The 144179-nt window shown below is 34.9% G+C and overlaps 11 protein-coding genes across 13 annotated transcripts in view; 3 read left to right on the top strand and 8 right to left on the bottom strand.

Moving 5' to 3' along the window:
- LOC136823297 (sodium-dependent neutral amino acid transporter B(0)AT3-like) overlaps nt 1-24175 on the bottom strand; it is a 25462-nt gene extending 1287 nt beyond the window's left edge. Inside the window, exons 1-8 of the mRNA XM_067079478.1 lie at nt 23671-24175; nt 22686-22947; nt 19961-20168; nt 19296-19406; nt 1988-2196; nt 1558-1651; nt 730-931; nt 356-515 (exon numbers count right to left, since the gene is read on the bottom strand). Coding sequence (XP_066935579.1) covers nt 356-515; nt 730-931; nt 1558-1651; nt 1988-2196; nt 19296-19406; nt 19961-20168; nt 22686-22947; nt 23671-23893 — 1469 coding nt within the window. The 5' untranslated portion in view covers nt 23894-24175. The remainder of the gene's footprint in view (nt 1-355; nt 516-729; nt 932-1557; nt 1652-1987; nt 2197-19295; nt 19407-19960; nt 20169-22685; nt 22948-23670) is intronic.
- A 2269-nt stretch (nt 24176-26444) lies between these two features.
- LOC136823230 (uncharacterized) lies at nt 26445-43893 on the bottom strand. Its single transcript, XM_067079410.1, has 12 exons — nt 43658-43893; nt 42590-42739; nt 41540-41719; nt 40253-40482; nt 38322-38521; nt 37684-37909; nt 36884-37115; nt 32343-32741; nt 29733-29832; nt 28607-28659; nt 27962-28204; nt 26445-26518 (listed from the first exon to the last, which is right to left on the bottom strand). Exons 1-12 carry the CDS (start codon nt 43728-43730, stop codon nt 26445-26447), a joined length of 2160 nt encoding a protein of 719 aa, XP_066935511.1. The 5' UTR covers nt 43731-43893.
- A 5690-nt stretch (nt 43894-49583) lies between these two features.
- Nucleotides 49584-52022, bottom strand: LOC136823228 (uncharacterized). The gene is made up of 3 exons (XM_067079409.1): nt 51785-52022; nt 51146-51559; nt 49584-49690 (listed from the first exon to the last, which is right to left on the bottom strand). The coding sequence occupies exons 1-3, from the start codon at nt 52017-52019 to the stop codon at nt 49584-49586; spliced, it is 756 nt and encodes a 251-aa protein (XP_066935510.1). The 5' UTR covers nt 52020-52022.
- A 1841-nt stretch (nt 52023-53863) lies between these two features.
- Nucleotides 53864-56139, bottom strand: LOC136823227 (uncharacterized). Its single transcript, XM_067079408.1, has 5 exons — nt 56133-56139; nt 55134-55298; nt 54720-54908; nt 54241-54455; nt 53864-54010 (listed from the first exon to the last, which is right to left on the bottom strand). Exons 1-5 carry the CDS (start codon nt 56137-56139, stop codon nt 53864-53866), a joined length of 723 nt encoding a protein of 240 aa, XP_066935509.1.
- Nucleotides 56140-57043: 904 nt separating this feature from the next.
- On the bottom strand, nt 57044-72314 carry LOC136823277 (uncharacterized). The gene is made up of 13 exons (XM_067079459.1): nt 72163-72314; nt 71495-71695; nt 70644-70835; nt 69633-69856; nt 68858-69051; nt 68144-68357; nt 66562-66805; nt 63286-63534; nt 62350-62502; nt 61923-62025; nt 61055-61107; nt 58599-58841; nt 57044-57385 (listed from the first exon to the last, which is right to left on the bottom strand). The coding sequence occupies exons 1-13, from the start codon at nt 72209-72211 to the stop codon at nt 57315-57317; spliced, it is 2190 nt and encodes a 729-aa protein (XP_066935560.1). The 5' UTR covers nt 72212-72314; the 3' UTR covers nt 57044-57314.
- A 1714-nt stretch (nt 72315-74028) lies between these two features.
- Nucleotides 74029-88486, bottom strand: LOC136823276 (uncharacterized). 2 transcript variants are annotated; one of them, XM_067079458.1, is made up of 9 exons: nt 88163-88486; nt 87752-87898; nt 84725-84956; nt 83807-84044; nt 82723-83136; nt 76732-76834; nt 76196-76248; nt 75446-75694; nt 74029-74645 (listed from the first exon to the last, which is right to left on the bottom strand). In XM_067079458.1, exons 3-9 carry the CDS (start codon nt 84881-84883, stop codon nt 74581-74583), a joined length of 1281 nt encoding a protein of 426 aa, XP_066935559.1. In that variant the 5' UTR covers nt 84884-84956; nt 87752-87898; nt 88163-88486; the 3' UTR covers nt 74029-74580. The 2 variants fall into 2 exon arrangements, with proteins under 2 accessions (XP_066935559.1, XP_066935558.1); XM_067079457.1 differs by lacking the exon at nt 87752-87898.
- Nucleotides 78030-81583, top strand: LOC136823312 (putative leucine-rich repeat-containing protein DDB_G0290503). Its single transcript, XM_067079495.1, has 2 exons — nt 78030-79918; nt 80464-81583. The coding sequence occupies exons 1-2, from the start codon at nt 78030-78032 to the stop codon at nt 81581-81583; spliced, it is 3009 nt and encodes a 1002-aa protein (XP_066935596.1).
- An 11187-nt stretch (nt 88487-99673) lies between the features above and the next one.
- On the top strand, nt 99674-121634 carry LOC136823313 (uncharacterized). The gene is made up of 7 exons (XM_067079496.1): nt 99674-99871; nt 100234-100445; nt 114954-115099; nt 115582-115860; nt 116476-118662; nt 119916-120343; nt 121206-121634. The coding sequence occupies exons 1-7, from the start codon at nt 99818-99820 to the stop codon at nt 121518-121520; spliced, it is 3621 nt and encodes a 1206-aa protein (XP_066935597.1). The 5' UTR covers nt 99674-99817; the 3' UTR covers nt 121521-121634.
- Nucleotides 121635-124410: 2776 nt separating this feature from the next.
- On the bottom strand, nt 124411-142787 carry LOC136823275 (histone-arginine methyltransferase METTL23-like). Of its 2 annotated transcripts, none has more exons than XM_067079455.1 (7): nt 142684-142787; nt 142476-142580; nt 141070-141313; nt 140675-140759; nt 139842-140438; nt 135528-135677; nt 124411-124593 (listed from the first exon to the last, which is right to left on the bottom strand). In XM_067079455.1, the coding sequence occupies exons 1-5, from the start codon at nt 142774-142776 to the stop codon at nt 140300-140302; spliced, it is 666 nt and encodes a 221-aa protein (XP_066935556.1). In that variant the 5' UTR covers nt 142777-142787; the 3' UTR covers nt 124411-124593; nt 135528-135677; nt 139842-140299. The 2 variants fall into 2 exon arrangements, with proteins under 2 accessions (XP_066935556.1, XP_066935557.1); XM_067079456.1 differs by having other exon boundaries at nt 140154-140438.
- Nucleotides 126313-127763, top strand: LOC136823274 (uncharacterized). The gene is made up of 2 exons (XM_067079454.1): nt 126313-126559; nt 126726-127763. Exons 1-2 carry the CDS (start codon nt 126443-126445, stop codon nt 127740-127742), a joined length of 1134 nt encoding a protein of 377 aa, XP_066935555.1. The 5' UTR covers nt 126313-126442; the 3' UTR covers nt 127743-127763.
- On the bottom strand, nt 129262-132862 carry LOC136823273 (uncharacterized). The gene is made up of 4 exons (XM_067079453.1): nt 132170-132862; nt 131572-131885; nt 130710-131324; nt 129262-130500 (listed from the first exon to the last, which is right to left on the bottom strand). Exons 1-4 carry the CDS (start codon nt 132390-132392, stop codon nt 129475-129477), a joined length of 2178 nt encoding a protein of 725 aa, XP_066935554.1. The 5' UTR covers nt 132393-132862; the 3' UTR covers nt 129262-129474.
- Nucleotides 142788-144179: the final 1392 nt, after the last annotated feature.

Raw genomic sequence — 144179 nt, 5'->3', positions numbered from 1 at the left:
ACTGACAATCTGCACTACATGAATCGAGTTGGTCAAGTTTTAAAGTGTACAGTCGTTTTGTATAAGATTCCCATTCTGCATTAAGATTCCTTTGCCACTTTTCTAGCGTAAAAAGAACAGGACTACGGTAGTTGAAAAATAAGCCTCGGAAAGTTAGGCAGTTTCATGAGTAAACACAAGATTTCCCGTATCTTTAGAAACAAACCTTTTCCAATCTCATGCCGGTTATACCGGGGAAAATAGCGGAAAGATTCCAGAAAAGTGACAAGAATCTTAGTGTTGAAATGGGAAATCTTATACAAAACGACGGTATTAATTGACCAAAATTAACTATTTATCAATTTACAGAACATACTTATCTAGCCCGTAAGCATAGGAGACAAACATCAGTTCAGCAAAAGCTACAATGATGATCGGGAAATCGATTCCAAAATCACTGAACAGTTGAATGAGATATTCTCCGATACTTGTACAAAATGCGATGCCAGGAATAAACATGATGAGAGCGATGGTGACTAGAGGAGAGATAATTTTTTAGTTTAAATCTTTCTGTTCGAAGTATTTTTTCAAGAGAAAAATAATGAGAAATTAAAGGTAGAACAGGGCCTGATAGTAAGATATCTCACTTTCACTTTATGGTTTTTAAAAGCTGACTTATAAAACTATTTTTAGCAAGGGTTGGCTAGCTGAATTAGTTGAATAAACGCTAGAGACGAAATAATATCTTACCCATTTTCCATTCATCCCGTAGCTTTGGGAATATTTTCATATCAATAACTGAAGTCAAAACACCTTCTAATGAACCAAATGCAGAGTCTAAACCTAGAGTGACCAGCATCAAGAAAAATAATATGGCGAAAAAGATGGATCCGGGTAACAAATCGATTGCTTCGGTGAATGCAACAAAAGCCAGACCAGAACCACCTGATGTCTAAATAAAAGAAGAAGGTCAGTACACATATTACCCCTTAATGAAATAACCACACAAAGGGACAGTGATCAAGCTTGTCCGAGTCCTAGGGAGGTGGAGGCAGCCGATGAGGTGATCTTTTTGTGGGATACCTTCCGAGCATACGGTGCTAGAAATCTTAAAATGCTCTGAAATGAGGATACAGAGGCATAATCAATAAAAATGTAGGCATTCTTGTCCCCCTAGGTATCCAAATAAAGAATAGTAATAGATTTAGAGGGAAAACAGTGCTCTAAATCAGAACACATTATTCTAATAAAAAGTTAAAGATCGTGCCATGTGCTCCCCTAGAGAAAAACTAAATTCCAACTAAATTTACGCTTCAATGGCTGCTTTAGAGGAGAATGGTGGGAGAATAGACAACTGTGGGAACAACTGTAATATATTTGTGTTTTAAAAACAAGGTCTAATGAAGAGGAGACCCTGGTGGATTTAAGACAATAGAGCAAGTACGTCGGAAACGTGCGAAGGAGTGCAACGCTCGTTAAAAAACAATGAAATGACGATTACAAATCTCCATCTGATAAGTTCGACAGGGGGACAGGGTCTAAACCGCCTATGGAAGAAATTATTGGGAGACAAAAAACCTGATCTAAGAAATAATCCACAGAACAGTTATGCCACATATTTGATGAATTCAACGAATTTTCCAATATGCAATTTTTGCTCTTCATTGTCGCCCTAAAATAAAGATACAGAATGTTTAAAAAATCACTTAAGATACACGGGGCTGCTTCGAATATGTGCAAAAATCTTTCTAAGGGTTGTAAAAATATAATGTTTAAAAGGGTCCTAAAATCTCAAACGACTAAAAGATTTCGCAAACCTTACCCCCTTGGAACGGAAATGGACCTCCTCAACAGGGGGTGCACGATTTTTTTCTAGAAAAGCCCATTGGAAGCCCAGTTAAGATTGAGAGTTTTGAGGACTTTACTTTAAATAAAACTGTCCGCTTTATTTGGTACACACTGTATTTAATTTAGTTTCAGCCGTGATATTATGATGATAGTAACTCACCTATACCCAAGGATAGAAAAGATAGCACATCCAGCGAAAATCGATGTAAAGCAATTAACAAAACAAATGATCAGTGTATCCTTAAGTGTGTCATTTTTCTCATCATTATAACTAGCGTAGGCGATAATTCCTCCAAAACCAAGACTTAGAGAGAAGAAGATTTGAGCTGCAGCGTCTTTCCAGACAATCGGATCTTTCAGTCGGTCCCACTAAGAATAAAGAATGGAAAAATAAAATTCAAACCTAAGACAATGACAAGTTAGGATAGGTCTGTATCTAGTCACAAAAGACTGAATTTCTTAGTCTTAGTCCTTTCTAAAGAAGGTTAGACCTTCATTCTACCCCTGATGATTAAGAAATTTCACCGGCTGAAACAGGGGTTTACCGTGAGGTAAATTTCATTCATAGCGCAACAAAAATAACAATGGCAATCATAGGATCTTGGATGAAGCCGTTTAATGAAAGAGTCTCAAACAAAACAAACATATTTCATAAGTAGGAGTCGCTTAAAGGTTTCTATAGAAGGAAACTCATTTCACAAATAGATTGTAAAAAACTGGATAAATGTAATGATACAATATGCTTACAATTATGAGGATATTTGATTTCTATTTTCGATTCTTTGAATAGCAGTTTCATTTAGACATGCACGATGATGTCCGTCTCAACAGGTTTCATTTCAGAGAAACCAGTTGAAAATTGTGGTAGAACTACCTCCAAAATCGGAAAAATAATGTTTGCCTTATTTAGCCCGTCTCAGCTTTACTTTCGGATGGGCTCATTATGCGGTGGCATTTTTAGAGAAAGATATTCCTTCTAAAGAACAACTTTAATCTTTTAATAATTATAGTATTAGTACCAATTTTGGATTCAAAATTGGGGAGCTGAAAATATCAAACCAACTCATGTTTTATATCTTGCTGTGTTCATTATATAGGAAAAAGCCTCACTTTCATATGTTTTTCAAAACTTATAATCAAAATTATGAAAATTGAACGCGTGATTGTTTTTCATTAAATTAAATTTAACAAGTTCCTTTTTTGATTTTCTTTTCGTTTCCTTTTTCAGCCTTTTTTTGATTTCCTTCAGTCCTGATTGATATCAATATTAAAATTTATACTCGACCAGCCATGGTTAACAATGCTCAAAATAAATCAGAATTCCTTATAAATATTCAAAAATATTACGAGCCTTTATCATATTTGAGTATTTTCATATTTGGAGCAATCGGAAATTCACTCATCATTGTATATTTCATCAAAACACAAAAACATGGATTGAAGAAAATGTCTTCGTATCATTTTCTGATTATTCAATTGGCAATCGCTGATCTATTTGTATCTGTTGGTGTTCCCATATTTAGATGGACAAAACCGGATTTAAATGAATTTCTATGCAAAACATATCATATTGTGACTATGGGACTATCAACAGTTTCTTGCGTGATACTAGTGCTGTTATCTCACGAAAGATATCGCGCTATCGTATATCCATTCAAATCTAAACCGACAAAAATGAAGATTCAAATATTGTGTATGCTGGTTTGGATTTTGTGTTTGTCAATGTTCACTGTGTACACTGTCAAAAATACTTTTTTGGATGGAAAATGTTTATTCTTTGGTGATGTCGAACAATTGATCTTTATGACGATAGTAACATTTGTTGATTGTGTTGGTCCTATATCACTTATGATATTTTTCAATTACAGGATTGGCAAAGCTTTAAATTTTGACAAAGAATTGACAGGGAATTGTGCTAATAAAATACAAGAAACAAAGAAGAAACAAGCTGCCAAAACGATTAAACTTTTAATAATTTTATACGCCGTATGTGTGGCACCTGGTAGATTTGGGTTATTATCTATGAGTTATCTTCATGTATTTGATCCAATATATTATCAGAAGCATTCGAATTTGATTGAAATCACAAGAAAGTTCTTAGAGACTTGGGTCTACATTAACAATATAGCAAACTTTATCGTTTATGCGGTGATGTTGAAACGTTTCAGACTGTTTCTGAAAGACTTATGTCGAACTGTATGCCGTATTTGAAATAACTTTATTCCTGATTATTGAGTACACTTTTTTTTATAAAAGTATCAAAAATTTTTCTAGCCTTCGGATGTTCTTAACTTTTTGAGCCTTAACATGTTCTTGTTTTCGCCATTTTTTGACTATTTTTGTCCATTTTCCTAAAAACTTGTGTGTTCTTGAGTTCGTAAAGTCTTAAAATGTTCTGAGCTTGTTCTTAATTTTTTGGCCATTGAAGCCTTATATTCTTATATTGTTTGTTCTTATGAAAAAAACGTGCACCGTTAGAAAATTTGAATTTGTGAAACCCGATGAGTAATTGGAAGTCTGAGAGTCATTTTTTGGCGAAAATCATCGAAAATATTCTTACGGTATTCTTAGGTTAAGATCGAAATTGGCAATCCACAGGTTAAAATGCATTAAAAATGGCATTCTTAGGTTCAGTTGCTTAATTCCATGATGGCAATATTCTTACCATAATCTTAATTTTTTGGCCATTTTCATCATGGACATTCTTATAAAGTGTATTCTTACTAAAAAAAAGCGTGTATATATCCAACTAGAGGTCCCAGCCGTCGTCAGAGACGATATTTCATTGTGTTCCATGAGTTTCATTGAAGAACAACACTTTGTATACTGTAATAATATTTAGATAGCTAACACAGCCGTCGTGAATGGGCTTTTCCAGAAAAAAACCCTGCACCCCCTGTTGAGTAGGTCCAACCTTTTGTGACCTACCCCCTTGGAATTCCAGGCAATTTTAGGATCATACCCCTCTGGAATTCCGAATTTTTACAAATTTTCAATCATTACCCCCTTGGAATTCCGCTTCTTTTTGACGGATTTTCGTCTACCCTTATGGAATTCCACTGCATTTCAAACCTTACCCCCTTGGAACGGAAATGGACCTCCTCAACAGGGGATGCACGATTTTTTTCTGGAAAAGTCCAATGCTATGCAAAAGTTATGCAAAAAAATTAGTTGGGGATATCATTTATTCCTGCTCTGTATCGATTTGATTGTAGAATATACAAGATGTCTTAAAAAATGTATTTGAAGTAATGCTATTTTTTCTTTACTATGTAATTAGTTTTGTGGCGTGTTAATGATTTTCAACAGGAGGGGTTCAACTTTTCGAATTTTGAATAAACAGGCAGAAACTGAAAAAATACCCCCTAATAAAAGTGACGCTAGAGTTAAAATTGCTACCGGGGAAAAAAAGCGCTGCAGAGAAAGGCTTCAGAAACGATAAAATCAGCCTCGGTGAAACTTTTGTGTCCGACACCAGATCTTTTTCTTAACATGCATTTTTATAAGGATGGTCTTTTTCAATTCCAACATGGATATTTTTAATTTTTTTGAGAAAATCATCCTAAATCATTCTTAAGGGTATTATTTGGTTAGGTCACGTAGCTAAGCAAAAAATATGGCATTATCAATCGTAAAAGGGGTTACGCACGGAGAACGAGTCTCGTGTTCGCAAAGCGAAATGATTTTATAGACGCCTCAAGCCCACACTAGTTATGTAAGAAGAGGTGAAGGCTATCAATCCGCTGCTCAAAAGAATATCGTACTCTTTTTCCGAAAATCCCAAACCCCAAACAAATTCCGAAAATCCAAAATTTCATAAATCTAAAAATTACAACTTAAAACGGATCAAATCAAAACTCAAAATACTGTGAATCTTGTGATGAGGACGTCATTTTGGCCCTAAATGTCGTCACCGCGAAAGGGTAATAAATTTTTAACTTTACTGAAATAAAATCGATTTCTAATTAATCCGATAGATTCTATCTATCGATGATTACCAATCCAATGAAGACTCAATAAGTAATAGTTATCGCATGACTTTGAGTGCAATACGAGAAATAATTTACGAGCGAGGCGAGCCTTTTTATTCAGCGTAAAATTTAATAGATTTAGTCTATTTACAGAAAGTTAAAAAAAGAAAAATAACTCGGATAGTTAAAGGAAGCACAATTTCCCGAGTTAGAAAATCAAAAATAACTCGGAAAGCTAAAGAAAGCAAAAATTCCAAAGTTAAAAAATGAAAAATCGAGTGAAAAATAACTTCCGGGTTTCTAGATAATTTCGAATGTTTTTGTTCGAAAATCTTGTTAGATTCGAATTTAAGATTCGAACAAAAACATTCGACTGAAGTTCCCGCTGAAATTATGCACATCAAAATAAAGAAAAAGTTTGTCATCCAGAAGCTTCAAAATAAATGCAGCAGCTTTTTCAGAGATGTGAAATGATTATATATTACTATACACAGAAAAAGAAGATGTATTGTATTTTTTCGATTGAGAAGAAATTCTTCATTATTGCGTTTCTCTATCAGATTGATAACACTTTTCGATGTTTTTGTTTCGATGCATAGATGAGAAAATGCATACTGGTTTAAGCCATTAATAGTTTGAAACAACATTTTTGCAACAGAAACTAATTGGGGCGAACTTTTCGACTTTCAACTATCGTCAAGCTGTAAACGTGTCGAATTTTCGAAGTAATGAAGTGTTGATTGTTGAAGAATTGATGCTGAAAAGTCAAAGACACAGTTTTGTGGAGGATTGAGAGAGACACAAGGGATTTTTTAGTTACCTGGTTTAATCAAAGACATTGAAATTCCCTTGTTTTGTTAAGGAAAATATTCTTGACAAGTATTAAAGAATTTCAAGTTTTTATGACATGCATTGATAAAAAGAACTGTTTGGTTTTCACGAAACGAACGAAAGTGGCGAAAGCTGAATTTATTTGCTTTGGATCGTGTCACGTGTGTGTCGAGTAGTTGTGTAATAATTTCTATGTATTTCATCAGTTTTAATTTCACTGACTGTGACTTTTTGGAAAGAATGGAGTAAGAGCTCATCAAAAAATAGTTTTTTTACGTTTTTCCATTATTTATTCCGAGAGTTCAGTTCTTTTCGGCTGTTTTGTTTTGATTTTTTCACGCTGCTTACCCAAATGTTAACCAATTTTTATTTAAAGTCGTCCTAAGGCCTCATAACACCCCTCTCTCATTGCATTCTTGATAAATTTTTCGATCCAAAGAGGGGTTAGCCATTTCCAAACTCCTTTCCAATCTCGAGTTATCGCATTTTTTTGTTTTGATGACGTCATCAGCTGAAAATGGCTAAAAATTCAGCCAAATTTTAAAGTCCTAATTATGCCTTATAAACCTTTCGATTTCATTCCCCATAACGTTCTCGATCTAATGAGGGGTCAACAACCTCTCAACTCTTCTTCAAACTCGAGATATCGCATGTTTTCTATTTTGATTACGTCATCAGCTGAAAATGGCTAAAAATTCAGCCAAATTTAAAAGTCCTACTCAAGCCTTATAAACCCTCTCATCTCATTCCCCATAAAATTCCCGATAGAATGAGGGGTCAACGAGCTCTCCACTCTTCTTCAAACTCGAGATATCGCATTTTGAAGTTTTTCCCAAACCCGTGACGTCATTGGGTCCCTTTACCCCTAATGTTGTCAACGGTCAATTCGCAAATTTTGAAAATTTTGCGGTCAACAGGTACCTTATGCCCCAAGGGTCCCAAAAAACTAAAAAACGTCAATTTTTTCCAAGGGAAAGTGGGTTTTTAAATTTGCGAAAGATTGACACTGCAACGACTTCTTCTTAAAAAACGCTAATTTTCACGAAATTTTTAAAGTTGAAACATTCCAGAGGCTAAACATGTTGGAATAGCGGCTAGACGAAAAAAAAGGTGAAAAAAAAAAACTGAATTTCCATTTTTAGTACCCGCATATCATTGAAATTTTGTAAATTTTGCTTACGCGCATGCGTTTGCCAAAAGAGTCGCACTCCGCTCGCTTACGCTCGCTCCGTGCGTAATGAACGTTTAAAGCAATACTGGGGGGATAATTAGCAAAGCTAAAAATTGTCTGAAAATGGCATTTATAGTCTAGGTTGCCAAATTTTATGATGGTGATATTCTTTGCATAATTCTAATATTTTGGCCGGTTTTCTTCGTGAATATTTTGATAGGGTGTATTCTTATAAAAAAGTGTATACATTAACAATACTATGGAATATAAGGATTCTCGATTTATCTATCCTAGGACCCATTATACGTACATTTGTCTCTTTAAAAAAAATGAAATATGAATAAATAAATAAGTAAAATGTTAAGAGCAATAAAATATTTTGAAATTTTAATAAATGCTTACTAACGAGGAGAAAAAGAATGAAAAGGATTAATAAAAACATGAAAACATCAAAAACATGAACGAAAAAACCGACAAAAAGCAAGAAAAACAACCATTTGAAGAAGCTAAACAAAACCAAACATGCACTCCCACCTCCTGCTCAGATGATGATGACCAAAACCGTCTAAAATGCCGAAAATGCCACCGCATGGTACACTACGAGTGCACACAATTACCGCTTTATCAGCTACAAATTTTTGCCAACACTTATAACGAACAATATCTATGTCAGAATTGCGTGCGGATAACACGATCTCTAATGAGTAAAATAGGTGAGAACTCGTATCATATGATGCAGAGGGAGATTGAGAAGAAGGACGACGTCATTAAAAAGCTCAAAAACCAGCTAGCCAAGAACCGCAGCCTTAAGAACGATATCGAAAACATCTTAACCAATAAGATGGCTGACTTTGAAATAAAAACCAAGCAGATTATAAAAGAAGAAATAAAGCAAAACGAACGAATTACATAGAGAAAACATCAGAAAAAACATACGCTGAAATAACTAAGAAACACAAGGATAATTTCAAATCAGCAGTGAGAGAACACCAACAAGAAAACAAGAATGAAGAAAGAGACATCGAATCAAGAAAACGAAATATTATTATACATGGAATGGTGGAATTAGAGGTAGACAACAAAGAGGAACAACAGGAACAAAATAGATATTGAAGGTATACTAGGTAACATTGGCGTTCAAGATATCAAACCGTCCCACCATCATCGCATTGGACAAAACCGAAAAGGGCTACATTGGCGTCCAATCAAGTTGATCTTAAAAAGTATAGAGGAAAAAGAACGGATAATGCAAAATCTGCATAAGCTGAAACGATTCAATGAAATTGGTGGCTTTAGCATCACAGACGACTTCACCATCAACGAAAGAAAAATTATTAAAGATATGTGCCAAAAGGCGAAAGAAATGAATTCAAAAAATTACGATTTCGTTTGGCATGTAAGAGGAAGCCCTAGAACAAACCTTCGCCTAGTTCGAAAACCTAGGACAAAGACCAAAACAACGTCTTCTCTTCTGTCCATATCTTCTGACGACTGGACGACAGATGAAGAATTAGACAATTTATAAATCTAAAATTATTTCGTAGAGGTCGATAGACCTGTGAAATATAATTCTATGAATAAAAAAAATAAAATGACGCACCTTTAACAAAGTGCAATGAAATAATTGTAAAATTACTCGGTCTTTTAGAGAGAAGACACTTCTCGAGAGCGGTTAGAGTTTCTGGTTGATTCGTGTTGTCGAGTTTGGTTCCATCTTTTACATGTTATCATGGAAAACAAATATCGTTTGAAATTTTCCATTAATTTAAGATAGATGAAGACATTTGCAAGATTGTTCATAAAAACCCATAGTAAAACAACCGACTTCAATAGTGTCAAAAATCCATGATTCATGGTGCTCAGAATTAATTCTTTTTTAAAATGAAATAGAAAATCCATTACAATAATCACGATTCTTCCTGGTACAACAAAAAATATGTACGCAAATATAAGACATAAAATTGTTTTCAAAGCTCGCTTCTTTCGTTTAAAGTTTTGATAATTTCCAATGTTTTTGTTAATACAGTCAGTTGATTTTATATTTCTCGCCATTCGAACGTAAAATAATACCATTAGACTTATGGGTAGAACACTATCAACAATAAACGTAAATACAATGAAATATAATTCTTCGACTGGCAAAATACCTAAGCATTGTCCGTTGTTGTGCACTTTGGTATTCCAAGCTAATTTCAAATAAGCGAGTAAGAATACAGCCCAGATGATACAGCAAACAATCTGAAGTTTCCATTTTGGCGTTTTTATTTTGAAAGGATAAATTATTGCTTGATAACGTTCGAATGATAATAACACTAAAAGCCAACATGATATTGTGGGGAATGCGAATAAAAAGAAAATGGTAGATTTACAAAAAAAGTCTGACACGATTATTTTGTATTCTCGAACTAAATACGCCATTGGACCACAAAAAACAACTAAGAGATCAGCGATTGCCAATTGAATGATAAGAAAATGATATGAAGACATTTTCTTCAATCCATGTTTTTGTGTTTTGATGAAATATACAATGATGAGTAAATTACCAATGATGCCAATGATAATGATAGGTAAGCAAAATATTGAGGCTTCCATCTTAAAAATGTCATTTATATATATCCAAGAGATTTTTATTTTTTCTAAGCTTTATAGCTAGAAATTCATTATCAGACTTTTTTCAAAGATTTCTCCATTTGAATTTCAATCTTTTTACTATTGATATCATTTGATTAGTACCTTTTCTCGATATTCTATTATTCTCGTGAAAAATATCCCTTTCGTGAAAATGTTGGTACAGTATGTGGCCCCAAAACGGCGATCAAATTTGAAATTTCTCTCAGATCTAGAGGAAAAGAGATTTTACAAAAGTTTTTGCTGCATGAAAACCTTTAACATCTCTACTTTATTTCCTGGAAGTTCTTTTTCAAAATTTTCAATTTCAACAATATTTTTCAATCGCTTAAAGATAGGTAGCTTTTTTCTAATGGCCCCCAAAACGGAGGTTTGAAATTTTAGCGATTTCTCGAGATATCTTTAAGATATGAATACAAAATTTTGACCATAGTTTTGAAATATGATTTAGAGGGTTGTGGGCATAAATTTATTTGATAAAATTTTTACAGTATACCCTGGTTGTCAAAATGCAGGTTTGGGGCCCCCAAAACGGAGGTGTAGTTAAAATCAAATTATTGCCACCGCAGGAAGCCTAAAGCTTCCGAGGATTTGCCACCGCAGGAAGCCTAAAGCTTCCGAGGATGGCATTCATAGCTTCACTCGTGAGGGAAAGTTGGGAAAACATCTCATAATTTTGCGCGCGCGTTTCAGTATTTTAGTTCCGCTTAGCGGAACATTATCAATTAACGGTTATTTGATTTCCCGGAATGAAGAGCGATAAGCCGTGTTTTACAGGATAGCTCTTTTTTAGCTTGCGCGGCGGACGTTTGTTTCTTCCTATCGTGTCGGAGCTTTCAAACAATGTCAATTGAATTATCTGGTATTTCTTCTATTGACTATGTTTCAAACGATCAGCCGATGGCTCTGGCTTTAGGTATAAGGTAATGTCAGCGATAAAAAAGGAAAGTTGGTGGACCTGATGTGATGGTGGCAGACATCTTGAATTTCTCCCTGTTTCTTTAAATCTGTTTTATTCCAGTTATTAGCACAGTCCCAGTAGTCCAATCGCACTACTTTTCTATAAACCCAACAATCCAGTGTGAGTTTGCTGAAAGGAAAACTAAACAATTTGAATCCTTTTTAGACATTGAGATTGATTTATATTTTTCCAGCGAAACAGAACACAGACTGACAGAACAACAGTCTGACAGTTATTTATATAGTTTTTTCCATCATCGTTCTAACACTATTGATACAGAACAGCACACAGCTGACAATTAAAAGAATTTTTGAAACTGAACTAAAGTATAAAACAAGGCGCCCTATAAAAGGGAAATTCCATAAAGGAAAGTTTGCATTTTGCAAAAATCTATATATACAGTAGTTGACACTCTCTAATTCAAATTTCAAGGGATTCTCATCGAATACCACAGCATATTGAATATTGAGAAAGTCTCCCAAATCCCTAAAGTAAATATTGAATTATAGAGTAACACGGGAAGAAGAAGGCGAAGCGAAGGTTGATTATTGCGATTGGTTTTTGAACGTCGAATCAGTACAATAACCGAAGATCTTGCTGAAAATTTATATAAGTTTTTTGGAAGAAATCTTTGATATTTGCAATATTTGAGGAGTCAAATTTTGAGTTTCTAATTTGAACGCAACAAAATCGAACATTTGAATTTCAAAATATCTGGCATTTTTTTTGTTACTAGAAATCAAATAAGAGAGTGGTTTTTCAAAACCTTTAACCCTTTCAGTCCCACGCGACCGCACTGCGGTCCCTTTGGACCCGTCGTTTTTTCCCAGAGGACTGCATAGCGGTCCCTGATTTATTTTTCAAATTGTGATGTTTTGGCGGGAAATAAAGAGATGTCTTTAGACAGCTTTCAAAGAAGATAAGATAGCGCGTCGTGTGCAAAAGACCGCGTAAAAAAAGCTTGTTCGAGTTCGAGTAAGAAGTTTTGTTTACAAAAGTATTTACAAAAATTTTTGCAAGCAAAATCTGTAAGGCCGAAAATGGGATTTTTTACAACTTCTATCAATCATTATGATTTTTCTATGAGGGCTAATCAAACAATTCTTTTTTCAGTTAGTAGATACTGTTGTGCTAAACATTTATCAGAAGAATGAATGGGTTTAAATCATTTTTTCATAAAAAAAATTACCATTGAATGGCAAAAAATTGCTGTTTTCAAATTTTTTTTTGCCTTTCTCTGGTCACGTGACACGCTGATGACGTCATTTTGCAATTTTTTTTTCTATCAAAATGATCCTCATACTATAAGTGAAAAAGGGTGAAAACTTGAGAGGACTAGGTTTAGTGATTCCAGAGATATTGAAGCATGAGTAAATGCATTCAAAAACTCATTTTACGTTTCTGGGAAAGTAGCTGTGAAAACTCTGGGACTGAAAGGGTTAAAGTGACTTCAAATTTTTATCCAAAACGGGCTTATCAAATAGTAGAACGTCAAATTAGACAGTGTCAACTGTAATTACATTTTTTGCTTTTTGCTCCTAAAATAATTTGAAGATTTTTCACAGTATGGCAGAGGAAGACTTTGCGATTAATCTAGACACTGCATTGAATGTTGCACATTTCCGAAATTCAAGCAGGACAACTGGCAGTCGTACCTATTCTTGCGCTGTTGATTGCTTTCTTGAAATATGTTACCGCTTGCTTCTTCCAGAAATGAAAGCTAAAGTATCATATGAAAAATCAAGTGATTTTTTTAAGCTGCTTCAATTAAGTGGATCAATGGAAATTTCACTTGAAGATTACGATATGAAAAGTAATGCTTTTCGACTGCTGGATGAAATTAGGGAACCGGTATGGTCTAAGATTATTGAAAATTGTGGTACCTTTGTGAGAAGAAATAGCGACGCAGAGTTTCAAGAGATTTTTGGAAGTAATATTTTCAAAGAATTATCAGAAGAAGAGAGACATGTTTTTGAAACAAGTTTTGTAATTCAGGGTACTTGTAATAGTTGTGGTAGTGAGAAGGAACAAAGAGAAACGGGTAGCATTGTCAGTCTTCTTTCGCATTTTTTGCCACCGGAGGAAGCCTAAAGCTTCTGAGGATGGCATTCATAGCTTCACGCATAAGGAAGTTGGGAAAACATCTCATAATTTTGCGCGCGTTTTTCAGTATTTTAGTTCCGCTTAACGGTAGCATTCTTATCTTACGGTCTCTCTATTGTTTAACTTCATCAAAAAGACTTTCCCGGAGTTATTTTGATCTGATTACTCATTTTGAAATTTCAGTTTGTCTTTTTCTTATCCCTGGAGAGTTAAATGAATCTAAGGAAATTCCCTTTTCTGGGAAATTCCCTTTTAATACCATAGTAGTTATTAAGCGCTCTTCATAGGTTAAAAATATTACTCTACTCAAAGTATTCGAACAATTATGTTGCTAAACGTGTACATTAGTAAAATGAAATATGAAGAGCAGTATCTTCAGATATATACGCTTTTTATAGGAAAAACCAGTAAGTCATATGATTCTGGCTGGGCTGCTCTTAAATTTATATGAGTTTTTCAGCCTTAAATGTCAATATAAATTAAAATGGAAACATGTACTTCTCAGTATTTTCTGAAATCTGAGGTTCAGATTCTTCTTAATTTGTTCTTAGGTTTTGGTCAAATTTCAGCCTCATATTCTTATGAAATTGTTCTTATAAAAAACGTGTAAGACAAGGCACGGATGTCGCTCTAAGTAGACTGTAAATCACACCCTTGACACATTTGTTAGCATTTGAAAGAATTTTGTCTCAGATGAGAGGTCACTCTTAACAAAAATTACTGTAGGGCTAAGATCATTCCTTTTGAACGCAAATTCAACTCCATGTGTTCGTTTTGCTGCGGTGGCACCTTAATGAAAGTTATGGCTAGTTAAGCCCAGTGGTAATAGGGAGAAAAACTATGAAAATATTTGTGTTTTCCCTTAAATTTACGACCCGATGAAAGTAGAATTTATGATTTTTATGAAATATTTCAAGATTTTCGATATTGCAAAGTCCAAACTGAAAATTTAGAAATTTTCAAAATGACAATTTTGATTTAACAACGTCTTAATCAAGTTTTTGAAAACAAATCTCTTTTGAAAATGGTTCCATTCATGTATGGAATAAGCTGTGAAAATTTTAGAAAAAAAGCTTAACTGAAACTGAAAATATTGAGCTTTAAAGATATTTTTCTCCTATATTTTGCAAAAAAATGACCAAATTTGCCGTTTTTGCTGATTCAGCGAAAATTTTTATATATAATGTTAATTTTTTGTTATAAACTATTAACTCAAGGTGATAGGAATAGAATTCCAAGATTTTTTGCTTTTTCTCATATTTAAAATTTTCGGTTTTGTCAATGCTGATTCTAGGGCTCCAAAATACTGGTTGACCTTCAAGATGCTATATCTTTTACCCAGCCTCTAAAGTCACAGATGTATTTGCATTTTCTGAACGGCATTAGGTGTAGAAAGTTTCCTATACCCCGTTTTCATAACTTATTTTCAATATCCAAGGAGCTAGAGTGAGTTATATGCAATTTTTATCTAATTTTGGTGTTAAAATATTTCCTTTAGACGCAAATATGTTATTTTGAATCTGTCTCAAACCAGCAAAAACATGCTCATTTTTAAGTATAACCATCATTCTTTCAAAATAAACAAAAATCGTTTAATTCTGATAAATCTACAAATCAGAATCTTTATTTTAATGAAAACCTCCGTTTTGGGGGCCGTCTCCGTTTTGGGGGCAATATACTGTAGTTAAAAAAGTAGTAATATTTGTAATATCATGAAGATTTTCAATAGGTAAAAGTTGGTTATTGAGATTTATGACCCGAGTTGATGTAAGGAGAAGCCGTGTTGAATATACATCACCGAGGGTTAATAAATCCAATAATCAACGAAAAAATTAGCGGGCATCATATCAGTAACCCTTTTTACACTATTTTTGATGCGAACAATTTTATAGGTAGCCTGGATATCCAGGCTGTAAATTATTTCACAGTCTAGTTTTAGATATTTTATGTTCTGATTTACAGCCTGGTCTCCCTAGAGCGTTTTGCATTCTCATATGAGAATGCAGTCCGCTTGCTTGCGCTCACTTCGCTAAAACCGTAAGGGCCAATCTACACGGTGTTGAGCAATTCTAAAGCAAAAATAGGATAGTCCTCCAGCTGCTAGTGAAGATAGGGCTTTCTGTTACACGAAAACATGAAAAAGAAGAAAACAGAGGCAAGTTCATTTTCCAAGAAAACATGGTTGGTCATGATAATGCATGCAAACTTTTTATGGACTTTGGTGTAATCTTTGGATGTTTTTAATAGTTTTAGTTCTTGTAAGACTGCTTTTTATTAATTTCTGTTTTGCTGCCCTGGGTTGGCTAGGAAACATGGGTTTTCACTTTCATTCTCTAGGGAGACCAAGCTCTATAATTTAAGAACTTTGTATGTTAAGGTAAATTTTGTTTTTTCTTAAATTTTGAGCTTGGATATCCAGGCTATTTTATAGGAAAAAAAAGTCTCGAAATTGTCAAAAATAGGACAAATTTAGGAACGATGTTGAGCACGAATTTGCTGAATTTCAATCTGAAGAGATGAAAAGCAAATATTACCACATCAATGTCTAGCAGACTGTATCAATATACAGGGTGTCCCTAATTAAAGTATCGAGTTTTAACATGCGATTGAAGAAAGTTTTATGTGCGTGTTCACAAAATTGTATTTTAAGCTCTCCCTCTTTTTTCTTTGTCATTACGATTAATTTATACGTTGTAACTACCTTTTGTAATAAGCCTATGTGATGGAGAACGTTCTTATATTTTAGCGATAACACACACAAACTTTTCTACTCAATCGCATGTTCAAACTCGATACTTTAATTAGGGACACCCTGTACATGTTTACTATTGGCGAAGTCCCCAGATACCTCCAAGTGTAATTGAAATGAGTTTCTTTCAAAAGAAATCTTCTATATGATTCCCAAACGTATTCCCAATCGCATCACTTTTCTTGACATTGACTTGAGAAACATTGGAGGTAGGTTGGATGTAAAGCTCTTTGACAAGAGAAATAGTTTTTCTTTTGAGATAGTTCGCTCCCGTTTCGTTCTAGTAATATGCCATCGACAATGTTTTATTCTTGTTTTGGTGCTGAACTTATAAGGATTATACGGGTTAGTTCAACTTTAGAAAACTTTTGTTCTGCTGGTAAAGCTTTGTTAGAAAGAACACCGAAGCAGGTCGCTAGAATGCCTCGATTGAAGAAGACATTGAAAAAGATATATGAACGCCAGCAAAAAATTTTTCAAAAATTAATAAGCGGTTGGGGACGTCTATTCGGGACCTTAGAGTATTTCATGGATTTGTCCTTTTTCGTTTTACTTGTAATTTCACATTGCGTATGTCTCGAATGAACTTAGAAAGTTAAGTGGTTGGCAACTCACACAAGTATTTTTGGTTTAAGCAGTTCATTCTGGTTGGTTTTTAAAAAATATTCTGTATTCTCGTGATTTTGTGGATTGTCTGTTTTAGTTATGTTGTTGTACTTACTTTGGTTGGTGTCTTTTAACTTTCAAATCATTCTTCTTTTTCTCTCAGCAATTACGGTCTCTCGAAAGTGGGATTCTGCACCGGGTTCTAGGTAGACTAGCAAGCGTCTGTCTTTCCTTCGACACAGCAACGCGGGAATAGTGCTTATAATAAAGAGTTCTTATAATAAATAGAAATTGCCGCGGGAGAGTGGATTGTATTCAGTGAACATATATAGAAATAGATCCCATTGCAAGTTCAATCTGCAGCGAAATACAACGACGTGGTTTACTAGTCTAGGTTCTAGGCCGACTTTTTGTACTTTCTTCGTTTTACTTTTTTCCTTTCTTTCACTTATTTCTCTAATCACTTCTGAATAGTGTCAGGCCAACACTACTCCTTTTCTTTCGGGAAAATGACGGGTGACTCGCGGGTGGCAGGAGATGCTTACTCTAGGTACCGTACCTGAACTCAGACTTTGGTCTTTATCTCTTCATACTTTTCCCATTGTCTTTCGGTTTGGATCTCTTTTCATTTTAAATATTGGGTTCCTGTTCGCTAAATTTGTTTTAATTGTTCTAGTAATGTGTCTCTAGTGAATTTTGTTTGTTTTATCTTTTGTCTTTTAGGATTTTGGGTTGTTAAAATTCATTGGTCATTCATATGATGTGGGAAAAGTTTTAGTGTTTTCTGAAATTTGATTAGCTTCTTCAGATATACCAGTAATTACAAAACTATTAATAATTAACACGGAAATTTCATCAAAATATGGATCCTGCACCCCAAATGAATGCTTTATAAATGAAATAATACGGGATAACGATGTCTTGCAGTGTAGGAAGTGTCAAAGATTTGTTCATTATGCCTGTTCGGAGCTTCCAGCCTACCAAGTACAGATTTGCCTTCAGTACAAAGCAAGGAGATTCGAATGTGCGAAATGCATCACGGTCACGCCAATATTATTAGAGAAGTTCAAAACAAGTAAACAAAGAACGACCAATAACAAGGCAACAAATACTAGAGGTAAAGAGAAAGATCAAGATGAGCAATCTGTTTTCGCTAGACTGGATAGACTGGAGAAGAAGATCGACGATCTTGTAAACAAAGATGATGTCGTTAAAGGATCCAAACAACAGCAGACATACGCTAGCATCGCTAAAGATGAGCTAAAGAAAAAAGACCACGATATAGAATCAAAGCAACAACAGACATACGCTAGCATTACTAAAGATGAGCTAAAGAAACAAGAGGTAACGATCAAGAATTTCATCAAAGAAGAGAAAGAAGAAGAACGATGGTTAAACTTAACAAAGTACAATATCATTGTTCACAACCTCGGAGAGAACAAACATGAAGACCTAGAAGAACAACGTGTAGGTGATAAGGATTATGTTGAAGAAGTTGTACAAAACCAAATGGGATTAAAGGTAAACATCGTCAGCGCAGAAAGAATAGGAGCTCGGAAGGACGAAATGTTCAAAACAAAAAGATGGCGACCCTTGAAAGTCGTGCTAAAGAACGAAGAAGAGAAACGTCATATTCTGGCATCAGTCCACAAATTAGAGAAAGACGAATTTAGAGTATCCGACGATTTTTCGAAGAAAGAACGCGAAACCATCAAAGAGTGGCATAGGAAGGCAAAGGAGAAAACAGAATTACAAAAGGATGGCAGCTGGATATATAAGGTTAGAGGAAGTCCTCGGACAAAACTCTACTTTAAGAAGATCTGTAACAAACCCGTTACTGAAAATGAAATATTGTAAAGACGACTGGTTAAGAGGCCCACCGTGCGCCTACAACTGTAAAATTGTAAAATGTTAAGCATGATTATTTCATAGAGGTCGATAGACCTGAGAAATATATTACTGTAAATTAAATTAATAATGTTAACGGTTACTTCAATGAAATCGAAATACTCTTTTTAAAAAGCGTAGATGACATTTCTGAGTTGCGTTTTCAACGACGGGGATAAAAATATCAAACTTCATCCAAGATCTTGGATGGTCGTCATGGTTACTTTTCTCTGCGCTGATTGCGCGCTGAATAGAATCGGGATTGGTCGGCACAGGTGGATATATGATTTCGGCCTGTGCTTTTCATGGTATATTTTCCAGTCTTTATGAATGTGTGTTTGCGTGATCTGCGCTATTTTTTATGTGAAACCATGAATTCCCTTTTTTAACCAAATACGTGCAAAATTCCTTGATTTTCAAATGTTTTCCCGGTTTTTCGGGGGTGAGGCTCATTATAACCCCTGATTTAACAATTAGTGATTTTTGTAAGCAAAGGAGCCATCGATGAGGCGCAAAGCATTACATTACATAACAATTGAACAACAAGAACATGTGACATACCTCTGGACGAAAAAGATAGTACAGCCCTTCTTCATAGCCTTCTAATGTTAATCCTTGGATCAAGAAGATCAGCAAACAAACATACGGAAACAACGCTGTGAAGTAAACAACCTGAAATTTAAAACGTTAAGCGTAAAATTCTATTTACAAACAACTTACTTTTATACACCCCCTTCTCACAGACTCGATAGGATTTTTTCATCCAGTGGGGGTAAAACAACGGACCAAAAATCGATGGGGATTGATATTCCCATGTTTTTAATGGCTGGGGATTTGAATCCCATTGCTTTTGAACTAAAATATTCAGTAGGGATGGAAAAATAGCATAATAGTTTGTAGTGAGGCTTTACTGATCTGATTATTTTCAATGGGGACTAAAATTCTTTACAGCTCAATTTCAGAGAAAGCTAAGCTGCGATATGTCTCAAAAACAACCCGACCCTTCATGCTTGACTGTTGGTCATATCTTAAAACCATCTTCTTAAATCTTTCCTATGAGGCGTAACTAGTACTAAAGATGTGAGGACTTTCAATTTCTTTTGGAATAGACTTTTTACCTTTCCAGAACTTTCAATTCCTTTGATCATACACGCGGTGATAATGAGGCGTAACTAGTACCAAAGACTTACCAAAACTATCAATTTCTTTTGGAACAGATATTTTACCTTTCCAGCGCTTTCAATCCCTTTGATCATACACGCAGTGATAATAGTATAGCATCCAAACAGTGAAAGAACCAGTTGCCACGAGAGGCCAGTGTTATCTTCGATACTACTTGATATCTGTAATGCTGTGTAATACCAATAATACTCAGCTGATCCGATCTTTTTACATTTGGGAAGGTCTATCATGGTGCTATTGCCATCGGAAACCCTGAAGAAATTTCAATTGTAAAACTTTTAAGATTAACGGATACGTTATCACACCCCTGTGGCACCACAAACCCGTAGGGGTTGCCTACCCACTGGAAAATTTGAATTTTGTCCCCGGTGGGAAAAATACCCTACGATTTCAGTCATACTGAGAAATTTACTTCCATCCCCATTTGAAATTCAATGGAAAAATATTGAACTCCAAAACCATCCTCACTGGATTTTTTGCCCTGGAAACAATAGAAATGACATCCCCATTATGATTTCGATAGATTTCTTCCACTGTGGGAAGAAGCTCCACACCGGGGCTGTGAGAAAGGGATGAGTTATTCTAAATGAAACATGTATTTGCAAATATGAAAAGAAAAAGAGTGCGTTAATGCAGTGGGCAGATCAGTAAGAAAAGACATCAGTTGTGGAGAACTTTGAACCATTTATTACGTTGAATTTGAAGATTCAATCTTCTTTAACCCTATCCGTCCTAAGGGGGGAGGCATTTTCTGTTTGGGGTGAATCTATTGCTGATAGCTCCTGAAATAATAGAGCTTTAGTGATAAAATTTTCTGTAAATTCCTAACTTTCATTTAGCTTCAAATAAAAAAATTGTCAACTAAAATTTTCACATTTTCACATTATGACATTTCTGACAGTAAGGTGTCACAAAAATTGATACATTTCCAATGCAAATTCATTTTTTATGTTAAATATATCGTTTAAACCGTAATTTATCGAATGGTACAGGAAAAGCCCCCCCCCCTAGTTTTGGACCACCCCTTAAAGCCTAGTATGAATGTACGCGCTTTTTGTGCTTTTCATTTCATCAGGGATGACTTTTGCAGAAAATAAACCTAAAATATTCTTAGGTTAGGATCAAAATTCAATCTAGATTTAGTATATAATACACACACCTGAAGCAGAAAATGGCATTTTTGGGAAAGTATTGAGAGCAAATTGACAAAATGCTCTAAAATGGCATTCTAAAATTCTGTTGTCAAATTCTAAGATAATGATATTATTAGCATATTCTTAATTTTTTGGCCAATTTCATCATGAATAATTTTAAAAGAGTATATTCATATAAAAATAGCATGCAACGCATTTTTAACAGTTTTTTGTGTACGACGAGCCGTAGATTTTTCAGAATCTAGCGGAATTTGAGACTGCCTTTACGTGGGGGTAGCGCCGTAAAGAATTAATTACTTAGATGATGACTATGGTTTGTGCAAATCTCTCTCACAACACACTCAGTCATTTTTTATAACTTCAGTATGACAATTATGACGTGCGATTTTCTTAGGAAAGTGACTAAGAAATTAGTCATAAAATAGTAAAAATAAAAACATTTTTAGGCCTGAAACTCAAAAAGTCTAAGAGAACCCATACGGGGAACACAAATTTGTTAGAGTTATGGGTAAGATTTTTAAGGAATAGTTAGCTGAAAACGAGAAAACTCGTTCGAGTTAAGGAGACATTCGCATTGTAGAGGTTCGATTTAACGCGACTTTATTGCATTTCATAAAAAACTCATACACTCTTTTTTTTTATTGGAACAATTTTATAAGAACAATGGAGCCCAAAAAAAAATGTAAGAACGGTCTGAAATGGTTGAATTTGGATAGATTTAGGGTTAAATGGTAAAAAAAACAAATTTTCCCTAAAACTTAGAACAAAATAAGAATAATTTGACGCTAAAAGTATAAAAAAATAAGAACAGTCGAACCTAATCCAAAGAAATAAGCCGACTCTTATAAAAAAAAGTGTTTTTATGTTTCAAAGTGGTATGACAAGCGAAGCTACTTCACAAGTGAAACCTGAGAATCGTTGCAATGACTGTTAAAAATTGTTTTTAAATATCATTTTGCAAATCTTTCTTTCGCCATTCATCCTTTTCCTTTTCAGTTAAGAAAGGTGATCTGCCAAATATTGACATTTGATTGAAACAATCTGGCATCGGCTTAGTATTTGGATATTAAAAGCAAATAGTATCGAATGACAGTTTAAAAAACTGGGTTTCTTGGTCAAAAAATAGGGGACTTTATAGAGAGAAGAAAACTGTTATATTACATTATGTCAAAAAAATATTATAAGAATATTTCCAGTCTCCGTGTGAAGCAATTTTTTCTATAACAATATCACAAAAAAATGAATTTAATCAGATTGCATGGTCTTTCAAAGAATATTTTGAAAATCTAATAGCTAAAACCAACGTGGAATTATATTATTGAGAATTTTGTATATTTTAACGTTTTTCAGAATTTTGAGTTCTGGCGACAATTGCGACTTAAGTACTTTCACTTTATTTCATTGAAAAATCACAGTCGCACTCTTTTTCATCGTTTAATACTTTATTTCTTTGAGTATTTCGATTTTGGAGAGGTTCAGTCGTTTCTAACCTATATTTCCATAGCCTTATTAGTTAAAATTACAATGCCTAAAAATCATTTGTGGTGTGTTTAACATTTCGCAGGGAAATCCCCTTAATTTCTGTTATTTTATTTGCAATAATAAATAAACTTACTGTGGACAGCTAGACCAAGGTAAAGGATTTTGCATTGATGTAAAAAAGTAATAGATAATCCATCCAAAGGGCATCCGGTAAAAACAACCAGACAAGAAACTTGCAGCTAAGGTACAAAGTCCAACACCTCCTGCCCATGGAGAAATTTTCTGCCAGACAGGACCAGGGCCAAGTTTAAAACGCTGACCGATGTTCATTTCAAGATAGAAGACAGGGATACCCTCTAAAATGAGCATGGTGAAATACGGGATAAGGAAGGCACCTACAAAGATAAAAAGAAAACAATACAACTTATAAAACCCCTTCTGACAGACCCACTGGGAACCCTTCCCACTGGAAAAAGTGTCCAGAATAGTCTCCGGTGGAAAATTATCTTCCAATTTTTTCCCCGCCGAAAAATAATCAAATAAGCCAATCCTCACCGCAAAATATTATACGCTATTTTTCTCACCCCCGCTGAATTTTTTGACTTGAAAACAAAAGATTCGAAATCCCCAGCCACAAAAAACATGAGAATATCAATTCCCATCGAGTTTCAGTCCGTTAATTTCATCCCCACCAGCTGAAAAATCCTACCGGGCCTGTGAGAAGAGGGTGTCATAAATATAGGTTATATTTACAGTTACACTCTCACTGATTTGTTTTTCAATTAAATCTTGTCAGATTCGAAAGTTTCAAAATTGGAGAATCTTTTGTGAGACCTTGTACTAACATGCTACAGGCAATATTCTCGTTTGGCTTACAGGAATTGGAGATTTTCAGCTTTTCGAAAATTATATGCACCGTATTTTTATCTCCACCTAAGGTTTGCCATCAAAAACTGCCCAATACTAATACGGCAGTGTTTTCAGTGCATAATAATGAACTGGTCTCTCCTTAGACAGATAGACGGATTATTTTGTAGTCCATGCGCATGTGTGCATTCTAGTTTCCACAACATAGCAAGAAAGAGTGCACACTTAAAGCAAATTAACATTGGTATTACCTCCACCGTTCTTCTTGGCAAGCCATGGAAATCTCCAGATATTACCAAGTCCAACTGCATACCCAATACAAGAAAGTAAGAACTCGAATTTATTTCCCCACTGGCGACGCTCTGGCTGCTTGTTACCACTTTCCTCTAAATTCTTCTCGCCGCCATTTTTGTTTTTTGATTCAAGTTTAACTTCAGCCGCGTCGTTCGCAGCAGAAAACTTGACTTCAGCCATACCTCTTTTTGAACGCTTGAAATTATTCGTACAGAGTTTCCACTACTGGAATCACTATACAATATCTGCTTAATTGAAACAAATTTGTTGGTTCGGTGAAATTTTCTTAATAAACTCTTATAAAGAAATTGGAATATATCCATAACTAAATATGGAGTCTTGAGATCAGTAGCTTGGTGGCAGTGGGGACCGCAGATTTTGGGGACGCCAATAACAGGAAGCGCCAAAAGACCTCTTTGATTGGATTGCTAATTTCGCTCACCCTCCTTTACATTTTGCACCCTAAAATAAACAGTTTAAGCCAAAAAGAGAAGAAATATACGTGATTCTTCCAAAGATGATTTCTTTACAACAGTTTGCTCTAATAAAATACAAACTTTCGAATATTATCTCTCCAGTTTGCCCAATTTTGGCGACCCACCATACTAGTAGCCTGTTGAAAATTCCCAAATGTTCCTATTTAGCCTATTTCCTATTTTTTGTTCCTGACACTTATCAAAACAAAAGCAATAATTCACCAGCAATATTTGTTCAAAACAGAGAGGATAACTGTTACCACATTTTTCTTCAACAGTCTACAGATTCACACATCTGACCAAAGTCTTCGTTATTCTCTACTATAAAACACTTAAGTTACGGTTATGTCAATAAAACACAATAAATCAAAATAAAATAGTCTTCTAGCGTGACTTAACTGATTGAAATTCTAGTAGAGTAAGATGGCTATAAATCCATGATGTTGAAAAGTCAATAAATACTTGAGTAAAAGATAAATGTTTATTTTTTTTAAAGTACCCAAAAATACGATTTCAAAAGGAAAGGAAGGCGGGAACCATATTATAGAGAGCTAAGGATTTGATGACAGCAAGATTTGATGACTAGCAAGCGTCTGTCTGCCTTTCCTTGGAAAGAGGAACGCGGGAATAGTGCTTATAAAAAAGATGAATTGCCGCGAGAGAGTGGTTTGTATCAGCGAACGTAGTGAGACCATTGCCAGCGTAAGTTGAAGTGAAATACAACGACGTAGTTTATTAGTCTAGCTGCAAGAGCGTATGGTATCAATGATATAGTATAGCCCGAAGGGCTAGATAAGCGGCCTTGGTCAAAAAGTGAAGCTCATCTTTGGAAAGATTTCCTACCAGAGTCACGTGACATTACAATAGAATTTCAGCGATTGACCAATCAGAAGCTTCGCGGGTTTTGGCAACAATAATTTTTTCCGATATTCACTTTTTTTTGCTGAAGAAAGCTTAAAGTTGCCTATCTAGCCCTTCGGGCTTTACAGATATATGTGTATGGTATACCCCATGTCACAGACCTCCGACTTACTGAAGAATTTGACTAAAAGATAAACCAAAACCTTGAAATGTTCTCATCGTCGTTTGGAAATGGAATCATGACGTAAGACGATTATTTGGACGTCGAAAAAAAATAAAATTGATACAGTACATTTGGATACATTTGTGTTTGAGTGATAAATAGTAAAAAAATTGCTTGATGTTGAAACAACTGTACAATATTATATTTCTAAAGCTAAAGTGTTTATTGAGTAAATATGTATACCATAATATTTCGTGGTTTTCTAAAGAAAAATTTTTTGTCGATGTAGTGCTTCGTGCTATAATATAAGTCGTTTAACTCCTTGACGTCCCACCACGAGCAAAATTTTTTTCTCTCAGGAACGATTTCTCGGCTGCCGGTAGTTTTGATCGAGGACCTAATTCAAATATTTGGAGAAGATATAATGAAGATAGAGCTTTCCAACGGTACCAAACATTAAGGGTTTAGCTATCCCCTAAGCCGAGATAATTCGATTCAGAGTTTAAGCATTGAAAAAAAATTAAGAATACGATTTTTCAGCTATTTGAGAACGTCAAAGAGTTAATGTAAGTCGGTGTGGTTTGTTAATTTTACAACACTTATGACTCCACATCTACTGAAAATTGAAAGTTCAAGAAGAAATTTTAGGGCTGTCGACGTGATAGAGGAGAAAAATGTATCCTCAAGGACGGCAGTCATACCATTTATCAAAAATACCCAATTAGAAACTGACGAGTTTGTTTGAAAAGGAAACGTGCTTGGGCTTTACGTCGTGACGAAAATCCTTATTGGAATATAATGCATATGTCAGGCTTAGGTGCACTGAAACATTAAATATCTTAAAAAATATTAAAAGTTTTTAATCGTATCATTTTGTTTATTCATCTTAGATACATTTTCATTTTCCTATAACGGACTTATTTTTTTAGTCCATAGTTGTTCTTCCATAAATGTCTATTCCGTAACCAGTGATTCATAACTAGTAGTATGGAAATTGATAAAGTTGGAGTGCCTTTTTTAGCATTCTGGTGCATCTTGATCCTGTGTAAACCTAAACGCATATCCTCAGCTTCAAATTGATGTCAATTATTTCTCCTCTTGACAATTGAGTCACAACTGTTAGTTCTATTTGCACGATATCCCAGGGGGATGCATGGACAAAAAGGGATACGGGGATGCGCCGCTGGTCAGCAAGGGTAGTATCCCCCGGTCACGATATATCCATGCACGATCAGTTTGTCCAAATATAGATTTCATTCCATGTTACTCCATCACCTTGAAGTTTTGATAATGCACGCGATGTCACTGAAAATGAATAAAATATAAAGTTTATATAAGTTAAGTGACTTGAAAATCATATATGCAATCCTAGACAAACCTCTCTGTAATTCGAACAAATACCTTATCGGGGAAAAAAATGTCGGAATTTTATTTAGTCGGGGTTTTTTTTCTTCGGGGAAAAATTTCGTCACCTAGAGGCATTTTCGTCACTTTTCCCCGACGAAATTTACAAATTAGTCACTTTTACCCAACTAAATTGTTCAAATGAAATGGTTTCCTTCACTAGCTCGAAAAAAGACCTTGTAATTCGACGTTTAAAGCACTATTTTTGGTTAATAAAGGTGTAAAAGATTTAGATTTTAATTTTTGTTGGGGTTTAAAAAATCCTGTAAAAGTTTTGGTCAGGGATAAAAAAATCAGGTAAAATTTTGGTCGGGTGATAAAATATCGGGGAAAAAATTCGTCGGGTTAAAATTTCGTCACCCCCTCGAAATTTTCGTCACTTTCCCCCGACATTTTTTCCCCGATAAGGTAGGGTCGCATGCACTAAAACAACGACAAATTTGTCCTTGGATCAACATCAACACCGGATCTAAAAAAATTGCTAAAATCTTTATTTGGTCATTACATGACATGGTTGACAACGAAATACCGTCAATTTTTTCTTCAAATACTGTAACACCGACGAATAAAAGGGCTAGTGCCGTAGCAAATTTTTTTTCCGTACATGGACAGAAGTATCATCGACGGTCGGGAGTATCATCGACGGTCGGAAGTATCTCATCTTGACGGTCAGGAGTATCATCGATGGACGGAAGTATCTTAAACTTATCTGAAACCTTGAAATATCGACCCGACCGGGGTTCGAACCCACCAAATGAAAGAGTTTCTGATCAGAAACACAGCGCGCTATACGTTGAGCCACACTCTCACAGCAGAACACAAAATTAGGAAATACTTATAAGATGACAAAAAAGACGGGAATGTTATTATAATATGGGTAAAATTGCCCCTTTTTTAACCTGACTGAAATTCGAGCCGTTACTAGCAACCCTGCGGGACCCAAGGCGCCGAGTATGCACCCGGCACAGTGACAAGCCGTTACTACCAACCCTGACCTAAGCAATTCCAAAAAACAAAACCAAACAACAAAGATGAGATACTCCCGACCGTCGATGATACTTCCGTCCATGTACGGAAAAAAAATCTGCAGTGCTGTAACACCGTCACCTTACAGGTTTTAATATTCTAGCTCAGCTTGAAGCTCAACGTGTTAAATGTTCACTTTAAGTTGAAAATGTATGCTGCGTGCGTTAAATTGCGTTAAATGAGTGTCGAAACTGCCCAGCTGGCACACAACGTTGTTTTAACGTTGAAATAACATTATTTAGACGTTAAGAATGTCACATAGACGTTGTTTTGACGTTGTGTGCCAGCTGAGAAACTGCATTTGCGTCAGAGCCTTACTTCCGATATCTGGGTCGTCGCTCGTATCAACTGAACTTGGAGTCAATGTCATATCATCCAAATTAGTTGCAGTTACCATAGTAAGGTCTGATAGTTTGCCGTTATATGTCGCCTCGTCCAAGTAAGATATTCGATTGGATAGAAATTCCATTGAACAAAAGTATTTCAAATCATTGCAGTAACCGTAAAAGGTTTTTTCGGAAGGGATGATAAATTTCACTTGGGTAATTGTAGTTGATAACCCTATAAAATGAAAGGTTTATGATTGACAATGGGTTCACAAAATTCCCCACGAAGTTTTCTAACCAAAATTGGAAAAAACCGCTTCCAAATTAAATATTCGTATACTCAACAATAGACAGCCCAAAATCGACTTTTTCCTTCAAACTTTGAATCTTGAAAAACATTGAAATAATCAAATTCGTGATATATTTTGGACAAGGAAACAATTTCAAATTCAAATTGGGATTCTAAATTGATATAGGATGGTTCCGAATATACCAAATCGTTTGTGGTTGTAAGTAAGATTTCGTGGGAATTTCCCTTTTTTCTCAAATATTATAACTTTGATTGTAGGATGGTTGCGGATACATTACCCATTAAACAATAAACAATATTTAAACAAATTCTTAAACAATATTTTACCTTTCCATTTCAAGCCATCATCTGTCGAATAATGACAGTTCGAAATAGTTTTCCTGAAAAATAGATTAAATGGAGAAGCTGGTTTACAGTTTTATTTACTTAAAGATATTCTTATGGGATTATACAGTTCAGTATTTCATATTTTAAGCACACCAAAGCTAACTTGAGATCAGATCGTGATTGTTTTCTGCCCACCACGCTGAAACTCAAAAAGGATGGGTGAAAACAAAACAATCTGACGAATATCTCGAATTTGGAAGGACTGCCATCATCTAATAGGAGTGGGAATGACAACAAAGTTATTACGTGATTGTGTTCAAAAGTAGGTCACCGCGTCAGGAAAATTTAGTTTTTGACTCTTTCCCGCACAGCAAGGTTCTTGTTGTAGAATTTTCCGTGGAGGACTATTTTCCTCAAATGGTTAATTTTCAAGGGCCTTCAGACGTCAGAGGTTTACCCATAGATTTATAAAGCCCGAAGATAGATATAAATCTTTTGCTGAAAAGTGTCCCGTGGTTAGGTAGGAAATCCTACCTTAGTCACGTGACATACAATACAATACAATAAAATACAATAGAATTTCAGCGCTCGACCAATCAGAAGCTTCGCGGGTTTTCAAAAACAATAGCAACAATATTTTTTCCGATAATCACTTTTTTTGCCTGTGATAGCTAAAAGCACGACATCTAGCCCTTCGGGCTTTTTAAATCTATGGGTTTAGCGTGCCTGTAAGAAAACTATGACCAGCTGTTATCAGGTTAACCATAGCAAAGTCTAAATGTTAATATCACGTGATCCTGAATGAGTTCCAAGTTTTACAGTTATTACACAGTGTTATACTGCATTTTGTTGTTGTTGAGACCCGGGTTGAGACCCTATCATTTATCGGGTCTTGTGAACTTTAAACTTTTTCACCTGAGTGACCGTCTCCTCGGGATTGGTATTGGAAGGGGCGAGATGGAGTTTTTACAAGCTCTTATTTGATTTGTTTGGTCGTTAACCAGTAATAAAACATGTTACTTTTTCTAAAGAACGCGTCATTATTTTTCCTACTTCGAATGACCAATTAATAAAGTATCTTATAAAAACTCCATCTCATCTGTGTTGGAAAGTATTCAGAACTTACAAATCTCTTTTGGGATCACAAACCAGTAATAATTTTAATCCATCAACCGTCGTTTGCAGAATACTCTTCATGCTCAAAACGTTGTAATGCGCTGAATAATCTAAAATGAAAATAACGACTATAGATTTAAACATTTATCACATTCATAAATGCAAATTTTACAACATAACGAGGCAGAAGTGTGAATATCTTTTATACGATATAGAAAAAGACATACCTGTTGTGCTAACAAAGCAAAATAGACCTTATCGGAGTTTACAATAGAAATCTCTTAGGAATTCCTCGAGGGGAATTCTATTTTAATACACTCAAAACAATCCCACATTACATCGCTTTTTTAGAACTAGTCATAGCTTTCACTAAATGCCCCCACAGAAAGGTCATGTCATGCACTTATAAAGCTTTTAATGCTTTATAAATTAAAGCATAAAAAATAATCCGGAATAATTGATTGATTTAATTATTTATTGATTGGTTGAATAAAAAATCATATTCCATTAACAAAATACTTGAAGAATTCATGCAGCTTGACAATTTAATAAAATTCAAGGAAAAGCTGGAAAAGCTTCTCAAAAACATACTTCGAAAATCATGGTGTCATTATCTTACTGACTTTCACATCTCCTTGTTTGTTTGTTTTTTCTTACAACGATATTTGTCATGATCATTCACTAAATAGACCTTTTCCAATAATGCTGCAGACATCTTCGATTGTAGGCAAAATATATAGCGGTGAATAAATCAACAAGGTAACCAATCAGAAATAGCTTGCTTATTTTTCATTGGCTGCTATATATTTCAATAATTCTCTTTGCTACTTTGCCTAATAAACAATAGTAAGATGATAAGATGATAAAATTTATCAAAAAGTTCTGCGCCATCTGAAATAGACCAATCCTAGTTAAGGCCCGGGCTCCACTTGCGTACGCTGTGATTGCAGTCAAAAGAAAAATAAAAGAATGTCATTGTGGTCCATTAAAGACGTACAGTCGAAAAGTTCAAATGTGTTTTTTTTTCAAGTGCATAGTACTTTTTCATGACACAATCTTTTCTCCAAGCTGAAAGGATTGAAGCCATTAAGATATGATTGCAGCGCAGACAATGAAGATACGGCGGGCCTTCAGGAAACTAGACTTTTTGAGCTTTTTAGCTATATACTCTCACTTTAAGGTGTTCCTGTATGACTGTCTGTGTGCCTAGTCTAACCACTGTTAAATTGGAGCTATTTCACCAAACTCCTGGAGCGTAAGTTATTTAGGCTATCACAACTGCATGAAAAAGTTGAACGTGCGCATGCAAAGTTAAACGAATGTAAACAAACTTTTTTCAGGTTTTTAAAATAGATTTACCACACTGAACAAACAGTGAAAACACTCTAAGTGAGGTAAATCTATTTTGAATACCAAAAAAAAACATTGATTGACATTCAACACATTCAACCACTTTTGGATTCAACTTTTAATACTTATGTGTACTAGTACATTCAACCTTTTTGTACTTTGCCGGTATATTGTCTTACCAAGTTAAGAAGACTTTCTCGAGTTACGACCATATGATGGTCTTTAAAGCTCAAGAAGCTCTATAAACAATAAAGCTATTTATTAATATAATAACAGACAAAGATAAATTCGAAAATTACAGTTTGAACAAAAATATCAAGTGTACATTTGAAAACTTGAGCAAACTTCTTTAAAGACTCCAGAAAAAGAATTGAAATCATTGCTGAAATGAACTTCTGACTAAATTACAGTATTTAGTATTCAGTTTCAAAGACAAGAAACAAAATTTGACATACAAAACACTTTTTCATTTTTCCAGTCAAAATGAATCAGCTCATCATCATAACCAGTCTGCCATTTTGTTTGTTTTGATTTGCAGAAGTAATATTGTAATCAGATGTAATTCGTGTTATGGTGTAATCACTATACTTTTTCTATAATTTGCATTTATAACACTTGCTTCAGCTTTTCAATGCTAAATCAAAACTAATAAAATGTAATACGCAATAATGGTAATAGCATATAACGTAACATGAAAATATGTATAACATTTACCGCTGTATAATTTACCGCCATATTTTTGCGGAACACTTAATTGGCCGGAAAGCCGATTACGACGCAAACACAAAAACAAAAACAATTCGCAAAAAATCGAGATTCCAGTCCAATATATTGCGTGAAGCTATGAATGCCTCCTCAGTCGCTGCGCTCCTTGCGGGGGCAAAAAATAAAAAACTCCGATAAGATCTATTTCAAAAATTTGTGCTCAGGCGGCGCGGTAGGGGGGAAGTTCTTTTGCTGGTAAAAAAAGGTCGATAAAGGAGATAATTAAAATACGTTGTATGCTTACGCTAGCTTTACGTCGCTAATGTTCACATAATAAGAAGTTTTTACAAGATACTTCACTAATTGGTCATTTGAAGTGATAGAGATGACGCGTTCTTTAGAAAAAGTGATAAGATTCTTTTATTACATCTTAACGACCAAACCAATCAAATAAGAGCTTGTAAAAACTCCAGCTTGTCCCTTTTTTTTCCTCGCTTCGACTCATTTCTCCGAATATGGGAGAACAAAAGAAGGTCTCTCCTACAGTCTTTAAAAATATGATTACCTGGCAAATATTTGGTCCGCGTTCTATTGATATTAATTTCATTCTCGTCGCATGCGGTTGGGTCTCTTTGTCCACCAACTCCGCTGGTAGTAGGTCTTTCATTATCAGCTACAATGCAGTCACCCTGTGTCCATCTATATGGTGTTAAAAGCCTTCCCATTCTTGATAAAAAGGGGACACGCGAGTCTGTATGCAGATATATTTCTGCGTTTCCGCCACCAGCGTGGTTGACCAAAAGTTTTGACTCCACGTGCCATAAATGGTAAGGTTTAGATGGGAATTGATGGCGACCCAACGTAAATAGATCGCGACATCGTGAAGAAAGTAAGACTTTATTACTTGTAGTAATATCGCTATACCAGCACAAACCACCCTCGAGATATTTGATACGAAATGGGGCTAGAAAGAAAGTTAGAAGAGATAATTGGTACAAAAGCTTTGGTTAACCTATATTTAAAAGTTAAATTTAGGAAAATATTATCCTCAACACACCGTGAGATCGGGTAACTTGTATCAGTGGGGGAAAACATGCATAGCCTTCAAATGAATGACCTGTCTGGTCATAGAAATACAAAGTTAAATCAAAACAAAAATGGTAGAGTAGAGCTGCGAGTGGAGCTGGGTAGTTCATTTGTTTTGAGATTTTGCTGATTTGATTGGTCAATTATTTGATGGCTAAGCAAGTTTCCCTCCACTGATGCAAGTTACCCAACTTCACGGTACCATAGTTCGCAATTAAAGCATTTTCTCCCTTGAGAATGAAAGTGAAAACCAATGTTCCCAGCCCACAAAGGTTTACCAAAAAGTTACAAAAATTAGATTTCACCAAATCTCTGCTTTTACAAGAACTAAAACTATTCAAAATATCCAAAAATTACTCCATAGTATATACGATGGTTTGTATTACCTTACCGGGAAAAAATGTCGTGTTTTAGTTACTCGGGGATAATTTCGTCATATAGAGGCATTTTCGTCCCTTTCCCCGATCAAAATTTCAAATTCGTCGCTTTTCCCAGACCAAATTCACAACTTAGTAACTTCCAATCAATAGACTTGTCCAAATGAAATGGTTTGTTTTCACTAGCTCGAAAATAGATCATGTATTTCGACTTTTACTGATTGCGGTTTATAAAAGCGTAAAAAATTTGGATTTGAATTTTGGTTGGGGAAAAAAAATCTTTGGAAAAGCTTCTTTGTGTCGAAATCTTGAGGATAGGGCCTTTTGTGTTTTGTCCAATTTTTCATCCCAATTTTCCGTAGAAAAACGGTCAAAATTTATGATACATTATAAAGTTAGAAAATTTTTCCGAAAATTTTCAAATAGTTTTTATCTTTGTGGACAATTTAAAAAAGTTTGAACCAAAAAGGTTAATTACCTATTAAAACTTAGCACTTTTTGATGAAGAGGGTAATATAACATTTCATTAACGTCTTTTTAAAGTTCATAACGTCATTTTTGAAACTAAATTCTTAATTACTCTTGACATGATCAGAGGAATGTAAAGAGATGGAAAAACAGCTTTTCTGATTTACTCAAAGTTCAACGATCACTTCTATTGAAAATTCTATTGTAAAAACGTTGATTAGGTCATTAAATGAAAGTCCAGAAAAGACGGCTCGCCGTACAATTCGGACGGTTTCTACATGCTTTGACGATAAAAATGAAAATTTGTTTTTCCTTTTTTGCTGATTACTAGTTCAATTTTTAAGAATAAGGAGCAATATTTTTACTAATGTATAGCAAAAGAAATTCTTAACGCAATGATAATAAATTGGTTCTTGTAAAACTGTCAGAAGTCGAGTAAAATCAAGATGAAGTTATAATCTTCTCGAGCTCTAGCTTTCCATATAATGATGCGGTCATGATGCGGTTATATCAGTAGAATCGCTATGAAATTCTGAGCAAGAAGATATAGGTACTTTTTCGTATAGGAGAGGTGTACCCAAAATATAAGCCCTAAAAGTTTGCGCATAATCTGGCTTGAAACAAAAGAATTTTGTCACAACACGCTAATTATGCAGATTTTTTATAGCGACAACAAAAGAAACCTATTTACTCGACATAAACTCCCTTAAGGGCAAGAGACCTGGTATATAACGAGCCGTTTTTCCATTGTTTTCAAGAAGCTGTTTTTCCATCTCTTTGCATTCCTCGGAAAGGATAAATAACCAAACAACTTGTAAAAGCAGTTTTTTGTTAAAAAGTGTCAAAAGAAACCCAAAACAAATCCCTTAACAAACTTTCTGACTTAGCCTGGGAGTCCAAGCGTTAAACTTTTTCCACAGTCTATTTTATGATATTTTTTCTGCTTGTTTAACGCTTGGCGTAGGTAACGCGCCTGCAGGGAGATTTTTCCCTGCAAACCTGATTAGTCAGCTTTCGACGTATTACTTGGCAGTACTTTCACGCGCATTTTGATAATTTCGATGCGCGCGCATAATTTATGGAAAAAGTTGACTTTCCAGAAAAAAGGAAAACAAATGAAAATGAAAACATAGATTAATTTCGAAACAAAATGAGTGTTGGGTGGAAGTCTAAATACATGTGGCTGATGTTTTGATGTAGTTTTTAGTAGCTTTGAAAGTCTTTAGAGCTTGTGAAAGGGTTTTTATGGTAAGTTGATTATATGTGTTTGCCTGGGTTTCCAAAGTTCAGAAAGTCTGTCAACAAGGGTTCACACACAGACTGTTTATAACATTCTGTGTCAGACTAATCTAACTGCACCAAGCTCTACAATCTTAGAACTTTGTTAGGTGAGGTATTTTTTGTTTTCTCTAAGATTATGAGCTTGGATTCCCAGGCTATTTCTGACTATAATCAGAGCACTTAAGGAAGACCAGAAAACCAGAGAATATAAATATCTAGACTTTTGTGAATTAGTTTTTCATGGTGACAATGCAAAGAAAAGTGATTTCTTAAGATTATCGCCACATCTCGGATGGCGTATTGAATCTAGCACTTTTTTTTGTTTTTGATTTTCGCATTTTTAATTGTTGCATTCAGTCCAGCCTTTGTATAAGAACCATGTAAGAAATAATTTGCTTCAAATCAACATAAGAGATTGGTCTCTAGTCTTTGTCGGTTATATCCATTGAGTTTAAAGCCCGAAGGGCTAGAGTTCAATCTCTAACCTTTCTCAGGCATTAAAAAGTGAAGCCTTAAAAAATGCGCCGCATTTTTGACGACAGATGTAATCTAGCAATTCCTTTGTTTACGATTGATATATTTTTCGAAATTTAGCGGTAAATTTTAGTTTCAATCTGTCATTTGTGTAAAAACCAGGCGAGCCGCTCAAGGCCGCGCAACTTTGGTAGGATTTGTTGGCTTCAAATCCTACCAAGGAGATTGACTTCTAGCCCTTCGGGCTTATACTTCATTGGCTATATCTCATTGCGTTTAATTTGATCATGGATTTATCATAGAACTCTGGATACACAACGAGCTGGTTTTTCATCGATTTCTCATGTTCTAGCCTTGTCCGCAGTAATGACATTATTGTTCACCCTCCTCCATTCACTAATAATTTTTCGTAATTTTTTTATTGCATTTTTCATCAAAACACAGCTATACACTTCCCAAATGAGACTTAAAGATCTCTCAAGAGAGTCAAATACATCAAATTGATTGCTAATGATATGTCGTTATGACGTTTCAAGCTATGAGAAAGATGCGACAAACATGCTATGTATAAGAAATTGAATGTTGACACCAGAAAATTTCAAACTTCCACCTTGCCAAAACCACCGTGCCACCGCGTGCCTCCAAAAGATTTTCATATCACTATGAAGCCAAGATACTCCAGTCTAACATATGTCAATCCTAGCTCATCTCAGGAAAAAATTGGAAAGATATTGCCAACCTTATTTTCAGCGTCATTCTAGGCTTTTTACTAAATTTTTCTTGTTTGATGAAGTTTTTTTCCCATTTAATTTCATAAATGTATTCGTTAAGCTTTCTTGCTTTCATTTTCAAAGTTGCATCCGATAAATATACAAAAACAAGAAGTTACAGGACTTTTTAGAAACGGGATTATTAATCATTTTTCAAAATCAGGGACCTTCGAGCCGCCATGACAGTGGTCCTTTGCGGACAAAGCTAGAACATCGATTGTTTTCTTAAACAATGGAAAGACAATAGTTCGCTCTCCACCGTTTTATTTGATGTTTATCCAGAGTTCTATGATAAATCCATGATTTGATCTATGACATTTGAATTGCTAGCATAGAATAATATGGAACAGTTCAAACAACACTGTAAAAGAACAGCGGTAAGATAAAAATCAATAGACCTTTTCATTTCACGTCAGGAACATCACTTGCCTCGTTTTGAAATTAATATCAAGGTGATGAACTCCCAGCGGGTTTTATTAAAACAACTTTCTATTCACAGAGAAATCATTTAATGTCTCAAGGGATATTATCACCATGATGGTAATTGTTTGAATACGAGGCAAGTGACGTAATTTATGAAAAGGTCTATTTAGGAAGATATAAGATGGTGAACCAACAACATTAAATCAATATCAAGGTTAAGAACTTACTTATTGGCAATTGACCATCTGCCACGGTACCAAAACGTCCTACGCCTCTGTTAGTTTGGAATTGATACGGTTTTGAGGAATCACATTTATCAGTTTCAAAACAAAATGAAACATCATTAATTATTGAATTGATTGGACGTTCCAGATAAGTAGAATCTTGGAATTCGATCACTTTGTTTTCATATTTTTGGATCGGTGACATCCAGCTTTGACTAGGATCGACATAAGGAATCTACAAAAAATTAAATTTTTGGAGGTTTGTATCCAACATAGTTCATTTTAGAAGTTATGTACATTAAGAAAAGAGATTTTGGCGAGAAGAAATTTTGGATTAGGGACAATTTGTCATTGCAATTCAGTGGAATATATTTTGTCGAACTAAGATTATTTTTAGATTTGAGTAGGTTTCATTTAAGCGAATATCTTGCCTTTATTTCATTAAAGCTTTTTAGTTGAAAAAGGAGGAAAGGGTATCTTTGTGACCTACAAAAACAGTTAATTAGGCAAGAATTAATTTTGAGGAAAAATCTAAAATCGCCAAAATTATTCCCAGGCTAGCTTCGTGGAATAAAGAATTTATCTACTTAGAGGGGAGTGGATGATTCTAGAGGGTGTCAAATTTTTTTCCCACCCTTAGGGGGGGGTCTCAAAAAGATTTCATGTCTTTAGGGGGGTTCTATATTAGGGGCCTTGAAATTTACTTGAGGATATCAAGGGGGTGTAAATTTTTTTGAGAATTTTTGAAAATATTGTAGATACATTCTAACCACTCCCTTAATATTATATATAAAAGAACTTACATAGTGATGAATTTCATTTTTGGAATCATCCATCGAGACCGTTAGCGCCTCGTCAAAAGCTATTGTGTCCTCAACTATAACGACCGATGGGTGATTTGCTGTATACCAAGTTATCGAAATTTTGTCAATTTTAAAATAAAGGTTTGGAATACGTTGGCGAATAAAAATGTCACGTGTCCGTGCAGTCCCTCCAAAATGTATCCAGGGTTGAGCTACCAATTGAAAACTAAAAGAAAATGATCAAGAAGAAACCCGTCAGAATAATAGAGTGTGTTCATATACCTACTATCGTTAATTTTTGCCTCGCTCAGCTATAAAATGTGAAACATGTTTTGTGTAACACCAATAACAATGACTTTAACCCTATTGCTTCTATCAATCAGGGCGGGTGTTTTCCATCACCCTGGTGTCCTTTAAATTATTGATAATATTATTAATAGAGGCGGGTTTCCCGATTCGCAGACACGGGAAACAAAGTTTCTTTTTAGATTCTGGCAGTGCAGGGCGCATGCACCGATCCACGTCGACGTGTCTCGCCGGCTATCAGCCGAACAGATACCAATTTACACCGTGAACAAACTGTGTTGTTATTGTCTCCAACAAAGAATTGAAAAGAAAGAATAATAGAGTAAACCTACGCAGGGTATAAAGCATCAAGCGAGGTCCGGTCAGGTCCTCTTTCTGATAATGTCACTACCTCAGGGGTACCACTTGTAGTTGGAGCTCTTTGCCTCTTATTCTGCATGATTGATATGACTTCTATATGGTCAGTAAACCGATGCAAATAAAATGCAGCACTGATGTACGTTTCGCTGTCTGTTGATGGATTAAATGTCATCTGCAATGGAAAAGAAACTGCATCTATATATCAACACTCACACAAAAGTCTTAAGTAAGTAAGTCTGCGAGCGCAGTCGGAGGCGACCCAAAGGCTTCTCTTTCGATAGCTATCTTACCGAAGGTAGGGGAATTAAGCAGGGAGGTGTCATGAACATAAAAACGACTGGACATCCATCTGTTATTGTCTCTTTGAAGCGAGCTTCGTTGCTACCTGTATTTTGAATTTAGAATAAAAAATCCGACAATATTCCGTCATAATTTTATTTCTTTGAAATATTTAGGTAAAAAGATTGATAGAGCTTGAACATTACTCCTAATCCCGCAACAAATCATTTTCGAATTTTTTCACAAGTTTGCAATATATTTTATCAATATTTTTCAACTTTGAAATGCAGAATTTCAACTGCGTGTATACTTTTGAATCCCTTTTGTTATACTCCAATAATTGTTTTTATGACTTGAAAAAAATAGCTTGCCAAAGTTGAGAGCCTGTGTCATAAAAATATCGAAATTTGAATGTGACACTCTCTAAAATTATTAGACACTTTTAAATCAAAATTTTAAATATTAGTCGGAGTTTTGACAAGCTGACGATGATTTTGCCTCTGTTATCTTTTTTTATAATATAGATAAAAGACTTGAGAAGAGTAGAACAACAGAGACTTTTGTCGAAGTTTTGACGTTGTTAGCAATGTATTCCCAAGTGGTGTATCGTCAAAATCTATTGTTTCATTTTATGCTTTTAACGAGGCGGCAACGGAGCTAGCGCAGTGTTTTCTACAAAAAGACAAAGGAGATGGATGTCCAGTCGTTTATATGTTCATGGAGGTATCAAGTACCATTTTAGAAATCCGGCTGGGGTTGAACCCAATGAAGTATAAGCCCGAAGGGCTAGAAATCAATCTCCTTGGTAGGATTTGAAGCCAACAAATCCTACCAAAGTTGCGCGGTCTTGAGCGGCTCGCCTGGTTTTTACACAAATGACAGATTGAAACTAAAACTTACCGCTAAATTTCGAAAAAAATATCAATCGTAAACAAAGGAATTGCTAGATTCAATCTGTTGTCAAAAAATGCGGCGCATTTTTTAAGGCTTCACTTTTTCTTGCCTGAGAAAGGTTAAAGATTGAACTCTAGCCCTTCGGGCTTTAAACTCAATGGTTGAATCCACAACCTTGCGAACCGTAGCCGGATGCTCTTCCACTGCACTACGGTCGCAAAAGTCTTCATCAACTTAAATTGGTTTAGAATTTAGATTAGGTTTTAGTCGAATCAAAAACGCTACCCAAACACAGTTCCTTATTAGGCTTTTTGATTATTTGATAATACTATTTGATTGTTTCACTTCCATTAAAAAATAAATAGAAGAGTGGTTTTAAGTGGGAGATATGAAAATCGATAGCGACATAAAAATAACAGTCAAATGTTTTTTGGCAATTTTACAAGCAGATGATATGGAGTTTTTATTAGATACTGTGGTATGGATAATGGTTATTTGAAGTAATAAAAATGACGCGTTCTTTAGAAAAAGTAACAAAAATGCTACAAGAGACCGTTCCTTCCAAAAAGAAATTGAATTGATAAAGCAACCCTTCTTCAAAAACGGACATACAGCACTACGGACAGCGACATGCTAAAAGCCCGATGCTCCGCTAGATAAAAAAAGAGTCAATATAAATGAACTTTATAATCTAATCTTAGATTTTTTACTAAATTATAAAAGAACATACCACTGCTTCTACATCCATCTCGAATCTATTCCCTTGACTCGTAATAGCGTGAAGATAAAATCCTTTGTCTTGTGAAACGGCACTGTCATACACTAGTTGTGTTGCATTTCTCTTGAAATATCCCCAACCCCAAGAACCTTGCATACCATTCCAATAACGAGTGTTACTGCGAAGTGTGTCCATGTCACGATTAATTGATAATGATGGGATTCTGGCTACCAGTCCCATGTCTAAAAATCAAAGTTTTATTGTTGTGTATTATTTGACTTTAATAAAAAGAATAAATCACAATCCCAGCTGGCACACAACGTTTTTTCGACGTCTATCTAACGTTCACAACGTCCACATGACGTTAGAAGAACGTTGAAACAACGTTGTGTGCCAGCTGGGATGTAAATAAACAAATGAGAAGAAATTTTTGCAAATTTTTTTATAACAATATACTACACCCCCTGCTCACAGACCCAATGTGACTCCTTACCACTGCAAAAATTGGCCAAAATATCGTCCCCGGTGAAAAGTTATCCTCCAATTTTTGTCCCCATTGAAAATAATCAACGAAACTGATCCTCACTGCAAAATATTATGCTATTTTTCCCATCCCCACTGAATGTTCTGACTTGAAAAAAAAAGAATTGAAATCCCCAGCCATAAAAAATAAGGGAACATCGAACCCCATCGAGTTTCAGTCCGTTATTTTTATCCCCATTAGCTGAAAGAATCCTACCAGGTCTGTGAGAAGGGGGTGTTATACATTATAAGAATATTCATGGTAATGAAATTTTGGACAAAAATTAAGAATATTCTAGGAATATTGCCATCGTGGAATTCAGGAACAGTATCTAAATGATTTTAGAGCATTTTTAACTTTGAATTGTGAACTATCCCTGGAGGAAGCTCAATACTTTGTCATGGTGTGCATTACATGTTCAATTTAGGTTGAATTTCGTTTCTGACCAAAGAAGATTTTCCCAAAAAAAGTTAAGAATATCTAATATGATTAATGAAAAAAAAAACACCACTCTTATAAAAAAAGCGTGCCATCTTGAAAATAGTTTTCCAAGTCGGAGATGTACAAGCTATAAAGGGTCCCTTTATTACATACACCTTCGATTCCTCAAAAACCATAAATTAGTAATTAAGTGTCTGAAGGGTCCTAAAACTAAAAAAGATAAAAAATGGGCTCCCCCAATGAGTCAAGAATTCGGGTTTTTTGGATTAAAATTTGAGCATTTTGGATGAAAATTGGGAAAAAGAGTCTTCCAAAGAGTCACTGTATATATTTACCTGGCTGGCCATTTGATCCATGTTTTGCCTTAATGTACATTCTCATCATGGTAGTCTGTGGAAATTGGACAAAAGGAAAATCCAAAGTAAATTTTCCATCAAAATTTTGACCACCGGTACATGTTGGGCCACATTGACTTCTGGAATTGGAAGTTGTTGGTTTAAAACCCGGTGACATATCTAAAGAAAAGAAGAATAGCAACTACATTATGTTGAGCTCCATATACTATTACAGTACCAAGAAATTTCCAATCTATTGCATGCTATCTTGCAAACTCTGTTCTTAAAGTATCTTCAATTTTTTATAGATATGAACATGATCTAGTGCTGGAGTCCTAACTAAGGACGAAATGCCTACACGTTTTTTATAAGAACATCCAACATTTTTGAAGCCTTTGGATGTTCTTAACGTTTTAAGCCTGAAAATGTTTTTAGTATTCTTTCGCCGCTTTGTGAGTACTTTTGTACATTTTCCTAAGAAATTGAGTTTTTTTGAGTCCACGAAGCCTTAAAATGTTGTTAACTTGTTCTAAACATTTTGGCCGTTGAAGCCTTATGTTCTAATATATTTTGCTCTTATAAAAAACGTGTATGCTGCTCTATTACCCAAACCTTCTGAGTGAATAAAGTTGGACAGAAATCTTTATCTCTTCAAATATTCGTGATTCGTTAAAAAATTCTAAAACTCTATTGTACTTAGTTAACCGATTGCAGACGTATCCCCCCTGACAGTGACAACTGTTAGGATTCCGGCAGTCATCATTCGCGCTACGGCAGATTTCTATTGGCTATTTGATAGACAAGATAAATATACTCTATGATATTACACAGCTTCGTCTCGTCCACGAAGAAGGCCATGGCTCTGAATATTGCCAAATATTGAGAGTGCAATGACCCTCCTCGTGGACGAAGCTGTGTAATTCAATTCAGTTCAACTATTTTTCAAAGAATTGTCCACGAAAGGAATAACAACAGCCCCTTAAAGTTCAAAAATTCACATTCAAATTTACACTTGAAACAAAGTTAGAAAAAGTTTAAAGTTATACTCACAACCGGGTTGACAAGTATAGGTGAAGTATTCACCATTGGTGCCTCCGTCGCATGTACCACCTGTGCACGGGCGAGTATACCTTTGTACTGTTTGACCACTAACATCATGATTGTAACAGCCTTGGTTATGGACCCATGAACCCCATGATCCTGATGAAAAGAAGTTATAAATTGAAATAATATCTTATACCGTAACACTAATTGAAGTCTAATTGTCGACATCCCTCATCTAATTCCGACACCCTTCTTATAGATAAGAGATTCCACAAGGATTTACACTATTTATGAAGGTAACATTTGAAGACTCATGAAAAACTATTATTTGGAAAAGACCTTATCCACGAAATACCTTTAAACAAAACTCAAAATTGTCATAAAAACTACTTTTTAAATGTTTATTGGCATCAAAGAAGCGCTAATAATGCTTATTTCAACAACCAACACGCGTGATTTGACATTAACCCTTTAAGTGCCACGGTCATTTTTTTTAAGAAAAATCGCTAGTTTAAACTATAAAGGCTTATATCTCTAGATCTAGAAGAAGTTAGAAGCTTGTTCATCGCTCGTTGGATAGATTAAAGTCTCCTTTTTCTTTTCGGCGCCACCCGATTTAGGTAGGTTGGGGTGTTCGGCGGCTAAAGGCGAGGGGGTAGGTAAGGGAAATTAAAGTAGTCAGGCCTACTGCGCTGACCTGCCTGAATGATAGAAAAGTGCCCAGTAGTAAAACTCCAAATTAATTCGCTGAAATACAGAATCAAGTAAACCAGGTCAAAATTTGGAGGTTCTTGGATCACTCGTTGACCGAAAATGGTCAAAAAACGGTCAAAATCTTAAAAAAGTAGATTTTTGTCAAATTTTTCCATTTTTTTTTACTTTTTGGCTTAAAATCTCGCTAGACAGACTCACTTTATATTTTTTTATTTTTTTTGACCATGAAGCACAATCCAATTCCTACGAGTTAGACCAAAAATGACGATTTCTAACTCAAACTGGGCATGCTGTGAACGTTAGATAAACGTCGAAAAAACGTTGTGTGTCAGCTGGGAAACGCGATTATATTATTCTTACCTGATGCTTGTGTATTTGTTATCCCACCAAAAAGAAATAACAACAACAAAATTCCATGGTAAACACATAACATTCTGATGTAGTTTTTATGATTCAACAATACAATCAAGAGAAAGGATCCACCATAATGATTTCATTTATCTAATTTTAACAGTATACTTTGTCAATGAATGCTTGATTTCAATTTGTTAGTCAAACTTTACTAAACCATACATAATATCTACATAAAATATAAAATTTATAACTACTAAGATTATCTTCAAAAAGAAATTTAATAAGAATTAACTATTGAGGTGGCCAAAATATGATATTCACGAATTCAATTAGAAAGTAAAAAATATTTCATCAAATTTATTCAAATCTTAAGTTACTTGGATATATAGCAATTTATCTTCTTCAAAATGATACATTTTGAATCAACAATGTCCACAGATACATATAGAAAAATTTTAAATTTAGATTAGTTACAAGAAAATATTAGGAGTGTTCGAGGATGACATTTTATTACAAGAATCTTTAACTCTTTCCGTACTAACAAGCTAAATTTCCTCTTTCCTCTTCCTCTTCGATTTTTTCGGCTGCCGGTAGTTTTCGGTAATTTTGATTTAGGACCTATTTCGAAAAAAAGGGCTGAAAAGAGAGATCTTGAAAAGGACTTTCCGACAAACCCAAACATGACCTATTTTGCTCTAGTTTAAGCTGAAAAAATTAAATTTGAAGTTGACGTACAGTGGCTTTGAAGAAAATCCTTAAATTTCAGTTCCCCAGTACTTGAGAAGTTAATCTGGGATAAAAATTTACCGTTGTGGATTACTATGCCCTATGGATGTATTGGTTTCGAATAATGGAATTGCGTGATGCGTTAAAATCAATCAATAAAAATCTTATGAAAGGATTTCCCTGACGTGAGCCATTTTCTATAAAAAAACATCTTTACGATTTTCTATCTCAGTGTTTTTAGCGACGCTGCACCCAACTATTTGTTTATTGATCAGTGGGTCATAAAGCACCGTTTGCGACAGTTAATTCCTGCAAAATGCAAAAAACTGCCCGTTCGCGAAAGTTTCTTCATAAATTCCAAAAATGTCGGTTCCAAAAAGAGTCCAAACATTTTGATATATTGTTCTTGAAGGACAAAAGATATCACAAAAATTAATATTTCGTTAGAAAGATAATTACGAGTGAATAGTATCCGTCTGGGTCAAAATTTACTTTTTACAGCCGAAAAATGTGTTAAAATGGACCTATACTTTGGAACAGTTGGAAAATACTTAGAAATGTAAGTTCCTATAACAAAAATAGTTATATTTTTTACCATGGCTGAATCCCACATCCTATTGCCCAGCTGGTACACAACGTTGTTTCAACGTTCATCTAACGTTATATGGACGTTGTGAACATTAGATAAACGTTGCAACAACGTTATGTGCCAGCTGGGTGATTATGAACCCCCAAGAAGTATTGCTGAAACTTCAACGCTGAAAATGAGACCACAATCCTACGGATTTATTTCAAAATAAATGAACTTTTCGCTAAAATTTTCTCTTTAAATTTCAAAAGTTTCTAATGCTTGCTTTGCTCTTTGAAATCATTTAGGAAAAAAAGACTTGAATATTTGAACTTCATTACTGTATTTCTTTATTTTAGTATTTCGCATTTTTTCTTGAAACGTGAATGACTTATTTCGGCTCAACTATTGAATGCTAGGTCATGTGAAAAAGTAGATGTCATCTGAATGATAACTATTTATATACTGTATTATTCATAAGATTTTTTGAAGAACCCGACCATCAAATTATTACTATTCAAACATTTTTCCATTTTCTGTCCAATAGTTCACAAGACAATCAACAAAATTACAAAATCAAGTCACGAATTCATCGGTCAATTTGACCAAAACATTTTCTCCTAGCCTTCAGAAGACTCTGTAGTTCGTAGTCTGGACACCAATACTTTCCTTTACCTCATTCACAAAGCTCACATAGTGAATGATAATTGCCACAAATGAATATTTTGAATTTGGCAGCTCACCAAATCTGACCAATCGAAACGGCGTAAAGACCTCACGTGATTTTATTTTACGTTTTTTTATGCAAGAAATTTTGTTACCCATCTGCTTAGGACCTCGGTTTAAATTGTAAGTAGACGATATCCTACACTTGTTTATAATAGGTCGATTATATATATAGTCAAAGAAGTATTGAACCTTCAACTATTCAAAAAATGTAATAAACAAAAAGAGACAAAACAATACCAACAAGAGGACACAACAACACAACATGCTCAGGATGAATATTCATAAAATGGAAACCAGGTATGTGATATCAAATGATGACAAAAGATCTAAACTATTTGTACATAATTCTGATGGAGCAGAAAAACAGAAATGGGACAATGGTGTATTCTTCGGAAGTATCTCAAATATATATATATATCGATCTGGTCAGTCAGGGTGCAGTACGCAGTGCTGATGAGTTCCTTGATAAAGTCGAAATGCATACACCTCCTCTGTCACCCAAATCTTCTGAGTGAATATAGTTGGGCAGAAGTTCTTATCTCTTTACATTCATCATATCTAAAACTTTCAGTTTGTCCAAACATAAATCTCATTCCATGTTGAACCACCATCATCAAATTTTGATATTCCATGTTGAGTCACTAAGAAATTAGAAATTGAGAAAAAATTAAATGTTTGGATCAAATTTTGGAGTAAATCCTTTTTTATCTAGAATGAACGGAACATCTTTAAGGATTACAATATGAGGGAGGGTTTATCGCTCAAATTGGTCAGATGTCTTTAAAATTTCTCTGCACTTCAAGGGTTTGATTTTGGGGCCCTAAAGATTGACCGCATTTTATTAAGTCGTTTTTCGTCGATATAAGTGACGCGCCGGAGCTAAGAAGGACGTATGCTCAATAAATGTGGATGATATGTCGACTTCACTTGGGTTGAATTTTGTAATTTCAAAATGTAAAGTTCTGACTCGTAAAATTAACTTCTTGAAATTTTATTTTCAATGCAAAAGCCGTTTTAAGTTTTCTATTCTAAGCAAAAGTTATAATGACCATTTCAGCTGTTTTTAGGCTTATTCGCACGCAATATTTTCAAAAGAAAATGCCGACTCAAAAAGCAGTATTAACAGATTACCTTTGATATTTGGGTCTTCCTCAGTTGGTTGACTATTGGGACTCAAATCTATGGTATCAAAATTCATCGATAAAACACTTTCCACATCAAAAATCTTATTAATAAAGGCCATTCCATCCAAATATGTAATCTGATTGGATTGTAAATTCCAGGAACAATGGTATTTGACTTCATTGCAATAACCGTAAAATAGATTTTCGGACGGGATGTAGAGTTTAATCTGAGTTATAATTGGTGTCAAGCCTAAAAATAAAGCAAAACCCTGAGTTTAAAACACGTGTGGCAAAAGCAGCATCAAGAATAGACCAAAGTCTATATTCTGACTGAACTTTTCTTTCTTATAATTTTTTATGGTGAAGTAGACTAGGAGTATTTGAGAAGGTCGTCATTTTGAAGGAAAATATGTTAAATATCCAAATTAACAAAAATATGCTACTTGGAGTTGAAAAATATACTTAGGATTAAGATGTCTAATCTCCATTTTCATATCAAAACATTGCTTCACCCTATTTTTACCTTCCAAAAGCAACAAAAATCTGACGGACTGTTTTACAGTCCACCTATGCAAAAGCGTATTAACATAAACTAACGGGCCACTTAATCGCGCCACCCAATCATAATATAGCTTCAAGTGGACCTCGCGCTACATCAAGAGGGGTTTGTTGGTGTTACACAATTTTTTTATAAAATATACTCTATAAAAGGGGCCCCCAGCGGTTTGCATGAATGCGTGAATGGTTATTTTTCGGTTGCTTAAATGCGTGAAAATTCAAAAATTCATGATGAACTTTGCTAAGAAAGTAAGAATATGCTAAGAATATCACTATCCTGAAACTTGGACATTGAAACCAAGAATATGCAATTTTTAGAGCTTTATTTTCTGCAAATTAACAATTACTCCCCTGTAAGGCTAAAAAATGCTACATTTTACAGTTATGGATTACATGTTAAATATAGGTGGAATTTCGATCCTAGGTTAAGAATACCGTATTTCCCTTCTAAGAGTGAAGAATATCCATGATGAAATGTAAAAATACCTTTCTTGTAAAAATTCAGGTACTTATGTTTATGGACCTCGGCAATTGATGAGCTTACCGATAAATACATACATATAATATATTCGTCAGAAAGTCGTCAGAGAATGGTAAACCAATGTCAAACTCTTTGGTGTCCAATAAACGTGTACCCGGTTCTCTCGGACCTTAATAGGTCCCTCTACATTATTATCTTTTTAAATTCTATTCCAACCTCCCTCCCCCCCCCCGATTATTTGGCACTTGAAAGTAAAAAAAAATAATGCGCTAAATGCTTTTGTGTGTGGCAATGTCAATTGTCAATGTCACTATTACTTTAAGATATGAAAATTGTACAGGAAATTCATTGGCTAGTCTTATTCTGTTTCTTGCTTTATAAATTGCTTGAATTACCTTTCCATTTATGGCCTTTAGGATCCACACTGTAATGACAATTTGATACGCTTTTTCTAGAAAGTCAAAATAAAGATTTTTAATGAATTTCTTTTCTATTAGAACAAAATATATAAGAATGTAAATTATTAAGAATAAGTTAAGAATATTTTAAAGGCTTTGCGGACTCTTAAAGACCCATTTCTTAGGAAAATTGATATATCTTAGAACATAGTCTTAAAAGTAAACAAGTGACATGCTGAATGGACCTACTTAATGATTAACATCAGATGGAAATAAGAAAAAAGTGACAATAATTGTACAAAAATTCAGAATGGAAAAATAAAGCTTGTGTGTTGAATAATGTAAAATGGTAAAAAGGAATTTCCCCAAATACGAAAATCACTTAACCCTATTAGCCCCAAGCTTTTTTGACTTTAGTATCCCCAGGGGGGGTAGAATCTACCACCCTCGATTATTTTTGATCTAGAAGAGCTATGGCCATGAAATTTGGTACAGATGTTCTCCAACATGATACAATTTTCCAGGAAGAAAAAAAAAATTGATGACCTCATTCAAATGACGTCATCACAAAATTTCCACCTGTCGGAAAAAAGCCCAAAAATATTGTGTACAAAAATGTCTATTACAGTCGAACCAATAAAGATATTTCAATTCTGTTTGATTTTCAAAAAATTTTTTTTGATTTTTTAAATTTGTATTATCAATGCCTATCACGTGTCACAATTTGAAAATGATTGAATTAATAGTTTAGAAGTTATCAGCATTTTAAAATTTTGAGTTTTATACGATTTTAGCTGGGTTTTATGTCATGTTTCACAATAAAGTCATAAAACCTGATTTGGACAACCTATGACCCTGAAATTTGGCACAAATACTCTTAATAAGATTTTATTAAAAGTCAGAAAGTTTCAAGTCGTTTAAAAAATTTTTCTCCGAGATATAAACAAAAGAACTCCAGCGTGGTAGATTCTACCCCCCCTGGGGCTAATAGGGTTAAACCATTCAGGCCCAAAAAACCCTATTTTTAGGTATTTTTTGGCCCAAATTTGCCCAAATAAACTTTTTCTCAAAAATCGGGCTCCGTCACGTTCTGGGCATTGCCATTTTGCATCATTGTGCAAAAAATCAGAAAAAAATAATGAGCCAATCCTGAGAAAAACTGGTAACAGACAGACAGACGGACGGACGAACGGACGAACGGACGGACGAACGGACATGGGTTAATTCATAGAACCTCCACCGGGGTACCCGGAGGTAGGTCCAAAAAAGTTAAGATGATCGAAGACTTTCAAAATATGTGAAATACACTTTAATAAATACTCATTCTTATACTACCAATATGGTTAACTTACAAATCTCTTTTCGGATCACAAACCAGTAATATTTTCGAACCATCCGGTAAGGTTGTTTGCAAGACATTTTTCATGTTCAAAACGTTGTAATGTGCTGAGTAATCTAAAGCGAAAAAAAAAACACAATCATGCTTTCCATTTCTTCAAAAAAATTTGTTTATCAGGACCGATGCTTGTAAAACTTTTAACCGGGCTTTGTGTTTTATCCAATTGACTTTCAATTTTGCGTGCACCAAACAAAAATCGGCATCATTGACCCATGGATTGGGAAATGTTATGGGTTTGAAATTAGATTAGTGTTATGTATATTGATGATACTGACTTACAGACAAAATATCACAAAATCGGATGATTGATTACCGAAAAGAAATTTGGAAGGGTCTGTAAAAAACCAACCACACACGTGACTGAACTGATATTTTGCACACTGTCTAAGAGTGTTATACTATAGTATATATCAACCATTGGTCAAAATTTCATGTTAAAAGGTCGATAAGTTCCTGAGTTCCTGCGCGGGGTCGCCGTGTAGATGTAATACTTGTGCAACCAAATTTCAAGTCAGATGACTTCAAAAACGAATTTCAGCCAAATTACATTCTGGTCTGCAAAATAAATACCAATCAGACAGGCTGGCGAACCAAAATTTTTCAAATTATCCCAAGAATTATGCATATCTATCACTTGTCAAAATTTCGAGATCATAGCATTTGTTAAGGGCTCTGGAAATACCCAATTTTTCGATTTTACACCAACTTAAATGGCAATTTCTGCATTTTAAAAAGATTAATGGATTACTTTTTTTATATGTCCTGTTAAGCCTACCTTTTTAGAGTTTAAAAATCGAAAAATTGAAATGAAAAAATTTAAATGAAGAAGAAAACGAAGAGTTTTTCGAAGAAGAGTATTTCACCTTTCAAAGCTCTAATCTCGGTAAAAAGCAAACATTTTGGAATTTTTTTTGGTTCAGGTGATGTATCTATTTAGTATCTAAAAATATAATTTCGAAAAATTTTTATGGAAGTATCTTTCCTTTAAAATCTCCAAAAAACCTCATTTTTGGCAATCTTTTCCACTAAATTTCCATACGAAAACAGTTATAACTTGGGATCTAGCCGAATAGAAAATTTTTCCGAAAAAATCTAAATAAAGAGATTATTTGTTATCAACTTAAAAAAAGTTTGAAACAATGAAAATGATTTCTCCAAGGAGATTAGGCTTTTTTTGTGAAAAGTATATGAATAGCGTCGCTATGACGTTTTATTAAGGTCCATGTCACACTTATTCCTTAATTACTCATGATGTAATTACTTAAATTCATTTTTTCAAAAGCAGTTTGTTCTTAAACATGTCAAAGAAGCGAAAACATAAGGTTTTATCTTCAAATCCTGAAATTGATTTTTCACTATGACCAGAGCCATTAATCTTGAGATTTTAAGGACTCTCTTATCAAAAAATGGTCCAAAATGCTCGAAGGGGAAAGTGTTAAAAATTCCATTTAAAGAGGTATATATATTACATAATCCGTTGATTACATCATTTTCAATGTGAAAATTCTTACCTGGTAGATAATTCGATCTCGTGTCCACACCAGGAAATTTACACGGATTTTCTTGGGTGATGTGATCACGTCCACCTTTCAGCATCAATCGATTACCATTGGGATAAACACAACTAGCTCTTGACCAACTATTAATAATCATCATACATTTCATTCTCGATATAAAGGTTTCTCCCTCATCCGTTTCTTGGCTCCCAAGATGTATATCATTCCCATCATTGTTAGCGTTACCATGACGCTCGACGCGCAAACCGGTCTCGATATGCCATAATGAAAACGGGTGTGCAGGAAACTGGTATCTACCGAGTGAAAATACGTCATGGCATTTTGATGAAAGAATGAGTTGATTATAACCAGATGTTTTGTCCAACGTCCAGCAATATCCTTGCTCCTTGAATTTGATTCGAAATGGCTCTACAAAATATATCAAGATTACTGATAGTCAGCATAGTATATTTTCTGCTAATTGAGTGACAAGAGGAGTGGTTTATTTGATAGTTTTGAGTTATGGGTCATTACGGGGTCTTTGCTGCATCGACATTCAACCTTGATTAAGCCTTGCTACCTTTATGTTATGGTTGCTAAAGTTTGAATTCAGAGATAAAAATGGAACAACTAAAATCTAAAATAGTGGCTTACCTGATGGCATCTGCAAGCCGTCTTGGATAGTTGAAAACGGTAGCGAGGCTCTATCTGACCTAAAATTAGTTGGATTTGCAAATTCACACCCATCTTGATTGAAACAGTAGTTAAAATCAGCAATCACTGCGCTGATTGGATTAGCAAGATATGTAGAATCTTGAAATTCTGTCATTTTGTTTATGTATCGTCTTCGTGGTTCAATCCAACTGTTTGGCGCCGTCACTCCATCCATATAGGGGATCTAAAATCAACAATAACAAATGTTTGACTACTTCCCTCAAAGAAATGTCCAGTCAATCGAAGGGGTCATTTTTAAAGTTGCGCAATGAATCATGAGAAACAGGGTGATTGATAACCATAGATTTAGCCCGAAGGGCTAAATGTCGTGCTTTAAGCCTTTGCAGGAAAAAAAAAAGAATATCGGAAAGAATATTGTTGCTATTGTTTTCGAAAACCTGCGAAGCTTCTGATTGGTCAAGCGCTGAAATTCTATTGTAATGTCCCGTGACCTAGGTAGGGTTTCTTACCTAACCACGGCACACTTTTCATTAAAAACTAAGTACTCCATCTAGCCCTTCGCGCTTTATAATCTATGCTGATAACAACTCTGTCATAACAACTTTATGTTGATGATTTAAATTTGTCTCGATATATAATCAGGGGAACATTATAGTAAAGTACGAATTCTACATATATTTGATTTTTTTCCTTCATTTTTCATCTTCATTATCCAATTGTTATTTAAATTTTCGTTTCATTTGATAAAATTCCGCTCACAATTATCTTTTCATCCCACTATGGAATTCGAATTTTAACAAGTGTTACTACTTTTTTGTTTGGACTACAGATTATATTTAGATAAACTTTATATTTTGCGTTATAGATACAGTAGCAAGTCTCTTGAAGGAGTTAAGGTTAAATACAGACTTTTTTATGAGAAAAAACTACACGTTTTTATATAAGAACATAAGACTTCGATGGCCAAAATGTTAAGAACAAGTTAAGAAGACTCTCTAACACCCAATTTATTAGGAAAAGGGACACAAATGGTAAAAAAATGTTGAAAATTAGAACTTGTTAAGGCTTAACTTAAAACTCAAAAACTTAAGGCTTCAAAAATCTCGGATGTTCTTATAAAAAAACGTGTAAAGAACAAATATATCAAATATTTGTATGACATACGTAAGTAAACGCTTCCTTGTTAATGATGTTTTCAGACAAATGAGCGACTTTTCTGAATTCATTTTCCGAGGTGGTCAAAGGATGATTCTTCATATTGAACGTGTTCGAATCATCCAGATTGAAATACAACTGTGAAATTCTTTCTTGGACAAATATATGACTTGTTATGCCGTTACCTCCAAATAAGATTCTTGGTGTCAGTCTATTTCGAAATCTAGAGAAAGATACATTTAGTTTTTAAACAGGTGATTACCACGATTACCATTTTCACAGGAGTGATTCTTCAATCTTAGATCATCATCACTGTGGTGAAGAAATTTTTCAAAAATATTCATTCAATCAAAAGATATCAAACAAAAATTATTGCTGGTTGACTCTATAAAGTAGTGAAAAACGAAAAAAACCAGCCTATTGTCAATCAACCGAAAACAAACTTTGTTTGATATCTTTTGATTGTATGAATATTTTTGAGAAATTTCTTGACAGTGATTAAAACAGTATAAGTAAAAAGACAGTATTAAAATGTAAACATTGCACGAACCACGTGTCATTAAAGAGAACAATTAAAATCACGCATCCAAAACAAACTTGCAAAACAATTGAACAATTTTGATTTTTTATTTTGACATTTGTTTTGATTTTGTATCCGCTACATACAGTTTTGTTTACAAATTTCACAAGTACTGTTATGTCCCTTTTAACTTCAGGGAAAGCTAAGCTGTGGTGTTTGCAATGAAGGTTTTCACTTAAAAGAAGTTAAAGATATGTATAACCAAATAAAAATGGACGCAAATTTAATTATTCAAGAAATCGATGATAATGACAGAAAAAAAACCTACCCTGGGTACACCGAAAAGTTTCCTGTATGAAATGGACCAACTTCATCCAGGTCAATTACCTCGGGGTTGAGCCGGGGCTTTCGCTTTTTTCCGTCATTTGTATAACGGAAATGACTCGTTCCGGACTACTTAAATGTTTATGGCCAAGATCAAAACCAACACTGAGATGAGTCTTTTGTTCATTTGATGGATTGAAAGTAACCTGTAAGATAAAATGTGATCAAATGAAAGTTCTCACCCTTATGAATAACATTGCCGAAAGCTAAGGACGGCTTTGTTCTGTTTGTTCAAAAAATTGAAACTCAACTTTTCACTGCCTAAACTATCGAGGAAATATCTGCATTATACTTAGCTTAGGCTTCACTTAAAATCATAAAATGAACCTGAATTGTAACTATGATTTTTAAATTTCTAACAAAAAAAGACTTTTACCTGGGATAAGATGATTAACCCAAATCGATTTCCAAGGGTCGTTATTTGATCGGTATTAAATTCTTTGGCTGCCGATTCTAAGCGATACCATACAAACTGTCTGGATACTTTTTTATGAAACGGCAATTCATTATCACCATCAATTATCAAGTTAACGCGTAAATGACCATTCGCCCCAAACGATTGACTCGGAATATTATGATAGAGTGCAAGATCTAAAATTATTGCAAAATTATTGTTTTAACTAAACATCAAAAGATTTACCGTTTTCTTTCGCTTGCTTTTTGCCATGAATCATGAACATGCATGAATTCATCCATAAGATCAACGTGAAATCTAAGATTACCATGAAATCTTTTGACATTTTCTAATATTATTATACAGTAGAGCCTCCATAACTCGGACACCCACGGCGGGGAACACAATTTTGTTCCATTTAAGGTAATTTCGAGTTGAGGAGTAAGGTTTATAAGGCATACCTGGTTTATCATTGGTTCCAAGTTTAGATTTGATGAATAATTGAATTCTTTTATTGTCATCAAATTTCATGTTAGGTAGATCCAAATAAAACTCTCCATCAAAATTCTCTCCACTATTACAAGGTTTCTCAGGATTCAGACCACATTGGTCACGCCCATAGACACCAACAATCGCACCAGGTACTATATCTAAAAATCAACAATATACTTTCCATAAATTTATTTGACGGACATCGACAGAGCTGAGATTGGAGAGGGTCTATCCCTATTTTAGTGAAACACTAAAATAAATCTAATGTTAAGTTGTATTCCAAGGTAAACTTAAAAATTCGTAAATTTGAAAATATCATTAAAGCAATAAATCCGAATAAACACTTGAATATAATTGTTCATCATCAATATCATTGCACTTACAACCTGATGAGCAATCGTAATCCGCATAGTATCTTTGTCCTGTGCAAGGTGAGTTCAAACATGTTCGGATGAATTGCTTTTTTGATGGCCCATTGATTCCATTATTGTGGCAGCCCTTCAATAAACTCCACTGACTCCAAGTACCTGGCGGGTTTCCAAACACACCTGCACAATAAGAAGTAGAAAAAAACAACGGTAATCGATTGTTTAATATTAATCGTTTTTATAGAAAGCTGAACTCTTTCAGGACAACGAAAATTGAAAACAATAGATTTTTTTTCGTTTTTTAGAAGTTCCAACTTCAGATGCAATTATCTCAGCTTTGGAGCAATCTAAATAGGTCATGTTTGGGTTCGTTGGAAAGCTCTTTTTATGTTCTATCTTCTCAGCCAGATTCTCAAAATAGGTCCTCACAAAAAGTTACGGCAGCCGAAAAGTATCGTTCCAAATGGGGCCGTCCTGAAAGAGTTAACATGCCGCGAACATGTCTGTTCAAGGACTACTTCTTTTCAGCCTTGTCATCTAATCTTAATACAGTGGATGAATTTCCATAATAGTAAAGGGCATTTTGTAAAATCGCTCCAAAAATGTATAACAAGGGCTTGTAACAAAACAATCGAGCGATTTAAAAAAATCGAACAAAATTCCCCCTACTATAACTTGAGCGGTCAAGGGGACGAAACCGTTCGAGTTAAGGAGAGTAGAGGTTTGGTATGCAAATGATAAAGAGTTTTTCAAAATGTCAACAAAATTTATGGAGTCAAAATCCTTCAACAGACACAACTGTTCAAATTGAGTTTGAGTTTGTTAGGGAATTTTCACAGTGCCAACGAATTCGTTCGAAACTGTATAACTAGAATGTCTTAACTCTGAACAAGTTTTCTGGTCCCTTTAGCTAACAATACCTTATAAACCAATCTTCATAACTCGAAATTTCTATAATTCGAACAATTCTATTTTCCAGCCATGAGTGTTCGAGTTATGGATTATATAACTTACCAGCCATCGGTAGAAATATGAAGGCAAAAATGAATTTATTGAACGCATCCATGTGAAAATTCTAAAATGAATTCCTAATAAGATACTAAATCAAGCAAAAAAAGCCAAAGATTGTGTCAAGAATATAGTGTGAACCAAAAAGTTAAAACATCAGATAAAAGATACTTTTAAAATTCATCAAAAAATTGAAAACGAAAAACCTCGCGTGAGTATAATTTTATCCTCCCCAACAAAGTATTATTTAAATTTTAATCATTTAATGTGCATCAACTCTCACAGAGTGACAGGAACCTTTTTTTACGGATATCCGCAAGGATTGAAAGATGAATTCACGAAAAGCCGGAAGAATTTTATAAGTTCAAATTCTTACTATCGAAAAATAGAAAACTATCATCGACTTCCTTTAATTTCTAAGTTTTTCACAATACTTGCAAATTTTTCCATATAGAGCAATGTATCTAGATGTACACGCTTTTTTTTATAAGAATACACTTTATAAGAATGTCCCTGATGAAAATAGCCAAAAAATAAGAATAATGCTAAGAATATCACCATCATGGAATTTTTCTACTCAAGCTAAGAATGCCATTTTTAGAGCATTTATATATTACTCACTCCTTTCACAAAAATGACATTTTATGCTTGAGACGTATGTACTAAATGTTAAATCTAGTCTGAATTAGGATACTAACCTAAGAATGCAGTAAGAATATTTTAGGATGATTTTCCCAAAAAAGTTAAGAATATCCATGATAAAATGGATTTACACCATTCTTATAAAAAAAGCGTGTACTGAACTGCCAATTTTTAATACATATTTAAAGTTGGTATTAATTCACACATCAACATTAGACATTCTAAGATCATGGGAGCTGGAAACTAAAGAAAATTAAACTTTTTCCGTTATAATGTTGCATCCTGAGGAATCATATTTTCATAAAACACGATTTTTATGTCATATAAATCATTGATAATAAATGAAGAAAACTCTAAAGTGATTTTTCTCATTTTCCTCATTCGTAAAGTTCCTTGAGCAAAGAGATCCACTCTAGGAATCAAGCGAATGAAACTTAATATTTCTAAGTAAGTTTTGAAATTCCGACAAAACAGTTTTCATAACCGACATGACCAAATTATATTTGGTTGTTCCAGTATATTGATACTATCTGATGAAGAGCCTCGTCAGTTCGTCCAAATATAGACTTTTGCCCAAACGTTCCCAGATTCAAGTGTGGAGATTCCATGCGCGGATACTGAAAAACATTAAAAAAAGAAATGTAGTCAGTGAAGTAATGTTCACCCATCTGGCACACAACGTTATTTCAACGTTCATCTAACATTATATGGACGTTGTGAACATTAGATAAATGTTGAAACAACGTTGTGTGCCAGCTGGGTAAAGAGTTTACTGGTCTAAGGCAATGCACCAGGGATTCCAGTTTTGAATTTCCCCTTAGCCCACCAACGGGACCCAGTTTAAGAGTCTTATAATATTGGACTATGAACGTAAATATCAGCAAACCTATTGTGAGGCATTTACTGCTAAGTCCTTCATTTGTCTAGATCCTGACTGACTGAGGACGATAGCAAATTAGCACTTTTACCGCCCACGATTTTGCGGGTTAGGCCTGCGTTTTGTTCGCAATAGAACAAACTCGCTTTCAGCTCTATTTAAAGGGTAATGATGAACCACTTCACCGCACTTGAATTCCAATAGGTTCACAAATACGGATGGTATTTTTCAAGAAGAGCAAGACTAACTTTAGTAAATAAAACATTGATATTGAAAAGGTTGTTAAGAAAAATAAGGAGTCGTGTCATTTAAGCCTGTGTCGAAGACCCAGTAGGATATTATTGGTTGACATTAAGTCTTTAAAATCCCTACGGATTATGATGAAGATAGAAAAGACAGGGTTGCAAAAAGAAGAAAACCTCTAAAAGCCGACGATTTTAGATAAATAAAACAAAAACAAGTCCAAAAAAAGACATCTTGGTTCCTTGATACTCAAAGAAATAGATAAATTTTCGCGGTTGAGCTCATCCGCGGAATTTTTAAGATCTCGTGGGAATTTAATTTCGCGGATGGGTAGAAATTAAGATTTTTGTTAAGAGCCGAAACCTTTAAATGGAATGGGATGAGAAACTAACAAAACTTTTTCCCCAGTCAAATTATAAAAATAATTTATTTCGAGTGTTGCGTGCCTTCAGGTAAACAAAAATTAAAAAAAGGATAAAAATAGAATTGCAAAAAAAAACCCTTTTTTAGCGGGGATTTAATTTTACGGAGAGGCCCTTTCCAAATTCCCGATGGGGCTTAATTTTGCGTATGACACCCAAATCCACGAAATCCGCAAAGTTTAAGCCCGCGAAAAGTTATCTCGTTAAAGGAAGTACTTTTTCAAGGAATGAGGATGACGAATGAGGAATTTCGGACTCATTTTTGTTCGTTTAAAAAAACCTTCTTACATCCTATCGTGTCATCTTCGCTTGAAGCGGATGTACCGATCATTAATGACATATCGTCCAAATTCGTTGCAGACACCATATTTAAGTCTGATAGTTTCTCATTGTATGCTGCCTCGTCCAAATACGAGACTCTATTTAATAGTAAATTCCAAGAACAACGGTATTTGGCTTCGTTGCAATAACCGTAAAATAGATCTTCAGTTGGCATGTAGAATTTGATTTGACTGACTGATGGAGATAGCCCTGAGAAGGATAAGAAATGAACAACATGTAATAAAATTTCGGTATTAAGGGGTTTCCGAAAATACATTCCTCAGCCAAATGTTAATAAATTACAAATCGTTCGTTTTGAAGGTTAGGGAATGACGTTGTCTCTTATTAAGTATCTGAAGATTTTTATAGACAATAAATGAAATGTCTCAAACATTGAAAGACTGATGACAGCCTCATTTTTGTTTGTCTGTGTCTACGGCTAATTTTAAAATTCATTGCCGTAGAGGGTCTGTTGTCATTGTCTTTTCTCATTTGAGATCTGGCCGCTGCGATAGAGTGTTGGTGAGAGAGGGGAGACGATGAGAGAAGGTGGGGTCAAGATGAACATTTTACAAGAATTTTTGTCATTGGATCGGTCGTTAACTATTCAAACAAAAACTTTTATTATATTTTTCTAAAGAACGCGTGATCTCTTTTGTTTTGAATAACCAATTATGTGAACATCTTATAAAAACTTCAACGCAGCAACTGGAGAAGTGCTGCTATTGTACTTTGTGAAAACGTGAGATACACTCTGGTACAGAGTACATTTTTGTGGAATGCATTGTGTGTCTGACATGAGAAGAGTATCTAGTGAGAGTGCTTATATGACCAAGGAATTATAAGAGACACTAGATAAATGACTCATAAAACGGTGGAGAGCGACCATTGTATTTTCTTTGTTTCAGAAAACAATTGATGTTCTAGCTATGTCCGCAAAGGAAAACTGTCATGACGGCTGAAATGTATCTCATTTAAAAAAAGTTCTCTAGCGTTTTCTTTTCGTATCTTTGAAGGGAAAAAACTTTGAAAGTAAGGCTAGAATACCAAGCCGGATACATTTGTGAAATCTAATGTGAGAAAAACATCATTAGACAAGAAAAATCAAACAAAATGCTTATAGTAACACGAGATATTCAATTGGGAATATCTTTCCAAAACTGTTACCACAAGAGCTAAAAGTAGCAAACATTAGACTTGAGCTTCTTGGTGTCACTGTGGTATGAAAATCTTTTGGAGGCACGTGGTGGCAAGGTGGTTTTTTTGTGGTTAAAGTTTGAAAATTTCCGGTGTCAACATTCAATTTCTTATACACAATACATCTATTTGACCAACGATGTAAAAATAATAGATAGACAACTTGCCTTGATTCTCAAAAAACATCCGTGTTATGGTTGTAAAAATATTAATGACATTTTGCACCGTAAAAAGTGCAATTAAATAAAAACTTGCTTCATTTGCAACCTTCTATTGGACAGAATCGATCACGTGATGTATATTTTTCCAAAATTTGGGTTAGAAAAAGTGTATTTTCCTATAGGCAGCCTCACAGAAGGAATTTTTTAATTAGATATTATTGTTCTATAAATATTCATCTGTTTATTTTGTATCAGGCAACCTTCATACACTTTTCATTCGTGAGATATCGCACTTCAAATCACACATATATTTTTCAGATAACATCATTTTATGAGCGTTTATTTATCCAGATGAAGATTAAGTGGTATCAGGCCGATCCGTAGTCAATTTGTCTAAAGATTGATACCTTCATCTTTTGAAAAAAATTCCAAAATTTGCAGTAAATAACACTTCAAATTTTCAATCAATTCAGTGGATGTCAAAAAGTGTGTCAAAATCTAGCTAAAAGCATAACACGCACTGCACACAGAGCTATTTAAAGGAGTGCTCATTTCAATAGGAAAACAATGGTTGTTCTCTTGGGAGAAGTGCCTTCTAGAGGTAGTTGGTTATCTATTATTTTTACATCGTTGATTTGACCTTTCTCACAACTTGAAACGTCATAACAACTTATAATTGGCAATTAAATAGAAGAATCTGACTCTCACGGGAAAGTTTTAAGTCTCTTTTGGGAATTAGATGAGTGACTTTTGATATAAAACGCAATTAAAATGTATCGAAAAATCATTTAATGAGGGAAGGAGAGTGAACAATAATATCATTACTGCGGACATAGCTAGAACATGAGAAATTAGCAAAAATCAGGTACTTGTATATCCAGTGTATAATAAATCCTTCATATGACGATGTTTCCAGCGCAACTAACAAAAGAGAAATAGAACTTCTGTGGCACAAATTGCTCTGTAATTAGCATAATCTTTGTCTGGCCATATCCTTTTTGTCCACTCTGGATATCAAGCATGGTACGAGAAGAAAGCTTTTCAAATACAACAAAATTGATATACCTTTCCAATGTTGTCCATTATCCGAGGTAAAATGACAATTTGATACCTTTTTCCTGAATGGTGATTAAAAGTGTAAGTAGACAGGAGATTAGATCAGAATTGTTTTCTGTTTAAAATCCTAAGAATCTTTGGGGCCCTGGGGGAGGGGATTGGACACTCAATCAAAAACGACCATACATGCGGCCAAAATTAGGCCTTTGAAATCGGACCCTTACAGTGCAGAGAAAATTTTGAAATTTGCGCAAATTTGAGCGAAAATTCGACCCTCAAGGTGTATTTTCTTGAAGATTTTTGACCATTTTCAGGCAAAATATGGTCCGATTTTCGAAATTTTACACCCTTAGAGAGCAATACTTCTCATCTTTGCTGATTTCGACCCTTACAGTGCACTTTGGGAAGCTTTGGAAAATATACCCTTAAGGGCCGCACTTATGGTAGAAGATTTACCTTGAGTGCCCCCCCCCCCCCACGGCTCGGGGAACATTGTCGTTTCATATTGGCCCGCTGGCTGATCCTTATGTATGAGTTTCACTTAACACCCAGGGCATTCTCATTCTTATTCTGACCCTCTCTTTATTATACATAAGAACCAGAAAAAATTTTATGGGGCTGTTCTTACTTGCTGGCACTTTGAGACTAGAATTTTGTTCTAATACTATTTTATTTGTAGGGCGAAACTAAGGTATTTTAGGTCTGATTCCCATTTTAATAATTTGAAACTGATCTTTGCTTGATCTGCTGTTATTAGGATTTTACTTCTTGTATAAAACAAGGGTTTTACTTTTGAAAAAACTTCTACCTTCTATGGTAGTATCTCTTCAAGGCATAGATATAAAGTATAATAACTGAGAAAGAAAATTCAAATTACAAATCTCTCTTTGGATCACAAACCAGTAATATTTTCGAACCATCCGGTAAAGTGGTTTGTAAGATATTTTTCATGTTCAAAATGTTGTAATGTGCTGAGTAATCTATAAATGAAGGAATGTTTTTTAGTGATAACAGAGTTATAAAACCTCGATACGATTTACACGTGTTTGGAGAGGATATTCGATGGTACAGTAGGTACAATTTACATTATGTTTGACGCTCAGATATTCATGATATGCACCATTGCAATGTCTTCCGTTCCACCCAATAGCTGATTGGTTGAAAGTGACGTATTGACTAATTTTACGTCACTTCCAACCAATGAGCTATTGGTTCTGTGACGTAATGTTAGAAGACATTGCAGTGGTGCATATCATGAATTTTTAGAATTGACCAAAAAAATAAGAAAGCAAAAACTTCCCAACCTGGCAAATATTTTACTCTTGTAGCATTCTCTTTGTCTCCTCCATCGCATGGCGTGTTTTGATGAAACAATGCATTATCCTCAATGGTCAATCTCTCGTCCTTTGCAATCAAGCAATCACCTCTTGTATAGCTAATTGGTTTTATTATTCGACCTGCGAGTAGAGAAAAATATATGTCAGTGAAACACAGAAGTACAAAACCTGTAGACCATGTTTATTACAAACAAGAGCCACAAATATGTGGATAAATATTTACTCTAGACTAGAGGTTAGAAATTATGCTATTTAGCGCAGTTTTTGAAATCACTTTGATAAAACTATATTTCCGCCGGTATTTGTACTCGTAATCGTATGGTTTGGAGTGCTAAAATACCGTAATTTGCACTCGTCCTTCGGACTCGTGCAAATTACTATTTTCTCCTTTGTTACTCGTGATTAATCGTTAATTGCACGACAAAACATACGATTCCGAGGTAATCGTCAGTAAACATTCGAAAACCTCATTTTTTTCTTTTGTTTAAAAAGAAAACATTGCAGTGTAATTTTTCTTTGTTTTCAATTAAAAGAAGCTATTGTAACGTAAAATTTCTTTGTTCTATTTTATATTGAAGAAAAAAAATGTCTTTGTTTTTTATTATATAGTAAAAAAAAGTCTCTGACACAGGACTTGGGAGAGAAAAGAATAAGGGGACAAAAGTGTCCCCCCGCCGAAAAGTGCAAAAAGTGGTAATAGTGCAATTAACGATTAATCGCACTCCTCTAAACCAATCAGATTCGAGTAATTTTGCACGGCTGACGATTATCGACTTTAATAGTTTCCTTTTTGGGCCTGTTGTTGTGTAATAGCTGTAAATCGTTTCTATGTCCCCCAATCAATCAGACCTCTCCTCTATTGGATGCTTAAAGTAGTAGTTCATTAGACTGGAATAAACTCACCTGCCCTTGAAATAAATTCAGCTTTGTAATCTTCATTACTATGAAGCTGCATTAAACCATCAGTGTGACCGTATGTTCGAACACGGAGTTCCGTTTCAACGTGCCACAACGCAAATGGATGTGAAGGGAATCTGTATCTACCAAGTGTGAACCGATCACGACATCGTGATGATAGGATGATACGATTATTCTGTGTAGGATCATTTTCCCAACAATAACCATGATAAATATGCTTGATACGAAAAGATGCTATATCGAGAGAAGAGGAATTATATATATTTGCTTGGACTTGAGTCCTTTATAATCCGTGCAGGGCTCTTCCAGAAAAAAAAAAGGAGGAGGATGAATTGTCCAGTGGTCCCAAAATAGTCCTAAAAATTGCATTGTCCAGGGGGTAAATCTGCGATGTCCAGGGGTAAATTCTGGTGTCCAGGGAGTTAAATTTATGATTGTCAATGGGTATAACCCATGTCCATGGAGTGATAAATGAAAATGTCTAGGGGTTATTCATTTGAAAAAAGATATATCCTCCGTCCCCAATGAACAGATATTTTCTGGAAGAGCCGTAGTAAGCTTGCAGTCAAACGCCAACGCCTTAATTTGCGCCCCAAAATTGTCTCGATACATAAAAAGAATACTTTCGCTATGCGAAATTAAGAATCAGTCACTCGTGCAACTATTCTCGAATTGCACTTGTTATATATTTTGTTTGTTGTGATATCAATAACTTATGAGTTTACCATAGACATAATATACAATTGCGTTTGTTTTGGTTAGACATAATACGTTTATGTAGATGTGTTTTGAAGTTTGACATTGATTATCAGATTTTTATTAGAAAACGTTTGACTTTCACAGACTAACATTCTGGTAACTGTATATATTTGCCTGGCATTTTTATTCTTGATCTCAATATGGGTACGAACAGTGACAATTTTACGTTTTGTCACCAATTACCAGTCATCGTCGGGAACTCGACGTTTTGTGGTCTAAAGAATAAATGGACATCTCGTTTCAGTGAGCCTACTTTGTTGGCAATGACTATTATCCCGACAGCAATATATTGGATGGTTTTACTTGCTTTTGTCAAAACTTTGTACAAAACATTGATGGAATTCAGAGGAAAGAGCTTAGAAGAAGCTCATCTATATTATAAAAACGTTTTATGTCATTGCCGATGTTGCAATCTCTACACGGACGATGATCTATTAAATGCTAAGTTGTATATTTCGATTGTTCTTATTCCACTGTTTAAATACTTCTGGGATGCAATCGATCTAACATTTGATGTTTACATTTTCTATCAGTTGGAGAAAGGAAACGTTCTTGATAACGTGATCTATCGAAACGAGAACGTTAACAATTCAATCTACGGTTTTGCCCTTCTCGGATGTATATGTAAAGTATTCACTTGGAAGTTTTTCCAACATTTAGTTAAAAAAAGGAGTCGTGGTTTTGATGAAATTTTGTTCCTTCAAGTGAAAAACATGGTGCTAATGGCAAGTTTTATTTTCGAAGACGGTCCCGAAATGATTTTGGAATATTTTTATATCGAAAAATACATCACTTCCTTATCGTGGTTGTTGCTGGTTAAAGACGTCTTTATTGGTATTGTGGCAATCAGTACTTGCTTTAGTACATTGATCTTTATACGTAAATCTTGACACGCTTAACATCTTTAGAGCAAAAACCCACGGCTTCACACGTCTTTTTTTGTATTTTAGTTTTATCATTTACAATTTCAAATGTTTTGAGAGTTGGCGGTGCATGTTATCAATATATCACCAAAAAATTGAAAAGTTCCTGCTTTGTTGCCGAGAATGGTGTTATTTTACAAGCTCCGTTTACTGTTGGATGTTTGCGTGAAATTGATTATTTTATCATTGTTATGGCTGGAATACCATTGGTTTTATTCGCGTATGCATTTTTGATGAACTTTCTTTTGTTTTGTATAAGGTACCATCTTAGGAGAAAATACAGAAGAGAAATTGACCTCGATCATATCATATCACAACATCATGAGATAAATAACCGATGCCCGAACCGATGCTTTCTTTATTTGTTTGAATCCCACGGAGGACTAATGACAACGTTCTTTGGTTATTCTGGAAGAACAACGCTCAGCTTCTTTGATAATATATTATATCATTCCTCCCGGTTAATGGATTCTATCAGACCATGCAAAAGGAGCTTGAAACCATCAGAGGAGGAATCTACACCTAACAGTCCAAGAACTACGCAACCGCTATTTCCACCTTAGCTTGATCTCAAAGATGCTCGTTTTTGTTATGAAACTGCACTTTGACTAGCCTGGATGCACGTTTTTTTATAAGAACATTCAAAGTTTTAAGCATAAAAATGTTCTGAACATGTTTTTGCTTTCTTATTTTTTAAGTATTTTTGTCCATTCTTCTAAGAAATCGGGCATTTTATAGTCCACAAGCCTTACTGTTCGTAACTTTTTCTTAGTATTTTGCAACGGAAGTCTTGAAGATCTTGTTTTTTGTAAGAACTTACAATCTCTTCCAGGATCTTACAAAAGCTTTCCAAGTTTTTTGACCAGGGATGGAGTAATATCGGTTTGTAAGTTACGATTTATCTCTTCCATCTTTTTCGCTTACTTTCTACCATGTCTGAATTATTCGTCCAGCCATAGGCACATAACTATGATGAAGCACGCTAGACTAAGATCTTTTGGAACTTGTTATCTGCAGTTGTATTTAAAAAAAAGTATAAAAAGAAGCATAACCCAAAAATAAACATTTCCTTGGATTTTTAAATAAAAAACAACAAGAAAATAGAGTCGATGTTATAGGAATATTTCGACGATCTTTATGTCATCATTTTCAACCATAAACATAAACCATGACATAAAGATCGTCGAAATATTCCTATAACATCGACTCTATTTTCTTGTTGTTTTTTATTTAAAAATCCAAGGAAATGTTTATTTTTGGGTTATGCTTCTTTTTATACTTTTTGAAATTGTCTGGCACTGTTGGATTGAGATTGCAGTTGTATTTATTCTCTATCTTTCCCGTAAATAAATAACTTTATGGGTGCGTGCATGTGGGGAAATAAATACTTTATTTCTTATCCTTCAAGCTTGATCTGCACCCAGCTCGCCGTTGCTGAAGGCGCCCAGAAGCAAAGTGAGGTTATAAAGCAGCTATCAAATGAGCAATAAATGGCCTTTTCTATTCTTCTTTATCAGGAGATAAAAATCCCTAGTATTTAAAGGGTTTAAGGTAACACTTGAAGCTAAAATGTACTTACTTAAAGGAAATCCAGAGCCTGTAGGTATGGTAGAAAAGAATCCACGGTCTCTTTTGACCGTTAATTGATTAGGATTTGTTTCGTTGCAACCTTCTTTGTTCCAACAATAATTAAAGTCTGCTACGATTGTATTCAATGGTCTGGTAATGTAGGTTGAATCGTGGAAATCAGTCATTAAGTTCATATATTCCTTTGTAGGTTCTATCCAATTATACGGTGCATAGGCTGGATCAAAGTATTTGTTCTGAAAATATAAAAAAAATATAAAATATACCGATCAAACATTGAGTTTAAAGGTAAGTGTTCCCGTTTCATATCAGACACATATTTCATATTGGAACATTGTCTGCCTATCGTTATTATGCTGATATAAGCAAAAAAATGTTTTTATTTTCTACTTATTGACTAATCTTGCTCCACATCCGCGCCAATCCAATGTGAAAAAGCTTACAAATTATAATTGATGAGTAAGCAAACGATATCATTCTTATTTAAAAACAAAACCTATAAGCTCTGATGGGGACGAGGGGTAAATTACTCGAAAAAATCTCGTACACTTCTTAGAAAAATCACAAAAAAATCAAAAAATCACAAAAAAATCAAAAAAAAAATGAAAAAATCACAGAAAAATAAAAAAATCACAAAAAAATCACAGAAAAATCAAAAAATCACAAAAAAATAAAAAAATCACAGAAAAAAATCCAAAAAAAATCACAAAAAAATCACAGAAAAATAAAAAAAAAATAAAAAAATCTCAAAAAAAATCACAGAAAAATCAAAAAATCACAAAAAATCAAAAATTCACAAAAAAATCAAAAAAAAAATCAAAAAATCACAGAAAAAATCAAAAAATCACAAAAAAATCAAAAATCAAAAATCATTTCGTACGCTTTTTTCGAAGTGATTTACCCCTCGGATAGGGATAGAGGAAAATCTCTAGAAAAAGAAAAATTCTGGTCAAGTATTTATAGAATTGAGCTTACTTTTTTTTAATCTTGTAACTTTAGCAAGCGGTCACTTTCTTAGTTTAGCATTAACGATTTTATGTATTCGAGATAAATCGAAGGAGTCGGTATAAAGTTGACATGTCATCAAAATTGCCTTCCCCTTAGCTCGACGACGGTAAAAATACCAAAACACCGTTGTCTGTTTAGGTAGGTAAAAGCGGTATGGAGCCTTACATTAATTATCAACTTTGTTTTGCGTCGACTTTACTTACCATCAACCTCGATATCCTCCGATACATAAACTCGCTATTATGTCTGAGTGTGATCGCTCTTCTCATCTCGCTTATATCGACAAATACAATCTACTTACTTATAATTTAAACCGATTATTTTCTTTTTAGTGACATGCCATTTTCAATGGACTCGATTCTTTTCGGAAGTAGAAATTTTCGATTTTTTAAATTTTGAGGACTATCCGTCCCATAAAACAACGAATCATATCCATACAAATTGGGCTGGCCAAGTCAAACTTTAAGGCCACAAATATTCTTAACTTGTTCTTAATATTTTAGCCATTGAAGCCTTGTGTTCTTATATAGTTTGTTCTTATAAAAAAACGTGTAACAGCAACTTACATAAGCGAAAAAATGATTTTTCGTCGCATCGTGAGAAAGATAAGTAGAATTTCTGTAAAGATTCTGATCATTCGATAAAGGGTGTCTGTACGTTTGGAAGAAAGAAATGTTAAGCAAGCGAAAATACAAGTTTGGAACCATCTCTTTGATGAATATATTGGTTGTTTGCTGGTTGCCACGGAAAACAAACCTCACTGTTGCTCGAAGTCGAAGCCTGAAAATAAAGAATAAACAGGAATGTTAAAATCTAAAATTTGTTTGAACTCAGGAGATCAGACGTAAAATTATTGGCATCAGCTCTCAAGAACGGAGTTCGTGTTTATTTTTACATTTACGTGCCTTTACGTAACTTTTCCCTGGATTTGACAACAAAGTTTCCAGGTGACCATATTTACAACATTTTTGAAGAAAGGTACCGAAGACCGATTTACTTCGGCCGAATGCACGGACGTTTCTAGGATATAAGTGAGTTTGTGTATGTGAGTTTGTTTGCAATGGAGACGACTAGCTTCTGATTTGTCTAATCGTGACTGACTGAGGAGTACTGTAAACAAGTACTTTTATAGTTCTCGGTTTAGCATGTCAAAAATTCGGGTTATTCCAAATCGCTTCCGTCACTCATGCATCCTCAAAAGTGCAAATAGATAAACTCGCTATTGTGTCTCTCAGGACTAACACACCCTATCAACGCTTTTTGGCGTGTCATCAACTCACCCCGGCCGTATATGATGACCGGAAAGATGACGTGGCCCCAATTCTTCCAACTGATGGATTAATGGCGAGTTTCCGGTCGAAGGAACTTTTTTCCGTTTGTTTTGCATAATGGAAATCGTTTCTTCATCAGTGTCGTAGAGATAAAATCCAGTACTGACGTATGTTTCTGCGTCCGGATGTGGATTGTACGTAACCTGTATGTGAGTAAATAGGTAAAGTTAACTTTCTCTCTAATTCGATCTTCAAGAGAGCAAGAATTTTCTTCGAATCATAGAGAGATTCGATTACCCAGTTTAAAAGGTTTCCTACATCACTAGACGTAGCAGAGGAGGGCAGTTCTGTTTCTTAACGATACTAGGTCTTCTGGTAAGCATATAAAACCTTGAATTTACATAGAGTTATTTGACTCTTGTAGAAAACATTCAGTTTTTTACCCCGCTGGCAAATAAGATTTTTAACCTTCGGAAACATGTTTCACCTCCCCCATTAAGCATTACTCTCATATGCAGACTCAAAGATAGTTTTCATAAAATAACAATTTTAGGTAAATGGGGGTAATCTTGGCAAAACCGTTGCTAGTGACGTTCTTTTAAACCTGTTATGTTATACAGCAAGGTCTACGACTGTAAATTATAGAATTGGTTTGGTATAGGTTTCCAAAATAAACCATAATTTCTCTTAAATTTAGTCGTCAGGCAAAAATTGAATGAGTTTTAAAATGTATGTACAGTTGAGCCTCGCTAATTCGATCTTCAAGGGAGTATACTGTCTTTACCTGTCCTTTGATGTTCATTTTAAACGTATTCCCGACAGATGTTAAGTTCCCAATTTTAAATGCTGGCACATTAGATTCAAACCGGTCGAATACAAATTGTGTAGCCCATCGTTTAAACCGATCGAAGTTCCAGGGGAAATTATTATTCCAGGAAGGCATGTTGTTGCGTAGTAACCTGTAGTCATTGTTTAAAGAATTTGATGGCCAACTCCTGAATTCAACATCTGAGAATTTAAAAGAATCGGTATCATCAAAATTTTAATTTCTCTAACCACATGGGAAAAACCGGGACAAAAAAAGAATGAACCAACCCCTGAAAAATGCATTTTCCCCTCTCCTCCCCCCCTTAGTACAATGTTGACCCAACAAACTTCCCAGCAACCTGAACCTCTCTCTCAAAATTTTATAAGGGGGGGAAGGGGGTTTTAAAAGTATGTTTTATTCTATAATTAAGTCCTGGATTGTAGATCCCGATCCCGATCCGATACCAAGAGCAACTAGTACTACTTTTTAATCTTACTGAAAAGACGTGGTCCTTTCGTGAGGGCTACCAGAATGATAAATAAACGAACTTAAAGGGAGTGGGTACGAGCTTACTAGATAAGGAGATCACTTTGAGCTGACAACACTTAAAGGTTTTATTTTTACATAAGTGTTCCCGTTTCATATCAGACACATATTTCATATCAGGACAGTGTCTGCCTATTGTTACATTATGCTGACATAAGCGAAAAAATGTTTATATTTTCCTCCCCTTTCTGACCAATCTTGCTCCACATACGTGTCAATACAATGTGAAAAAGCTTGTAAATCAAAATTGATGAGTTTTAAGCAAATGATATCGCTCTTATTTTTATAAAAACAAAACCTTTAACCTTTTAAAAGCAAAGCCTGTTTCTCCGCATAGAGGTATATAATGTGGTGTTGGTAGATAGAGCAGTTGATCAGACCAAAGAGGTCAAAAAGAGATTGGTGAAATAAAAAGTTTTTGAATTAGCAAACATAACATACCTGGTTGTCCATTAGGCGCGTGTTTAGATTTAACAAAGATTTTGATGAATTTTCGACGGTTGAATCTCATAAATGGTAGACTTAAAGAATATAGGCCGTCATAGAATTGCTGGTGTTCTTTATTAGCTTGACATAGTGTACACTGCTTTCTGTCTGGATCGCTGGTATTAAGTGCAAAACCAGGGCTTAAATCTAAAAAATTGATAACGAATAAATTCATGAAAAGATGAAATACTGCAAGTCATCATTAGTTTGAGATTTAAATATTTGCAGAATTTTTGACTTAAATTCGAAAAATTTTCCCGAACAAAAAAAATCTGTATTGATTTTCGCGAATCCGCGTTTTGAAAAATTTTGCGTGGATTTTATCTCACAAATGATGAGCAAAAAATCAACTGACAACGGCAATTTTCAAAATAGAAAACTTAATTTCTAAAATTTCGCGTTAATTTAATTTCACCAATCAGCAATCCAACTAGACTATGCTATAGTCTAAGACGAGTTTCATCTAAAAAAGGAACAAACGTGAAGAGGGGAATTTTTTTACGGGAGTGGCCGTTGTCGTAAACACAGACTCTATCCGCCGCGAAACATATTACGTTTTATAATATACAAACTATGTTATATCATAATAACATATTATACGGACGATAGCATCGTCTACAATCCAACGCGTGTTCAAATTTTTATTGGGACTTAAGTTTGCGGCGGAAGACGCTCAAATTCTCTGCAAAACTTTATCCCATGACATCCCATGTGTGAATTTAAAAGTCACTTGCATCAATTTTTGGGACTAGGATCAAGTTTTGAATTTTTTATTGAACCTTTAATCTAGAGAAAAAGGAACTTACAACCAGATGGACAATTGTAATCCAAATAGACATCATTTCCCTCCGCACAAACTCCTCCGGAACACGTCCGTGTGTATTTCTTTACTGATGGTCCGGATATATTGTAACTATGACAACCCACAGCCAATGACCAGGAACTCCATGTCCCTTGAGGCTCCTCGATGCCAACTACGGCGCCCGTTTGGTCAGGTTCCGTAGAAACTTAAAACAAAGATATTCGAGGTTATGTTTTGGAAAGAAATATGGTATTCACTAAAGCTCAATTATATCTTTACATATTTTTTGTTAATTACCTTATCGGTCCATTTTACGCCGGCCCTTATTATGCCACAGCCTAATTTTGGGCTTACGCCAATTAGGACCGTTAATAACGCCAGAATTTCTAAAAATGACTACTCATGCTTCAAATTAGTAAAAAATAATGACTAAAATTTACATTAAAATATGATTTTTCAGTAGTAAACTGTTGAAAATTCCATAGAATTTTGATTTTTAAACATATTAATATTTCACTGATGAAGTTTTAAATATGGAATAAAACAATCGATAATTTTCCTTTTCGAATCTTACCTAAAATCATTTTAACTTGAGAAATAATGATGAAAGATTAACGCCGCTTTTAGGTTAAAATTGAAAACAAAAATAAAAAAATCAAGATATTATCTTACCAATTCCAATGAGGGAAATAAAAATGACAACCATCAGTTTCACCTTCATTTGGCATTGACGCGTCGAGGAGAGCGAAAATCAAAAGTAAAGTCTTGTAATCTTATAGATTAATGGATACGGTTGATACTCGTTCTTGTCTGTGTCAAAGACTGGGTAAAATAATACTACAGTACTATAAATGCGTGTCTTGTTTTGGTAGAATTTATAAATTATTAAATTAATAAAAAAATGACCAAAAAACCGCTTTCACAGTAGGTCAAACCCAAAGTTTTTATTCATTTTTCATTTTATTTTTAAATTTAGTTGATTTAGAAAATATTAACGTGAGAAATATTTTCGAAATAAGAGGTTTGGGAATGAATGTGCAAAGTGCAAAAGTTCGTCATAATAATAATAATTCAAAGTGATTCAGAAATGTTATGGTTACAATTAGATGTGCATAAGTTTAATTTTTTTAAATGTCCGTAATGGGATTTTAAAAGAGGATTTCCGAATATGACCAATGACATAAGTTTTTTGTAAAATTCAACCTGCTAAAGTGTGAAGATCTTTAGAGCTTATCTCACACGGGAAAGAGCCATAGATTTATGAAGCCCTACCAAGGTCACGTAACATTACAATATAATTTCAGCGCTTGACCAATCAGAAGCTTCGCGGGTTTTCGAAAACAATAGTAACAATATTTTTTCCGATATTCAATTTTCTTTGCGATGGCTTAAAGTAAGACATCTTTTGGCCTTTCGGGTTTTATAAATCTGTGGAAAGAGCTTGAATAAGGATTATGTTATACCTTAGTGCAAAAATTAGTGCTGTTAAGCTGGAATTCCATGATTTCAATGAAAATTAGACATTCGCCGGGTCAAAAAAGTTTGCGTGCTAAGAAATTTGGAAAAAAAAACTAAAATTGTGAAATATGGATAGTGAATAAAATTGAATAATATGGCCTTGAGAAAAAAACAGTATTCATTATCTCAGACGAGAAACAAATGAATGGTATATTCAGATTAACTTGGTTTCTTATAACAACATTTACGTTGCAAATCAAAATGAAAAAAAACTTTCTCAAGAGACTTTTTAATGATATGGTTCTTGGTACTTCCCCTAAATTAGTCATAACTGGGTCAAATTACTGCTTTCTTCATCATTTTCTCAATTAAATGTTAACAAAACATCGTCCGTAAAAGATCATGGATGGGATAAGTTAATTCCGGATGTTTGTTGACTCCCTGAGATTTAAAATAAATCTGAATCTGAAATTTTTGTATAGGGGCACATAGTACGTACGCATTAAAAAGGCTATACCACCTGGTAAGTACGTATTTTTTCATTCACCCCCCCCCTCGGTTGGAGAAAATTTCGAATTCAAATCGTTTGGCTCGGACATTTATTTCATACATGAAACTCAATGTTTATCAAGAAACTTTTTCTTTTCCTTGATGCGTATAAGAAGCGTAAAAGTAAAACAAACAAACTAAACAGGGCTATGAAAAAATTTTCTCTGCGTAAGTACATTTTTCTTTGACCCCTACCCTCCCCCTGTACGCAAGCGTACGCTTTTGAGAAGACCCCTTCTCCCCCCTTAGTGCGTACGTACTATGTGGACGGCCCCTTACAATGAAGATGATAATCTACTGTAAATTTCAGAGGTAGGGCTCGTTTCTCGGGGGGGGGAGGGGGTCACGGGACGCGCACCACTGGTCAGTGTCACTATTTCATGTTCTGAAAATATCTGACAAGGTCACAAAATCGTTAATCTTTAAAAATTGTATCTGACAGGGTCGACTTTTAGGGTGAGTTTAAGTAAAAAATATTAGACAGGATGCAAATTATGTTTGTTGTTGGACAAAGGGTGATAAGTGATAAGAGAATTTTTTGGTGCGATGCCGTGATGAGAGGATATTATCCTCCGACGTGATGTCATAATTAAAAATATTTTTGGGGTGCTAGCGTGATCCCTCATCACTCCACTGGTATTTATCTATATTTCAGTGCAAAAAGGTCCTAGGGCCCACTATCCGCAAAATCAAAAAAGGTAAAATGGTTTCAAAAAAGTCGAAAGAAAAATTGAATAAATGTTAAAAATAAAATAATTATTTTAACCCTATTCGTACTAGGGGGGGAGGGCTGTCCTAAAATAATAGAGCTTTTGCCATGAATTTTTCTATAAATTCCTAACTTTTATTTAGCTTCAAAATAAAAATGGCGGGAAAAAGCGTGATTTTGGCTTTTATGTGTGTGATGATGTATTGCAGATTTTTAACTATTTTTGCGCAATGAACAAACAGATTTTTCCGATTGTCTTGATCGTGGGAGAGCTAAAAATTATTATTATCACGTAAATGAGGGGTGCCGCTGAGGGGATTTTACATCCTCTCCGATCTGCTACTACATACTAGCTATCAAATAGAATCAAGATGTCAATTAGTCCAATGGTAAATCTTCTTCCATCCATTCTCCGCTTTGTAGATAGCCAATGAATTTACTGTAAAAAAATATATTTGAAGCTGAGCTCAAGAAGGCATTTATCCAATATAATTCAACTCTATATATTTCCGTATTTTATACTTCAAAGTACCTCCGTACCGAGGATGGTAAAAAGTTTTTTGTTGATTCATTTTTCATCTTTATTTTATAAAATTTTTGAATATATTCCTCTAAATCATGTCTTTTCAATGGTATATGTTTTGTTAGATTAGAAGCAAAAATGGAAAGCAAAACTAAAATTAGCACACAGTTAATGCGAATAGACTTTAACAAGTACACGTTTTTTTATAAGAACATCCAAAATTTTTGAAGCCTTCGAAAGTCCTTAACTTTTTTAGTTTCACGCCAAAAATGTCCTTAATATGTTCTTATTTTGACCAGTTTTTGAGCATTTTTGGCCATTTTCCTAGGAAATCGGGTGTTTTAGAGTCCGCAAAGCCTGAAAATGTTCTAAATTGTACTTAACATTTTTGCCATCGAAGCCTTATGTTCTTATATAGTTTGTTCTTATAAAAAAACGAGCACATCTCATTACTAATCATTGTTAAGAAATGTTAAATACACCTTTCGACGGTAGCCGCCAATTGCCGCGCGGGCATTTTTTTGTCCGCTTTGTCCCACTAAACTCGATCCAATCCTTTTTTGACACATTTTTATTGTCTATAGGTGCGAAAAAAGGACTGGGACGGTTATAGTGGGATAAAGTGGACAAAGAAAATACCCGCGCGTCAATTGGCGGCTACGGTCGAAAAGGTAAATTGCAAAAACAATGACAATGATAAAAAGATAACAACTTACCACCAATGTCGCCGTCTTGGCTAAATATTTGGACATTGTTGGGGAGCCACAGACTTTGAGCGTCAAGATTACTTGCTACAACTTTGCTGACATCAGCTAATTTGCCATTGTAACTTGCATCATCCATCGCCAAAACCTTGTTGGATTGTAGACTCCAGGAACAATGGTATTTGACTTCGTTACAATAACCGTAAAATAGGTCATCAGATGGGATGTAGAAAGTGATTTGGGTGACAAGTGATGGAAGACCTGGAACGTAGATTTTGAATAATGTTATGAAAAAACACAGTAGAGAGAAAATTACCCCTTTCCTCTGGCTTGGAAAAATACATTCGTCAAGTGTTATGGGTCTATTGGGTCTCTGAAGCAAAAGGGTTTAAGAACTTAAAAGATTTCCAGAATAAACTTTCACCGGGTAAACACGTTATTTTTTAAATCCCGAATTACGATGATTAACAGAGGCGAATTTCCAATAAAGGTGACCCAAATTTCCAGTCTCATTAAGTCGACTCTCACTCAAATTCGAGCCTCTATTATTCGAATATTTCTGTATTTTGAACTAAAAGATTGAACCGCTCAGTTTGGAAGTCGCTCAAAATGCTCTCAGTAATTTGAAACTCTGATTCTCAGGTTCCAAGAAAATGTTTGGTCCTTTGAAAATCCATTTGAGGGGAGAGGCAACAACTGTAATGTAACTGGGACTCTTCAACAGGATTTTTACATAATACCTAAGAATAATGAAAGTTATACCTGTCCACGTGAATTGCTTGTCTTTAGAATAATGACAATTCGATTTGACTTTCCTATTTGAAATTAAAAACACAAGAAGTTTCGTCACTTCACATTCTCAATTGTCTCAATTCTCTGTACTTTGAATCGAAAACCTAAACTAGCCGTAACATTTAGATGAATTATTCTAACAATTACTTTACGAAGAGACGTGACCGTGGTCAAAGCCAGGTTTTTTGTCTCAGATGAGAATGGCTTTATACAACAAATAGGGCAAGATTCTTTAAATTTTGCCGAACTTTGTTGAATTTTGAGATGGAAAAGCCTCAATAAAGTTAGCCTGTTAGACGAAAACCGCTTTTTTATCGCGATTTAACAAAGAAAAAGTTTGTTGTTGGGAAGGTACTGGCTACAATAAAGTCTGAGATGAAAGAACTTTTTACATTGTTTTGTAAAATGATTTCGGATTTATCGAGCAGTAAAGAAAGTGTCGGTGTGACGGTAGTGAGATGGTTGATTTTCACCAGTCACCCACAGTAAAAGTACGAAGTCCTTACAAGTCTCTTTTAGGATCACAAACAAGGAGGATGTCTTCTCCTGAAGTGATAGTTGTTGTCATCAAACTTTTCATATTCAATCGGTCGTAGTGTGCAGAATAATCTGAAAAAGAAAGAAATTTCAGAAAATTTTAAAATTTAATAATTCTATTCAAGAATTGAATACACGGATTTTGACTTAAATCTTATTTTAACTTGAACCAGCACGATAAGAAAATCAAGCAAACAAAAAGCTAAAGTTTTACCACTTTGACCCTTCTGTACTCTTCTGGGTAGTTATTATTATTCTAATTCTAAATATACACACGTTTGCCTCATTTTTTTAAGACAAAGACTAATGCAAAATATTGTGCTTTCGAATATCTTTCCAACGGTACCAAATCTTGTTATGAATAAAGACTTCCTTCAAAAGTCACAGACAAAAGAAACTGTGCACATGAAAACACCCTTCTAGATTTTTTGAACTGGGAACAACAGATCTCTATTCCAATCATATACTAACAAGGAAAGACAGATTTTCCACTAAAACAATTCTTTTTGGTTAACAGAAAACATCATCTCTTCAAATAAAGACTTCTTTTGTTAGGGGTATATGTCAGATCATCTGTTTGACATAGAACATTCAAAAAGTAATTTGATACGGGCGAGACAGGGGTGGAAAGAGCTTTTATCGGTGATCCAAAAAATATCTGCAATCTGATTGGTTAAAAAGAGTACAATATATCTTGTATTTTACATGTACAAAATATAAATTGACGAAAAGATGTTGTTGCATTGTAGCGGTAGCAGCAATCTAACGTCATTTTGCTAAAAAAGTGCCCTGCGCTTTTATTCAAACATACACAGTCCATTTTTTGGGTCACCGATAAACCAGTTATCAGACACTTGCGAGTACAATATGAAAATATTTCACTCGTTCCGGATTTTTCGTATATTTTCCTCGCCTAAAGGCTCGAAAAATATTGTACGGAAAAATCTCGAAACTCGTGAAATATTCCTCATATTGTACTCGCAACTGTCCGATAACTATTACTTATTAAGGAAGATTTCAGGTAGCACGTTTTTTAAATATTTTTCTTGTGACATGCGCAGTGAATAAAACAGCCGGATATATTAAGAATAATAATTGACGGCATATTTGAAATCTGACGTCAATTATCTTCTTCAGAATGTAATTCGCCACAGCAACGATTCAATTTTCCACAAAGTTAAAGCTTTCGCATCAAAGAATTGGTAGTTATGAAAAAAGACATTCGCAGAAAGCAGTTATTATAACGTAAACCGCAGCGACGCCGAAGATGTCAAGATTCATTTCCGGATTCGTATCATCGTTGCTAAATCTAGCCACTGGCAAAACAAATCAAGTTCAGCAACCTCCTGAAGATAACGAAGGTTTGGTACAAGAAGCAGATGTCATTGAAGATGATGCAGCTCGATTAAACTCTCAATCAGAGTCACATGAAGGTGATATCGTCGAGACAACCAACGGTGTTCAAAGTAACACACAGGATCCCAGCTCAAGTATGGTTAACGCTACTGTTCAGAATGGCCACGAAGACCAACACGAGGACTCGCAACAGGAAGGATCGATTGACGAAACAAAAGATGCACACGATATGCATTTGCAACAACATGTAGATAGTGTCCTTTCAAAATCGGATAATGACAAAGATGATGATGGTAACAAATCGGTCTTAAATAAATGTAGCACTATCACCGATGATGTTTCATTGCATCCACCACCCTCAGTGGATGTAGCATCTCAACTACCGGCCGCATTAGATGTACAAACTCAGTTACCGCCCACATTAAATGTACAATCTCAATTACCGCCCGCATTAAATGTACAATCTCAATTACCGCCCGCATTGGATGTACAATCTCAATTACCGCCCGCATTGGATGTACAATCTCAATTACCGCCCTCAGTGGATGTACAATCTCAATCACTACCCAAAGAGAGAAATGCTCACAGTTACCAAACACCATTATCTTCGAAAGACAACTGCACCTCAATAGAGCACGTTGTAGATGATTACGCACCTGTACTCTCAAACGGCCAGTTTCCAATCGAAACTGAACATTGTAAAAACAAGGGGAATACTCAACTAGGAGATGAAATCGGGTCGAAAAGACATCTCCAGCAAATCGAGTTCACCCTAAAACAGATGTGTATAACTTTGAGCAATACATTATCGGATAAACGCAGCCTCGAAGAGGATAACACAAAGTTGAAAGAACTCCTTCTAAAACGCGAACAGCGATCGCAAATGGATTTATCATCGTTGAGACAAAGTTTTAACGGCGAGTTTATCAATTTAAAGGAGGCTTTTCAGAAGCGTGATAAATGTTTTGAGACTTTAAAACAAGAGCTCAAACGAGAAAATAATCAAGTTTCTATCCAGCGTGATGAGGCTATTTGCAAGAGTCAAAGACTTGAAAAGGAGGTCGTAACATTAAACAATACGATCGCTAAACTGGATATGGATGTATCGAAGCTGAAAAACGATTTACACCAAAATGATCAAGTTTTGATTCAGCACGATATTATCTTGAAAGAAAAGAACAATGATTTAGCGCAGCAAAATGTAGTCTTGGAGGAAAGCCAAGATAAAGTAGAAAGGTTGATTAGAGAGCTGAAGTCCGTTAAAGATGAATGTTTGATTCTTAACGAACAGATTAAGAACATTGTTCAAGAGACTGAGCAGCGATTCTCCGAAGATTTTCGTTCACTCAAGCAGTCGAACGAAAATTTGACCAAAAGAATATCAGTCCTCACTTCAACAATGATCCAAGATGGTGCTGATCATTTAAAGATACAAAAGAAACTGGAAGAACAGGTTAATGATAAGAATACAGAGACCGAATATTTAACCAAAGAAGTAGCCCAAGGAAAGGAGGAGCTAGATCGAATGAAAGGTGAGTTTGGAAAGATGGTAAAGAAATACTTAACCGCAAAACGGGACAGCGCGGCAAAAATCGCTTCATTAAAATCAGAGAAGGCTGATTTGGAACAGAAAATTGACGAGATGAGCGACGCCGAGAATATGTACACAAAGACGATTGATAAACATATTAACGAGAAAGGGAAACTGCAGGAACATAACAAATCATTAGTTGGACAGGTTGTGGATTTGAAAAGAACTTTATCAAGAAACAAAAGTAAAGGAAGCAACCCTTTTAAACGGTATGTGCCAATTTCGTCTTCATTTCAAAAGTTTTCAATGTGAATACCATGTCAATGTAACACCTTTTCCCGTGATTCAAACTTTTCAGAATTAACCTTAACTCTCCATACGATCCACCGATGTGCCTAAAACTATAGGGGGGGATAAACTAACGCATTTTTGGCTGGGCTTAGGAAAGTGGGTTTTTGACATTTATTTAAGACAATTTGATTACCACCATAATCTTCGTTGATATGTGATAACTATTGATTGATAAGTGGCCAAATATCTGACTAAAAAAAAATGGTGTAATTATTGAGCAAATTTGGAACAAAGCATAGATTGGTATCAGAATGGCTGCCCAGAAAGAAAAAAGGATAGCCCTTATTTCTGGACCCATTCAGTGAAAACGTAGGCCACAGCCGAGGGACACAATTTTTATGGAAATTTCACACAAAAAAATTTCAAAGAAATTTCAAACACACTTTGTTCAAAATTTACACGAGTTTTATAAACTACGTTACCAGTTAGGCCTACTATAACACTCTTTTCTTCTTCTTTAAAGCCAAACCATGAAGCACGCTCGTGAGAAATCAATTCATGCTTTTCTGAATGCGCATCATAAAAAACCGTCGATCGGAATTGCAACGAAACCCATGCATTATTTTGGACACAGGAGTTGTACTGTTTTGAATGGTAGCCAATCAGATGATTCATATATTATGATTCAATCAAGAAAAACGAATAATCTCGGTAGGTCTCCATTAGTCGAAAACTTTACACCTCATGGGGACACCTTGATCAACCTATTACCTAGCACTTCTGGCAGTCAAACACAACACCTCACAGCAAACCCAAGTCAAGACCTGGGCAATACAGTAGCAGTAGTTGGAAGTAGCTTACAGGACGTAGGAGATTCGTCTTCTTTTAGTGTTCAAGAAAGTAACAACAAACAACCAGACACCGAACCAATCGATTGTCTGGAAACAACTTCCCAAGAAAAGACCGAGAGTCATAGTTTCGATAAAATCCAAAGTTTGAACAGTCACCATGGAACACTCATTGATACTGACCCACCAATCGAAATAACTAGTACCGTGAACATCACTGGTAATCAACTGTGTACTAAAAAAGAGAATGGTTTAGCAATGTCTCCAGCAAATACCAAAACATCCTCCGTCACTGACATTGGAGTCCAACCAACCAACGAGAAACATAAATCATTGATGATAAATACGATTCAGCAACATATTACAACTAAACACGAAACCAGGCTAGAGCACGTTAAGTCAAGCCTCAAATCAAAGAATACATCATGTAGCACAAAAAGTCCAGGATCAGACTCAAGCCAGACTCAACCAAGCGGTAGCAAGTACATTGGAAAACAGCAATCCATAACTAAAACAACTTCACCAGACATATCATCGGCATCAAGTGTTGATAGCTCTCACCACGAAGCCATCGCGATCGGTTGCACCCAAAATTTTATAACTCCTTCTACAACAGGGGGAACACTAAACCGTGATGATAGAAACAGTGAAATAGTTGAGGGGGTTGAAGTTTCCGAGGATTCGGTTGTAGAAAACCATTATGATGGTAGCTCAGATATTGGAATAAGGGAGGCAACAAAGTCATCGTTGCGATCAAAGATATATGGTCTCTTTTTCGGACGCTCCCAAAATTAAATTTTTTCTCTGTTGTACTGCTAACATCTCTGTTTTAATATTTTGTTTATCACTTTTCTTTTTTTATTTAAATATACCTAAAATATAATCAAATTACTCTTTTTCACTTCTTTTCTCTGTGTTTAATCAAATCAACATGTAAAATGTAGGTCGACTCTGTCGAGGGTCCGGAAGTAACTTAGGTACATATTCTAGAGATCCCTGGAGATAGTAAGGAAATGTGATGGAAAATTAATAAATTTTAAAATAAAGATATGCATTAACACTTACAAGTCAGTGCGGCACTTATCTAGTAATCCGATAGCGGATTGGCGAGCACCCCGGGGGGGGGGGGGGCACTGGGTTTGCGGACTGACGGCATGTGCGGGCCAAAAATTGGCTTTTAAAATTGGACCTTTACAGTGCAATAAAAATCAGTGAAAATCATACCCTTACAGTGCATTTTCCCCAAAATTTTCGATCCTTTTCGTGCATAAAATGGTCAAAATTCTAGCATTTTTGGTCAAAATATCTAGATTTTTCAAGAATTTTCTGAAATTTCTACCCTTACAGTGCATCTCTAGTTTTTCCGACCCTTACAGTGTATTTTTAACATATTGGAAAAGGTACCCTTAGGACCCGCACATACCCGTCGGTCCTTTTACCCAGCTGCCCCCCCCCCCCCCGGGGCGAGCACCCACGCCCACGTTGAAGCTCTAAACGGAAAAGGGCAAATTTCCCATCGGAGAGGATTGAAAGTCGACCTTTGATCTGCTGCACCCCTAGTCGGGTTCAACTATCCTCACACCTAAGCACTGGAAAAATTACAGTTCGAACCGACCATCCGTCAAAACAAGGGCTGGGATCAAGACCCCCGTTGCAGAATTCGTTGCACGGTCAGGCGAAATTCTGTAATTCAAATCTTCTAGGTGTTGAAAATTTTCCGACCTTTAGAGCTTTAGCGTGTCGGTAAAAAGTCTCTACAACGAGTGGCAGATAAGAAAATTCCCGTTTTTAAAGGACATTTATTCAATTCTATCCGAAAATACAGATATCATATCTCATTAGAGTTTGAGTTTTACAGTCATCCTTAAAAATAAGAAATATAATAAGATACCTGTGTTGTACGTTTTGATAAAAAGTAAATACAAAATCTGTACCTGGTAAAAATTTGACATGTCCATTTTTCTTGGCTGTACAATGGCCTGCATTACCAATCAACTCAGTGTTGCTTAATTCCACTTTGTTATTGTTTGAATTGTAAAGAACGCATCGTGCACCTCTATTGTAAGGTGAAGTCGGTAGGACTAGTGTGTTCTTGTTGACTCCCAATGCATAATGGTGTTTATTTGGTGAATTAGCAGAGTCTGAGATTTGCAACTGTTTTGATATATCGCCAGTGATTCGTAACCCAAGCTCGATGTTCCATAAGGAGAAAGGATGTTCTGGGTACAGGTGCATACCGAATGCCCAGACATCTCGACATTTGGCGTCTCCAATGACAACCATGTTAGAGCCTGATTGATAGGAGTTCATACATTTACCACCTTGAAGGAATTTGATTCGGAATTTTCCTGTTTAAACCAAATAAAAAGAGATTGATAATACAATATATGCAGTAATAAGCTCTTGTGCAAGGTTGCTATCACGAGGCCCTAGCATGAGGCTGCACGTATCAAGCAAACAAGCTAAATATTTTTTATTCTTATAGCAATTACGAAGATCATTATGTTTTTTGTCACAAAAATTAGCGAAAAATAGCCCAAATTACACATAACGCCAAAATCTTAATCCCTTAATGACCCAAAAGAATTTTGAGATTAAAGAAAAATTCGAATCATGGATTGCATTTTACACAATGTTCCAACTGAGGGGAGCACAATACCCAAGTTCGAATTAGAGAAAAACTCGAACTTAGGGAGAGTTGACTGTACAAAGAAAATACTGAGTTTAATCCCTTCTAAAAAACGTACTGGAGAGAAGGAGATGGAAAAGAGAAACGAGATTTTAAATGTTTTGTTTTTATACAAGTGTTCCCGTTCCATATCAGACACGTATTTCGTTATCAGTACAGTGTCTATATATATGCTTATATAAGCAAAATGTTTTTCTTTTCATCTTTCTGACCAATCTTGCAGTGTCGATCCGATGTGAAAAAGCTTGTGAATTGAAATTGATGAGTAATCAAACGATATCATTCTTATTTAAAAACAAAACTTTTAAGGGATAAAAAGAACCTTTTACCTAGCGGGATATTGGATTGCATGAATGAAGGAATAAGCGAGGCGCTTCTCAATTGTTGTAAAATTGTCGGTTTACTGGCATCACATTCCACATCTCGGCCGCAAAAGGTGACATCGGTCTGGATCGAATACCGAAGACCGTTGACAAATGCTGATTCCATCGGTTCTGTCACTTTACGGTAGAATCTATTCATCATGGAATAGTAGCCTGGATAAAATACTGGGTCGTAATATTCTACCTAGAAGAACAGAAAACATTGTTGCTCAGAAGATGTATTTTGACTAGCCATTAGAACCGTTTGAGAACCAAACAGATTCATAGCCTAGTTAATTAATTCCGTATTCACAAGGATAGGACATTGCTTATCGCAATACAGCGTTGTCGGCGCTTTAAAGATTATTTATATTCACGGATGTTAAGCTTACCTTATTCAGTCACATCTTACTTACTATCAAATTTATCCTAGTGAAATCAAACTTGCTTAGATTTCTAGACTAACAGATCCGGTGAGGCTCGAACAAACAAAGAAACAACAAATTTATCATTCGCGATTTCTGAGAACTCAGCTTTGCTTCTGCAGAATTATGAAAAAGGGTGTCTAAACATCCCTACCCTAAATCCTAATATAGTGCTGCGCTATTTCTTAATAATAATAATCTCGATAAACAGCTTTAATTTCAATTCAAATTTTCAATTCAAATTTTCGATCAAAGCGATTCAAAAATAATTCGCTTACGTATTCATGATATTCCAGATGTAATGTTTTATACGGGAGCACTCAAAATAGCCCGGGCCTTTTGCCACTAGTTTTATAGTTTAAATTCAAAATTTGTTGCAGACACCGGTCTTTTTGGGATAATTCCGTATAAAACATTACATCGCGAATTTAACGAATCATTCTGTAGGTGTATAACTTACATATGAGAAAAATTCATTGGTTGTTGTATTCGAGGATAAATAGACAGCTTCATGAAAGAATTGTTGATCTTCAGAGATTGGATGTAGGAGCGTATGGAACTTTCTGACTGATGTTTCTAACGCTGTTGTTTTGATCTCAAAATACAAACGTGATATCATTGTTCTGATGTATACGTCTTTGTCCTGCGCATGCCCGTAAGCATAATTCTTGATGAAGGATTGTAGGTAAAGCCTTGAGAAGAGAAATTGAATAAGAAAAGCTGATACAGAGCTGATTTTCGGTTTACCTAATTTTGACGTGAACTAATTGTTTAGGGAACTAATTCCCACGGGAGAACGTTTTCTTGCTTTCGAGTGTTTACCTTGAAAATTAGTTCTGCGATATACCTTTGGCTTTTTATCTGAAAATTCACAAAAAAACAACAGAAAAACCAGCGGTCGAGGTAGTGAATGATTTGTTATGTTTTAGTGTCTAGATCTCGAGATAATTAATTTTAAGGTGGGTGTAAATATACTGAAAAACTGCTAACTCGACAAAAAGTATCGATAATTTTCAATATTTGAACAAAAATATATCGAGATCTAGACATCGAAAGCTAATAAATAATACCATTTTTGGATACTACTAAATCAGAGTTATCTAGCTGTGGGAATGATTTTTCCTAAAAAATCTCCCAGCAAAATGCTGACGCCATCGGAAAACGCCCAAAACATAGATTTTTCGCCTTATAAATGCCATTTCTCGGCACCAGATGGTCGAAATTTAACAAATAACCCCATTTTCTTTATCTACCTTTCACACTGAATCCGTTGGTAGCATCAGATATCTGATTTTTAAACCTCAGAAAAACCGCTAGTAAAGGGTCCCTTGATAAGTTCCATCGATTCACTAAAAATCGATTCACTCGAAAACTGCAGTAGACTCGAAGGGCAAATTCCTTTTGTCAATCCTACACCCTATTAGGAGCATAATATCAAAGATTTGCCCGGATCTAAGGGGTGCCCTACGAAAACTTGTTTAAGGTATTTTCTGAATCTCGGACGCTGGTCTACTAAGGAAACGAGCTTCTCGGTAATACGGTTAACATGATCATTTTATATCACTCAACTTTGTTCTAAAGCTAGGTCAAGGATCTGGAGTTTAAACAGCACTCGAAACTTTCTGGATTTTGATCAACAAAAGTTGATATTCTAAAGCTTATAATATGTCAATGGGCTTTTCCAGAAAAAATTTGAATATGGGGGTGGAGTAGTACAATTTTCAGTGATTTTACCCCCCTGGACAAAGTGACTTTTGAGCCCCCGGGCAACGGGTTTTACCCCCGGACAAGCATCAGTTGACCCGCCGGACAACCCGAATTAACCCCGGACAGAGCAAATTTACCCCCGGACAGAGCAAAATTTGATGATTTTTTGCCACCCCTTGGATAATATATCCTCCACCCCCATGTAAAGATATTTTCTGGAAGAGCCCAATATTTAATGTGTCCACCGTTTAACCTGTACCTTCTTTGACTTAGGGAGTGTGGTAGCTACATGTTAAGGTACATATGTTTTGGCAGAATATATTTGACTCCACATCCTCCTCAAATTCTGTATCGAAACTTTTCTTGGCGATCGCCCTGATGAGTGGGGAATTTCGACTCTTATTCCAATACCAAAGAAAGGTGATCTTACAAAACCTGATAATTATCGTGGTATCGCCCTCTCGCAAATTGCCTCTAAAGTATATAATCGCATTATACTGAATCGCATTCGTCCTGTTGTTGACAAACTTTTACGCCCAAATCAAAATGGATTCCGTGAATGACGATCTACCTCGGACCATGTGCTTGCTTTACGTAGGATCGTAGAAGAACTTAAAAATCACAAAAAAGAGGCAGTCATTTCGTTCATCGATTTTCGCAAAGCATTTGACTCTATCAATCGTGACCGTATGTTCCAAATTCTCCAAGCCTATGGTATTCCTGAAACTGTAGTCAATGACCATTAAAGTAATGTACCGAGATACTTCTGCCACGGTTACAACCCCAGAAGGACAAACTTATCCTTTCGTAATCAGTACTGGCGTTCTTCAAGGAGACCCTTTAGCACCTTTTCTCTTTATAATCGTTCTGGACTACGCTCTTCAATCCTCAATCACCAGTGACCATGGTCTCACTCTAAAACGTCGTCGAATTAGGAGACATCCCCCTGAACTACTGGCTGATCTAGATTACGCAGACGATATTGCTCTACTGGAAAATCATATTCAAACTGCTCAATCTCTTCTTCGTGCTGTGGAGGAGGCATGTCAAAATGTAGGTTTATTCTTGAATGCCAGAAAAACGAAATTTATCCATATCAACCGCACTAACGACGATAAACTTTATTCTTTAGATGGCTCTGATATCGAACGAGTTGATTATTTTCTATATCTTGGTAGTTACTCTGAGTCAGATCACGATATGAATGTTAGAATAGCCCAAGCCTGGAATGCACTTCATTCCAGTGCCGTAGCAACTGCTATGCCGCCAAATAACTTTTTTTTAAATGGTTATTTTGCAAAATGCAAAGTTTTATGTTGTTTTTTCTCGAAAGCATTTTGTTTTGAGTGCATTTTCAAGCAATCTACAGCTCAAATTTTCAAAATTCCCCCCTCGGGCCAAACCGGTTGGCCCTCACGGTGTCACTAAACTTCAGCCCCCTCAATATAAAAATGCTTCCTACGGCACTGCATTCCCTTCGCAAAGTATGGAAATCGAACATTTCTGAATCTACCAAAACCAAAGTATTCAAAGCCTGTGTAGAATCTATACTGCTATATGGCTCGGAATCTTGGACTTTAAACATCTCCCGATCAAAACGCCTTGACGGCACCTACACAAGAATGCTGCGGTCAGCCTTCAATATTTCTTGGAAGAATCACCCAACTATTTCTGAAATCTACGGTAAATTACCCCGCATTTCAAATGCTGTCCGTCGCCGGCGCTTAGCCTTAGCCGGTCATGTTTTAAGACATAATGAACCTGCTGGAAAATTGCTCACCTGGACCCCCGAAGAAGATCGACGTGTTGGTAGACCGAACATCACCCTGCGACAAATCCTTGAAGATGACACTGGGCTCAGTGGCAAAGACCTCGTTACAGCCATGTCCGATCGTGAAAAATGGAGAAAAGACTTTGTATACTTCACCTAACGGATGCATCAAGTACAAGTACAAGTTCTTTGACTTAGGGAGAGTGGTAGCTACATGTTAAGGTACATATGTTTTGGCAGAATAAATTTGACTAACTCTTGCAAATAGTTTCGGGGGAAATTGTCTAAATTGCACCATGCAATAAAACATATGGAGAAATTAATTAAGCCCACAAACGGGCTCGTCGGAAAAATTTGCATTGCAATGTGACAAACGGGCTCTGCGTTGCAATGTGACTTTAGATATAATTTAAAACTTACGAAGGATATTTAGTGATAGGATTATTTGAAGTAGACACATCTTCAATTTTGAAAAGATAAGTTCTTTGATCTTTCAATTGTTTAGGACGTTTAGCCTGTATGATGGTAATTGTTTCAGTATCACTATCACCAAGTTGAAATCCAGCACTCAGGTAAGTTTCATTGTCTGGTACAGGATTATATGTTGCCTGTAATAAAAAATGTAACAGGATTCATAAAACCGACTGATTAAAAAAATGACTTTGATTCGTTTTCAAACCCAAGACCCAAAACGTGAAGAGCATCCATAGAACATTAACTTTTTGTCTATATAGAAGAGTTTTTTTTTTCATTTCAGCAAGATTATTCCTATTACACCCATCACCAAATTTAACACGTCCCGTATTACTTCGCATAAATGCAAACCTCGAATAAACGCCCCTCCTAAAATTAAATAAACGCCCGGAGTTATTGCGCCCGTCAAGGGCGCCTTAATGAGGAGTACCTAGGGAAAATCTCACGATTCAGTTTTCCGGCTCGATTATTCATGTTTGTTCTCGATCATTCATTTTTTATTTTGTGTTTTTTTTACGCATGTTAATGTTAACAGAGACAAGAGCCTTGCTCGATTAAACTACTTTTCGTAGTATTTCCCCGATTTCCTATCTTTCTTCCGATCGGATTCATTAAAAGGTTATTCAAGATGGCGATAGTGTTTTTGATCATTTGCATGCTGGCATTGCAAGTTTCATCTTTTTGAATTAGCTCTAACTTGGCAAATTAATTCTTTCATCAGAGACATGCCTTTTTGCATCGTGTAAAGACTTTATTTGCTCTAGTTTTCGTTGATTTTTATGAACTATTTTTTACCAAAAGTGAGACTTATTTTTTGCTTTGTTTTGGTTTGTTGTTATGATTCCATGACCATGAGATTCCATGATGATGCGATGGTTGATTGCAATAAAAAACATATTTTCCTGTTGGGCTTGGAGAAAGTTATGGATGGATTATTGGATGAAATATCCTAACGTAATATATTTCCTATGTAAATGTAATGAAGAAGAAGAGAGAAGTAATTTTCACCAAATTATGGCGGCTTTCAGCACTGCAATTCGATTGAAGACGATAATGTGATGAACAATATTCGATGAACTTTTAGATCGTATACTGGAATTTCATTACCTAAGTAAGATGAAAGTATCTTTCAACAAATTATGGACAAAAATCCAGACGGTGCGATTATCGATTTGCAATTGATGCATTGGAGTTTTTTCACCACTGCTGCGATTTGATATTTAATACGATGATGCGATGCGATAGATGATTTGATGAACTTTTAGATCATTTATTATCATAAAGTGTTACTGGGATTTGATTAAGTAAGACCAAAGTATTTTTCAACAAATTATAGACAAAAATCCAGACGTTGCGATTATTAATTATTGTGATTGCGATTGATTGATGCATGGGTTGGGCGGCAATCGAAAATATGTTCCGTTCGCGTAAAAAATCTTCTTAAAATTGAGTCGGTCGGTCGGTAGTAAATTTAGTCGGGTTTTTTGGAAAATGGTTTCAAAGTAATATAGTTTTTAATATTTATTCGTTCGCTTGATGAAAAATTCCGACAATTCTCTGACTCGTCTGACTAGGAATTTTTGTCTGCCAAGTTGGACGTGAACGGAACATATTTTTGATTGTCGCCTTGGAGTTTTTCACCAAACTGCGATTTGATATTGAAGACGATGGATGATTTGATGAACTTTTGGATCATTTATTATGATAAAGTGTTACTGGAATTTGATTAAGTAAGACCAAAGTATTTTTCAACAAATTATGGACAAAATCCAGTTCTTGTGGTTATTAATTGCGATTGCGATTGATGAATGGGTTTGAGTTTTTCACCACTGCGATTTGCTATTGAAGACAATAGACCTTTTTTTAAAGAGGCAGCCATGTTGAATAATTATGTAGTCCAGCATAAAAACAATGATACAGCCATACATAATTACCGTATCATGTATATTTTGAAATTATGCATGGCTATATCATTGTTTTTATGCTGGACTACATAATTATTCAACATGGCTGCCTCTTTAAAAAAAGGTCTATGGGTGGTTTGATGAACTTTTAGATCATTTATTATGATAAAGTGTTACTGGAATTTGATTTAAGTAAGACCAAAGTATTTTTCAACAAATTATGGACAAAAATCCAGATGGTGCGATTATTGATTGTGATTGATAAATAATCAATTATGATTAAATATCGATTGCAGTCGATGAGTATCAATTTAAGTACATTACATCGATTACCTATTGATTTTTACTGACTTAATAACTAATTGATACATTAACGCAATCGATAGATAATTAATATATACTCACAATTGTTTCAATAAACTATGTATCAATGCAATCAATATTTTATAGATTACTCATTAATTGCAATCGATAATCGATTTTATCTTTTTTTTATATTTTATTTATGTTTTACTGAAATAAAATTCTTCTAGATGACTTTGAGTGAATTATGTTTAAAAAAAATATTGATTTTTGTTGTTCTGTTGTTGTATATTGATTTTAGGTGTTCTACACTTGAAAGCTGCTAAATTTATTTTTTCCTGCACAAGGACCATAAAAGAGTGGCAAAGAAAACTTCTTGTGTGATTTTTAAGAAAACTATATATTGTTTTGTTGTAACACATTTTCCTTGCAGTTCTTATAAATAAAACTTAAAAAAGCAAATTTTATTGCAACTTTCTGACTCATTTAACATGTCATTGAAATGGTTTACAGAAACTGTAATTATTTGGGCCTCCTGCTTTTTGTTTCCTTGGTTATCACTAACCGACGTCAGTTTCCCAGAAAAACATTGCAACGGGCGCATCATAGCCTTGGCTATTAGCTAGTAATAGGGCTATTGGTAAAAGGGTTGTTAGAATCCGATATCAGTAGGCTGGAGGGTGTTAAAAAGGTTTTTAACCCTTTAACGACTGCGTCTTTTTATTTGTCTGTACCCAAAATACCGCGGACATTTGAACTGACTGTTCTTAAAATACCGAGCTTTTCTTCGGAGGTGGTTGGTAAAATACCGCGACTTTTTTAGGACCCGTGCCAAAAAGACTGAATGACGGAATAACTCGGCAAAAAGTACTTTAGTGGTTCACGACTGCGAGACGAGATAACTCGTCAATAAAAAACATTCATCATTAATAGGAGTTTTCTATTAATATTTTTTCGTTTTCTAATTATTTTTACTTCTTTTTTCCATAAATGATATTAATTTTTCGCATCTGACTGCAAAAAAGAAGTACACAACTAAAAGGCTATACGAGAAAATTAGAATGCGGGTCAGGAATTATAAAAAGACTCATATCAACATGATTGAATTGAACAATAACTTTTTTTGCAATTTTTGAATTTTGTTTTGGAAGCTGGAATAATATCTTACGAATTTTATTAATTCTGCGGTATATACTTGGAACATTAATGCGTATACGAGATATCGCTTCATCAGTATTTTTAGCACGAATGGGGATGACGAGATACCTCAACATCAGTATTTTTTGCAAGGAACGCAAAGACGAAACACCTCAGCATCAGTATTTTTGGCACGGAACGCGATGACAATATAACTTGTCATCGGTCATTAAAGGGTTAACTTGTCCATCGTAGGTATATTGTTCGGTACCAAATGTCTACAAACAGGATGGTATACATCCACCCAAAGGCAGCGACGGAGATTTAAAATCAACTATAATAGACGATATCGGCTTAACGTGAAAACTCAGATTTGACCCCCGAATATTACCCACAATGCTTTGCCCGGAAAAAAAGTTCACGGTGAAATTTTTCCCGCACAACGCATTGTGGGGAATTCTCGGGGGTCAAATCTGAGTTTTTACGTGAAGTCGATATCGTCTATTCAGAGGAAATCATCCCTCAAAACCACTTTCGACATTCAAATCGAATTCCTTTAAAAGCAATCGAAGACCAAGCTGATATTATCGTAGGTTTCAGAGTACACATTTTTTTAAAGGAACACCTAATGTTTTTGAAGCTCTCGATTGTTCTTAACTTGAGTTTCAAACTAAGCATGTCTTAACAGCTTCTTCTGCTTCAACTTTAGTATTTCACATTTTTCTAAGGGTTTTAGGGTTCGTAAAGCTAAATGTTTTTACTGTTTTTTACCTATCGGCCTGTTACCGCGGCCATTTTTCGCCGGCCCTATTCCACCACATCTTTTTTTGGGCTTCCGCCAATAGGGCGTAAATAACGCCAAATTTGAAAATGCTATTCCAGCTTCAAACCGTAAGTATTACAAAATTTAATGCAATTTCATCTTCATATTAAAATGTTGAACTCCATGAAAACATTTGCATTCTCGTGAGTTTGGATAAAGAGTAAAAAATATGGTTTCATCATTTAACATGAATAACAACCCTTTAAATTAAACAAAAATGGTCAAAAATAACGCGCTTTTAGGTAAATGCAATTTTTGGCTCTTTTTACGCCTCCCTTTTACAAACCGTTCCATACTGCGCCACAGCCAAAAATAACGCCAATAAGGCCGGTTAAAAGGGCCGATATGGTATTTAATATTTTCCTTTGAAGCATATTTCTTATTAGTTCTTTAAAAAAAGCTATAACATGTATGCTATAGCAAGAGGTCCTTATATTCGCTAATTAACTGTTGCAGGTGGTAGAGCACATACGGCTTCATGGCAAGGTGTGGCCGGTCGTACCAAAGATTCCCAAAATGGTACTTGATGCCTCTCTGCTTGATGCTCAGCAATCAAGAGAAGGATCAAGGGTAAGTGAAGCAATCCAGGGAGAAAGAGTGGCGCCCTCTCTTACCTTCGGATAGAAAGCTATCGAAAGAGGGGCCTTCGGGTCGACTGTGGTCGCAAACTTATAGACTATAATTAAGACTTCTACTAGACCTTTCAGGTAAAAAAATGTCGGGGGAAATGAGAAATTTTTCCCCGACGAAATATTTCCCGACATTTTAACCCCACAACACACCGAAATTTTATACCCGCAACCAAAACTGAAATCAAATTTTTTTACAACACCTTATTACGAAATTAGTGCGTAAAAACGTCGAATTACATGATCCATTTTGAGTACTGAAGGAACCATTTCTTTTGGACAACCCTTAGTCGGTGAACTGGGGTGAAAGTGGCGAATTTGAATTGTTGTCGGGGAAAAGTGACGAATTTTGAAATTTTGGTCGGGGAAAAGTGACGAAAATGCCTCTAGGTGATTTTTCCCGACGAAAAAAAAATCTTTTCCCGATAAGGATAGTAATCTCACCTGAGATTCAACCAAATTTATCATATTCCAGTATCTGTGCATTGGTCTCAAATGAATTTTAAGCTCACAGAACATTTTGTTGAACAAACAATATATTTCTTTTTTGTGAAAGTGGATACCGTTGCGAACCATCTTTGTATGAAGAACTTAGATTGGTGCGGGTGTGGTTAGTGTTCTTGAGTGATGATGTAGTCGGGGATGGTTCGAGAGATAAACTAAATTAGACAACGATATTTACTAAAATTTTATTGTTTACTAAGACTAATAAATAATAGTAGCCCGATTTTGTAACAAATTCTATAAAAATTGTGCAAATTTGGAACAAAGTACCAAATTTGGACCAGTAGAAGGGCGGTCCAGAAAAAAAATTTAAGGGTAACCCTTATTTCCGGACCACTTAGTAAAACCTAGGCTAAAGCCCATGGGCTCATTTTTTATTGAAATTTCGAACTCATTTTAGGCCAAAACCAATTATAGAATCTGAAAGCTCTTGAAAAACTTTTATAGAAGAGTTTTAAGCGAGTATGGCCGATTTTTGTACTGAACGGGAGTTATTTGATGTTATTGCAACGATTATGTCTGGTGTTCCTTTAGGCCACTGGCATCCACTAACGGATTCGTACTCCTTATAGAGGATGCTTAATAAGCGATATTTCCTTTGTCCAGAGATTTGCCGCCTTTAGCCGATATACGGCTAAAGACAATTTTAGCTGGCGAGTGTCTACAAATATAACATTACGTAATGTTAAAATTTTCTGTGAGGCGCCAAATCATAGATTGGAAAATATATTTGGATTTCGAAAAAAAAGTAGGCGCAAGGAAGTTTGCTTGCTTTTCTTCCTCCTTTCTTGTTTGATGTGCAGATTTTGTAAAAGATGAGAAATTTTAGATTTATTGAATTTAAGTGCCCTGATGTATCTTCTGTGTGCACCAACAAAATTTTGCTTCATAAACTACATTTTGATGCTTGAATTTGGACTTGTATGAGTGTATAATTTTTTACCACACTGGATTCGTTGATCACTTTGGCTCCAGATAATTATTTTGTCAGTTCTACAGATATGTTGCAGATTATTTCAAGGTATTCTAGTTATGTTTATACAGTACATTTTGGGGGTCATATTGAATATTTCTGACATTACTTCTTTATGATTCTACTAAAGGGGAAAGGGAGTGTTGTTGTTTCTTCAACAAGGGCCTTTAAATATTAAAACAAAGAAAGAACTTTTCTTCAGCTTTGGCATTTCACTTTTTAATACTGTGTGGCCTTTGCATCTTTTCAGGTACTTAGCTTCAATTCTTTGAAGAGATTGGGGCGTTTCTGGTTGTTTTCTTTCACTTTTGTGTTCATATTTGTATTTTTTGAGCTTCGACTGAAGAGCTGATGGAAAAGTTTTGATAAATTTACAGAGCAGATATCTTATAAAAGCAAAAGTCAAAAATAAATCTACAGACTGTACATAATGCGCGCATCAGATTAATTTTTATCTTTTTTCTGTTTTGTTTTTCTGGTCTGGGATTCGAATTTCGAATGTAAACATTCCATTGAAAACGTTCGAAAAGATCGTTTTTGTGCGCACATCAATGTTAATCAAATTATTAACTCGCCAAGATTTCCTTAGCGAACCGGAAAGCGGTTGGTAGATCATTAAGCAGACCTATACTACCTAGGGTTTTGTAGAGGTCTGCGATTCAGACTAGTGTTCCTTTTGTTTACATGGTCCGCGGGGCCCTTGAGTTTTACAGACGGTCGGTCTTTTTTCTTTGAAATACCGCTATTCTATTGATTATGTGATAACGGCTAATTATTCCGGCAATTTTTAGAAAAATATTAAGAAATTATCTCCGTTATTTTTAAAACGTAAACTTAGGAAATAATATGTAATCCGTAGCGAAACTAAAGATGGTTGACGGAACAACGATGAAGTCGAGGAAAAAATGTAAAGAATTTCGTCGATTCTTGCCAATTTCGAAACTTTGATGTAAAGTCCAGACGATCTCAATCTTCATTTCCATTCAAAAAAGTACAAAAAACTCAAACAAAATAGAATATATACGGTATGTTCCATTTAAATTTGTTAAATTCAATCCTTCACCGGGTAGGGTAGGGTTTAGTTATCTCAACGAGCACAAATTTAGGCATGGTTTTCGTAATACTTTTACTGATACCCTTTTTGTGGTTGTCGGACTAACTCAGTTAAAAATACTCAGCACTTTTTTCTGCACTGCTTTATATATTCCCATGCGAGACAATCTCTGTTCGACAAACTAAAAGACTTAGGTATTGTTTTCCTCCCACTAAACCCTCCTTAATTTTGTCGGCTTTTATGATACGGTAATGAAAGCTTGACTTCAATTTTAAATCAAACTATAATTCTTTCTGTTGTTGAATACATTCATGAATCTGGAAGGTTCAGTGGTGCGTTATTTTAGTCTACTACAACCATAGCTCTCTCCACGTCACACCTTGTTTTACTTTTTCTTTCTTACCTCTGACGATATAACTTAGCGGAAGGAGGGACTATATTAGTGTTTAGTAGTAATTTGTAGTATATAGTATGGCTGTAGTATATGTTCGTAGAGTACCCTGTGTTTATGTTTCAATAAAGAAAAAAAATCCTTCACCGCTTTCTTCCTGCTTTGTTTTGTTCCGGCGAATTTTACTGGTACTGTAACCAAAGTACCCGTTACGGGTGAACGTTCGACTATTGCCACGTCAGCTGGGCCTTCATACCGCTACGGCTTCTTGTTTTCATATCAAAGAATCTTCCATTTTAGCTTTTTTTTTTTGCACTACGGCAGATTAGTTCAAGACATACTCTAACGAACTTTATGACGCGTTTGCATAAATTTTTAATATAATCTGTATAATCTGCATAAATTATCAATTTAGAAGTTTTCTAGTATTTATGTAGACGATGCTACCGTCCGTACAATATATTATAACATAGTTTGTAAAACGTAATATGTTGCACGGCGGATAGAGATTGTGTTTACGACAACAGCTACCCACGAAAAAAATTTCCGTCTTCACGTTTGTTCCTCTTAGATGAAACTCGTCTTAGACTATAGCATAGTATAGTATTTTTTATTGCACGTTCGTTCTTCTCGTGGACTTAGTGTACAGGGTGTACCGAAAAAAGTATCGAGTTCGAACAAGATTCTGAGTAGAAGGTTGTTGCGTGTGTTAATGTAAGAAAATATATATACACAATAATTGTTTTTACAGCAGTCATTATGATTATAAAGAATTAACTTGTTTTATAATTTTCATAGAAGCAGTGGTACGACTCGATACTTTTTTTTCGGGACACCCTGGTCGTGTTCACACTACAGACCTTCCTTAATAAAAATGTAGTTAGGAGAATCTTTTGTTGACTACAATACAGAACGTGCATTTAACAAAGAGTCGAATGCGTAGTATTGTAATTTTTAATCGATCTTCCTTAATTAAGAGTCGTAAGCTCTATTGTCTTAAGGGTAGGGTAGAGGCTTCCCTTAAAACAAAAGATTTTATTAAGGAAGCATAAACAAAGAATGCGTGCAGTGAACAAAAAGTTTTACGATTTCAAAAACGAATGAACTGAGGAAAAAATTAGAAATAGTGCAAACGGTGTTGTTGATGTGTAAGATGAATGCAGTTATTGAGTAAAACCATTAGAACAAATATGTTTGCGGATTTCAAGTGATGTATGGATACCAATATCAACCAATCACAGGTGAAATTGAAACTCTCAATAAAAAATCAACCAATGAGAAGCCTTAAGCAAAATCAATTACCGTGTTATAATAGATCTCGTGAACCTACAAAGAACTGTAATAAACCAGTGTATTCATCCATCATAAATCTCTTTGTTTAACTTTGATAGATTTAATTAAGTAAACTTTCCAGTGTGAACGCGCCCCCTGTATATAGATGTAGATAATTTTGAACTCGCAAGAACTGATTAACAAACATTAAACCTTGAGTAGTTTATCGGTTTAACGACGAAATACAAAAGTAGATCATTAAAACATCACGATCATGATGCTGGCGCAAATTATTTTTGAAAATCTTAAGACTTAAGGACTCTCTGACCATAGTCAGAAAATTTGTTAAGGGCTAAAAAAAACTTTTGCTTTCACTTTCTTGACACTTTTAACAAGAAACTGTCTTTATAAGTTGTTTGGTAATTTATTCTGCTAAGAGTAATTAAGAATTTAATACCAAAATGACGTAAAGGACTTTAAAAAGACGTCAATAAAATGTTCTATTTTATAAAACGTGCTTAGTTTTAATACCTAGGTAATTAACCTTTTTCGATCGAATTTTTTTGAATTGGCCGCAAAGAAATGAACTACAGTATTTGAAACTTTTCGGAAAAAATTTCTAAATTAATGTATCAAAAAATTTATGACTGTTTTTCTACGAAAAATTGGGATAAAAAAACCCGCTATTTTCAAGATTTTGAGACAAAGAAGCTTTTACAAAGTTTTTCCGAAAAATCTTTTTTGAGTTTGGTTTTAAAGTTATGCAATCTTCCGCTAATTCCTTTTCAAAATGTTTTTTCTTTGCCGTAAATAAGGTCCTAAAAGTTGAAATACTCTTCCTCGCAAAAGTCTTCATTTTCTTCTTCATCATTTTTTTTCATTGCAATTTTTTAAATTTTCAGATACAGAAAAACATGTCATAGTTTTGTTGGTTACAGTACATCAGGCAGAAATCGATTTTTTGTACATGACAAATATGAAAAATTTACTTTGGTCAAAGCCCTAAAAAAAATTGAGTGTTTTCAAATGATGCTCTATACCTTGTTTTTTCTATAGATGACAAAAATGACTGTCACGATCGTTTTATATTTACCCTTTGCTTAATCTCCTTGTCAACAGATACTTGCTTATTTTTTAATGATTTTCACATTCCCATTCAATACTCTTGCTTGTTTTTTTTATCGGTTTTGCACTTCTTAGAAATAAACAATTGAAATGTATTCTTCACATCAATAACAAATAAAGTTATTTTATAATCGTTGATAACATTCGTTTCTATCGGTTCTGGGAATTTTTTCCCTGGATATTTGACCCCCCCCTCCCCCTCGGAAAATTGCCCCTTAATAAATTTTGACCAACATTTAGATCAGGCAATAACAAGCACACTTTAACAAAATGTAGACCAGGCTTAAATAAGGGCTAAATAAAAGCTTAACAGGGTTTGAAACTTCAGAATTTGGACACCCCTGTCTTACAGTCCCGGTGGAACGTTTTCCCTTACCGTGAATCTTCTATCGAAATCCCGATTGGGATAGAAATTCTGTGGTTCAAATCTTGAAAAACACAGTGGGATGGTTTTGAAGTGCAATTTTTATATAATGATTTATGAATTGAGATGTAATCAAAGTCAATTTCCCAGTTAGGCTGAAATTTAGGGGTATTTTTACCACCGGGGATGACATTGGGGCTGGAGTCCCAGCTGGTCTGTAGGTGTGTATTTATTTATAAAGGGGTGTATTTGGGTTTTAAAATATCTACAGTAAATTAAGCGTGAAGGATTAAAAAATTGTTTTGGGATTTGTTTTATCAAAAGAACTTATTGAAGATTTTCTCTACCATTTGACTCGATTTACCGTCATTCAAATTCAAATTAAATGTAACTTGCATCCCTACACAAAGTAAGTATTCATATCCTCCAAAACGAAATGTCGTATTAAATTTAACACCCTTTTTTCAATTGTGGGATTTTCAAAAGTTAAATTTTTAAGTTGGGCCTGCTATTCGATTGCAAAAAGAATCTCTGGTCAAACTGTGGTAAGTCCAACAAACTAAGTAACTATTTGGAAACCCTGTCTCAAAGCAGGGGGGACTTTTCTCTACACTTCCAACACTTTTTCACAAACAATTTTTTAAATTAAATTTCAAACGGGAATGAAATGAAAGTCGATTTCCTAGTAGGGTGGGGGTCCCAAAGGGTTTCGATACAGGGGTATATTTGGGCTTTATAAAAAATGTATAACAAGTATTTCTCAGAAATTCGTGTCTCTTCATGTCAAAGATCGGATTTGAGTCTTGTGACCAAAAAATCTAAGAAAGTACGTGCTTTTTTGTTGCTGACGTAAACAATGAAATTCCATGAAAAGCAAAACATTTGGAGACACGAACCCCTCAAACCATCAAAAAACATCAAAGAGACCTCTTAAATAAAGTCAATATTGTTGAAGAGGATGAATTTGTTATAAAAGGCACGCTTATTCTTTTACCTTTGCATCTTATTATGTTATATCGTATTTGGGGTACGGCTAAATTAATTGAAGATTCTGGAGAAAATATAGCATTAAAACTATTTAGATATTTTGGACGTTTTTAAGTTATCTCCATCGCAACCACTATGCGAGTGATTCTTATTATTTCGTTACTTTTGTGTTTCGTCAAAGCTAAAAAGGTAAGCAATATGTGTCAATAACCTGAATGGATTCTAGGGTAAATAATTCTATAATAACCCGTAGATTTGTGTTGAGGCGTGGCTATTCTTATGTTGGCACTGTATGGTTTGAGTATCATAAAAAATCCAGATTTCATTCATAAATTGTTCAATTTTTGCGAATTGCGGATATAAGAAATTGATCGAGAACTTAATTTGGCGTATTTTCGGTATATCCGCCAAATTCGCCAGATTTTCTGTCGCCATCAAATTTATGTTGTCACAGGTTAAAATTTCAAAGTAATCTAATCTGTGATGATCACAGCCTTATATATAAAGGTGTAACGATTGCATTTTTTCAATGTTGTCCATTTACCTCCTAGCTTGGAAAGAATAACAATGATGGAGGGGAGCTTTTGATGACACGTAATAAAGCTCACGAATTTCTTACTTCACGGAGTAAACGTGTAAGAAGAGACACGAGTTTAGAAGACGAATGTTGCTTATCTGAGTGGTGTGACCTGGAAGAAATGGAAGAACGCCATGAAAATAATGGATTCGCAAAGCCACAACCATATATCATTCAATGGCTTAGGTAATAAAACATTTTTTAACTTTTTTTCATTTACGAATTGACAAAATAAACATCAGAAAAGTTCAATTTTTCTTCATTTTAAGGCAGAATTGAGACCTTCTATAAGTGTCAAATCAATTCCCTGACAAAACCATACGCCTGAATTTGTTGTCTTCAGCGATGTTAGTCTATTTTATAAGATTAGTACATGATATTTTGCTACGTCACCACAGTAATAAACTTTTTAAGGTTGAATACTCTTTTGTGAATCGAGATTAAAAGTTTTACAAAGGCAACAACAATCGAAAAGAGTTTAAGAATTCCCAAGTCACTTCAATGATGACAAAAGATTTGAAATTGAATAGAAACATTTTGATGCTTTTATGGACCTACCTGGACCACCTGATTTAACACATATATAATTGATATCTACGTGAGCGTGACCATTAAACAATCATTCAGAACACTAATAGTGACGATCTATCTAGCTCGTACGAACGAACAAACGAACGGATAACGGTTAATTTATAGGACCTCTACCGAGGTAGGTCCAAAAGCATATGACAGATGCACGAATCCTATCGTGAAATAGGCTAACTAATAGAAATTATGTAGCTTTTTATAATTCTATTAATTTCTACCTCGCTCGCCGATGCAAATAATACCCTAAAATTTCAGCCCCACTGGGGAATTGACCTTTACTTTATCGCAATTCGAAATTTATTATAAAAATTTGCACTCCAATTAATTTTTTGAGCTTGTACAATACAATTATCCCCATTTGGAATTCTGACAAAAATCCATCGGGGCTGTGAGACAGATGTGTTCACTCATTAACACAATTATTAAGTATTCATTAGCAGACTTCGTTTATGCGTCAGTCCTCTCCATTCTTACGAAGTAGGAATACACGGGTTGCAAAAATTATAGCAATGCAGTCAAAACATGTGATTACTCGAGAAAGTTTACGTAATTTTATTTCCATGTTACTTGCTTTACAACTTACAGCTGATAACTTTATTAGTGTCAATAAATTCGAATTAATACACCTTTTCGACTGTAGCCGCCAATTGCCGCGCGGGCATTTTCTTGTCCGATTTACCGCACCCTAAAACCGTCCCAGTCTTTTTTCACACCTAAAGACAATACAAAAAAGTGTAAAAAAAGGATTGGATCAAGTTTAGGATGGTAAATTAAATAATAAAGTGGTGTATTTGAAATAAATGTCATGTGACAAGGACATGAAAATTCCGAGTAAAAGCGTGATTTGTCTTCAGACTAATTTTGTAAACTGTGTATTCCTCTTTTTTCAAGTAGTATCCAGACACTGCTTGTTCTGTACACGCGAGACATATTGACATGAGTGTATCAAGTGTTTATTTCCGAAGTTTGCTCATGCATAAAGTATCAAATTTAAAGTTCACTCTGAGGTTATCCATTTTTGGGTTATTTTTTTGCCGTTTTAGGTCTTCCTTGAAAGGCTGTATCTTTTTATTGAACAAAGAATCGAAAATTAATTTGAACACAGATTTGAAATCAGCAAGGTTCAAATATTTCATCAGAGAGTCTAATGTCATGAATTTTAAAACAGAAGACAATACAAATACATCTTCGTTTTTTTCATCATTGTTCTTCTTCCTTTTTCAGTTTTTCAAAAATGTTTATTTTTTATATCATTCTGCTTGAAAATATCTTTCCAAAATCCACTTTTTTAAGACCGTTTTTTGGTCAACGAAAGCCGGATTAAAAGTAAAATATATCGCTTAGATTTCAAAATATGCAGTCCTCAAAAACAAAGGAACCGCGAAATTTTAGAGATTTTACTCTACGCAATGGCTATACATCATGGATTCTCCATTCTCACGTTTCACTTACATGTTTTTTTTATAAGTCCCTTGGTCAGGCTCGTGTATGCTTAAGTTCTTAAAGCATCCAGGCATAGCTTATGCTTATTATATGCTTATGAATCATGCTTATGATTCACCCCGAGCCAAGTTTTTAGTGAAATTTCAGAAATTTTGTAAAAATTTGTTCAGATTTTGGGAGCAGTGAAATGTACCTAGCTGTGGAATGTCTATTTTTACTTGACCTCTTCCAAACCTTTTTAAACAGATAAAAAATAACCACATGAAAAATATTCCAGGCTGACTTATATGCTTATGTTATGCATAGGAAATCTGCAAATCTGAGCCTTCATATGCTTATAAGCGTTATGCTTATAAAAGAAAAAACATGTCTTTGAATATTAATAAACCAGCCGAGGCTGGAAGGTCAGCCAATAGAGCTTACTGTAGCTAGATAGCTTTAATAAGTGGGTTAACAGATGTAAGAGATGCACTGAAACAGAGTAGAATAAATATGTTGAATAATGCACAAAAAGTGAAACATTTGATAACTTGATTTAAAATTATGTAAAACAAGCCTGAGAGCTCCTCCAACCTCCCCCCCCACGAGAACGGTTTGTGTAATTTACGATGCGCGATCCAACGATTCACGATGCACGATGCACGATCCATGCATGATTTATGTCGATTTATGTTAATTATTCTAATTATGCACGAATAAGCTTTCATAACGCTAGCTATAAACAATATGTAATAGTTATCGGACAGTTGCGAGTACAATATGAGAAATATTTTACGAGTTCCGAGATTTTTCCGTACAATATTTTCCGAGCCTTTAGGCGAGGAAAATATACGGAAAATACGGAACGAGTAAAATATTTCCATATTGTACGAGCAAATGTCTGATAACTGGTTTATCGGTGACCCAAAAAATGCACTTTTTGTGTTGGAAAAAAACGCAGGGCACTTTTGTAGCAAAGTGACGTTAGATTGCTGCTACCGCTACAATGCAACAACATCTTTTCATTAATTTATATTTTTACATGTAAAATACAAGATATATTGTACTCATTTTAACCAATCAGATTGCAGATATTTTTTGGATCGCCGATAAATAACAATAACGAAAAAAAAAAAGATAAAAAGAAGGGGAAATAATTTTTTATCATAATCAGAATGATTAAAATAACTTATATCTTCTGTGTAGAAAAACCAAAAATTGATAGCGAGGGGTTTGAACAAAAGCTGGCTCGCCTAGTTGGCCCGGGCCATTTGGCCTACTATATGGCCCACCTTTTGGCTCACTGATTTTGCTGAATAAGCAGTTTTTAAAAAAGCGAATCAATCGTCGATATAAGGGGAAAATTACGAAATTTATAGACCCGTGCCGGCCCGGCAATCGTCCTTACGGGAAGGTCTTGCGCTGTACTAATTGTTAAAAAAGTCTAAGTCCAGACCGATTTAAGGCAAAATCTAATCCGGCGCTGTGTCTTCAATTTTGGTGCTACGTCTTAAATATTTTGCAGGCTTGTTCTCCATTTGGTAGAGATGCCTCACGGAAAGTTTGACCGGCTAAAAACGCTGTACGGCCCGGCAATCGTCCTTATGGGGACGTCCTGCAGCGTACCTTTCACGGCCTGTAGCCCGGTGACCGGTGGCGGTGGAGTGATGAAATTTGGGATGCTTTCCCCCTTCGATATGCTTGATGCCTCCAGAAAGTTTCAAGTCGTGAGACCCACCCAGTCCGGCGCTAGGGGAGGGAGTCATTCACGGTCCCGTACGGGTCCTTAACGGTCCCGTAGCGCCCTTCCGTCAACTTTTCAGGACTTCGGACATAGTTTTTCGGAATCTACACCAAAAAAAACATGAAATATCAAAACCTGGATAAACATTTTAAAGGTGCCCCTAACCCGATTCGAACTGGGGATCGCTAGTGCGTGAACCGAACGCCTTATACCACTGGGCCAACTTCAAGCCGTGCGCTGATTTAAATTCTCAGGGATGTCATTCCTTTGCTAGCTTGACTTGGCCCAAAGTATTTTTTAGACTTGGCTGAAGGTGTTTTTTTTCCTAATTTTCCCCTTATATCGACGATCGACTCTTACTCGCCTTTTTTTAAAACTGCTTATTCAGCAAAATCAGCGAGCCAAAAGGTGGGCCATATAGTAGGCCAAATGGCCCGGGCCAACTAGGCGAGCCAGCTTTTGTTCAAACCCGATAGCGAGAGAAAAAAAATTTTCGCCGCATGCCTCACTCGTTTTTAAAATGAAAGAAAAAGCCTTTGACGTCATAGAAAAGTTTTGGCGCGAAAAATTTATTAAAACTCATTTTTGTACGTTTATTATTTTTTTAAGAACAGTGAATAAGGTAAATAAGAAATCATTGGCTACATTACTTTTGGCATGTTCTTATAAAAGCCTTTCACCAAATGAATTGCAACTGGTGCTTTTATTTATTTGATCTTTTTCTTTGTTTGATGATCGAGTCAATTTAACATTTGATCTTTCTCAAAAAAGGTGAGTTTATACACGCGCTCTTCATTAAAAAACGTCTTCCCCACTTTACCACAACATTGTAAATTTTTGTTTATAACCCTGTCTCAATCCAATGCATTTGGTTGGTTTAATCGGAGAAACGTTTTTTTTTTTTAAGAAAGAAAGCAAAAAGGTTACAAGAGCCTTACAAAATATTCAATTCAAAGCATGGGCAAAAAAGTTGATGTTTTGATTTGATTTGATTGTTGAGGTTAAAATATATACACGTATACTTTACATTGATTTTCCAGGATTACAAAAGAAGGAATTAAAATATGTGATTACTAAAACCTGTAAATGCATAATTAGAATAATTAACATAATATATGCATGAATCGTGCATCGCGCATCGTGAATCGTTGGATCGCGCATCGTAAATTACACAAACCGCCACGAGAAGCTCAAGTATACTTCTCTTTAGCATTGTCCATATAGGGACATGTTTTTTTTTGACTGTACCAAAATCAGGTTTTCGAAAATCGTGAAAATCACTTTATTTTAATTATTTCGTCATTGGCATGATGAATTTTCCCAAAATTTTGATATGTATTGAGATTTGGGAAGGGCTTTAAAATGAGCTATTTAAAATTTCTAAATTCGGAGTATTTCAGGATTAATTAATCATGGAGTGTTTTGGATCATATCTCACTCCATGACTCATTATTCGGTCCTGGGGAGGTTTCTATGCATGCCTGAGGTAGCCTAAAATCATAAAATAGCCTGAGGAGTAATTTTTTTAAAGGCTGGAGTGAGTTATGATCAAAACAATCATCACGACTTTTTTAATCATTTTTCACTCATTTTAACAATTCCTGTTTTCTTTAGTTTGTTCCTTTCTTATCAACTAAACAAAAATCTCAAATCACCTCCCCGATAGATAGACTTGTCAGGAAAATATATACGATTGAAATTAGCACCTAGATTTCAAAAATGATCAATTTGATCCCATTTTCCTCCGGTTTTTTCCAAAAAAAAGAGGTTGATGTGAAAATTCAATCCTTTAGCTACACCCTGATATAAGTTTCGTATATAAATTGGACACGACAAAGGCCAAATATAGAGCCGACTTAATAAATCCGAAATAGACTATGATTTTTTTCATCCTGAAATACTCCGGATTCAACAAGCAATATCTTAAGTTCCATAAAAGCTATTAAGATCGGACAAAAAGTATCGGACAGAGCTACTAATCTATTTTTTTATTTTTGAATAACGATCAGAAAGGGTTCAGCTGTCTCTGTTAGTGCCGATTTGAACCGGGTTGGTTGAAAATCGGCATTTTGGTACAGTCAAAAAAAAACATGTCCATAGTACGTACGCAAAGATTTTCCAAATATTTGACACCCCCTCCCCCCTTGTACGCAGAGAACAATAGAAATGACTTTGTTTAAACAATAGATGTACGCTTTTGCTGAACCCCCTCTCCCCCCTTCACTGTGTACGTACTATATGGATGGCCCCTCCAGTCTGGGTAAATAAATTTTGTAGTTTAGTAACCGTCAAGTTACACAACATGCACACAACCATCTTGAAGACTTTGCTGATCGCAAATGATAATCGAAAGCAAAACTTAAAATTCATAACTACACGTTTTTTTTTTTTTAAGAAACTAGTTTTACCAAGCAGCCTCAATGTTTCTTAAGAAATCGGCCTTTTGAGCCTTAAATGTTTCTTACATGTTTCTAAATTTTTTAACATAATCAGCCTCATGGAAGGCTGGGTTGGAAGGTTCTTAAAAAAAAACGAATTAAAAAATGTTATTTTCTCATTCTCAGCCTCAGTATGTTTCTTAGATGTTTCTTAGTTTTTAGGCATTCTGAGCCTCATGTTTCTTAAAAGTGTGTTTCTTAAAAAAAAAAAAACTTGTATGCGGGGAAGCTCATTTTTCCCCCATTTTGCTTTAAACTCGCTTTTGATTGGTCTATGAATTTGGGCGATTGATTTACCGCCTTGGCGTAATAAACACACAACCATAATAAATAAATTCAACAGGGCAGCGGTGTAGCAATTAATTACAACTGGGAGCCCGCTCTTCTGTGCCAAGCACTGGCAGTGTTTTTTAAACTTTAAAACAATGTTAAATGAAGACCAGATTGATCTGTTTGTTATGGCTGTGCAAGTTGTGACGAGAGTGTGCATGTTGTGTAACTTGACGACAGCCCGCTTTCGGCAAGTCTGATAAGAGATATCTATAAACTGTTATCGCCATTCATTCCATTCCATTCCATCATTCAGTCAAAATGTGCGCCAAGGTTAGAAAAGGTTAGAAAAACACAATCTACGTCCGGAACTGCGTGAAAAATAGTTTGATCAATTTCAACAAGAACTGTATATATTAATATTAATATAAATGATCCAATTCCAAAAACCATTTGTCATAATTTTGCAAGTCCAATAATAGGAGATGTGATGTCATCATTTGGTTCCCGTCATCTGATTTACGGTCAGCAGGTAGAGCTGGAGAGTCGGAAAGCTTTTCTGCTGCTTTGCTGGATTTCCACTGTCGACCTCTGCACGCTCTGTGTTTGAAAGTTTTCAAATCGAAGTAGAGAGCCGCATTCTAATGGAGAGTAAACCGAAAACACCAGTTTATCCACGGTTTCTCAATTTTAAAGTAGAAATGACGGGAACCAAACAGTTTTTTGCGATTCGCCTTTATCACAAACACGTCCAAGTCCAAAAAAGCACGATTGCATCCAGTCTTTATATCAAATTTATACAGTAGCTGTACTTTTGTAGACTTTATCAAATCCCAATAACATTATAACACCATCAATTCCCCTAGAGGCAAACAAGAAAAATATGTTTTTATTGCAAAAACTATAAAAAAGCAGCAATAAAAAGTATATATCAGAAAATTCAACATAAACAAAAACTTGAGCAAACGGCTTTAAACCTTCAAAGGATGTAGAAAAAGAATCCCTTAGATGAAAATCATGTGTTTGATTTGCCGAGTTAAAAAAATAAATAACAGAAATTGAAGCTTGCAACAGATTTACACTGGAAATACTTTGGTACAACACTGACTTATCACATCTGGCTATCGCTTGAGCCGCCATCTTGAAACTACATTATGATCTGTAAAAACAACGCACGCTAAAAGTACCCAAAAAGTTAACCCGATCGGAAGAAAGTTTAGAAATCAAAAAGAGATCGGAAAATCGGATTTTTTTTTTTGCCGTCTTATGATGGAAGAACCGAATTTTACCTATTTGAATGCTCAGCTTAGGCTGACCAATAACTTCGAAATTAATATTTCTCGGGTATGTCACCACAGGTTGAATTTCAGAGGCAGCCAGATTAAAAAAAAACCACACCCCTAGAATTTTTGACGTAACTTTTTTTCTGTTTAAATCTTATCGTCATGAAATCTTCAACAATCATACCCTAGTAGATTTGAAGCCTGCATGTGAGATTTGAGATTTATAGCTCAGATATTTCTTAAAATATGACAGTTTGAAGAAAATGTATATTTTTCATAAATGAACAAAACCCTTTCTTTTTTGACGTCAAAAAGAAAATACAATTCTTGTGATCGGAGCATAATAGTGTGTTTATAGAGTCCCAAGGGATGCCCTGAAAGGTCCTACAATGACAGAGAGTACTGTAAGCCTATATATTTAAGGTGGTCGTTAACACTTCTAAGATAGGATCATTTTTTTCGGATCGATTTTTCAATTTTTGGTTTAAATTAAAGTTTGAACCTTACAGATCTTGCGGTCCACCCCAAACGCCCACCCCGCCGCCCGTCATAAAAACCGCAATATTCGCTCTTTTGGTGCTTGGAGCGACTCCAAATTTTTACCGTCACTGCTTAGAGCCACAAAGAACATTTCCGGAAGTTTTACTCTGGTGCTGTTAATAGTTCCGGATTTATGACAACCAAAACAAACCCGCCATCTTGAATCTTGTCCAATTTCAAGTACGTTTTTTTTGGTAAAGGGAATGACTGTTTCATGGCTTATTTTCTTGTATAAAGAGCTTCTCAAACTCCAAGGAACATTTTTACTTGATAAACTTTCTAATTTCCTTCCCATACACCTTTCCCGAATTGTTTGGTATTTTTCGAAGGTCTTCAAACCATATTGAAAACTACATATTTGTATTCCTCCCATAGAAACAAGTACATGCTCAAAATTTGAGCCCAAAAGCTTTTTTCTATCAATTTTTATGACTGTTTTTGTTCACGGTGAAATCCCTTATAAAAATTAAAACATACAGCCTGGCCTCGTTTCTATGTAATTTTATTGTTTATAAAGAAATTTCAAATTAAAATAACTCAAGAACCGGGAGTGCTTTTTTCATATTTCTTTTTTTATTTGTTTAGTTTTGCGACATACAATTTTATGAAACTAAATAGAAACATCCAAACATTAAAACAAAAAAGTCAAAAAACCTAAATAACAATTCAGGAAAGGTGTATTTCCATACACCTTTAGTTGGGTTTTGATAGTGATATAGTTGATTTTGGTGCATTTCTGGGTTTTCGCAAAAGTGAAAGTGAAAGTGCTCTTTACTAGACTTGAGCTTGTATTTCAAGTAATGGGGATAGAAATTTGCTTTTCTACAGTGAAATGTGTTACTTTAACCAATGAAAAAGTTAGGGAATACTTTTCAGTCACTTTTCACCAACTTTTAGCTTTTTCGCAGGCAAAAGTAAGGTTTGCGGTAATCTCAGGGTTCTACGCGAAGCCATGAATTTGCTGACACATGTAAAAAAATGGCTTTACTTTCTTTTTTAACCCTATTCGTACTAGGGGGGGGGGGCTCTTTCTGTTCGGAGGTCAAACTATTGGTAATAGCTCCTGAAATAATAGAGCTTTTGCCTTGAAATTTTCTGTAAATTCCTAACTTTTATTTAGCTTCAAGATAAAAAAAAAATTGACACCTAAAGATTTTCACACCTTGAGCATGATGACATTTCTGACAGTAAGGTGTCACAAAAATTGACACTTTTCCGATACAAATTTATTTTTAATGTCAAATATATCGTTTAAACCGTAATTTATTGAATATTTAGGATAAAATAAGCATTTTAAACTCAGACAACTTTTTTCTAAAGCTTTTGTTAGAATATAATATTTATTTATAAGAACAAAGGAAATTTCCGGTTTTTGCTCACTTTGGGCATGATGAGTGACGTCATCAAAAAAATTTTTTGTCAAAAGTTACCTTACGTGACAAGGATCTTGTGTGCCAAATTTCATCAAAAAAGACCCACTAGATCAAAAGTTAAGGGGTTGTACAGGAAAAGCCCCCCCCCCCCCCCTAGTTCTGAACCGCCCCTAAAAGCCTAGTATGAATAGGGTTAAATTGAAAACTGGGTTAGTGCATCAAGTTCCCATACCGAAGTTCAACTGAAATCTGTCAAAAATCCCATTTTGAAAGCTTTTTTTCCTCTTTTTACAGCAACAAATAGTTTTAAGGCCAGTTTACACAAAACAGCAAAACCGGGGGTTTTGTATCAAAACAAATGTCACATATGTCAAAATAAAAAATTAAACCAAATATGGCTAATTTTGATTGTTCAAATGTTTTACAAGTTTGTTTTGGACACGTGATTTTAATTGTTCTCTTTAATGACACGTGGTTCGCGCAATGTTTACATTTTACTACTTTAATGTCCCCTTAACGACCATCGACCATTTTCCTAGATTTTAGAACACATCAAACCATAAAGTACATGGCTTCACCCCCCCTGCTCGCAGGGGGGGGGGTTAAAAGGTCTCAGGGCAACTGGTACCTACAAATAGTCTTTGGCCAGGGGCCACCTACTGAGCTAGGGGGGACCTAATTTTTTACATAATGAACTGGGGGCTAAATCCTGTTGTATTTAATTACACTTGACAAAAAAGAAAGTTTTTCTAAAAGTATATCTACGATTTCAATTTTTAGCTTTTTTCGATTTTTGAACTTTTAGGGGCCACCTAGAATATTTTTCCAATAGGGGCCACCTAAATCCTAGGGGGCACCTAAATTCTTAGGGGGGACCTAGGACCTGCTTATAAGCCATGAAGTAGTGATAAGTGATATGGTTTCCTTTTCGAAATTCTGAAAACCAACGGGTTGAAAAATACATCATAAATTATCCTGGTTAAAAATTCAATCAAATTCTAATTAAACTTTATTTGATTTTTCAAAGGTGGAAACAAGGGAGAATTGATCGTTGCTGTCAATGGAAAAGTATTTACTCACACAAAATTAAATAAAGATTCTTCCGCTGTAGTTGCTAAAACGTTCGGTTGTTCCGGTGTGAAAAGCTTACGGATTCATTCAGGTGTTACTGGAAGCGAATTGATGATGACTCTTAAGTGTTATGGCTATGAAGACAATATCAAAGAGTGCAAATTTAGTTTGAGTCGTGATAATTATGTCGATCAAGTTATTTGTTATAAAGAAATACACGGGTTGCAAAAATTATAGCAATGCAGTCAAAACATGTGATTACTCGAGAAAGTTTACGTAATTTTATTTCCATGTTACTTGCTTTACAACTTACAGCTGATAACTTTATTAGTGTCAATAAATTCGAATTAATACACCTTTTCGACTGTAGCCGCCAATTGCCGCGCGGGCATTTTCTTGTCCGATTTACCGCACCCTAAAACCGTCCCAGTCTTTTTTCACACCTAAAGACAATACAAAAAAGTGTAAAAAAAGGATTGGATCAAGTTTAGGATGGTAAATTAAATAATAAAGTGGTGTATTTGAAATAAATGTCATGTGACAAGCAAATGAAAATTCCGAGTAAAAGCGTGATTTGTCTTCAGACTAATTTTGTAAACTGTGTATTCCTCTTTTTTCAAGTAGTATCCAGACACTGCTTGTTCTGTACACGCGAGACATATTGACATGAGTATCAAGTGTTTATTTCCGAAATTTGCTCATGCATATTTTTTCAACCTTAAGAACGGACCTAAAGTATCAAATTTAAAGTTCACTCTGAGGTTATCCATTTTTCCTGTTTTTTTTTTGGTTATTTTTTGCCGTTTTAGGCCTTCCTTGAAAGACTTTTTATTGAACAAAGAATCGAAAAATTTGCACACAGATCTGAAATCAGCAAGGTTCAAATATTTCAGAGAGTCTAATGTCATGATTTTTAAAACAGAAGACAATACAAATAAACCTTTTTTTTTTATATAAGGAACCTTAACTTTGCTCTGAGCCTGGAATTCCTTATTTTTACAGAGAATTTCTGTCTCAAAGTTCCTTATCGAGTTCCTTACTATATAGGAAATTTTGAACTTTTTGCCCCTTGAAAGATCAAAATTTGGTCAAATTAGTCCCAATAAGGTACATTATTTTCAAATCCACTTATTCTCAGCTTGAGCAGTTCCTTAACAATTCCTTATTTTTTGAACCATTTTCAGCCTCGTGTTCCTTATAAACGTGTTCCTTATAAAAAAAAAACGTGTATATCTTCATTTTTTTCATCAAATCATGAAGAACGGTGAAGAAGATAGTGCTCAATAACAAGTAGAGCTAAATCACTTCATATATCTCTCTTCAAATATTAAAAACAAACATTACACTGTGTTTCACGCACAAGGCGATCATCAGATGTGGATAAAAATTTTTCTACGAATTTTTCTGAATCGTTACACGTTTTTTTTTATTAGAACCTAGTTTATAAGAACATATAGGCTGAAATTCGTCGAAAAATTAAGAACATCTTAAGAACATGCCCAGCCTCAGTTTGGAAAAAAATAACAAGAAACTACAAATTTTTCCTCTTTTTAAGCAGTTTTAACCGAATTTAGGGGTGGATCTTCTAAAGTCGAGAGTCAAATATTGTCCAAATTTTGCCAAATTTAAGTGCTCTTTATTTTGTATCATATTGTCGATTTAGAGTAGTCTGAAAAATTAAGAACGCATTTAAGAACATTTTAGGCTGAAAATTGCTAAAAAAATAAGCACATCCAGGCCCAGCCAAATTTTAGGTGTTCTAATAAAAAAAAACGTGTATTTGATCTTTCATAATAATTTCTCTCTTCATGTGCGTGTAAATAACTTCTATTGTTAAAAACAAAAGAATTTATTGAAGCGATTAGCCGCTTCAAGTTTGGATCTGCTTTAACTTTGGCTTCTAACAACTTCTCTATTTTTGACGTCAAAATGAAATTCCCTGTTCACTTGTGAAACTGGTACTTTTTCTTCAAACTCCTGATTCTTAATAAATATATAAGCTATAACATTCAAATTTCACACACAGAATTTAAGTCTACGAAGGAAAAAGAGTGTGAAACGATGAATGAAAATAAAGTTACGTCAAAAATTCTAGGGGTACGTTTTTTTTAAACCACCCTGTATTAGTAGGGGGCATAGCCTTGGGTTCCGTGACATCTTTTCTACGACCTAGCCATTTTTAGTCTATTCCAAAGAACAGTATATTACAAGATATTTTTGAGAGGGAGGACGCAGATTTAGGCCCGGGAAAACTTATATGACAAAAATAGTGACGCCATAGGCAAAACTGCAAGGGAAAATAGGAGTAGAGAAATAGCTAATTTTAGGCGTTCATGGTAGAATATCACTGTGATACATTTTTTGTTATAAGAGCAAGTAAATTTTTGATGAGGCTCGGATGTTCTGTTGTTCTCATTTTTTTGGTTTTTGATCCTCAAATTGTTCTTATCCTGTTCTTATCTATAAGGTGAAATTAAAGTTTCAAGGTTTATAACAATTTTTACTACTTCGACCCCTAAATTGCTTGAAATTGAGTAATTTAAGGCTCCAGCATTGTTCTTAAAATGTTCTTATTTTTTGGCGATTTTTGAGCCTCATTGTTCTTATAAATTTGTTCATATAACAAGTGATACTTTTATGGACCTACCTGGTTATGCATTTAACACATATAATTGATATCTACGTGAGCATGAACGTTACACAATCATTCAGAACACAAATAGTGACGATTTATTAAAATTAGTCGTTTGTTTCTTATAAAAAAAACGTTTAAAAACCAAAATTTCATGCTCTTGAAATATTCTTTCATATTCAAGACTTCGTGAGCATAAAAAGACATCTATCTCATAAAAAAATTGAGTAATTTGGCTAAGAACATTGATGTATGCTTATTAATAGTGATTCTTATAGATAAAGATGCGTTTTTTGAGCTGAAAAGTTTTTTTACAAAAATCTGCTTGAGCCATCTTTTACCTACTTTCATGCAAAAAATCAGATAAAAACAACGATCCAATATTTCACAAAGTTCAAAAAACCCTTTTTTTAGCCGTTTTTTGGCCCAAATTTGCCCAAAAACATTTTTTTTTCTTCGAAAATTGGGCTCCGTCACATTCGAGGGTTTATAGTTATGCATCTTTGTGCAAAAAGTCTTAAAGAATGAAAGAGCCAATCTCGAGAAAAGCTAATGCCTAAGTAATTGATAATGTGCTTATAAAAAAATATCGATTTTGGCCAGTTTTTCTATAAAAACACGCCAAGCAACCAAAATTTCATGTCTAAACACACATATGTTTCAAAAGTAAGCCCTCGTGAGCAAAAAAAACATCTATCTCATAAAACAATTGAGTAATTTGACTAAGAACATTGATGTATGCTTATTAATAGTGATTCTTATAGATAAACATGCGTTTTTTAAGCCAAATAAATGTTTTTGCAAAAATCTGCTTGAGCCATCTTTTACCTATGATGGTACCCTACTTTCATGCAAAAAATCAGAAAAAAATAATAATCCAATTTTTCACAAAGTCCAAAAAACCCGTTTTTTAGCCGTTTTTTGGCCCAAATTTGGCCAAAAAATTTTTTATTCGAAAATCGGGCTCCGTCACATTTTGGCCACCACCATTTTGCACCTTTGTACCAAAAATCAAATGATTGCTATGATTCAATCTCGAGAAAAGCTGGTAACGAACGGACGGACGGACGGACAGAGGTGAATTTATAGGACCTCCACCCCACCGGGGTAGGTCCAAAAAAACTGTAGCAAACGGAGGTTTAATCCGTCGGAAAACAAAAGTAACCATGACAACTGGTACAAGATCTTGTACCAAAATCAAGACAACGAAATCAACGGTTCAAAAAAATTGATTTCTCATTTCCTCTTATTTATAGCCTCGAAGGCTTATTAAATTAGAAAACCATACGATGGTACCAAGAGATAATGAAAAATTCTCTTGTTCCATGTTTAGGGAGAGGCCTGGCTGCAAGTATTTTTATTGTGATAATGGTGCTCATATATCAATGGAAAAGAGATGTAATTTGGAGATTAATTGTGCTAACGGTGAAGACGAGCAAGATTGTCCGTTTAACACAATACCGACTGCAGAAATCACAGGTACTAAAAACATTGACTTCAAAGCACAGAAAAGTCTCCGAAACTCCTTGGTGGGAAATGAAGCCACTAATTTCCCATCCAGAACACGTGCCCCGTGTATATGATGATGTGTTCTGACGAGACAGGGGTATAATCAAGGTCATCAACGTGTTCTTGTTGTCTAGGTAACCCTAGAAAGCTTCAGAGAACACATATTTTAAGGAGACAGGGGTAAATCAATAGAAAATTGATGTAATGTTGTTACCTAGTAACCCTAGAAATTATTAGAACACATCTTTCGTGGAGAAACAAATATCTTACACGTTTATCTTGAAAAACTGTTTTTCCTAGATTTTAGAACACATCAAACCATAAAGTAGTGATAAGTGATATGGCTTCCTTTTCGAAATTCTGAAACCCTACGGGTTGAAAATACATCATAAATTATATCCTGGTTAAAAATTCAATCAAATTCTAATTAAACTTTATTTGATTTTTCAAAGGTGGAAACAAGGGAGAATTGATCGTTGCTGTCAATGGAAAAGTATTTACTCACACAAAATTAAATAAAGATTCTTCCGCTGTAGTTGCTAAAACGTTCGGTTGTTCCGGTGTGAAAAGCTTACGGATTCATTCAAGTTACATAAGGGAATTGACGATGACTCTTAAGTGTTATGGCTATGAAGACAATATCAAAGAGTGCAAATTTAGTTTGAGTGGTGATAATTATGTCGATCAAGTTATTTGTTATAAGGAAAGCGAATTGATGCTGAAAAATCAAGGTTAGTATGTTTATAAAGAAACATTAAGACTAGCTTCTTCTGTAACTTTAGTGGGCTTTAGTGAGAGCCTAATAATTCTTGATATCTTTAGATGTCATAATATGCTGCTTTTTACTATTATATAGGTAGATCTTAGATAAATGCAGGGTACGTTTATTTTTGAGCCAATTATACTCTCATTTCAAGCAAAACACTTCAATTTTTACAAGTGAGAAATTTCTTGAACTCTTTTTGGTACTTTTTGCTCCTTCATCCGGTTACATTACTACAAACCCCATATTACATTTTGAATTTCCTCTTGACAAATTATTTCTTGGTACACATTTTTTTAATAAGCAACCAGGTTGCTAAGGCTCGATCCCTAAAACGTCTCGTGAAGTAAAAGCTTCTTAGATAATCTAACCATGGCAAACGATAGACCTCGACCCAATAAGTAAAAAAATGGTATAATATCAGGGGTGGTCAAAGCAAATTTTTCAGAAAATGAGCTACAATCCTAAGCAACCCCATCCCTGATCCGAAGATCGTCGAGTTGCTTATAAAAAAAATAGGTATTAGATAAAAATAGCTGCATAATTTTGAAATTCTCATCTTTATACCATTTTATCTTTATAGAGCAAAGTATTGATGGAAGTGTATATGGGGCCGCTTTTATTTCCGGATTGCCTATTTGTTATCAAAACAATTTAAAAAGGAATGCAGCTCAAGTTATTTGTAATGCAATAAAAGATTCGTCTTATGTTGGTGTCCCTTACAAGGTTACAGGATACACAAATAATGACAAATACTTTTTTACTAATATTGAATGTGATAATCCAAATTATCGGTTGCACCAATGCAAGTCATCCTTAGATGATGTATGTTACAACATGGCTGGTGTTATGTGTTTGAAAGAAAAAACTTTTAAGCAATCTTGTACCGAATGTCCGCTTCAAGCTATGGGAGCTGTTGTTATAGCAACTGATATTAACCATGAATGGTCCTTAAGGGAGACAAATGTTTTTTGTCGGCAAGAGCATGCTACCTTCTATGGAGGCAAATACAAGTACAAACTGGTCAATGCAACAGTCAATGCAACAGAGTCAGCAAATTGTTTGGTAAGTGATATCAGATGCCGTGGTGACGAGTCTGATTTGCGAAAATGTGATTTTCAATTGTTGAGTAAATGTCCTACTACACCATTCTATCAGGTTTCTATTGAATGTTTAGCAAGCTTCAAAGAACTTATTCAAATCATTCAAATGGTAGACACCAAAACAAACAATCCTCAACTCCAGTACAACTCTGTGAAAATGGCTATGGAAAAAATGATCTTTGAGTATGGAAAATGGGACTGCACTGGTAACATCACAGGAGAAGGAATTAAAGCATACTGTTCCACCTTCACCGCCCTTCGAAATCTGGAAAACATTTTGAAACCTAAGAAGGATGAATCAATCATTTTTCTAAGGACAAGCCATGATATCAAGAAGGAGCTAAGCGAAAAACTCTTGGATGAGCGATTTTCAAACTTGCACACACAAATAAGCGCTTTAGGGACAAGGACGACCAAATTTCAATTGCAGCTTAGAAAACACCTTCAAGGAGTGAGTTCCTTTAAAGCTAGTATCATAGAAGCAAAAATTAACAAAGATTTATTACCAGAACAAAGACAACTGCAAATGCTTTATGAGAATAAAATAAAAACATTGGAGGCACAATTAACACGGTTGAGAGCTTATGCAGGTAGAGTCGAACGAGCTGAGGAGGCAGAAATAATTCTAAATATCATTATAGGAACGATAACAATCGCTATTGACCTTGCAATTGCAGTTGCATCTGCCCCAGTTGCAGCTCCAGTGTCTGTGATAGAATTAACTGCAGCTGGGCTCAAATTGGCTAACCTAATGAAGGAAGCCGATAAGAAAACTTCAGAAGGAAAAGTCAAGAAAGAACAAAGGCAATATCTTTGGAGAAAATACAACAAACTTCGAGAAATCACAACGAGATTTAGAGAGAGTCGAAAAGCCAAACAAGGCGGTATATCAGAAGCACGGAAATTTCTTGAAGATATTGAATCTAAGAAAGGGAAATTTAATACAGAATCGGCAACAAGATTTTTAGATAAGTTTGGTACAATGGATGCCATTATTGACAGTTTTGATATTAATGAATTTGGAACGACACTTAATGAGATGGTTGGGGGACTCTGTAACTTTATCCAAGACTCTAGTGCTTCAGGAAGTAAAAAGGTTAAAAAAAATGAAGCAAGAGAAGGATTGTGTATAGAAACCAGTAGTACTATCAGCTCAATCATCACAATTATGGAGTCGACCAATGACAACGGAAAAACATTATCACAGATCCTTGTTGAGCTTGCACAATTGAAATTGGAAGAATCTAGTGCTGCAGGTTTATCAATAACGTTAGAGAGCAACCTAAACTCTGATTTAGAAGTCAAACTCAATCAAATGTTGTCAATAGTTGTCATTAAAATACAGAAAAGAAAGCTTATTGAGGAGGCTTGCAACATGATCACATATCTGAATTTTGGAGAAGAACAGGACTTTTGTTCAAAAATGAAAAATGATCCTGAAAAAAGCGACTTGACTTCACTTCAAAGTTACATTCATCAAGATAAGTGTTTCAGCCCGGTCAACTTGAACGTATTTATACCAGTCAATAACACTCAATCTCTCGATTTTGTCCCTGGTTTCATCAACTCTGATGCATTGCTTCTTAAAACCTTTAATGATAGTACGTGGCCAACGTCTGGTGAAATCTTATTCGATATCCCTGGAGACGAGTGGATGTCTGAAAATGGTTAGTAAAACCTCAACGGTAACACAATTTTAATTTGAGTGTAATTAATTTGCCTGCTTCTCGAGAAAGTGACGAAAAACAGGACTCAACGAGGTCACGAAAAGCACGTTATTCACCACACCTTTCTAACCCTATTTATATAGACCTTGTTACAGTTTGATAATACAAGGGGGTATGTTGCACCACTCTGAATAACTGTTGAACTAGTTGAGATTTTTATACCAAATTTGGAACAAAAAATGGTCATCACAATATTAACTCATAAAAAAAATTTCGATTCTGTGACGTCATCGAAACGGTGATGAAAATGACCCCTTGTCAGCTTTTTGTTTTGATTAAGAATAATAGAAAACTCCATGACATATATGCCGGTTTTTGTTAAATTTGAAATCTTAAAATCTATGCTGAAGATGAGTAAAATTGAATTAAAAATGATGATGTCATAATTGATGATGGCATCATTTTTTGAAAAATTTTACATTAAATTTTGAAATGCATACTACATTATCTAAAACCTGTGAAAATTTGAAGTGATTTGGATTAATGTATTAAAAGTTATGAGAGTTTTAGGATTTTGTGATTTTACAAGATTTTAGCTGGGTTGTATGACCCATGTTGGCAATAAAGTCAAAAACTCGACCTGGTGAGTATTTTAACTGAAAGATTTTGTAGTTTTAAGCATTATAACATTTCGTTACTGAAGTTTCGTGTCCTTTGAAAGTTTTTTTCAGGGAGTTCTAAGCAAAAAAGTGCCAGAGTGGTGTAAAATACCCTCCCTCACCCGGTAAAAATAGGGTTGATGTTCATATAACGTCCAAATAAGGTCCATTGCTGTTTTTTCTGCATTGTAGTGGAACTGAAGGTTTGATTTGTCTAGATGCTAATCGACTGAGGACGATGGTAAATCAGCACTTCAATCTTGCGGGTCAAAACTTCAGTTACTCTTTTTTTCTGCACTAGGTTAGCTACATAAACTCGCAATTGTACATGAGGTCTAGCTGAATTGAAAACTTACGGACTAATTGAAAAACCTCTCTAAGGATCTAGAATTAGAGTTACCAAACATATTGTAGTTTCTAACAGAATATCCATCTCTAAGCAAAACGCACGAGATTTATTCAAAGCAAATAAATTGGATATCGAAAAATATTCAGTCAAGCTTGATGGATATTCGACGAAGCAAAGCTGATTTTTTTCTTGTCGAATATCCATTTTGATGTACTAAAATTTTCATCATTTTCTTCTATTACAAGGTTGGATTCAAAAAGGCGATCAAGGTCCATTCTACCTTAAGCAATTCGAGATCTTTTATCCCCCGCAACATCCAGACGGAAAGACGGACTATCTAGTGGAATCAAACGTTGAACTGGTGAAAAATAAACTCAATGGGAAAACGTACAAATTTGATCAGCCAATGGTCTACAATTTGAAATATTATGATAATTATGATCATCAGTTGCCATGCAACGGTGAGATACACGCACCATATCGTTCATGTCCCAACGATCAAAGTTATTCAGTATGCGTTTCAAAAAAAGGAAATTTACCAGGTCCTTATTACCCAACTACGAATTCAACATGGAGAATCTCAATGCAAAGCAAATATGAATTACCGAGAATTTTCTCCTCCACTCCATTCTTTCTCAATGCGAAAATACAGATTTGCTCGAGATCAATACAGGTAATTAGTAACTACAATCAGTGCAATAATACGTTGGCAATAAGCCTTGCAAAAACACATTATTTCACTCTCCCCCAACCCCCACACCCCCAATTTCAATGGTGAATTGGGGGCCCGGGGCGGGATGTCATGAAAAATACATGAAAATCACCGTTTACTGTCAAATATCACTGATTCTAGCTCGTGTTAAAAAGATTTTCACAATAACCTCTTTTTACTCTTAAAAATAGGAGTTTCCACTTCCAGGCAGATAGGACAAGGGAACCTTTCGAGGCTGCTCGAATTTTGGTGTTTTCCCCAGTTTTTTTAGTGGTACAAAAATTTATAGGACGCTACTTTAGGTGTACAAACTTTCGCGATTTTCGCGAACTTTGGCCTTTTTCACGAAAGTTTGCACACCTTAAGTATAATGTATAAACAAGAGAAATCTATATACTCAATTGTTCGTAACTAGGATGATAACTAGTATTCATAGGGGGGGTTCATGGTTGGAGGAGGAGCGGAATCGGCCCTTTTTTCGGACGGTGTGGCGGAATTTGGTGAAAATTTAGACGGAATTACGGAAATTGGGTTTCTGACGGAGACGGAAAATTAGACAATTTTAGTGCGGAAAAACGGAATTTAGCAAAAAAATTTGCGGAATTTCGGAATTGGTAAAAGATATTCAAAATTTGCGGAATTTTCGACAAAAATGTTGAATTTCAAAGGAATTTTCGGTGACGGAATTTTGGTTCAATTTAAGACGGTTTGACGGAAATTGGAGAAAAAATTGGCGGAATTGCGGAATCGGGTACTCCCTGAACCCCCCCCCCTTCATAGGACTTGGTCTTCGCTTTTTTTTCAAATGTCATTTTAATTCCAGGACAATCGACAAAAGAAAAAGGGTTACAGTTTATCGAATTCCAAACTTCAAGGCTGTTGTCCAGTTGACCATTACTATGACGTCAAAACAAAGATCAAAGCTGCTGGCCAAAATCCTTGTAAAAAATGCTCATCTGGTACACCTAGAATGGGTGGATATTTTTGTGAGAAGTGCCCGCCTGGTATTAAACAAACGAAAGATGTTTACGGTTGTCAAGTACCAGTGTTTGGGCAACTTATGGCAAGTGCAGCAATGAAAAATTTGATCGATCCATTGGTAATGTTGTCATTACTTCTCATCATGTTCGTGTTTTGATCTGTATGACTTGATGTCAGGTTGAAAGTTTAGATTCGCTTTAAGTGCGCACTCCAAATTTTTGTTATTATGTGAATTAGTCTAAATACAATGACATGGTTTCCATATGACAGGAAAAAGAGCGCACAACTGAAAACGAACGACCCTTCATTATCTTATTAAAATGTTGAAATTAAAAGACACCCCCTCCCCTTCTCACAGACCCATTGGGCCCTCTAACCACTGGAAAAGTTGGCCAAAATATCGTCCCCGGTGGGAAATTATCCTCCAATTTTTGTCCCCACGGAAAAAAATTAATAAATTAATCCCCACTGCAAAATATCATGTTATTTTTCCTATCCCCACTGAATTTTGAATTAAAAACAAAAGAATTGAAATCCCCAGTCATGTAAAATGTGAGAATATCAATTCCCATCGTGTTTTAGATCGGTATTTTTACCCCCCACTGGCTGAAAAAATCCTACCGGTTCTGTGAGAAACGGTGGCGTGAAAGAGCAAAAGTAGATTATAGTATAACCAATTCAATTTTTTAAATTTTTTATCATAAGTATGATACTATATACCTATATCCTGAGATTTACTTTAGAGTCTAAAGCGTGTCATTGAAGAGAACAATTAAAGTCACGTGTCCAAAACAAACTTGTAAAACAATTGAAACAATCAAAATCAGCCATACTTGTTTTGATTTTCTATTTTGACATGTGACATTTGTTTTGATTTTGCAACCGCTGCATACGGTTTGTTTTACAAATTTCGTCAGTACTTTTGTGCCCCTTTAAAGGTTGTTAATTTTACATAAGTGTTCCCGTTTCATATCAGTCACATATTTCATATCAGGATAGTGTCTGCCTATTGTTATATTATGCTTATATGAGCAAAAAAAGTTCTTCCACTTTTTGACCAATCTTACTCCACTTCTATTTCAATCTAATGTGAAAAAGATTGTGAATTAAAATCGATGAGTAGCATAGTGTGAACCCCCAGAATAGTGGGGGGGGGAGGGGGCAGAATAGTGGTGGGATTTGGAAATTTTCAGGTTTAGGTGGGAGAAACAAGTTAAGGTGGGGATTAATTGATTTTTGATGTTTTGGTAGAGTTAACGTTAGTTTTTTCTTATTTCCAATTTAATGCTAAATTTTATATTCTATAAAAAATAGCCTATAGGCAAATCAATTTGTGATTTCGATTCATTTTTGATTCATTTTTCATTATACTGATATTTTTCTTAATTTTTATGGGTGATTTCAAATTTTGTGAAAAAAGTATATGAGATTTTTTATGATGTCAGCATTTTTTGACGTATTTTAATTTTTACCGACAGCAGAATAAATATCATCTTCCAAAATATTTAAAAACTTTTCAACAAACACTTCCGAATCGTTAAAACTCTGTCTCCAGTCAAACTGTTGATCGCAGGATGAACATAAAAACGACTGGACATCTTATCTATCTCCTTTGTATTTTTCTGTAGAAAACTTCTGCTAGCAGTGCAGCTTCGTTGCCGCCTCGTTAAAATCATAAAATGAAACAATAAATTTTGCTGATATACCTCTTGGGAATACCTTACTAACAACGTCAAAACTTCGACGAAAATCTCTGTTGTTCTACTCTTCACAAGTCTTTTATCTATATCATAACAAAGATAGCAGAGGCAAAATCATCGTCAGATTCTCTAACCTCCGACTAATATTATGAAATTCTGACTTAAAAGTTTTGAATAGTTTTAGAGAATGTCACATTCAATGACATTCCTATTTTACAACCTTTAAACTTGGGCATACCATTCTTTTCAAATCATAAAAAAATCATTGAAGTGGTAAAAGTGATTCAAAAAGTTGAAATTCTGCACTGTGAGTGAGTTACGAGTAATTTCAAGCTCTTTTAATCATTTTAAGTAATTCAAGGAATAATTTTGTGACAGAATACTGTCGGATTTTTTAAAAATTTGAAATACAGGCGGCAACAAAGCTCGTTTCAAAGAGACAATAGAATCTCTGAAGCAGGAATTTATTAGACCGCGCTACCAGACAAGGTTAAACCTTCCAGTGTCGCATCCCCTCAAAGAGGAACTGTCAAGTTGTTTTAAAAAGGATTTTTATTAGTTGAGTTTGCTGATATACCAGAAACTTTCGCGTTTTTCGCAATTTTGATCCTTTTCGCGACAGTTTCTGCCAGGTAAGAAATTAAACCTGAAAAACAAACATACATTGACTTTTACGTTCACTACTACTGAATCAAGAATATATTCTTGATTGAATACAGTAGATATACAACATCTATAACTCGAAAGTCTCCTTAATTCGAGCAAGGTTTCTTGTCCCTTTAGCTAACAAACTCTTACAAACCAGCGGCCGATTTTTTCGGGGGCGCCGAAAGGCAAGAGTGGAATAGGGCGCCTCTGATTACTAATTTTTGTTAACTTTAAAAAGAGAAAAAATACCTTAGAATTGTGGTACTTGATACGCTTGCGTCATTTATACAAAGATATTTACTTTAAAGGGGGCACCTCAAAACTTTTGAAAACTGTCTCACCAGCTTTAGTCAACCCACCACGCTGCTTAAAATTTTTCATAATCCAGACAAGTTTGCGAATCCCGAGGGTATTCAAGTTTCAGGAGAATTCACTGTAGGTCTCCATAAATATGAATTAAAGATTAAAGGTTTTTTTCTACATAAGTGTTCCCACTTCATATCAGTCACATGTTTCATAACAGGACAGTGTCTGTCTATTATTATATTTTGCTGATATAAGCAAAAAATGATTTTCTTTTCCTCTTTCTGGCCAATCTTGCTCCACATCCGTGTCAATTCAATATCAGAAAGCAAACGATATCACTCTTATTTAAAAACAAAACCTTTAGATAAAAATATTGAATCTTCTTACCACTTTGCCCATTGTCTGCTTTCTTCACTTTCAAAGACAGGGAACATTTTTTGTGTTCGTTCCAACCCATCTTATGAAAATCCACGAAAAAAGTTCCATCAAAATATCTCTTTCCAGTTATTCCTGCCGTCAGGGCAGCTCCTTGTGTTCGCGAAGAGAATTCTCCATTATTGAAACCAACTCTCATATCTATGGCGACAAAAAAATGCTAATTTGGGAAAGAAAGACACTTTGCCAAAAAATATTGGACATTAGGTGTTTTAGTAGTAAATCGAGGGTCAAGGGATTGGTGCTATTAAGGTTGGAAAATGTCAGCTATGTGCAGACTGAACATAATTAAAATTAGTGAGACGACTTCAAAAATCCCCTTCCCAAAACATTTGACAAAAACTTTCGCTAAAGCACCCTCCTTCCTCGGAATCGAAAGACATCGCATGTAAAAGTGCGCAGTACAGATCTCCAAAAATATTGGTTCTTCTTACAAGAAAAGTGTTATATAATGTATATGCTGTGCGTATAAAATATATAAATAACTAACAACTCGAACAGATACGAGAAGAAGGACTCATCGGAAGGAATATAGAAAACTAAGCGATGCTCGGAATCAGAATACTGAGATATGACGTTTGGAAGTTTGTTTGTTTTTAGTCTATGCATCTGTTGAACGCCTTTGCGTTACAGCCAATGAGATTCGACTTATAAGAAGAAGTATCATGGGATAGAATTTGGTGCATTTCGCAGCTTCAAGTGCCAATGGAAATTTAAGAAAGCCTTATCCGAGAAATACTTATGATTAAAATTAACTGATTATCTCCAAAGACTGCTTTTTGAATATACCAAAAAAGTGGGCATAAAAAAACAAGTCCATATTTCATTCTTAATTGACGATAGATCGAAAAAAGATGTGCAATCACGATTTTGCACTTTTATTCTATAAGTATTTTCCCGATTTTTTGACAAGTTTTAGCATTGAGTCTAAAAGTGAAAGGGAGATATTAAGATTTTTTGATTAGTGGTATTATTCGACTTGTTCAAAATACCTTAAAATTGACGTCAAAATAAATTTTAGAAGTAACAGCATAACCTATTCATCTAATCTAACCAAGATATTCGTATATTAAAAAAGTTAAATAGATATCGTAGAAGAAGCACAATACAGATTGTTTTACAATTAACAGTTCAACCAAACAACATTTTTATACAATGTCCTTCTTTATCACGAACAGCCTGCAACCGGGGACAAATTGTTTGAATGATCTACGGATCTCTTGAACTTCTCCTGCAACTTCCGGCCAAACTTTTGGAATTTGTCTCTTTAATGACTCTTCATCTTTGAAAGCACGATTAAATCGATTCTCATATACTTTCCTTTCAATCCTATCCCAAAAATAGAAATCCAAAGGATTATAATCCGGTGAAGCAGGTGGCCAATCGGTGTATTTGATGATGAATCGACTTTTTAACTGCTCCTTTAGAAAATCTTGTACCAGGTTTGAGCGATGAGATACGAAGATTCTTCGCACTGACGATCTCTTTATTCCCGTTATCTTTTCAATCTCTCGCGGTGATTTGTGTGTTCCAGGTGATTCTTCCTGCGAGCAAATCAGTTGCTCAACAATTTCTTCGTTTTCTGCAGTTGTTACAGTTATTGGGCGGCCGGAGCCGGGTTTTCTGTCCATGGTCCCGCTTTTTTTGAATCGATTAATGAGATTTTGCACAGAACTTTTATACCACTTCTTCATGGGGTGCTCTTTACAAATCCTGTACGCTGACCAGCCTTTTTCGATATAATCATTCTTTATGACAGCTTTATCTTCGTTGGAAAAAACCATCTTTACGCAAGTAAAACTGCTTTTGACTGAAAGTCAAAGTTTCAGTAAGAACATAGTCACAAGAAGAGAGATAGTCTGGCAGCGCTCGGGCCGTCCTTAGTGTTTTTGCCTACGGCTCTTAGCGATGTTGAAAATCGAACGACGGCCCAATGAACATACAAAATCAAAACAAGAAGCGAAGCGAGCGGGAGGCAAAAAGTTAAAAAATGGCTTCAAGTTCAGTTCAAATTAGTGCAAATGATTTGGGTTTTTTTGTAAAGTTTTTAGAAGAAGAGGGTTTGGAGGATTTTGAATTCACTTTAGAGGAAGATGAAAATGAGTTGGTAAATATTTATTTTTGTTTTCATTGTGCAAGAGTGTTATACACAGTATGTTTACTTTTGAGACTATTATAGTTTGGTGGTTCGTGCAAAAAGGGGAAAAGTTTATTGTTCGGTAAATTTACAAAAGCCAGTCAACAGTGACAGGTTTGCCTTCTTCATTTCTTAGATTGGCACATCAGATGAGAGAAGAGAGATTCATATATGTTCAGATTGTGAGAAACAGTATAAAACCAAAAGTGGTCTTAAACGCCATCAGAAGGCAAAACATGAAGAAACTGTTCCAAATATGGACATATTAATATTCAAATCAATCCTTGTTAACAGTATCAAAAAATTAGCATCTGATGAGGTTACACCAGTAAAGGCTAAGCAGGAGCTGTCTGGATATTCATTTTCATCTGAAGAGTTGCAACAGTTTTGGTCAAAGTTCAAGCAGATAATATTGAATTTCAACGGTAACGCAGAGAAGTTTTTTAGCAATTTTTTTCAGTTTACTCTTCCCTCCCCAAACAGCCTTCCAGTCTTCCCCAGGTTAACCAGGCGAGTGTCAAACCTTCTTTGTAATGAGTTGGCAATTCAGTGTTTGGAAAACCTAACAAAACTTCGTGTTGTTGGATCGTCAGTTCCAACCTTTAAATGGACAGACAAGGCCAAAGAGGTTGTTGAATACCTTGCTGGTTATTGCTTTAGAGAGCTTTACTCTAGGCTCCATCGCAAGAAAAAGTCAGCGGAAATTAAAGCACTCATGGCAATCCTTTTATCAGCAAAAATTGACCCTGAGAGTTACTTTGGTCAAAAACAGAGGCTTATAAAAATCCATGACAGAGGAGGTTTGTGGATGGTTAATAATAAAGCCTATAGAATTTTCGAGCTTTGTGAAGAACACTTTCACTATGAAACATATGGATTCAAACGATTTATTAACGCCAACGAAATGACAGAAAAAATGATGAAAAATGCAGGTGTGAACAGCAATTTTAAGAATCTGTGCATTCAAGCCAATGTTTTTGCTGACAAAGAGTATTCAAAAAATTTGCTGGAAAAAGTTATGCAGCTTTATTTTCGTGTTCGCTCCCATTCAAAGGCTAGACAAAGGAAGGAAACTGCAAAGATTGAGGCAAAAACAGCAAAGAAGAAGTCAATAAGAACTGAAATGAAGCGTGCCGAGGAAGATAGCAAATAGAATGGATCAATATTTTATTTTCTGAAATTTAAAGTTTGTTCTGGTTAACAGTGGAATGTAGTTATAATAGAATTGACAGAAACCTTCTATAAAAGTTGTATATATTTTATTCTTTGATGATTTAGGCATAGACACTATGATTTAGGTCTCTCATTGTTTGTTTTTTAGGAAATCACAATGTGCAGTTTAGTGGGCTAGTCATCCCTAGAAGTGCTTTTTGTGAATTTTTTGAGTGTTCTTGGTTTAGTAAAATTGTTAACATGTCTATTTTTTAAAGCTGCTGTCAAAGATTTCAATTCTCTTAATAGGCTCTTATTTCCCAGAACTAAAGCATGGTATGTTAATTTGCTTTATTTTCAATTGACCTTTTTTTCAAAGTTGAGGAATGTTCAGGGTCAAACCTGTGTTAGGTAATTGCTTTATGCACACAAAACAGGTAGGTAGTAATTGGCACTTATCACCTAACAGCCAGCAACTCCTCAACTTTTTTTTATTTACTTACCTAGATGTTTTATTGCCTTTCTTGTTCAATGATTTGTTTAAAAAAATGCCACCAGTCGAAACTGGATCTCCTATTACAAATAATAGGTGTTTTACATTAAACTAACGTGAATGTGTTATGGCTGTTTCCCTAAAAAGAAAAATATAAGATAAGAGTTTGAATTTAGAAATTTATCTAGTTTTGATTATGGATATTTTAATGACATATAATTTTATTTTTGTTGTACTTACTATTTTGAGAAATTTCATTTGTATTTCTTGTTCAATCATGCTTGGAAATTTTAACTATCACGGGAAAAAATCAAAAAAAAATTTACCGCGACTTTTTAACGAATTCACGGTGAAAAGCTGCAATCTTTTAATAATCCACGATGAAAAGTTTAAATTTCGCCGTGAATTGTTAAAAGATTGCAGCTTTTCACCGCGAATTTACTAAAAAGTCGCGGTGGATTTTATTGATTTTTTTCCTGTGTATAGTCATGAAAATGTACATAATCAACTAGATAAATTTTCAAAATTTGACTTAGGTGTGATAAAATTTGGTTATTGTCTTACAAACCGGTTTTTTCCACTTTTTCCATACTATACCTAGTATTTTTTAATGTTTCATATTAAATTAATGTTTTTATTTTGTCTCCTGTGCATGGTTTACACAGGTATAGATTCTGCTGTATCAATGTGCACAAAATTTTATATTTTGTGTATGCTTTTACCACAGAAACTTTTAACTAACTAGTCCTATATTTTCTGCATTTTGCTTTTTAAACAGATTCAATATAATTGTAATATTTACAAGATTAAGAAAAATATGTTATGTTATTTCTCATGCAATCATCCTTGAAAATTTAGAAAACTTGCAAGGGTGAAAGACACTAGAAATATATTTTGTATATTTAAAATAAATTCATATAATTACAAGTGCATTCATAATCTTCAAAACAGTTTCTAATGTGATACATTCAATATTATAATAATAACAAAATTGATCCATAATTTAAAATGCAAGTAATGGGAATCGAACAAAAACTCTAAATCTCTGATATATGTGAAGACTTAACTGAACATGCGTGGTAATGCATCATGCACTAAAAACATGCATTTTAAACAAAAACTAACCAAAAGAATATTACACAAACAAAACCAACAAATTTACTAGCTTCAAAAAAAGTATATTTTAAAAGATGGATAATAAATATTCTCATAAAATTTTAATATAACAAATTATCAACCTTTAATTGACAGTGCTATTAACAATAACGGCAACCAAAATGTGTAAAACAATTAAATGTAAAAAATATAAAAGTATGACAAAATATAAAAATTCAAAATATAAAAGTAAAAAACGTTCTAAACTAAGTACGGGGTTTCTTGCGGCCAATTTAACATTCATTTTTGAATAGCTTGTCAGAAAAATATGGTCTGGAGTGATTTTATTGAGGTGTCGGTAGCAAGATAAAGAATCCTCCATGTAGTAATCTTTTATGTGTTTCCATAAAATGTGTCCACCATCTTTAAACATAAATCTAGTGTGTCCTTCAGATCCTGAGTGTAATAAATTATTCCTAAGAGTTTTCAAAAGATGAGGTATATCGGAGAAAAAATAAATAAAGGTGTTCTCATCTTCAGCATAAATGTTTGGTGTCCTATAAACCACTATGTCTCCAGAAACAAAGCCTTTGTGCATTTTGAAAAAGGTTCTGTTTGGTGAGGCCCCATCAGAAGTTGCTGCAACAACACGTAAGTTACAGGACATCTCAAGCAAACATACAGCCTTCCAAAATAAAGGAAAGATTTGGAATGAAGTTACTCCTTTTGTTGCAAATGTTGCAAAAGAAAATGATAGTGGGTTGATCACACTTTTCACAAGAAAAACCAAAACATGTGTGGCAAGATCATCACAGTTTTTAAAAGTAGCTTCATTGAGAGATTCATCACCAAGGTCAACATAACCAACAAGTTCCCCAGTATGCTTATTCCATACCAAATCTTCCTGGATTTTCATTTCGTCAAACGATAGAACAACAAAACGCTCTTGATTACTGAATTTTTCTGTTAACTTAGTCAATCTCTCGATAGTTTGCTGATTAAAACCGGTCTTTGGACGGATGTAATTGCGATAGTCTCTCAATGTCCTCTCTGAAGGAAGGATGAGTGCCCCAGTTCCATTTTTCTCATCATAACGAAAATATTTGTAGGCTGAAGGTGACTTGGCATACAATGTTAGACAATATTTGATAATCATTGGATGGTACCTCACCTTTAAAAGTTAAATGTTTTGGAGCTTAATTTCATAAAAAAAATTTTTAAGCAAAATTCATGTATGCAATGCAAATGACAAAATTCTAATCTTGTTTGATAAAAACTTGAACATGCAGGTCTAGATAGAGTATAGCTATAATAAATAATCCAAAAGGATACTTTTATCTGAAATATAACAGCAATTATTGCAAAAATAACATAACTTACTTGAGTTGGGTGTTGCTTTAAATACTTCATTTGTTCTTCCCAAAACAATTTCATAAATGGAGAAATCCTGCGTTGGTCAGTTTGATCGAATATAGATTTTAGATCTTGATGTAATTCTTTGTTAACAATCACAGATTTTTGATCAAGTTCATTTTGTAAATAGCTGATCTGGTTTGTTAGATCTTTATTTAGGGCCCTTTGTTCCAGGATTGTCGCTTTCAACCTAGCTACTGATGTTGCGGTTATAGGAGCTTTAAGTGGAATGGGTTTTGCTTGCATATTTTGCTTCATTTTCAAGGCATTCATTTCCTTCTTCTCCAAAGAAGTACAATGCGTACAAATCTTAAGTTGGTGTCCAACTAATAATGAGCAAAATGGGCTTCTGTAAAAGTGTCTTTCAACAAGATTTTCAAAAGCATCAGGAAGGTCTGATTGTTTCACTGTTTGTAGCTTTGAAATTGTGTGATGCCTGATTGCATCGTTGTTAACCAATTCCAAATTACTGATTCCCACACATAAATTCATGGTTTCAAGCTTTGTTAAGATTGTGTTGATTGGCATAAGCATTATAGAAAAAGGGCAGGTGCTGAACCATCCAAAAACTCTTAATGTTACCTAAAGTTAAAAATATAATTTACGAATGATTGGTCATGCATGGATTGATCATGTACGTTAGCGTATAATATGATTGATGAATAGGAAAAATTTAAAAAAATATATTTTGAGCATGCATGAATTTAACTGTAGAAGCGTGCAATATATCTTCATATATCTTCAATATAGTTCATAGTTGTACAATACTCTAAAAAGCCTCTATATATAATGTACATTTTAACTGAATACTGAATACCTACAAACTCACCTTTAAATGACAGTCAACGACTAAATCAAATTTTGGAACTTGAAAGCGTGAATCAAAAAGACGAAAAGTTGAGAACTGATCTGATAATGAATATTGCCAATTATTGTTGATGCTCATTGATGCATTCAGCAAGAATTGACGATATGTGTAAATGGAAAAAGTTTTGATAGATGTGGATGGGATATTTGCAGGTTGGTGGTTTTGTTCTCTTTTGACAATGGAATTAATTGGGCGGGGAACGTAAGTTTTGTTTGACATGTCAGGGAGGTTCAATGTTGGAATTGCATCCTCCTTTGGTACTTTTCGTGTTGCATCTTAAAATTTAAAATCAAAAAATTTTCAAATTAAAAAATACATGCCCTCTTATATTAGTAGCTCCTCAATCACTATGATATAATATCTAACCTAATAATGTTGAAAATTTATTTCTATCTCTTACAAAAATTAGACCTGAAGTAAAACATGCATTTTAAAATCTAATCTAATTTCTTTAAAATTAATTTCCATCTTTTACAAAAATAAGACTTCAGGTGAGCATGCATCAAAAGTAGCTAATTAAACAAAAAATTAAAAAATAAATCATGCTTTATATACTTACAGTGATAAAGAGCATCAGGTTCGTAGTGTTTCTCACAAACCCAAACTTTGCTTGATTCAATCTTCTTACTGAATTTCTCATCGACAATTCGGCCTTTCAAAATTTGAGCCAAAAAGTTTTGACGCCATTCAGGCTTTGTAAGTGGTGGGATTTTGAATAATCCATACTTATTTTGATTCCGACAGATCCCACAACCAACGATGGCACAATTTTCTCCAGGCATGAACCTAAATTTTGTTAGATGTAAAATTCACTGAAAGGGAAAATAACAAACCATATAGATACTATCAACCTAAATATACGTTTTCTTCCTTCATTTTGTATTTACTTTTCATGTTTATAAAATTATACATGCCAACCTACCATCAGCTGAGTACCCTCCCTGCCATGCATAAACTTTCAACTTTAAAAATTTGATCTGGAAAGTAAAAAACTAAAAAAGAAGATACATAAAAGTTTCTTCTGGATATATATGATCCCTCCCAAGTCAATAACTTTTATTAACAACTCCAAAACAGGTGAGCTAATAACAAAAATACACATTTATTTTGCAAAAGACAACCTCCTCCAAGCAAAAAATCAGCCATATTTGTTTACTTTTTGAAGGTCCGATGCCCTGGGCACTAGTATGTTCGTAAACAATAACATCGGCCAATCAGATTGCTTAGCGCTGCCAGACTATCTCTCTTCTTGTGACTATGGTAAGAAAAACGCCGGTTTACTTTTTTCGAGCGCAATAGAACGACATCTATTGAAAAGAAGACCTTCCATTGCAATTCTCTCGCGTTCAACAAGACCACTCGAGCTAGCAAAAAAAAATTCATGGTATCGTTTAGTTTCTACCCTGTTCTGATAATATTTTCACTTGACGTCAATTTTCAAACAATTTAAAAATAGATAGGTCCCTGAAATATCTTCTAACTCTCTTTTGAATGCGTGAAACTTTCTCAAACTTTCACAGAATTAATATAATATCTTTATTTTTTTCTATCCAAAGATGCCAGCTAAAAATAGGGAGGGGACTTAAAAAAAGAAAATTAGAAATTTGGACTTGTTTTTTTTAGCCCACCCGGTAATTGCGGTAAAGCGTTAATAAGAGTACTCAAACGATCGATATGACATAAAAAGGCACAAAATCGAGACAATGTTGACGCCCTGAAGTGTCAAACGTTAAGTTTAGTTCGCGAAAAATCTTAAAATTTCGCTGATGATCTGGACCCCAAAATCTAATCCCCTCCAAATTTTTTCTCAATGAAAGAATTTAGTTTCAGTGGGACGTCTCGTCATGCTACCACGCCAATTACTATGTTCTCATTACGATCACGAAAATCACACAAAAATTTGGTGAAGAAATAGCAGAAATCACGCACACATCTCAAATGTTTCCTCTAAGACGCAAAATAATTTGATCACGATATCACGTAGCCTGTACCAAACCAATCTTCACAGGAAAAGTTTTAATTTAATGGTGGGGTGGGGTCGCTTTTCGCCAAGGCGTTTATCAGATAACCAAAGAGTTAAAAAGATCTAGATCAAATAATAGTATTAACCTCTAGCCATTAAAATCGTTGATGATCTGGACTGAAAAACTACATAATTTAATTTCTAGTTGAGTTAATTATGACGTGTACGACGAGGAACGCCATTACACAGCGACCGTAGCATGAAGGTAAAGCATCCGGCTTAAGTGCGCAAGGTTGTGAGTTCAATCCCCAGCCGGGTCATACCAAAGATTCCCAAAATGGTACTTGGTGCCTCTCTGCTTGATGCTCAGTAATTAAAGAGACGGGTCAAGGGTAAATGGAGAAATCCAGGAAAAGGAGTCTTCGCGGGTAGACAGCTATACGAAAGAGGAGCCTTCGGGTCGCCCTCGACTGCGGTCGCAAACTTACTTTTTATACAAAGATTTCAATTTTTGACAATGTGAGCGTGAGAGATTTCACTCCATTTGCCGGGGTTTCTTTACAAAGTGGTTGAAAGTTTTATTCTTGAACTAAATTATTTTAAATGAAAAATTCAAGAATTAAAATGTATTTGAAAGAGTTTTTCCCCTAATTTTACGTTTTTGCAACTCAAACGTGGAAACATATGTGATAATTTTCAGAAAATCAAGTTGCAAGTAATATTATACACTGATGTCACCCAGCAAATAAGTTGGAACCCTCTTAATTTCCCTTCTTCAAGTATGTCGAACCTTAAATAACAGACCGCGACAGTGAAAGAGTTAACGGAATGAAGATACTTGGCATCTATCTTCGCATCTTAAGTCACTTAAACAAATATATTGTGTCAAAACAGACTCAAATTGAGGGGTGGATATAGCCCAAAGAATTATAAGCCACCTGAGTTCATTTTTAAAGTTAACCTAGAGTGAGAATTTAACAATATGCACATACATAGATCATACAGTGAAATAAATTGAATCACGAAGTGTTTAAGAAAATTCGACAAAAATTCGGGCAAAATATCGAAAAAAACGGCTTTTAAATTAAATGTAACACACAAAATATATCGAGTAGACAAAACGAGTTATTTGGCACCGAGATGCAGAAATTTTCATCTGAAACGCTAAAGCTCTGAGGGTCGGGATAATTTTCAACATCTGGAAGATTTACATTACGGAATTTTGCAAGACCGCGTCAAGGATTTTGCAGTGGGAGGCTCACTTTCAGAGATTAGCGGGTCCAACCGAAATATAGTTAGGTTTACGCGCAAGGGTAGTTGAACCCGATTGGGGATGCGTCACACTAAAGGCCGACAATTAATCATCTCCGATGAGAGATTGACCCGCTCCTTTAGAGCTTTAGCGTGGGCAGCCGCCAATCCACCATCGTAATATCAGAAAACAAAACGAGTGAGAAGCGGAAATATTCTAATGTGTCGATAGATCTTATTTCTCTTTTGAAACCAAGGTGTTCATTCAAAAAAATGTTTTTCTAATTTGAATTCAATAAAAAAAGATCATACAGATTATCTTATCATTTTAATCTTTTCGGCTATTAAAATGACCCATACATAGTGTGTCAAAATGGGAAAATATGCTTAGAATTGCTTGTCCTACGGACTTGTCCTCGTTTGTTTACTTGATTTTTTCGTGCAAATTTACATGAGATCAAAGCAAAAGCTAAGCAAAAAAACTTATCCGAAAACCGTGTGCTACACGGTGTTTCATGCTGGTGAATGTTCAGGCTACGCAGTATATTGTAGATTTTTTTTCAATAGATTCTTTCAATAGATAGGCCTGAAGATTGTCACAAAAGTGTCATGAAACTGCCAGTAGCAGAATAAAAAAGTGTCTTTTCTTTCTGACTATTTCAATAGATAGAATTTCGATTTATTAAGTATCAAAAGCACTTACATCCGGTTGGACAATCATAACTGTAATACACATTATTTCCCTCATTGCAAGTTCCAGAGCAAGATCTTGTGTATTTCTTGACAGAATCACCCGTGATTTTATGATTATGACAACCAACAGCCAATGACCAAGAACTCCATTCGCCTTGAACTATTGACAAAAGAAAGCAAAAAAAAGGATATGATTGTTCGCTTTCTTACCTACCTACATAAAAACATTTTGACAGTAGACCAGCGGCCGAGGTAGTGAATTGTGTCACTTCGTAGGGCACCCCTTAGATCAGGGCAAATTTTTGATATTATGCTCCTAATAGGGTGTAGTATTGACAAAAAAAATTTGCCCTTTGAATCTCCTGCAGTTTTCGAGTGAATCGATTTTTAGTTAATCGATAGAACTTTTTGTCCATTTTTCGAGTTCTTTTGTGGCATTTCCTATTGGGAAAAATAGAAAAATTTCAACTTTTTGTCTCTTTCACAAATTTGGTCAAATTAGTCACAGAGTTTTCTTTATTTCCTCCTGTTTAGTCCCGCTAAGGATCCGAGGGACGAAACTCGAGCGGTACCTACCCGTCTGCTCGTAACCTAACCCCCCACCACGCCCTTTTTGAAATAGCTAGACCACAATCATGGACAAAAGGTTTGTAGACTTCTGCAATATTTGCAAAATACTTCAATATCGATCAAAAACAAGTTCCCAAGAGGTTCTGGGTGCTTTCCAAACCAAAGTCTTTGAAAGTCACCCACTGCAGTCTAACGAGGCCCGGAATTCCCGAGTTATTTTTTCCGAGTTAAAAAAACCGAGTTAAAAAAAAACCGAGTTATCCCGAGTTATGACGTCATTTTTGGAATTTAGTGACGTCATTTTTCATTTTTTAACTCGGGGAATTTTTGCTTCCTTTAACTTTCCGAGTTATTTTCCATTTTTTAACTCGGGGATTTTTGCTTCCTTTAACATTCCGAGTTATTTTCCATTTTTTAACTCGGGAATTTTTACTTCCTTTAATTTTCCGAGTTATTTTTCATTTTTTAACTCGGGAATTTTTTCTTCCTTTAGCTTTCCGAGTTATTTTTGAATTTTCAACTCGGGAATTTTTGCTTCCTTTAGCTTCCCTTTCCGAGTTATTTTTCTTCATAAAAAAACACCAGCTTTAATCTATTGATCCCATACCAACCTAAATCTAAGACATAACCATCCATTACCAACTATAAAAACCTTAACCTGCTTAATAAAATGAAAAATCAACAAACAAGTGAATAATTGAAAAGCAAGAACTGAAGTTAAAACCTGCTAGATAAACAAAGTGTAAGCCTTTCAAAAATATTACAGCATAAATACTGTGTAAATCTCAAAAAATACAGCAGCATGAGATAAAGCTATTTCAAAATTTATATTTCCTCCCTATTTCATTAAAGAATACTGTAAGTGACATGACAAGATTCTCAGAAAAATTCACTGAGTCCTTCCCCCTTCACTGTAAAAATTTTGAATGAATCACAAACAACGATTATTGAATCAATTATTTCACAGACTATTCGTAGATTTTTATGAGAGATGTTAAAAAATAAATAAATAAAACTGTCCAGAGTGCACACACTCACCAAATCAACTTACAGAAAAACATTCGAAAGTTTCCCACGCGCGTGTGACCTTTGCAAAACATTCGAATTATGAATCGAATCTTTTTGTGTCATAAGGCTCTAATTAGACTTTTTTTTTTTTTTTCTTTTACTTGATTGGTCAAGTAGACGATTTTTTTTTTTTTTTTTTAAACATCATTAATCTCGGATTATATTTCATATATACTTACAATAGGGGCAATTAATTAGAGTAAATTTGGTTTTATAAATAAATAAAATAAATAGACTTGCGGTTAAAAAACGTTCCGGGGGTCAAATACGCTACTTTTTCAAAGTGGAAAGTCTTTAAATGTTGACCTGAGGGTATATTGTTATTCGAATGTTTGCCCCCGTCTTTTTATAAAAACAATTCGAACGTCAAACCCCATTCTGCGCAATGTGAAGTGAAAGATACTGGACACTTGTTCGAAACTGAAAAACGTGCGATGCAAAAATAAGAAGAGAAAACGTGTTGTGTTCATTTCATAATCTTGACATAAAGTTTGTCGCCATTGCGCCATTAAGTTTGCCATGTCGATTGAAAAGAAATTTAAAGAGAGATGAAAAATAACTCGGAAAGCTAAAGGAATCAAAAATTCCCGAGTTAAAAAATGAAAAATAACTCGGAAAGTTAAAGGAAGCAAAAATTCCCGAGTTAAAAAATGGAAATAAACTCGGAATGTTAAAGGAAGCCAAAAATTTCCCGAGTTAAAAAATGGAAAATAACTCGGAAAGTTAAAGGAAGCAAAAATTCCCGAGTTAAAAAATGGAAAATAACTCGGAAAGTTAAAGGAAGCAAATAACCGAGTTATGAAATTAAAAATGACGTCACTAAATTCCAAAAATGACGTCATAACTCGGGATAACTCGGGTTTTTTTTAACTCGGTTTTTTTAACTCGGAAAAAATAACTCGGGAATTCCGGGCCTCCAGTCTAACCACAAGGACTTGTTAAACTGGCTTACACCAGTATCAAAACGCTGATTTTTTGCTTGTGGTTCCCTCAAAAGCAATTCAAAAGCAATGCAACGACTTCAAAAGTGTTTTTCTTAACTTCCCTCCCCTTTCAGACACATTAAAGAGTCATTTTGCTCTATTTCTCATAATTTTTTTACTGAAATTTCATTTGTCTACAACCTTTTGTCCATGATTGCATCAAAAAACATGCTTCATTCGGTGTATATCCAGTAATTTTCAAACTAAGTTTAGCTCCGCAGAAAATTTAGTCACCGTGAATTTACCTCTTGTTGAAGATAGAACAATGAAAATCAGGAAATAAAAGAAAAACTCAACCATTTTTTATGAATTCTTCTTCAAAACTCGACAGTAAAAAAATCATTAAAGATTCTTATTTCAAAATCACGTTAACTCATGGTAACGGCGAACAAAAATATTTGGAAAAAATACTAATTTTGAAAACTATTTTTTTACTCGTAAAATTTTAATCAAATATCAAACTATTTTATTTTCCATACATTAAATGACATGAAATGTCAAGACAGTGTTAAAGTTGTAACATAAAAATCGGAATCTCTGCCTTCATTTCAAAATGACAAAATCTTTCCTGGGGATCTGTACGGTATTCATTTAGTATACATTTAGTCAATATCCTTAATGAATATATGTTTACATTTTTACATATCATGACGTCTTTAAAAAATAATTTTTCGTCTCGCATAATTTTATCACCATAGGAATCATCTAGTTATTATTCATTTTCTGATAGGGCCATTAATTTTATTGCATAACTGTTTCATTCTCTAGAGCTTTTATTCATTTAATTATACAAAATTTGCAAATTGTGTACGATGTTTCCAATTTTTAGTTTAATTCTATACTTGACTTACGTAAAGTTTCGTATTTATCAAAAATTCAAAATTTTTACATATCTTTGAAATATTTAGTTTATACTGCCTACTAGTTTTCCGCAATACACTGACACACAGTTTATCGGATCAAGGCGCATTTAATCCGGCGTGACCAGCAAATTCTCACCTTATCCTTGTCATCTTTATAATACACTAGCATTATTACTACTATTTGAGTTCGCTCGAATGGGCTTTTCCAGAAAATTTTTTTACCGCCACTGTTGAGGATACACGTTTTTTTTTATAAGAACAAAGTATATAAGAACATAAGGCATGGCAGAAATATTAAGAACATATTGAGAACATTTTAAGGCTTTGTGGACTCGAAAACACCCAATTTCTTAGGAAATTGCACAAAAATACTCACAAAATGGTGAAAAGAAGAACATTTTAAGAACATTTTTAGGCTTAAAACTCAAAAAATTTAGGACATCGGAAGGCTTTCAAAATTTTCGACGTTCTTATAAAAAAAAACGTGTATTGATTTTTTGAAGTATCGAACCCCGTGGATATCCTACTTTATTGGTAAAGACCCCCTGGATATCCACTCTTAAAAATATGCTGAGCCCTCTGGATATCCTCTCTTATAAAGATGCTTACCCCTGGATATCGTATTTTTAACTTGAAAAAACACTTAACTACCTAGATATCAGCTCCCTTGTAGATGCTTTACCCCCTGGATATCCTCTTTTGAACAAAAATCGTTAAAACCATCTGGATATCCGATATCCTCAACAGGAGGGCCACGGACTATTTCTGGAAAAGCCCAATCAAATACGAAAAAAAGTATGCAAAATGATGAACCGACAAGAAAAATTTAAAAAGTAATACCTCATATTTTTAGTTTCTTGCTAAGTAGCTACTTTCCAAATAAATAATTCCATGGAATTACGGTCATTTGCCTCAAGATGTCAAAATATGTCCGAAGTCTTTCGGGGATCATATGGTAATGTATATAACATCCCAGCTGACACACAACGTTCTTTCAGCATTCATCTAACGTTAAATGGACGTTGTGAACGTTAGATGAACGTTATAACAATGTTGTGTTCCAGCTGGGATCGATTGATATGTAACACCTCCTTATTAGAAATCTCAAAACATAAATCATCGATAAAAAAAGAGTTATATAAGCATCGACACCTTAGAGCTTTTCCCATCTAAATTCTTTGAACTTTAAAGAGTGGACATTCCACTTCAATTTGTAACTATCACATGACATGTCGTTTTAGTGTATGACACAACGCATTGATAACGACCAATTAACTGTTTGGTTCATCATCGGTTCATCAGGCTTTGGTGATTTGGTACAATTCGATATCATGTTTGTGATTGACAAGTTCGTCTTCGGTACAAAATGATTTTAATGGGATTTCTTTCCCAATAAGACCCCACTTCTTCAACAGCATTTGTAAACAGTATTTTTCGCTGGAAAATAAAAACATCGCAAGTAAAGTGACATTTTAATTGAAATTGCTTGTATCTTTAAATATAGTTGAAAATTTGCTGGAATAAATAGAAAACTTTTTCAAAAGTTGCGTCTCCCACCGCTAAATATTTTTTCAAAAACTTTTTCACCCAGGACATTTTTGTCGCTAGCGAAAAAGCTTCATGCAAGAATGGGAGAGTTCCGATTTAAGCGTAATATAATATAATGGACATACCTTCTGACTTGGTAAGCGGTTATAAAGACACAAGAAGGATTTCGATTCAGTAAGAATGAAACGGTGAAAATGATATCTTCGAAATCTAAAGGTAAAACGAAAAGATGATAATAAAGTAAACTCATATAAAACCAAAGAAGATAATCTGAACTATGAGATAGAAAAATTCAAGTATAGACGATCGCTCAGCAGTATCCATGATGACGCCACTATGCCAAAAAAATGTATCAATCACGCCATCACGCCGGAAATATTCTTTCATCAAGACATCACATCAAGAAAATGCTCTTATCAATCACGCAGGGTATAGTTTCTTCATAAGCTTTACTATAGAAAAGTATTCAGTTTAATTTCTGGTTTTACTTACTTCGGTGAAAACTTTCTAACTGACCCACCTTTTCTGTCGTAAAAACAATCAGATCCCAGTATGGCATCAACATTCTCTAGGTTAAGTATCTGCTCATCAACCAAGCCCCAAGTTAACGGAATCACATTAACCATCGATGTCTTAAGATTGTTGACTTCACAACTTTGACGACAATTTTCGAGACAGTTAGGATAGAACTTAGCATCAGAAAGTGTAACCTTTGCACCAATTTTCGCTGCTACGATGCCAGGTAGTGATGTGCCTGCTCCTAACTGAAAACAAAAGAAAAAGGGCTTTATATCATTATGAAAGCGAGCCCTCGATTTGCGTAACGGTTCACCTCACCGTTACCATATCCCTTTACTTTATCTGATGTTCCGAAGGCGGATTAGCGGCCGCCCACGCTGAAGAATTAAAGGAACGGGCCAATTTCTCATCGGAGAAGATTGGTAGTCAGCTTATGTGTCGCATCCACGGTCAGGTTCAACTACCCTTGCACTTAAACCTAAAAATAATTCGGTTAAACCCGCCAATCCGTGAAAAAGAGGGCTGGGTTACCAGGCCTCCCGCTGCCAAATCCTTGACGCGGTCTTGCAAAATTCCGTAATCTAAACCTTCCAGGTGTTGAAAATTTAACCGACCTTCAGAGCTTTTAGCGTGTCGGATGAACTGGGTGTCTAGTAATAATGTCGACTATGTTATTTTCTAATTTACCTTAGGTTCTCGACCATAATAAAAAATATATAAAAAGACACACTTCCTTTAAATGGGAAGCTCGATCCAGTCAAATAGCCAAGTAATTAGATAAATATCAATGAATCGCCTCCTTCTACATATTCGATTGTTTGTATCCGTGATGGCGGAAATTACGTAAATTAACAAAACATTACGAAAAGACTCGATTGGGTATTAATAACCTATCAGACATTCCGATATACAGAGGACTACCGTAACTACCAGGACATTGTACTACAAAACAATCACTACCGTAATAAATTTGATACTTAAATCAAAATTTCAAAACTATAAGTGATTTTAAAGTGCTTTAAAGTACAGTTGGAATAATACAGTAGAATTTTTATTCTGAGTTTGAACGAGATTCTTAGACTTAACATTTTAGGATCGCAGGATCTAAGAGCCCAAGAATGTTCCAATAACGCTGAGAATATAGCCTAGAAACCACGTTCAACCCCCTCTCAAATCGAAAAATCCAACGAAACAAAGTAGAAGTGCCGCCCGAGTGTTAAATCCTGAAAACAGTTAGGTTACCCACAACTGTCAATATATTTCGACAGTGATTATGTAGTAAAAAACTAAACTATGACCGATCAAAGAACATAGATAGAACTCTAGGTCTAACTGACCATAGAGCAGCTGTGATTACTATTTATTACTAGACTTAAAGGAATCTCAAATGGAAAAAACTGACTTTACCTCGAGCACATTTTTGTCTCGGAAATTCTCTTGATTATTGAAAATAAATTTTGAAAGCACAGGCGCTGACGGCCAAACGAACATTCCATGTTGCGGATCCACTTTCTAAAAAACATTTAAAAAATATGATATTAGCCTATATTGTTTTGTTAATTTTGCTTTCTCAACATAAGAGGCTATATTAGTTATAATAAAGAATAACTCTAACCTCGGGGATTATAACATCAAGTGTTTTCAAAACATTGTCTTCTTTGTTAACAAGGTCTTCTAATTCAAAGTGAAAGTTCTTTTTGATTTTCATTGGTTTATTATTTTTCTAAACGAAACAAAATGAACAAACAAAGGAATAATCAGGGGGGCACCTTGACGGCCGACGGGGACGTGCCGTTGGAGTTTGACAACTGGACCCTGTCAGATATGAATATTTTGGTAAATTTGGGGACCCTGCCAGAAGGAAAAATTGAAGAATGGAAAAATTTTCATTTTGAAAAGTGGCAAAATTGAAGCAAAAATGACTGAAAGTAGACTAAACTAGGTCACAGTGTGGATCTAAACCACACTGAAACGACCGCCTTCCATCACGCATCACGCTCGCGAAAGAGCGTGCGCACATTGGGCTCTTCCAGAAAAAAACCATTCATGGGGGGTGGAGGATGTATTATTTTTTCAGTGATTTACCCCTGGACATTTCGATTTTTCACCCCCTGGACACGTGTTTTACCCCTGGACAAGCATCAAATTGACCCCCTGGACACAAAGATTTACCCCTGGACATTGCAAATTCACCCCATGGACATGGCAGTTTTTCGGAGTTTTTTCAATACCCCTGGACAGTATATCCTCCACCCCCCATGAATGGTTTTTTTCTGGAAGAGCCCATTATTAACGCCTACATGTCATCTCCAGTACATTTTAGATTATTCATTGAAAACAGATTACAATATAGTCATTTTTCATGTCTCGATTATTCAATTCCGAATAAAAGACATTCAGGGAAAAAAAAGAGAAACACCTGGGTAATCTAGTTAAAAAAACCAAAAGTAAATGGTAGACAAAGTAATGAGCCAAGGCAAAACGAGATTAGCGTACCACTATGAAAGAAACCGCCTCCGGCGGTCGATAAACTAGTCGTATTGTATAAGGGTTGCGAAGCGATCCAGACTCTACCTCAATTCGCAAGTTGCTAGCAAAAATAAGAGCCACTCTGATAAAACCCTAAAAGAGACAGTATCTTAAGCCTTATAATATCCCAAACACACCAATAAAAAACCACAGCAGCGCAACACCCGCCACCCCGCGAAACGCTCTTTCTTTCCTTCTCTTAGTTCTTCTAATGTAAATGGTGCCTTAAAAAATCGAACGATATTCGTCGAACGTTCGAACACTTTTTTATTCTAATCGTTTGTTGAAAACATCAAAAGTAAACAAAAGTAAAAAAAATCTACAAAAGATGGCTTGTTGTTGGTTTTTGGCCAGTTTTGATTTGTTTTCTTGACAAATTCGACAAATTTGATTACCTCCATACCTCTTTATCATTGAATATCCACTTGGTTTTGCAAGGTAAGTTTAGTTCACTTAAAAGAGCACCCCTCCCGCCCGCACGACCTGCAAAAACTTCTCATTTTTATTGACCTTATTTGATACTTAATAGTTACTTTTAAAAGTCAAGGAATGATGAAGATCCTTTCTATCACCTTTCAAACT

The sequence above is a fragment of the Clytia hemisphaerica genome, unplaced genomic scaffold (genome assembly GCF_902728285.1).
Source record: "Clytia hemisphaerica strain Z4C2 unplaced genomic scaffold, Clytia hemisphaerica genome assembly, whole genome shotgun sequence".
Taxonomy (NCBI): domain Eukaryota; kingdom Metazoa; phylum Cnidaria; class Hydrozoa; order Leptothecata; family Clytiidae; genus Clytia; species Clytia hemisphaerica.
This window is presented reverse-complemented; position numbering and strand designations above follow the sequence as displayed.

Coding starts and splice junctions, on each gene's coding strand:
- LOC136823230 (XM_067079410.1), bottom strand. CDS start 43,730: ATGTTATGTGTTTACCATGGAATTTTGTTGTTGTTATTTCTTTTTGGT. Junction 42,740..43,657: donor AACAAATACACAAGCATCAG/GTAAGAATAATA, acceptor TCTTTTCATCAG/GATCATGGGGTTCATGGGTC. Junction 38,522..40,252: donor AGATGGATGTAGAAGCAGTG/GTATGTTCTTTT, acceptor TTTCCATTGCAG/ATGACATTTAATCCATCAAC.
- LOC136823228 (XM_067079409.1), bottom strand. CDS start 52,019: ATGGATGGAGTGACGGCGCCAAACAGTTGGATTGAACCACGAAGACGA. Junction 51,560..51,784: donor CGGCTTGCAGATGCCATCAG/GTAAGCCACTAT, acceptor TATATTTTGTAG/AGCCATTTCGAATCAAATTC. Junction 49,691..51,145: donor GAGATCGAATTATCTACCAG/GTAAGAATTTTC, acceptor TTTTCGCTTTAG/ATTACTCAGCACATTACAAC.
- LOC136823227 (XM_067079408.1), bottom strand. Junction 54,909..55,133: donor TTACGATTGCTCATCAGGTT/GTAAGTGCAATG, acceptor GTTGATTTTTAG/ATATAGTACCTGGTGCGATT. Junction 54,456..54,719: donor TGGAACCAATGATAAACCAG/GTATGCCTTATA, acceptor CAATAATTTTAG/ATCTTGCACTCTATCATAAT.
- LOC136823277 (XM_067079459.1), bottom strand. CDS start 72,211: ATGAAGGTGAAACTGATGGTTGTCATTTTTATTTCCCTCATTGGAATT. Junction 62,026..62,349: donor AAGAGTAAAATATTTGCCAG/GTTGGGAAGTTT, acceptor CTTCATTTATAG/ATTACTCAGCACATTACAAC. Junction 58,842..61,054: donor TAATGGACAACATTGGAAAG/GTATATCAATTT, acceptor TATCCTTCTCAG/GGCTATCTCCATCAGTCAGT.
- LOC136823312 (XM_067079495.1), top strand. CDS start 78,030: ATGTCAAGATTCATTTCCGGATTCGTATCATCGTTGCTAAATCTAGCC. Junction 79,919..80,463: donor GGAAGCAACCCTTTTAAACG/GTATGTGCCAAT, acceptor TCTTCTTTAAAG/CCAAACCATGAAGCACGCTC.
- LOC136823276 (XM_067079458.1), bottom strand. CDS start 84,883: ATGATATCACGTTTGTATTTTGAGATCAAAACAACAGCGTTAGAAACA. Junction 83,137..83,806: donor GCAATCCAATATCCCGCTAG/GTAAAAGGTTCT, acceptor TGGTTTAAACAG/GAAAATTCCGAATCAAATTC. Junction 76,249..76,731: donor TGTGATCCTAAAAGAGACTT/GTAAGGACTTCG, acceptor AATTTCAAATAG/GAAAGTCAAATCGAATTGTC.
- LOC136823313 (XM_067079496.1), top strand. CDS start 99,818: ATGCGAGTGATTCTTATTATTTCGTTACTTTTGTGTTTCGTCAAAGCT. Junction 99,872..100,233: donor GTTTCGTCAAAGCTAAAAAG/GTAAGCAATATG, acceptor TTTACCTCCTAG/CTTGGAAAGAATAACAATGA. Junction 118,663..119,915: donor CGAGTGGATGTCTGAAAATG/GTTAGTAAAACC, acceptor TTCTATTACAAG/GTTGGATTCAAAAAGGCGAT.
- LOC136823274 (XM_067079454.1), top strand. CDS start 126,443: ATGGCTTCAAGTTCAGTTCAAATTAGTGCAAATGATTTGGGTTTTTTT. Junction 126,560..126,725: donor AGGAAGATGAAAATGAGTTG/GTAAATATTTAT, acceptor TTCATTTCTTAG/ATTGGCACATCAGATGAGAG.
- LOC136823273 (XM_067079453.1), bottom strand. CDS start 132,392: ATGCCTGGAGAAAATTGTGCCATCGTTGGTTGTGGGATCTGTCGGAAT. Junction 131,886..132,169: donor ACCTGATGCTCTTTATCACT/GTAAGTATATAA, acceptor TTAAATTTTAAG/ATGCAACACGAAAAGTACCA. Junction 130,501..130,709: donor TAAAGCAACACCCAACTCAA/GTAAGTTATGTT, acceptor TAACTTTTAAAG/GTGAGGTACCATCCAATGAT.
- LOC136823275 (XM_067079455.1), bottom strand. CDS start 142,776: ATGAAAATCAAAAAGAACTTTCACTTTGAATTAGAAGACCTTGTTAAC. Junction 140,760..141,069: donor TTGTTTTTACGACAGAAAAG/GTGGGTCAGTTA, acceptor TTTTACCTTTAG/ATTTCGAAGATATCATTTTC. Junction 140,439..140,674: donor ACCGCTTACCAAGTCAGAAG/GTATGTCCATTA, acceptor TTTATTTTCCAG/CGAAAAATACTGTTTACAAA.